This window comes from Gobius niger, assembly GCF_951799975.1.
Source record: "Gobius niger genome assembly, chromosome: 20".
Lineage (NCBI taxonomy): Eukaryota > Metazoa > Chordata > Actinopteri > Gobiiformes > Gobiidae > Gobius > Gobius niger.
This window is the reverse complement of record NC_136871.1, coordinates 28,422,489-28,566,667: the sequence shown is the minus strand read 5'-3', so window position 1 is coordinate 28,566,667 and position 144,179 is coordinate 28,422,489. Positions and strand designations below refer to the sequence as shown.

At 41.4% G+C, this 144,179-nt stretch overlaps 4 protein-coding genes across 5 annotated transcripts; 2 read left to right on the top strand and 2 right to left on the bottom strand.

Annotated features, from left to right (window-relative positions):
• The first annotated feature begins 27,159 nt into the window (after positions 1–27,159).
• On the top strand, positions 27,160–31,495 carry tamm41 (TAM41 mitochondrial translocator assembly and maintenance homolog). The gene is made up of 8 exons (XM_079578423.1): positions 27,160–27,420; positions 27,856–28,038; positions 28,126–28,218; positions 28,423–28,573; positions 28,649–28,794; positions 29,032–29,197; positions 30,454–30,516; positions 31,212–31,495. The coding sequence occupies exons 1-8, from the start codon at positions 27,283–27,285 to the stop codon at positions 31,301–31,303; spliced, it is 1,032 nt and encodes a 343-aa protein (XP_079434549.1). The 5' UTR covers positions 27,160–27,282; the 3' UTR covers positions 31,304–31,495.
• Positions 31,496–32,497: 1,002 nt separating this feature from the next.
• On the top strand, positions 32,498–67,975 carry vgll4b (vestigial-like family member 4b). 2 transcript variants are annotated; one of them, XM_079578879.1, is made up of 6 exons: positions 32,498–32,611; positions 34,344–34,417; positions 55,888–56,080; positions 65,027–65,267; positions 65,401–65,518; positions 66,826–67,975. In XM_079578879.1, exons 2-6 carry the CDS (start codon positions 34,354–34,356, stop codon positions 67,077–67,079), a joined length of 870 nt encoding a protein of 289 aa, XP_079435005.1. In that variant the 5' UTR covers positions 32,498–32,611; positions 34,344–34,353; the 3' UTR covers positions 67,080–67,975. The 2 variants fall into 2 exon arrangements, with proteins under 2 accessions (XP_079435005.1, XP_079435004.1); XM_079578878.1 differs by lacking the exons at positions 32,498–32,611; positions 34,344–34,417 and adding an exon at positions 51,416–51,819.
• Positions 67,976–70,004: 2,029 nt separating this feature from the next.
• atg7 (ATG7 autophagy related 7 homolog) lies at positions 70,005–128,096 on the bottom strand. Its single transcript, XM_079578886.1, is given in 19 exon segments — positions 70,005–70,412; positions 97,653–97,775; positions 104,868–104,948; positions 105,702–105,768; positions 105,770–105,882; positions 108,725–108,967; positions 110,995–111,189; positions 114,517–114,675; positions 115,218–115,362; positions 118,403–118,493; positions 119,841–119,962; positions 122,911–122,999; positions 125,239–125,385; positions 125,728–125,844; positions 125,917–125,994; positions 126,136–126,253; positions 126,326–126,380; positions 126,770–126,980; positions 127,641–128,096. Coding segments are annotated over 18 exon segments (2,148 nt in total). The 5' UTR covers positions 126,942–126,980; positions 127,641–128,096; the 3' UTR covers positions 70,005–70,379.
• A 3,654-nt stretch (positions 128,097–131,750) lies between these two features.
• hrh1 (histamine receptor H1) lies at positions 131,751–140,584 on the bottom strand. Its single transcript, XM_079579473.1, has 2 exons — positions 140,330–140,584; positions 131,751–133,475 (listed from the first exon to the last, which is right to left on the bottom strand). The coding sequence occupies exon 2, from the start codon at positions 133,350–133,352 to the stop codon at positions 131,757–131,759; it is 1,596 nt and encodes a 531-aa protein (XP_079435599.1). The 5' UTR covers positions 133,353–133,475; positions 140,330–140,584; the 3' UTR covers positions 131,751–131,756.
• Between the last annotated feature and the right edge of the window lie 3,595 nt (positions 140,585–144,179).

Genomic DNA, 144,179 nt, shown 5'->3' with positions numbered 1-144,179 from the left:
GTAAACTCTAATGAGCAGCTGCAGGGACAGATGTGCTTCATGGAGTTCTGGACAGTCCAATTGTGTCCAGTTCTTTAGGTTCCTTTGTGAGCCAGTGTACGACACTGAGATGGTCAAATGTACACGCTCACTTTTATGTTACATGACTTAACACTGATGATCCACATGTGGCTGTGGCTTCTCCTGTGGCTTCTCCTGTGAGCTCCACTGACATCACATATGATCAACCAACACACACATGCACCCACATGTATGTGCGAACCCTCACGGTCCAGATGAAACGTGACATGATGAAAACTATTAGAATTATGTTTTTGTTTCTTAATTTTATCATAACCCCTGAGTAAATGTTTGTCTAATTAAGGTTTAGTGTTGATAAAGCAGAGAAAAAACATAAAACAATGTTGAAAATTCTGATATGTGTAAAAAATACCCCAAAACAAAAAAAAATCACAATTCTTTTGATAAGACACAAGAAAATTAATACAGGTTTAGATTCATTGTGCTTTGATTCATTTTCATTTTTTTCTTCAGTTTGCCGCTTGCAGATTTACTCAGTAAAAAGAGAACTATACACTCGAGTACAGATACTACTTCAAAATAATATTACTTGAGTAAAAGTAAAAAACTCAAATAACAATTAAAAATATAAATAAATGGATCCCAGAAAGAATAGTTATTGCTGCGGTAAATATATAAATGCATAAGTAGTAGATAATAAGAAATGTATAAATAAATCCATCCATCCATCCATCCATCCATTTTCTTCCGCTTTATCCGGGGCCGGGTCGCGGGGGCAGCAGTCTCAGCAGAGATGCCCAAACCTTCCGATCCACACACACCTCCTCCAGCTGTTCTGGGGGGACCCCGAGGCGACACCAGGCCAGCTCGGAGACATAGTCCCACCACCGTGTCCTGGGCCTTCCACGAGGCCTTGTCCCACTAGGACATGCCTGGAACACCTCCCGCGGGAGGTGTTCCATAAATAAATAGCTTAAATAAATAAATCAAATCAAATACATAAACCCCTTTCTTTTTTCTTCCCACCTGTGCACCTTTTGCTATAGGGTTAAATCCTGCTTTAGTCCATATAAATCACAGGCATCAGAGGAAATGCTTTACAACAGTTTATTTCCGATTGTTTATAATATAATGATGATAATTATTAACAAATATTACTGGATATGACGTAGCAGACCCTTCAGCCAATCAGAGCGCAGGCTCACCTGCCCAAACGCCCTCTAGCTGATTCACATGTTTTCATTGGACAGAGCGAGTGTCCGTCAAATCTAGTTGGAAAAACCCGCGAGCTAAACACAGCTGTAATGTTTTATATTTTTACTAGCTGAGACCCGGCCTTCGGCCGGGCCTCGCTAGTCTGAACATTTGATATTCTGAGATTATGAGTGATTACAAAGAAATGTCCAACCCGTCACACAGTTCAGCTGTAGACCAGTGGTTCCCAACCCATTCCAAAAACTATGGCCACTAAATGTGTAAAATAATGAATGCTAAAAATAATTTCAAACAAACTGCAATTGGAGTGTTTGATGCACCCGTACTCCTTTCTTATAAACTACAACGACAATATGTTCGCTAAACTCAGGGAATAGAATTCAAGAGACAGTGGAATAATTATGGATAAATATTAGGGGTTCAGCTCTAACGGTTTAGTTCACGGTGCAGGACCCGTGGTTTGGTGCATCCCGGTAGTGCACAATCAAAAAAATAATAAGTAGGTTTTGAAATGAAATAGCCTAATGATCGTTGTTTGACAGTATTTATAACCTTACAATAAAATTGGCAATGCGTTCAAAGCTGCTTTAGAATAAAATGTACCTCTGGGCTCACAATACGTGAAAGCAAAATAGAAAACAAATGGTCCAGCAGCAAAGTAAAAAAAAAGAAAAAAACTACGCAGTGCAGGCCATGCGCTCGTTAAGTGGTAGTTTCATTTTCGCTTTTACTCACACGGAGGAGAAATCAGTCGGAGCAGCGCGTTTGATTAGAGGCTTGTGTTTTGGGCAATGTTTTGCGTGTACTTTTTTTCGGAGACAAATCTTTGGAGACGGAATATGGCCAGGATTGGATCTTGCGCATTTGTCTGCGTCTCTGACTGTACGCAGCACTGGATCTATAATGAACCACAGCCTCGGTCACTGCAGGAGAGACATAAACAAAGACACGCAGATGTGTTTTGGAGGATGTATCTGTAACTGTGCGGAGCGTCTACAGGTTAGCGGTGAGTGACGATGGCACACATCGCCCTGTTTGGATGCGCGCGCGCACACATACACACGCGCACACACCGCCCTGTTTGGATGCACGCGCGCACACATACACGCACGGACGCACACACACACCCAAACGCACGCGCACGCCCAAGCACGCACGCGCGCACACGCCCAAGCACGCACGCGCACGCCCAAGCACGCACGCACGCACGCACACACACACACACCTGTGTGGATGCGCGCACACGCACGGCAGTCAGATCTCGTGCACTCGCGTTGTTGTGACGGCGGATCAGCCCCCAGCACCAACCACGCACAAACTCACTACTGTCGCCAGGCTTCCTGGTGTTCCCAAACGGTCTCCCATCCCAGTCCTAACCAGGCCCGTCCCTGCTTAGCTTCAAAGTCGGTATGGGAAATAAAGATGGCCATTGAGATAGCGTTTTCTATTATAGATCCTTAAATGACGAAACTGCGGAGAAATGAACGACATCAGTGTCATCTCGGACATTTGGCAGCACGTTCTCCAGAGGAACTCTGACAGAGACGCAGGACTTTGTGGAGAACAGCAGCGGAGCCGAGGCCCGACTTTGTCGGGGTGACAGAGGTGTTTCCCCGCATCAAACGCACTGGAACCCGGGGCGGATCCGAGGCTCGCCGCGGTCACCGGACAACCGGACGTACGGGAGGCACGGAGTCTGAGACACGAGGACGTTTGAGGACAGAGTGGAAGTGACAGGAGAGTTTATGGAGTTGGCAGTGACGCATATGGAGGAGAAGACAGGAAGGCGTCAATGGTGAGTTGTGCTTTGGTGTCGCTGTTGTTGTGAGTAAAATGGCGATAACCTATAGCCACACATATAATATAATAAATGATGAGTGGTGAATAGTCGCCGCTGCTGCGGTTGGGGAGGTGTGATGCGTAATAGCGCAGAGCGCGCTTGGAGAGCCTTTGGCACCGCTGGACGTTCAGTTCCTCCACAGGTGTGGCGGGGCTGAAGACCTGGGGCTGCTTTACTTATTGCATGTGGGGCTAATTTTGCAAGTTTGTGATTTATCTCTTTACGTTTGAGTATGGGAATCGTCATCGCAAAACACTACGTAAAATAAAGTCGTTTCTGAATCAGGTTAAATGTAATGTAAATGTACATACCCTCAATGGGAGCTTGGGGGCGCTGTTTTAGTAAACGTCTTATATGGTCGTAATTAAGGGATAAGACAAACGACCACTTGTGTCGTATGGATTTGGAGGACTTGTTGAGATTTAACCGTTAGGCCAAGGTGTGAACATTCTGGAGTCATTAGGAATGTTATAAAGGCAATTTAATGCACTCAGAAAATGCTGTATGAATACTTATGCACGCCCCACTTTTCACTTTTCTATTTTTTGAAAAATAACAGAATCATGTATCATTTAGCTTTCACTTCACAGTTGTCTGTTACTTGTGTGTGAACGTTCAGTAAAAAAGACAAAATAAAATGTTTAGGGTTGTAAACATGACAAAATGTGCAAAAGTCCAAGGTGTATGAATACTTTCGAGAGGCACTGTATGTTGAGACTTTCTGCTCAGGAGCCATTGTACGGAGGTGAATATTGGCCTTAGTTCCAGTTAACTTCAATCTTTACATGAGACTTTCGGAGCAGAAAGTGGACGTGCTTCCTGGGTCTAAGAATGCGTATGTGCTTATGATTGTGTCGCCCTTTGCGGACTTTACTTGGACTGGTAGAATGGACAAAATGCCATCACTGCTGCCGGCTCCTGTATGGCCACAAGTTGTAACGAGTGTATCAGCAGAGTTGGTCTTAGGTGTGTCCATGTCTGTGTCTTGAAGACCTTTATCATAATGCAGAACAGTTGGATGTTTGTTGCCACATTTTTTGCAACTCTCATGCGCCGCTCACAATGTTTGCTTATGTGCCCAGAGCATAAGCAGCCAAAGCACACTCCCGTTTCCATCAGAAAGCTTATTTTTTGCCTGTGTGTCTTCTTCTCCAACAGAGGGCACTCTTCCACCTTGTGATCATTAGAACAGAACAAACAGTTTGATATAAACTTGGGCCTTGTAGTTTCCTCTTCTATCTCAGACTTGTGGTCAGCTGTGATTACATTGGTAGCAAAACTGTTTGCATTTTGTGGGGACTTGCTTCGAACATTTTTGCTTTGCTTTGCACATGTCGCAGCCGAGGCTTAACTTAAATCAAAAGTGTAGCTACTTTAATAATTACCAACAACGCCACCTTGGATTCTGGGCCCAAGGAACCACAATTATTTGTTTACAAGGTCACAGGTTCGAGGCGAGCATGAAAATGGACAGACAAAGAAAAGTTATTATATAAAATAGACTTTATTTTAGTTTTATAGAAAAGGCATTTTTTGTTAAATTTATAAATCTACTTTAAAATAATTTAACAAACACAACCGCATTCACACTCATTCGTATCCACATCCACTCAAACAATGAATAAAACTAGAATCGCAATCGCAAAACTAGAATCGTCAATCGCAATGGCGCCGCCATTGCGATTGACGATTGACTGCGGAAATGCGGGAAGCGAATGCAGAAATTGCATAAACTCTTCAAATTGCATAATCAAATTTGCATAAACTGGTAAAATGCATAAAATGTCATGTTGCATAAACTGTATAACCCCCATGCATGACAGGAGGGGAGAGCACGCTGGCGTGACTGTCGCCGCTTCTCCCCCGCCTAAATATGCTAGTATGTGTTGTTTTAATAGTTTTTATCACACACAATGGCTCTTTATGCAATGTTTAAGTGACTCGTACTAAGGGACAGACTGTGTTGAGCCCTTTTCCTACCTGCTGACAACTCTTCACGTGAGCAACCTGTCGCAAACGGCCTGGTCTCGAACCCGCTGCTGGATCTACCGTCTCACTGCCGGTGTTTCAAGGTGGTTCCCCGTGGATTGTCTTCGCCGGCATCAGCTAACCCCGGCATCACAGCTACCAACCCACTCGGCAACATGTTGCTCAGACACACGTTGACGCGACTCCAGGCCTTGAACACTCACGCTCCTGCTCCGGTGGGCGCCGTTGCGCAACTGGAAATCTCTCGCCGACCCCGCTATGTACATCGGGGGTCTCGGCGTGGATTTATCTACTCCAAAAACAACGGAGCATCCATACCATCACTCTGGTCCCCGGCTTGCTCTGTCGAAGGCTCAATACGTCATCAGAGCGCAGACAGCATCAGACAAGTTGAAGCTCTAGCGAGCGGGACTGGTGAAAATCCTGGAGTGGATCCTAACATTCCCTGCCCCACACCGCTGAACCGGGCGTGGAAGGGTGGGAAATCTGGAGTGGATTTTCGAGTCCTCCGCCCACTGGCAAAATTTAAACCCTCCTCCCACATTAAACTCGTTCAGTTAAATGCCCAGTCACTCACTAACAAAGCCTCCCTGCTTCATTCCCACATTCTGGATAACAGGATTGACCTCATGTGTGTTACCGAAACCTGGCACAGGCCTGAACAATACTCAGTGTTAAATGAGGCGTGTCCTGCTGGTTATACTTACCTGGAGAAGGCTCGCACCACTGGTAGGGGAGGGGGCCTGGCTGTGATACATCAGGCCGACCTCCGAGTGACCCCACTCCCAGTGCCAAGTGCATCTTCTTTTGAGTGCCTGGCATTCAAGTGTGGGCATCCCGTCCAGGTGACAGTTATTTTAATTTACCGTCCACCTAAACAAAATCCCCACTTTCTCGCAGAGATAAATGACCTGCTTATGTCATTTTGCTCAACGACAACGAACGTCCTCATTTTGGGAGATTTTAATATTCATGTTGATACCCCAACTGGCCACTTGGTGGCGGACTTCCTCCAAATGCTTGACTGCCTTGACCTGAAACAGCACGTTGATATGCCCACACACTCAAGAGGTCACACGGTGGACTTGGTGATAACAGACTCTCTTCCAATAAAGAGCCTCCAAGTGTACGACATGGGTGTGTCAGATCACTGCGCTGTTTCAGTGGAACTACCAATGTGCTCATCTCAGACCAAAAACACCCGCCAAATTTGCTTCAGGAGCCTAAACAAAATTGACCACACTGCTCTGTCTGCAGATCTTAAAAATCTGTCTGCAGACTTCTCCTCTGCCGAAGAGGGCCTGGAATATTACAACACAAGTCTGCACAGCATTTTGAATACCCACGCCCCAGTCAAAACAAGATCTGTCACTTACCCACGTTCAGCGCCGTGGTTTACATCTGAACTGAGAAAAGTGAAAGCGACTGGACGGTCTCTTGAAAGACGCTATGTTAAATCAGGCCTTACTGTGCATAAAATTGCATATCGGGACCATCAGAAACATTATTCCGCCTTGCTATCAAAAGCCAAATCTACCTACCACTCCAGAATAATCAATAAAAATCCAGGCAACTCTAAGCAGCTCTTTGCAACTGTAAACCAGCTTTTAAGTCCGAGAACACCCCCTGTCATCTGTGAAACAGAGGCTCAGTGCAATAATTTCAGTGACTTTTTTACACTTAAAGTGGACACCATCCGTGGACCTCTTGCTCACATTACTCGCCTGCCCTTATTGTCTTCTGCCCCTGAAAACACCCTGGCGGACTTTGAAGAGGTGAAGGTGCAGGAGGTTGAAACTACCATCCGCAAAATGAAACCTTGCACTTGTGCCACTGATCCACTTCCCACCATTCTGTTAAAATCCAACATCTCAGAACTTAGCCCGCTCATTACCAAAATTATTAACTGTTCACTTCACTCCGGCCATGTCCCCTCCGCACTCAAAACTGCACTGATAAAACCCCATCTTAAAAAACACAACCTGAATCATGACGACCTGTCCAGCTACAGGCCCATCTCCAACCTTCCATTCCTCTCGAAGGTGTTGGAGAGGACTGTAGCTGGCCAGCTTCACGACCACCTGCGCGCTAATTCGCTGTACGAGAAATTTCAATCAGGCTTCCGTTCTGCTCACAGTACCGAGACAGCCCTGGTCAGAGTCACCAATGACCTCCTGATGACCTCTGACCAGGGCTCCCCCTCACTTCTCATTCTTCTGGATCTAACAGCAGCCTTTGATACGGTTGATCACAACATCCTTCTCCACCGCCTGCAACACAGCATTGGTCTGTCCGGTACAGTTATCTCCTGGTTCAAATCATTCCTGGCGGGTAGAGTTGAGTATGTGGCCCTGGGGGATGCCAGGTCACGGCCCCGCACTGTCACCTGCGGGGTCCCTCAAGGGTCTGTCCTTGGCCCGACCCTGTTTAACATCTACATGCTCCCCCTGGGCCATATCATCGGCAAGCATGGAATCTCCTTCCACTGCTATGCCGATGATACTCAGCTCTACCTGCGCACTGACTCCGTCTCAACATCAACCCCACAAACAGCTCTGGCTGCCTGCCTGGAGGAGACAAAGGCATGGATGGCAGAAAACTTCCTACAATTAAACAACTCCAAAACTGAAGCCATTCTTATCGGGACCCCCCACCAACTCAAATCCTCCCCTATCTCTGGTATTTCATTCTCTGGAATCACCCTCCCCCTTTCCTCCACTGTACGCAACCTGGGAGTCATTTTTGACCCTCTTTTGTCATTTGAACGCCACATACAAAATCTCTGCAGAATCTCCTTTTTCCATCTCAAAAACATTTCCAAACTCCGCCCCAGTCTCTCCCCCTCTGACGCTGAAACACTAGTTCATGCCTTTGTCTCCTCCAGGCTGGACTACTGCAATGCCCTCCTCGTCGGGATCCCGGCAAAAAGTCTTCAAAAACTTCAATACATTCAGAACGCCGCGGCCAGGATCCTGACGAGGACACCAAAGCACCAGCACATCACCCCAGCCCTCCGTGACCTCCACTGGCTCCCGATCGGTCAACGCATCAACTACAAAATCTGCCTGCTCACCTATCAATGCATCCATGGACACGCCCCGGACTATCTCACTGAACTCCTCACCCCTCCGCCCATCACCAGAACACTCAGGTCTACAGACACCAACCTTCTCTCCGTCCCCAGAACAAAGCTCCGGACAATGGGTGACAGAGCGTTCCAGGTGGCTGCTCCTAAACTGTGGAACGCCCTACCACCACACCTGAGGGCCCCACAGTCTCTGGAGACTTTTAGAAGAGGACTCAAGACTTTTCTGTACCCTTTTTAACATTTTAACTTCAACTTTTGTGTGCTTTTATTATGCTTTTATCATTTTATTATTGACAGTTTTTACTTGTGCTGTAGCACTTTGAGATTTCATGTAAAGTGCTTTACAAATTAAAGGTATTATTATTATTATTATTATTATAAACTGCATAAAGTCGTAAAATGCATGAATGGGTTAATTTGCATAAATTGTGTAAATTGCATAAACTCTTTAAAATTCATAAATCCTAAATGGCATAAACTCTTAAGTTGCATAAACTGGTTAAATCCCATAAAGTGGTTACTTTGCATAAATTGTTAATATTGCATAAACTTTTATATTCCATAAACTGGTCAAACTGTTGAAATGGCCTCAGTGCTTGATTGGCAGAAGCTGCACAAATGGCTGAAAGTCCTGGAGTCTCCCGATTGGCTGGATTCCCCCATACACACCAATGCAAAAATTTCAAACTCTCGTATAAAAAAACTGGAAATCTGCAGAAGGCCAATTTTTTCTCAAAACCCACAAGTTGCAGAAGCTGAACATGCACAAAGTGCAGAAATTGCAGAAAATGCAGAAAAAAGTGCAGAAAAGCATGGATTTGCGGCAGCCCCATTATAAGTCAATGGGAAAAATCTCCGACTTTTGGGCCGATTGCGGAAAAACCATAAGTTGCAGAAGTCCCAAAAGTAATAACACCCTTCTCCTCAACATGCGGAACATTTTGATGCATAACTTGCATAAATTGCACAAAGCATGAAGGTGCTGAAAGCTCTAGAAAATCGGGAAAAAGATGGAAGAGGAATAATAATAAAGAACATGAAAACCAATAATTGACTGCGGAAGAATTCCGCAGTCAATCAATAAAACAAAATCTAATAATCCTATTGCAGTGTGGCGCTCAGGGCCAAGCTCCACAACTTGGAGACCAGGATAGGAACGAAGTATTACAGCAGCCGTTGCGTATTAGGGCCACGCAGATGGCGATAGCCTTGTTACCTTGTTGGTGGAGGAGTAGTTCGTGAGACCAGCACTCAGGTGCGGGAGCCCTCGCGCCCTGGTCAATTGAGTTCAGTTCAGTTCGTACGCAGCTTTAACTTGTGCGCCGGATGGGCGCTTACTTTAACCAAGCCTGGTCGCTGGTTCGAAGCGACCACGACCATATGAAAAAGGGGAGGTAGGAACAGGATCCTATGAAAATATGACTTGTTTTAGAAGGAGAAGCACGCATACATGTTGTTACTATGCCGAAATATGAACGAACAGAGTCAGAAGAAAGGTTTACGTTATTTATTCTTGTAGGGTTAAATAGCGGGACCACAGCCCATTTTACCCGCTGGACAACAGAGCGCTGATATGATCCAAATTAACTCATAACACAAGGCGACATTGAAAACTGAACATGCAATATTGAAAAGGCACCGCAAGCGCACAGCAAAACACTGCAATGTGAACACACCATGCGATTGGATCAACTCTAGTCTGACTCTGACGTATGCAGGTTTTTAGGGGAAGTGACCCGAAACAAAAAACAAAACAAAACAAACAAAGTATTGAAAAAAACTAGTTAGTCCGCCCTTACAGACCGAACTCCCAAGGATGGGCTACAGCGGGACGGACTAACTGTAAACAAAAAACCACAAGGACAGCAGGTAGCAACACTGTAAAAACAGACAAAAATAGCTCATTATAAAACACACCAAACTTACTTTAAACACCTTTAATATTATTAAGCATATCTAAAATATCTAAAAGCTACCTGTGCGTCGTGAACGCCCCACACACAGTCTGCTCAACAACCCCCACGCCGCTGGTCATCAATCGGCTTTGCGGTCGGCGTCATAGCCTTGTACGATCCTACCATTAAAATAAACAATTAAAATCAAGCGTTGTTGCTACCACACATCAAACAACATATACATTCTAAAAATCACTCACCAAACAACTTCAGCCCTCACACCTGGCGTGGGTGAGCACAGCGTGAGCCCAGCAATCTTTCTGGTCGCCCACGGAAACTAGCACATCGCTACAACCAGGCCACTTCCTATTTAAGCTGTCACCGGCCCGAAGGGAAACAGCGACACCCTGAGGTACCACCCGTTACATCCCTCCCCAACAAGGAGCATCGTCGACCCGACGATGTATAAAGAGGAGGAAAACACAAAATCACTGCAACTTTTATGTTGCTGGTTTAGTAACTTGTATAGATTGTGGCAGCCTATGAGGATTTGAATGTTGTCCTGCTGTTTTCCTAGCTGATCGCCGAGGCTCAGAGACTAAGGGGGTGCTAGTTTCCTTAGTGGGATCTTGACCTGGAAGATGCTGGACATCAACAAACATTTCAACATCATTACTCACATCATCACCATCTAACCCTGGTGCAATCTCTGATTCAGACTGGCCACCTGTACAGTCATTCAACATTGTGTCAGTGATCGCATCATCTACAGCAGGAGGGTTAGCGATAACATCCTCAGTCCTATTCTCAGGGACACCTCTCAACTCTGTTCTATGGAGTTGACGGAGGGGGCCCTCCTGACCCACTGGAGCAACTGAATAGACCACCCCTTTTGGGGGAGGCGGGTGAACTACATGATAGAGGACAGGATCCCCAAAATCTTGAATTTTATTCCTCCCTCTAACAGAATGGTTCCTTGTGTAAACCAAATCTCCCTCCTCAAAATCAGCAGCCATGCCCTGGTCATGTTCTCTCATTTCTCTTTGTTCTCTCTTACTCTCAAGTCTCTTCTGTACGGTTTCATACGCAACATTCAACGACCCTTGATGTTCCGCCACCCACTCTTCCACGGTCAAATCTGGCTCTGGCTCCTCTACTCCAAACAAAACATCTACAGGCAATCTCGGCTCCCTTCCGAACATTAAAAAATAGGGGGTCCTGCCCGTCGACTGATGCACAGTAGTGTTATAAGCATAAGTCACCTAAGATAAATGCCTGGGCCACGTACGCTTTTGTTCCGGTGGAAGGGCCCTCAACAAGTCATGCAAAGTACGGTTAAATCTCTCACATTGTCCGTTTCCCTGAGGGTGGTAAGGTGTAGTACGACTTTTATCAATATTGTAGATTTTACAAAGTTGTTGAACCAGACTGCTTTCAAAATTACGCCCTTAGTCAGAATGGATACGGCATGGGGGACCAAATAACTGAAACCAATGCTTGACAAGGACTTCTGCAACTGTACTTGCACGCTGATCTTTTGTAGCCACTGCCTGAGTATATTTGGAAAACACATCAGTCATAACCAAAACATTTTCTTTCCCATCTGTAGAAAGCTCCAACATTGTAAAATCTATGGCCAAAATTTCATGAGGCCGGGATGCTTTGACCGCGCCCATATAGGTTTTAACCTTAGGTTGTATGGCTTTTGACAGCACACATCTTTCACAGTTTCTGCACCACTTCTCAACGTCGTTATACATGTTTGGCCAATAATACCTGGAGCGAACTAGCTGTACAGTACGTTCTACCCCCTGATGACCATGTTCATCGTGGAGGGAGCGCAGGACACGCTCCTGTAAACACTGAGGCAACACCAGCTGCTGAACCTCCCCATCCGGACTGTGGGCACAACGGTACATGACAGACTCTCTCCTTCTGAGACGGCCCCATTGTCGAACTAGCTCTCTGGAACCCTTGCTGAGCTCCTGTCTCTCTTTGGCATTGGGCATCCTCCCCTCCTCCCAATATTTTTGAAAACTTCCAATAGTGGGATCCTGGGACTGCAGTATATAGAGATCAGATGGGGCAAGGCCAGGTAACACACCTATTTCTGCCTGTTCAACCAAAACTTCTTCCTCCATCCAAGAGTCCCCAGCAGGTAAATGGAGGCGGGACAGAGCATCAGCATTTGCATTTTGGGAACCAGGACAACAGAGCGCTGATATGATCCAAATTAACTCATAACACAAGGCGGGCAACCCCGCAAACCCAACAACATGCGACATTGAAAACTGAACATGCAATATTGAAAAGGCACCGCAAGCGCACAGCAAAACACTGCAATGTGAACACACCATGCGATTGGATCAACTCTAGTCTGACTCTGACGTATGCAGGTTTTTAGGGGAAGTGACCCGAAACAAAAAACAAAACAAAACAAACAAAGTATTGAAAAAAACTAGTTAGTCCGCCCTTACAGACCAAACTCCCAAGGATGGGCTACAGCGGGACGGACTAACTGTAAACAAAAAAACACAAGGTTAGCAGGTAGCAACACTGTAAAAACAGACAAAAATAGCTCATTATAAAACACACCAAACTTACTTTAAACACCTTTAATATTATTAAGCATATCTAAAATATCTAAAAGCTACCTGTGCGTCGTGAACGCCCCACACACAGTCTGCTCAACAACCCCCACGCCGCTGGTCATCGATCGGCTTTGCGGTCGGCGTCATAGCCTTGTACGATCCTACCATTAAAATAAACAATTAAAATCAAGCGTTGTTGCTACCACACTTCAAACAACATGTACATTCTAAAAATCACTCACCAAACAACTTCAGCCCTTACACCTGGCGTGGGTGAGCACAGCGTGAGCCCAGCAATCTTCCTGGTCGCCCACGGAAACTAGCACATCGCTACAACCAGGCCACTTCCTATTTAAGCTGTCACCGGCCCGAAGGGAAACAGCGACACCCTGAGGTACCACCCGTTACAATTTGTTTCCTGGAAGCACTGTGAAAACATACCGTCAATTGAAGCACTCCGCACACGATTCGCCCGGTCCTCTCTCAGTACGACCGCGTTGCACAGCATACGCACGGCGAGGAAAAGCCCCCCAACGCCACAGCCCACGGGGACGGCAGGTAGAGCACGCGCACGGCAGAGGCGTGAGCTGAAGAAGACGCCAACATGCTACAAACAGCACGGTTTTAGGACAGATCGACTAGATTTAATGAATGAAAACCACACGGAAACTTACCAAAGACGCATACGGCGAAAGCGTGCTTCAGTTGCGCGGCCTTACGCCTTGTGCAACTGAATCGTGTGTTTGGCACGAGACGCCGGCCAAACGCAGCAGCTCCGTCCCCAGGCTAAGCTACGCGACGTCAGAGGCGAAAGGGAGGGCTGAAGGTGAGGTGCGCCCCTAATGTAGCATCGGATCTAGCGGTGATTGGTTTGCCAGCGGAAATGCGTACTACCACACATAGTTGCCATCCTGCAAATCTCCAAAAATAGGGTCACACAAAATCCTGACCTGCTTCTCAACAAAACGAACAATGTCCATGAAGCAGGCTCTGTGGTTATTACACTCCAAAATTTCACTGGCCTTGGTTCGCCAACGCTCTCTTAATTTGTAAGGAAGTTTTTGGACTACAGCTTTCATATTGGCATGTCCAGCTCCTTTAGATATTCCAAGTCTTCCATAGCCGTGCAGCACTCTCTGAGGAACAACGAATAGGCTTTGACATCCTCAGGCCTCACCCCAAGCACCTTGTCCACATATGCAGCTGATATTTTTAATTCACTTCCAAAATGCTCGCTTAACAGCTCCATTGCTCTTGCATATCCTCTGTCAGGGGGCATGTGCTGACAACTGCGCACGAGTTCTTGTGGTTGCCCTCTTGTGTACTGATGGAGGTAATATAAACAATCGCCTGTATTATTTGCTTTGCTCTCCACACAGTGCTGAAAGGCTTTCATGAAGTTTTGAAAGGACAGAGGGTTTCCATTGGTAGAGAATTTGAATTTTGCTGTTGGACAAGAAGTTCTGTAATTTCATTTTGTTTTTGCAGCAAGGTGTATAAATTGCCATCTTGGATTTGAAGCACCGGAACACATGCTTTGGAGTCTTGTTTTGTGTTCAATTGGTGTGAGTGCCTTTTTTTCATATTTGATTCAGTCATTGTACTACATCCATCTTTATTTGTGCTTGTTGTTGCTCGTGCATTATCATTTGCAGTCGATTCATTTTGCTCATTGGCATCCGTTTTCACTGGGTAAAATTGCTTTGCATTGGAATTTAACAGGTGTTTTTCTTTCGGCTTTACATCCAGCTTCACATGAGAATCCTTTCCATTTGACACAACACTGCGCCCGTCCTCATTCATTAACACAGCTAATTTGGCCGTTGAAGCTGCGATCTCCGTGTCCAATTCCAGCTGCTCCTGCTTTTCTCCTTAGTTGTGCAGCTTGCTCTTCCAAATCATGTATTTTCTTTAAGCCCGCCGCGCGCGTCTCGAGCGCAGCCCACTCTGCCTCAGCTTGGAGGCGTTTTGTTGAAATGGAGGAGCGTCCACTTCTTGAACTGCGATTGCTGCTGCTCTTTGATGATTTACGAGATGCACTGGACCCGATACTTGATTGACTGTGATTAGACCGAACATCCGCTTCAACAAGTGTCTCAGTTTCTTCATTGTCCGCATTTTCCCCATCAGCGTCACTATTTGTCAACACATTCACTTGCTTTACAAAATCATTGACACCCAGCATTTTTGCTTTATACCATATGACGTGTTTCTCAGCTTCCTCTTTGGGAAGCAACTCCAGCAACATATCATGCGTATTTTGGATTTCGTTGCACACACTTTTATATTTGTCAAAGGTGCATTTCACTTCATATCCACAATCTCTGTCCATCATCAGTTCAACAAATAACAGCCCTTAATCTTCCGGTTTTATTGAACATAGACTTTCGGGAGTTTTGTAAGTTTTCAATTTTGTCCAGCAGAGCTTTAGCGGTAAGTTTCCTCGGGCGCTTCGGCTTGGCATCGTCCGTGCGTAACGCAGCTGCTCCCGCATTTGCGTCATCATGTTGTGCATTATCCTGCTGATTACAACCCGTTTTACAGACAACAGCATCTGCGTTTTCTGGTTGCAACATTGCGACATTTGTTGTGTCCTTTTCCGCACCTTCCATTGTTACGAGCTTCAAAGCACCTCAGTTATTGATCTTACTCCTCCTTCGTGTGAGTGTGTGTGGCTGACACTGACCTTCTCGCTGGCGTTTTCATTTAGAGTTTACAAACTTGTTTCGTTGACATGGCTGGGAACCTTCCAACTTTCTTTCGATCCACGCTGAGTTACCATTTCCTTCTCCAGCAGCTGGAGCTCACGCGTTTCATGAGCTAGTTTTTGACTTTGTGTTGACTAATCTGACCAGGTAGATAGAGTTGACGCACGCACTCGAGCATTCATTTGATAAACTTTATTTACAACAAAACAACTATATAAATGACATGGCAACGCGGTCAAAAACTGTGTGCTCACCCAGTCACTCTCACACCTGCACTGAAGTGCCCACCCATATACTCTCTACCACACCGCACCCACTACACGCCCACGATGACGTACCATTCATTCATAGATTTACACCAGACCACAGCGCAACACACAATGGCCCTCATTTATCAACATTGCGTACAAAAACGGTGTACGTGTAGGTGTATTTGCGATATACGCCAGAGTGTGCGTGGCATTTATGAACCCGTGCTTTACGCTCAGATCTTTCCGTACGCAAAAGCAGCTGTTGGTAAATGTCACGGAGAAATCCCAGCGTCATTTGAATGAAACGCCCCAAAATATTCATAATCAGGAGGCCTCACCCACGGGTTTTGCGGCACGCACGCACGAAACACGGCAAAAAAGGAACATTTCTCCAACCAGGAAATGATTAACAAATATGATATTTCGCGCATGAGAAAAAATTAAGAATCTATTAGAAACCCACAATAACCTTATAGCCAATCCAAGATCACATTTACTGAAAACAAATAGGTTAATAATAAAAAACGTTTATTAAATACGCTGTAGGCCTAAATAACATAAAAAAGGGTATAAAATTAAACCACAAAAAATAATGTGTAGTAAAAAGAAGAAACGGAAAACCCGTCCGGACCGAAGAAAGCTGTGGAGCTGTCGAAGGATTTATTTGACACCCGGGTTGCTCGTGCCACGGAATACGGTCCACAGAAAGCAGCCAGAACACAGAGCAGGGCCTCGCACAGACCCAGGTGAGTCCCGGTGTCCCGACGGCAGCGGCACTTGAGGCTGGGCGGCCATCCACACAAAGTTTGCGCAGCAGCAGCAGCGGTCTTTTTTGATAAAAAAAGAAAATATCCCTGCAGTCCAGGTTCTAGTGTCTCTGGTCCGGGCTGAGCCTCTGAGCTCGTCCTGTGCCGTGGAGGAGCAGGTCGATGCAGCGCAACACTGAATCAAATCTGCCCATAAACATTAACGCTGTAGCCTTGTTTCATGTGGCAGTGCAATTCATGCTGCTAAAAAGTGTTTTCCAGCGCAGTGTTTAGTTAAAATTGGTGTATCATGTGCACCACCTCTGACTTGGTGTAGTATCTGAGCGCACCGTACGCCGAGTGTACGGCTCAGATTGATAAATGCCAAAACAGGCAGTAATTTTTCGTACACCCCACATACGCTCTGATTTTACCGTACGCAAGTTTGATAAATGAGGGCCAATAGGTGTGTTTGAGATGAGCCAGACGGACGCAGTTTTGACAGCCGACTGCAGACGCACGGTGCCGGTTAGATTTCTGTCCGACTTGCTCCAGACGGGCTCTGATGTCACGGGCACGTGGGGCACGTAAAGATCGTGAGACCCCAACGAGAGCAGCCGACTTGATCAGCCGCTGCATCTCTCCAGAGGCAACTGCAGCGGCTCCTCGGCCCCGTACATGATGGGAAAACACCCACCTGTCCTCACGCTCAGGTGATTGGATACGAGTCTGCTGTGATCAGAAACGTGCTCCTCGTCCCCTCCCCTCTCCTCTTTAGATCTGAACAAATAAACTATGACTGAAACTATTAAAGTTATGCATCGCCCTTAAAATAGAGCTCATGTTTGATGCTCTTAACAACTCATGATTTAAAAGGACGTGTTTTATCTCACAAACTTGAACAAACAAACACATGGGAAAGTTTTCTCTGATGAAGAATGATGTCTCTGGAGTAAAGGAAACAGAGCAGGAGGTGAATGACTTTTATCTGGGATAAACTTTAAATGAACGCGATATCTGAACGAGACGCTGCGTGATCTGAGGCCGCTCTCGTTGTTCTCTGCATGTGGAGCGGTCGGATTGGCTTCAGACTTTTTTCTCCGCCCCCGTTGCGCCGGCTACTCTTGCCGATCATCCAGGCGAGCCGCAACGGCATCTTAAACACACCTATCGGCTGGAACATAAATAAAGTTGCGTTGCGTTGTATTAATAGGCTAATACATTTCCCATCACTGTGTCATGAAACGTTTTTTTTTTTTTTTTTAGAGTTAGAGTCATACCTGAATTGGGAGGAATACACATCTATCTGGTTGCCGTTCAGCTTTGATTGAAGAAAGGACGACTTGGAACGTGGCAGCAGGCTCTCCCTACTGGACCCGGGACGCAACTGCATGTTTTTTTTTTTTTGAATTTTTTTGAATTTTTTATTTTTTTATTTTTTTTATTTATATTTTTATTATTTTTCTTTTAACTTCATTAGTTGTACATGGGAAATGATATTGGTTAAAACATAGAACAGATACAAAAAAGGAAGAGCAAACAAATGGAAAGAAAAAAACAACAACTAAATAATAAGAAATATGAAAAAATAAAAAATTAAAAAAAAAATAATAATACTAATAACACAGTCACACACATTCTCTCACATACAGGTACAGACAAAGGCTAATTCATGGGCTATGGATACGATTCGTTGTACATATGTATTAGAAAGATTAAGTTGGAGGTTGCAGAACACATTGTTTTAAGGCAGACAGATATGGATTCCACTGGACATAAAAAGCATTTAAGTTTCCGCGCAGCGTAAACTTAATTTTTTCAAGTTTTAGAAAAAAAAGAAAATCATGAACCCACTGTGCATAGGTGGGTGGCAGGTGATCTTTCCATTTGAATAAAATAATTCGACGGGCCAAAAGTGAGATGAAGGCAATGGAGTTGCTTTAGACAAGCCTGGAATGTTGGAGGCACCAAATATGGCCAATAGGGGGCATGGTTGTAATGACTTATCAAGTGCAGAATTTATTAGTGTAAAAATATTTTGCCACAGGAGGTGAATTTTTGAGCAGGACCAGAACATATGAACATGATTGGCTGGAGTAGCACCACAGCGATTACAGTTTGGGTTCACATCGGGAAAAATCCTCGCTAACTTCTGGTTGGTCCAAAAACAGCGGTGCAGAATTTTACATTGCATAAAGGACTGTTTGGCACAGACAGAGGAGGTGTGGACTCTATTGAGAATTGAAAGCCAGAGGTCATCATTGAGGGTCATACTGAGCTCAGTCTCCCATTCACTTTTTAGTACGGAAGACCCAGATTTGTCGTTTTGTAACATTTTGCTGTATAGGGTTGAAATCACACTCTTAAATGTTTGTGGTCGAGCTAGAATGAGGTCACCAGGATTTTTTTGTGGAGCGTTGGGAAACTGAGGGACCTTTTTTGACAAAAAGTCACGTAGTTGTAAATAACGAAAAAAGTCACGGTTGGGTATATTAAATCTAGTATGGAGATTGGTGAATGAAATAAATGTATCGTTCTGATATAAATCAGCAAATGATTTAATGCCCAAGTCATCCCACTCAGCAAATGTTTTGTCTGATAAGGATGGTTTAAAAAGGTGGTTTGAGGAAACTGGAGCTTTTAGAGAGAAAGATGTCCAATTAAAATGTTTTTTACATTGGAACCAAATTTTGACAGTATTTTTGACAACAACATTCTTAGTATATTCAAATGGGGGAGGTGTATTAGAAAAAGTTAAAGCTGACAGGGATGAGGGCCTGCAAGATGATGCCTCCAGCTGTAGCCATGAAGGGGCATCGGCTCCCGGATGTTCGTAGAGCCAGTGGACTATTGGTCTGATGTTTGCAGCCCAGTAATAATACTGAAAGTTTGGTGCGGCCATACCTCCTGTCTTTTTTGGTTGTTACAAAGTGGTCCATGATATTCTGGGGGGCTTGCCATTCCAGATGAAAGTTGTGATAATGCTGTTTAGTTTCATGAAAAATGATTTTGGGATAAAGATTGGTAGACACTGGAAAAGATATGTAAACTTGGGTAAAATGTTCATTTGCACAGAGTTAATGCGGCCTGCAACAGAAAGGGGGAGGGATGACCAGGACCTCAAATTGGACTTAGTCTGTTCAAAGAGTGGTTGGAAGTTGGTGGAGAAAAGATCGGAATACTGTCTGGTGACAGTAATGCCCAAATAAACAAACTGATGGGTAGTTTTGAATGGAAGTGACCCAGATGGGTAATTAAGAGCTGCACTATTTATGGGGAATAACTCACTTTTCTCTAGGTTTAATTTATACCCAGAACATTTTTGAAATCTTTTGAGTATATTGAAAACCTCAGGTAGGCTCGTGTCGGGGTCAGAGATGAACAAGAGGAGATCATCTGCATAAAGAGATACTCGCTGCTCCTGTCCCTCTCTTGTAATTCCTTTAATCACTGGGCTATGGCGGAGGGCTATGGACAACGGCTCGATGGCGAATGCAAAGAGGAGGGCTGAAAGCGGACAGCCCTGCTTTGTTCCTCTGTGTAAAATAAATTGATTAGAAAAAGTATTGTTAGTTCGGACTGAGGAGACAGGAGATGTATACAGTAATTTGACCCAAGAGATGAATTTTTTGCCAAGACCAAATTTTTCAAGAGTAAAGAATAAATAATCCCATTCTACACGGTCAAATGCTTTTTCAGCATCCATGGAAATTACCATTTCAGGGACCGGGAGATTGAGTGGGTGATATATGATATTAAATAGACGCCTTAAATTAAAAAATGAAAATCTGTTCTTGATAAAACCAGTCTGATCAGTAGAGATTATTTCAGGCATTATTGTTTCCAGACGAGTGGCAAGGATTTTGGCAAGAATTTTGACATCAATGTTAAGCAATGAAATTGGGCGGTAGGAAGAACAATGTTGGGGATTTTTGTTCTTCTTTAGCAGTAGAGATATCAGAGATTCTCGTAGAGTTGGTGGAAGAATATTTTTTGTATAAGAATCATTGTACATGTTTAGGAGGAGAGGTGCCAGCTGATCTGAAAAGATTTTGTAGAATTCAGTGCAAAAGCCATCTTTACCTGGGCTTTTGCCACTCTGCATGTTAGAAATAGCTTTTTTAACCTCAATGAGTGTAATAGGGCTCTCAAGCGTCACAACTGCACTAGTATGAATTTGGGGAACATCCAGATGGTCAAAAAAGCTATGAAGTTCATCTATATTTTTTGCTTCGGAAGAATACAGAGTTGTATAGAATGATAAAAATGCATTGTTGATTTCTCCGTGGTCAGAGGTAAGTGTGTCACCAACCTGAATTTCATGGATGATTTTAGTTGCCATCGACTTCCTCAGCTGATGTGCCAGGAGCCGACTCGGTTTGTCTCCAAATTCATAATAGGCATGTCTGGACTTCAGAAGCATCTCCTCTGCTTTAACTGTAGAGTGATTATCAAACTCAGATTGAAGGAGGAGTCTTTGTTTGTACAGATCATTTGATGGAGTGATACTGTATAATTGGTCGATCTCTGAAATCTTATTGGTAATATTTTCAATTACTGATAAGTGTTTTTTCCTTTCAAAAGAAGCATAGGAAATAATTTGGCCTCTTAAATAACATTTCAGAGATTCCCATAGAACACTGTGACTTATATCAGGTGTACTGTTGATTTCAATAAATAAATTGATTTGTTTACTAATTGTTGTCAGAAAGTCAGATTTGGATAGAAGTCTAATATTTAATTTCCATGGTGGGGGACAAGAAAAAATGGGGCAGAGCAAGTCCATAGTTAGAGGTGAATGGTCGGAAATTACTCTGGCTTGATAGTGGCAATTTTGGACAGAGCATATCAAATTGTTGTCCACCAAAAAATAGTCAATCCGTGAAAACGTGTGGTGGACAGGGGAAAAAAAGGAATAATCACGTCTATGTGGATTAGACTTACGCCAAACATCGGATACACCGTAGTCATGGATGAAGGAGTTAATTATAGAGGTAGATTTATGTGAGTACTGCTTCGAGGAAGATCTGTCTAAAACATCATTCAGACAGCAGTTAAAGTCCCCACCAATAATGAGACGATGGGACTCAATATTAGGAATATTAGAGAAAAAATTAACAAAAAAGTCCTTATCATCCATGTTAGGTGCATAGACATTTGCCAAGGTTAGAGCGAGATTATTAATATGACCTGAAATGATGACATAACGACCGTTATTGTCTATGACCACATTTTCACATTTAAAAGGGACAGAGTGATGAATAAGAATGGCAACACCGCGTGCATTACTATTAAATGAGGAATGATATAACTGTGACACCCAAGATTTGTGCAATTTATTAATATTTAATTCATTTAAATGAGTCTCTTGAATAAAGGCCACTTTTACATCGAGGTTTCTCAAGTGAAGGAGTACTTGGTTAATTTTTGAGATTTTCCCCAAGCCTCTAACATTCCATGTTGCAAATTTAATTATAGTGCCTGCAGAATTAATCATTCTAGGATGCATTTACTATGAACAGGAAAAAATAGAGAAAAAACAAAACAAGTACAACAATACTTGAAGTTGTGAGCAAAAAATACAGAGGAGCCGATTGAATAAGGGCAAACAGTAAAAGACAATAATACAGCCACGCACACATACACGCACACAAAAACGGCAAAGCATAAAAAAGAAAAGAAAAGCAAACAAAAGAGAAAAAAAAAACACAAAAAAAAGAGAGAGAGAAAGAAAAGAAAAACAAACAAAAAAAAAAACAAAAAACAAACAAACAAACAAAAAAACAGAACCAAAAAAACTGCATTTCCCCACCCACCAAAAAAAAAAGGGAACCGCAGCATCCCTGTGAGAGGGCAGAACTCAGTCCCAACAAAGAGGACCATTGTCGTTTTTATTTTCAGGTCTGTCTGAAGTTTTGAACAGACACTATTATGTCTAATATCAGTAAGTGCCAGGTGGCTGGTGATATCGTGTAAATCCAGCAGGGGGCAGAGCCTGCGCTTATCTTCATGGTTTGTGGTAGCCACGAGGAGGAGAAGAAAAGAAACTGTAAACAAAAAATCAGCTGGAGGTATAATAGTTCAGGATATAGTAGATCCACGAGAAAACAAAGAATCCAGCGGGTAATTCACCATCGGACATTGTTTGTAGTGCACTTCTTAATTAATAACACAGCGTGACTTCTACGCAGAAGCTCATGTCTAAGTTGGAGAGTTTGTAGCGGACATAAAAGCGGCTTCAGCAGCTCTATGGCAAGTGAACAACTGGGTTTCGTTATTGATAGTGACGCACAAAGTGGATGGATATCGGAGTGAATATTTGATGTTGAGGTCACGGAGCTTACGCTTGACAGAGTCGAAGCTACGTCGTTTCCGTGTGAGCTCCGCGCTGAAGTCTGGATATATGTGGATCCGAGTACCTTTGAACGTCAGCTCCTTGTCCCTAGCCATGCGAAGGATCTTAAGTTTATCCTGGAAATTCAGCAGCTTGATGAGTATGGGCCTCGGTCTGGCTCTGCCGCCGCCGGGGCGCGCGGAGGCTCCGTCAGGTGGTGGGCCAGTCGGGGTGCGGTGGGCGCGCTCGATGGCCAAGGGAAAAGGAAAGTTTTCTCGTCCCAGGAGATGTGCGATCAGCTGGGTCATGAAGCCAAGGACGTCGCTGCCCTCTGCTTTTTCTGGGATGTTAATGAAGCGTAGATTGGACGCTCGGCTCCGGTTCTCCAAATCCTCAACCCTGGCCAAAAGGTGAGTATTTTGTTCTTCCAGTTCTCTGTTCTTTGTTTGAAGATCCTGAACATCGTCTTCGGTTTTCCCAACTCTTTGCTCCAGCAACCCCACATGCTCCCCGATGGTGTTTAAGGAAAGCTGAATGTTGTTGAGCTGAGAATGAATGGGATCTACTTTAGCGTCCATGTGAGACAGCATTTCCGTCTTTAGTTGATTTAAGCTGTCCAGCAGGACTTGCATAAAGTGTTGGTTAGGTAGATCTTCATTTGCCATTGTAGTGAACAATTTGAAGCAGTTTCAGTGTCAAAATTTGCAGTTGTAAGGGATGTAGCAGATTATTTCAGACAGACCTGTGCTGCACACTCTCACGCTGTCGCCATCTTGGTTCCTCTTCGCAACTGCATGTTTGATATAAAATCAATTGGTCACACCAGAGCCGGTGCTGGCCACCTCTGGGGCCCAAAGCAAAAATCCACAGGGGGGGCCCTACAGCACGCATCCCGTGGTTATTCAAAGAGCGAACCCACTTACGGTCAAAAAAAGTTCCACTGTGCAGTAGTGTAAGGCAGAAGGGGAACATAATGACCTCAATTCAGGCCCCCGTCCTTCTGGGTTTGAACCACTAAGTCACTGTGAGACTGGGATTTAGGACTACTATAATCTATTCCCCAACTTTCTAAAATGGTAAATGGTCCCATTCTCGCACCTCTGGTCCCTGACCCACAGTTTGGGAACCGCTGATTTAAAACTAACTGAAACCTGCACCTGACGGTTATTTCCGTCTGACCACTGAGAATTAGCCTGTGATTAGCCCAATTCGTTCTAGACTGTGCACATTCAGAGAACCAGAGTTACTGTAAGTAACTTCGCGCATGAGATCCGTGTGGATTCAACTCATCTTTGAGACAAATAGGCCCGTAACAACACGTTGAAGTTTGACTGAGATGCAGGGCCCTTGAGGCTGCGGGGCCCTATGCATTTGCATAATTTGCCTATATGAAAAAACGGCTCTGGGTCACACACAAACACAATCACAGATGATGATTTACAAAAAAGCTCAGAGTGGATACTGGTCCCAGTTTGAAGACCCTGTAAATCAGATGTGACTGGACTTCACAGATGAAAGAGGAGCCAGAGGAACAGGGTGTCACACAAGAGCAAGAGCAGCTGTCAGTGTAGGCCTCAACGTTTTTAGTTCAACATTTTCAATGTTTTATTCTTTTGCTTTTTCAGTTCTGCAGAGCCGTGGTAATAGCAAAGAGCAGCTTCAACAAAGCCAAACTGAACTCTGGACGGAAACACAGGGAGAGGACAAACATCAGCTCAGCCACATCACTGAGGTACACTCTGAGCTGAGCACGCTTTGACAATGACGATGACTAACTTCCATTTAGCTGCTCATCTGACCAGATGGAGCCAGAGGCTGGAGGCCTAAACTGAACTGAAGCTCCTCCAAACTGTCTCTCCTAAACAAGTCTGCTCCAGAGACAAGTGTCATCGCAGAGAATGGAGAGATGTCCTGACCTGATCGGAGGACACAACTGTAGGCTGAAAACGTAGATCTGTTTTTGACTGCGATTGCACATGTGTAATTGATGTGTTTGTTCTGTTTTGTGTTGGAATTGTTTTTATTATTGTACTTATGGGAAGCACTTTGGTTCAGCGGCTGCTGTTGTAAAGCGATACAAATAAAGGTTGACTGATTGATTGAACTGTGCTCTGGTTGTCCAAAACGATTTGGGATAAAAGCACTTTTACAGAAAAGAAACCATACTGCTGTACAGTTTGTGAGAAACATTTAACCAAAAGTGTAATCTAGATGCACATTAAATAACCCACACAGTTGAGTCACCATTCAGCTAATCTGTCAGCAAGAAATGATTTTTTTTAAAGTATAAACTAGATCATTAAACGGCCCTAAAATATAATCAAGTGAAACATAAAAATAAGAAAAACATACTGTAATAGCTGTGTATTACTTGTGTTCTATCCATTGTTGTTCTGCTATTAGTACCTGCTGTGCTGCAGGGGGCGCTGTGTGTAAGTGGGAGGAAGTTGTGCTCTGAGAGAAGGATAGACTTGGTTCTTAATGTTCGGTCTACAATTCGGTGTGTCTGCGTGAGCTGTGGCTGGGACAGCAGTGACAGTATTTGACAGCTTGTAATGAACATTAATTAATTAAGTGCGGGACAGTCCATGTGTGGGTCAGTACAACACACAGGGAAGAAACCATTCAGCGGCACAGAGTGTGAGATATACAGTTGTGCTCATAAGTTTGCGTTCCCCGGCAGATTTTTTGATGTTTTGACTGTTTTCTTCCTGAGAATATGAAAGATAACCCAAAATGTGTTTTTTTTCACCCATAGTGAGTGATTGTGTGAAGTCATTCATGATCAAACAACTGAGTTTAGTCTTTTTAAATCATAATGATGAAATAAACTACCAAAATGACCCTGATCAAAAGTTTACATACCCTGGTGATAATATGCGCACATGTTGCACACCTATTGCAGATGTCAGCACAGTACCGTTTGTGGCACCTCAGCAGGTAAGATACAAGGCCACAGTTTATGTAACAGGAAAAAAAAAAGTGTATTGTACATTCTAAATGTTATGCTGTTGTGTGTAGGCGAAGACTCATCCTACAGAGGTCAATTCAAACGCATGTAAAGAAATTATTTTTCGGTAATTTCCCGTGTTCTGCGCTTTGAGACATGTGATGCTGCCTTCACGTGCTCTGGTACCGATGGTCCTTACCAGTTGTGAAATGGAAATTATGAGTGCTTTGTGTTCAAGTGCTTTTGTGTCATAGTACAGTGAAACATTAACCTCTTGCTCCAGCCTTAACACAACACATACGAAGTTTGGCAGTAAGAGACAGTAAGCGTGGAAAAAGATGCGCAGTGTTGGCTTCATAAGCTAGAAGACATAAAATCATATTATCACTGCTCTGTCATGTTGAAAGGTCAAAGGTTGTCTCATCGCGGGAACTCGGGCATCAAAATTATCTCCCAGTTTCCTAGTGGGGGTGCATGGATGTGACTTGAGACTTATCCATGCGTTTGTCTCCAGCAGGTTAGACTATTGTGACGGCCTGCTCACTGTCAGAGCTGCAGTACGTCCAGAACCCTGCTGCTCCAGTCTTGACTAGAACCAGGCATTACGACCATATTAGTCCAGTGCTCCGGTCTCTGCACTGTCTTCCTGTCACTCAGTGAATAGAATTGATAAAAGCTCTGCTTGTGTACAAGTCTGTCCATGGTTTAGCACCAAAGTACATCTCTGACATGTTAGAGCCGTATGAACCATCTCGGGCGTTTCAGTTTCATGCAGCTACAATCTGGAGCAGTCACCTGTTTCAGATGCCTCCTGGTCGCCTCCCGCGGGGGGTGTTCCAGGCATGTCCTAGTGGGACAAGGCCTTGTGGGAGGCCCAGGACACGCTGGTGGGACTATGTCTCCGAGCTGGCCTGGTGTTGCCTCGGGGTCCCCCCAGAAAAGCTGGAGGAGGTGTGTGTGGATCGGGAAGTGGAGGCAAGGTGGGTGAAGTGTCTTGCCCAAGGACACAACGGCATTTTCAGGAGCTGGAATTCAAACCCCTGAACTTCTGATCATGAGATGACCCGCTCTACCAACTGCGCCACTGTCGCCCGAGGACACACTGATACTATCACGCTGTTGTTCTATGTCAAATTGTTGCTGTCTTTTTTCTTTCTTTCTTTTTATTTATTTAGGCTATTTATTTTAATCTTCTTTATGAATAGCCTTATAGTTTTAAAGTTTTATAGCTTACCATTATCTAAAGTCTGTGTTATATTGTATGTTTTATGTTTCATTTTGCACAATTTGACCGAGAAAAAAATCCTAGTTGGTGAACTAGTTTGTTTACCTCCGGTAAACTCGAATTTTTTCTTGATCGAAAAAAAGAAGGAGAAAAAACTCAATTTCCCGTGAGCCTCTACGTCACCAACAAGCGTCCTCCTCCGTGACGTATAATATAGTCGACTCTGAAGTGCACAGCTGACCTGCTGACCGATTGCACGAGTTTCACGAGACAAATTTAGAATAACAAAGCATATCAACATCGAGCTCTGTATTGTTGATCCTTTTGTTTAGATATGTTTTCTTCACTCAATAAACCGAGACGCTCTTTTTATGTGCCAGTTTTGAGCTTTTTACGTCAGTAATGTGTGAGCGTTGTTAGCTGCTCAAGATGACACTTCCAGCCCTGCACAACACTGGAGTTCTGTACAGACGGATCCTGTCGCAGTTTCCTCAGGACATAAGTTTAGCCTTCGCCTATGGATCTGGAGTATTCAAACAACATGGGACCAGCCACGGGCAAATGGATGTAAGTTATGTGGTTTGGCAGTGTGCTGTAAACATAAGGGTAATAATGACTGTAGGATGCGCGGGTGGCTTAAAAATACACATGCCACTCTTCATTTGCAGAGTTCAGGTTCTGAGCTTTAGCTATCACTAATTCCGACTTGACTGGGGACAGATTCTGGGACTGTGGAAGTAAGAAACAGTCCTTTATGTTTTCCAAGCTTCAATTTAGCCCTAGTAGTGTGTGCTCATTCTGCTTTCTGATTGGATCATTATCTTGGGGGCAAATAAAAAACACACTCAATCTGGAGACACAAGTCGGCCATTTGTATGAAATTTACTGTAAATCTTGCACTTTATTTACTCAAAAAACGCCCTACATCACCAGTCCAGAAATCCTGCACTCTATCCCACACACAGTTGAACCTTTCTAAACATATGTGCAATCTTTTTTTAGAAAAACATGCTGGATTTTGTGTTTGCCGTGGATGACCCAGTGACTTGGCACACCTTAAACCTGCTCCAAAACCGAAAACACTACTCCATCCTCAAGTTCCTGGGGCCAACGAAGATCAGCTCCATTCAAAACGACCATGGGGCTTCAGTGTACTACAATACACTGGTTCCTGTGGATGGAAGGGTAAGAGACATAGGTATTTGTACTGTGTTTCCTGCTTTAATCATTATTTCACCTCTAAATACCCTACTCTTATCATTTCATTTTTAGATAATAAAGTATGGTGTAGTAAGCACTGAAGCTCTCATTGATGACCTGATGCACTGGAAAACACTTTATGTCGCTGGACGCCTGCATAAACCCGTTAGTATTGTTATGATGTTTTCATGTTGTTACTCTATGTGCGGATGCTGTATGAGCATGACCAGTGAAGTGAGTGATGGATTATCTCTCCATCTTAGATGCTGTCTGTGGGTAGAATGTGTTAGTTCGTCTAGCAGTGAACAAGTGAAGTGAGAACAAATGTATGAACAAATGTATCATTGAGCTGCATTAATGTCCGCGCAGGTGAAGATGCTGGTGCAGAGTGAGAATGGGAGGCTTCGAGCGTCTCTTGTGGCTAATCTGAAAAGTGCTGTGACCGCCTCTTTCCTCATGCTGCCCGAGAGCTTCAGTGAGGAGGATCTATTTCTGCAGATTGCTGGCCTTTCTTACGCAGGTTGCAGAAACCTTTCCATTCACTGATTTATTTGTAAAAAAGTTGTTTTGAAACTGAATTTGCACTTTTTTGTAGGGGATTTCAGGATGGTGATTGGAGAAGATAAATCCAAAGTCGCCAACATCGTCAAAGACAACATTGAGTACTTCAGAATGCTGTACAGCAATATCCTTCGAGACTGTCCTCAGGTCGTCTACAAGCCTCACCAGGGAAAGCTAGAGGTATAGAGTCACATTTGCAAATAACACCAAGCAGGCAAAAATATGCTGACCAATGACAAACTGGAGGGAATAGTTAATGTTGCTCAAATTCACTTGAAGCTGTATAATTTTCAATTCCTTGCTCTAAAAGGAAATGTGTTATGGAATCAAACCTCTGAGATTATAAAATACAGTTTGCACTGTATCACTTGAATTGGATTAGACTGTGATTTTGCTGTGCTGTTTCTCTGCGTCTAGGTGGATAAGAGTCCTGAGGGCCAGTTCATTCAGCTCATGGCGCTGCCTCGAACGCTGCAGCAGAAGATCACAAAGTTAGTGGATCCCCCGGGAAAGAATCGAGATGTGGAGGAGATACTACTGCAGGTGGCTCAGGACCCAGACTGTGGATCCGTGGTGCAACAAGGTACTTACAAAGGGAAATGAATGGTCTATGATTCTTGCAGATGTTAATGGAAGTTAAAAACAAAAAAACATTACTAACTACACACTATTAACCATTTGTAAAGCTTGATTCATCATTTCTAAAACCTTCACAAGGCTTTCCCCGTCAGGTTTTCATCATTTATAAGCGCAAAAGTAGTGATTAGCATTCATGAATATGTTTAGACCATATACATAAGACAACTTGCCCAAAACCTTTTTCTTAATAATAACCATTCCTGATTTCTGCCTCATCTTTATCAGCCAAGGGATGAAGCCGGTGTTTCTACGGCAACACCCACAGCATATGTTTATAAATAAATGAGTCATCAGGAATCAGGAGAACCTTGCAAATCTTTCATATATTATGAATCAAGTGTTTAACAATGCTGTAAATGTTATTGAAACAATTATTATCTCACGCTGGAGAAATTACATTCTATAAGCAACATACAATACAAAAGAAAAAGAAAAAGTAAAAGTTGCCTCGAATCAAAAACAACATTTGCAGTACAAACAAACAACAAAAATACATAATAAATACTGTATGTATTTGAAGGGGGAGGGGTTTCGTCTGGACATACTGCAATTGTGTCCCTGGGTTAGACACATGCCTCCTCATTGTCCACAGGACTGGAAGGGGATCCAGCATAAATATCTGCTAAATCACCATGTGATTGGTTTGCATGGGGGAACCACAGATGAAAAAAATACAAAGACAATGTTATTTAGATGTGCTGTATAAACACAAACAAAAAAGTGAAAGAAAAGACTTGGCAGCACTTTACAGCACAGTAATAGCAGAGTAATGTAGTGGAAATATAATTATTCCATGGTTATGAGCATAATTGCATAGAAATAGGACACATCTAATACAGACATCAAACATTGAAAGAGACAAACATATTTAATATCCAAATGAACTGTCAGCAGTGAAGCAGCAGGTGGATAGTTGCCCCGTCCTTAGACCCTCCTTCATGGCATTGGCAAGGATCAACTCTTTCCTCCTTTCTCTTCTTATACTGTTTATGTTATTGTTTATAAGTTGGAAAGAATTCTCATATTAATATGCAGATGATTGTGTCGGGCACAAGAAACTGTAATATCTACGATGATTCTTCTGCAGTTCATTTCATTATTTTCTGATTATCATCTCCAGCTCATAAGCAGTTCATAAAGCCCTCTACAGTGTGGTGGTTTTTGAGGAGAGAGCATAATTGTGTGCTTGTATTTGTTCAGGAATCTCATCCATCGTGAAGCCCTCCAGTATAACACAGAGCATTAAAGGCATCGCTACAGCGGGTAAGCGCGCATGCAACTTTTCATCTTCATGTGTTTAGAAAATTGCAAGCACTGTAAAACTTGACTTTCAGGATTTGGTAATTAGACCATAACTAAATGTACCATACCACTTTAGGGTTACTGATCACAAGACCAATAAAAACGTCACACAAAGAATGAGTAAAGGAAAAGAAAGGAACAGGCCACCATTCTTCCATACTGTAATATGTTCTTATCTGAGCTTAGACGAGTTGATGCGTACCTGTCTGGTCTGTGTGCGTGCCATCAGTCACGCTAAACAACCAAAGATGACGTGAGAATTTGGCCTCTCCCAACATATTCCTCTAGGTCCAAATGGGGGTGAAGTTAGAAGTTACCACGCTTTTCCACGTGCACACAGACCAGACAGGTACGTGTCAACTCGTCTAAGAACATATCTCAGTATGGCAAAATGGTGGCCTGTTCCTTTAAATGAAGGATCTGATCATGTCATTGACAAGTTTTATGATTCCAGGTTTTGTTTGGATTTTGTTCAGTTGTAATGTACCAGTACTATTCTTGCAAATTAATATTTAGCTTTATTTCAATGTACAGTAGATACTTCATTTACAGATATCTCAGTTTGAAAATGTGCTGGTCCAGGAACCTGTGTTAGCACCTGACAACAAAAAAAGTCTAGTTTAAATACATTTTTGACACATTGTCTTTGTCACCAGGCCTGTGGAAGACCGTCTCCTACAGCTCAAAGAAGCTCATTAAAATGTGGAGGGGCTGGAGAAGGAAGCCTGCTGTGTCCCAGATGTCCTGACTTTAACATAAGATTTGTGTTTGTCCTTGGACTGAGACCTCCCTGTACTGTCCTTGCTCGGGGTCACCTCATGTACCTGTGACGCAAGGCCAAAGGGAGAGCTGCACGTGACCTTTACTTTCATGTTAGTGACTTAGAAAAGAGGATTTTTTAAGAGAAGCAAACATGGTGACCTTTTCAAGGGACAAGTGGACAAAAATTCAAATGTGTGACACTTTATGAACCATATTTGAAGCACAACACCTGCTTCTGTAAAGAAATGTCCCGCCACCTCACCAAGATGTATGTTCACCGCCGTTTTATTTTTACGAAATAATAAAGTGGAATCCACTGACATTAATTCTCCAGATATTTTTAAAGTATATCTTATATTTACACTGGAGTCATGGGAGGTGTTGTAGAATGTAGAAATCTAATCTAGGCTGTTAGCTCAGCACAAACGCTTTTCTCTGGCACTTCTCAAATAAGCCCTCCACCACAGTTGACCTGGTTTGTGTTGGTCATGAAGATTTTCAGCACAGACTGGAGCTGCTGAAAAATGAGATTATTTACAAAACAAGCTTAACAGTAATAATTTTCATATTATTAACAAAGAAATGCAGTGATTTAAGTTTACAAGACCAATATGTGATGTTTATTTCAAAGTAAAGTACTGTCATTATCAAAGACTTTTAAGATTGTTGATACATTATACTTGAGTAATTGATGGCATGCCTTTACCAACAGGAAACTTGTTCATGGCATCCATAGGGTGCATCAAGGGCTTAGAAGGACTTTACTGTTGTGGTAAAGCAGTTTAGAGGCTTTTATAGTCAATTAACCTTTATTTGTTGACTCCCGTAAAACCCAACCCGCCTAAAAGCCACATGAACCCGTCACAGTCATTATAATATGCGCTGCAGCAGCAGAAGAAAGGTGGTGTGGTGGTGGTGCATGGCCCTGTCTAGTGTCTAACCTTCAGAGGATGTGATGCAATGGCCTTATTAGCATAATGTAGGCTGATATCATAGCTCAGGGCTCCGGCCAATCCGCGCGCTCCGCTCTCACCACCTGCTACGCACCGAATTCCATCATTCCAAGCATTCCTCCTCCTCGCGCTTTGCTCCAAGTCCCCTTGTTTTTACCACCAACTTTGGACTCATCCGGACCGACCTCTGCCGCTGCCGTCCTAACTGGTCCGGAAACAAACATTTGTCCGTGGATTTTGTGTGTAAATTGTAGTTTTCTTGGATATATACTGCTTGCTTCCTGCTTTTGTTTACGGATACGAGCGCACACTGGAAGATACCAAAGTGGCGCTTGTCGGAGGTATGCTAACGTGAAAACGTGAAGTTTGTTCTTGTCTTGTTTTGCTGTTTGTATGATTGAAATTGTTTGTCTCTTTTAACCTATTGGTTCCTGCTGTTCATGTTGCGGAGACATTTGATTCAAAAATACCGATGGTTGGTATAATGTTTGAAAAAGTGCATCGAAGATCAAATTAAAGCTGGCGGCTGACCAAACTTTCGCGACAATAATGCCATGCCTAAATATTCACCGAAAAACTTTGAGAAACGTATCCACAAGGGTTATTTTCTTGGAGGTAAAGTTTTTGTTTGTCAAGCTATACAAGTGGTTTAATCTTTACCCCACGCTTATCAATATTGTACTTTACGCATGCCGACGTCGCCGTAGCAGCACGTTGTAAACCTGTAATAAATGAACCGTCTGGCTAATTCAGGGACAGCCCCTGTGCAAAGACCAAAAATAATGTAATTTCTCATGAACTACGCTGTTTTCCTAAAGAAATGAGACGAAGGTATCCGAGGAATGTGGATTGAGGGAAGAGTGCGCGCTATTGCATTCTTTTTTTTTTTATCCACAGAATGCCATTCATAGTACAGCTGTACTCAAGGTTCAGCATTGCACTAAAACAAGAATCTTGCAAGTACTGAAACAGATTTTCGGGCACATGTGAGGAAAAGACTTGTGCAAGGACAAGCTATACGCAAATCACGAGGACAATGTGGCGGATGTGGGCTATGGACATTCCATCCTCCTCTTCTGTGTTAGTGACATAGATAAGATAGAAGTAAGCATGTTTGACCTTAGAATTTCTAAACCACACAGCCTACTTTTTTTCAAATGTTATAGTAATTAAACAGGGGGTATTATGCAAAATTGACTTTTTCAAGCTTTACATCCTGTTATTATGTCATTCCCTCATTAAAAACATGGCTGAAGTGTTGCCTTGGCACATTCACGTATTTCTGAGTAATCTGTAAAAACTCAGATGGCGGCCATTTTAGGGATAGGTTTGCCTGAGTCCTCCTAGGAACGCCCCCACCTCCCGGAGACGCCTCCGAGCTGAGTAACCAACAACTGCTCCTCAGCAGAACCCCCTCCCCACTGATGCCACAGACAGCGTGTGGAGGGGGCGTGTCGGAAAGGCTCAGAGGTTCTTAAAGAGACAGAGGCCTATTTCAAGACATTCACTACAGCCATTTTGAGAGAGACATTTTATACAAGGCAGTTATTCTAATTTACTGCATTTACAGACCAACAGAAGGTTTCGTCATCATTGTAGTGTGATATAGACTGGTGCTATGTGATTGAAAAAAGCATAATACCCCCTCTTTAATTAAAGGCTATGACTTGCTATACTATTGCAGGAGTTGTAGTAGTTGTAGTAGTAGCAGCATCATGGGTTCTGTCATGAGGGTAGTAGTGAGATTAATGATTGTATTAGCAGTGTATAGTCTACTTTTTGTACTTTATATTATTCTATTTAGCTGCTTATTTCACCATTGCTTTTGCATTGTCATTGCTGTACCTGTCTCCAGAACAGTTACTTTGACAACCGTGCCATTACTGAATACTCAAAGTACTCTAACCCCATAAATTGACATACTGTATGATTTTATTGTCCCAGCCACATAATCAAAGATCCCTTGTGGTTCCCATGGCCACTCAAAGCAGTGAAACTGGTATTTGTGGTGTATTGTTACAAAATCTTATTCACTCAATCTATACTCCCATTCCCATGCATTCTTTTGTGCAGGTATCCAAGTATGGAGACGCCACTGGATGTTCTGTCGAGAGCAGCCTCTTTTGTTCACGCTAATGAAGAAGAGAGTAAGTTGACCTCGTCTTATAATCAATATTCATGCGCCATGCGGTTCTGCTCAGAGAAAGGCTACAGATATGAGCTTTTAATGATTGTTGGCACCACTGGTTTGTTGATGATGTTTAAGTACAACGCTATCCTGTGAGCGTTGGCCTTGTTTTTGTTGCCCTAACAATAGGTGTCTTTGTGCAAACGAACACTTGCAGATCAACAGGCAAATACGACCAACCACCCTAAACTGCCACGGGCTTCTTTTAAACAGCTGTGCCTCACCTGTTTCCACGGCCGAGGGCCCGCTGTGTCTGTATGCGTTGCCGTCAGCAGATTTAACTCGTGTAGCGTGCTATTTACTAAGTTCTACTACAGCTACTGCAGTCACCCAACGTTGCCATGGGCTTTCCTGTTCCCATTCTTATTAATGTCTTAGTAAGTGCTCTTGGCTGTAAAATTCCTTCCACGATTATAGGAAGTAGCAACTTTTTCTTCAAACTGGCCCACGGGGGTGACTGTAGAGCTCTTCACTGGACAAGCATACAGCTTGTCCATCATCATAGTTTAGGTAAAAGAGATTGTTTTCTGTGCTGTACTGTACCAATTAAAGTATCATAATTAAATATAGGCAGGACCTGAAATGTCATTTTACACTCAGTTTGAACTTGTAGTTGTGAACGCCGTCTCTTTCGTCACCGGTGTCTGTTCTCATGGAGTGAAGTTTGCTGAATACCCAAGTCCTCCCTGATTTGTTTAAAACGTCCTGGGACTCCTGCTCCTCCTCCCTCGCTGCTCCCCTGCAGTTGTTTTGTTTTTCCTTTGCGCTGATGTCACTTTTTGTTATGTGCTGAGCGTGGCTTCTTTGTCCGGCAACAATACACTCAACCAGTTTCCACAAAAGCCTTAAGAAGAAGTGAGTGCAAAAAAAAAAAAAGAGAAAAAAATCAGCCTCTAATATGAAGTGAGTCGAGCTAGTAAAGAAAACGTGGAACTGCAAAAAATATAAGCAGTCAGTCTTACAAATTACAGGTTAACACGAACTTAATGACATTGTGATGTGAAGATTGTCTCCTGAAAATAAACTTGGCCAAATAAATAACGTTATGTTTTAGGACTGGAATTAAGATCAAAGTGCAGATTTTAAACACATAAGTGCATTTACATTTGTCACAGGCATTTTAGAATGTGCTTTTGTAGGGGGATAAACTACAGGGTGTGTACATTACATAACATGGTGAGGGCATATTTTATTCTTTAAGAGCATTATTATACTACCTAAATGATTGCAGTCTTGGCAATTTGCAAATTCGGACTCTACAAACTGCTATTTCGATTCATTTGTGATTCACTGCCCTCATATATTTTCTAGATTTAGGCCAGTTGTTTATTTTCTATTGACTGTTGTTCCAGTATGTTTAAATGTCATGTGTGTGGACAGGAGACACATGTTGGGGATGTTCATAAGACGCTCTGTGTGCTGGTCTGAACAGGTCCAGAGTGAGAGAGCAGCTGTCCCGACACAAGTGCAGCAGGCTTGGACTCAGGAGTCACACTCACAAACACGCACATCAGGGTTATTATAGACTGGACATATTTACTAGGACTGGGACGATCCACTTTAGTCACGGTCCGATACGTAGCACGGTGCTCAGGGGCCGAGATCCAATACGTATCACGATACTCAGAGGCCGATCCGATACGTATCACAATACTGAGGGGCCGAGGTCCGATATGTATCACAATACTCAGGGACTGATGCAATACTTATCACGATACTCAGGGGCCGATCCAATTCATATCACGATACTCAGGGACCGATCCGATACGTTTCACAATACTGAGGGGCCGATCCGATGCGTATCACGATACTCAGGGGCCGAGGTCCGATATGTATCACGATACGCAGGGACTGATGCAATACTTATCACGATACTCAGGGGCCGATCTGATGCGTATCACGATACTGAAGGGGCGATCCGATACGTATCACGATACTCAGGGGCCGAGGTCCGATACGTATCACAATACTCAGGGACTGATGCGATACTTATCACGATACTCAGGGGCCGATCTGATGCGTATCACGATACTGAAGGGGCGATCCGATACGTATCACGATACTCAGGGGCCGAGGTCCGATACATATCACGATACTCAGGGACTGATGCGATACTTATCACGATACTCGGGGCCGATCCGATTCGTATCACGATACTCAGGGGCCGAGGTCCGATACGTATCACGATACTCAGGGACCGATGTGATACTCATCATGATACTCAGGGGCCGATCTGATACATATCACGATACTGAAGGGGCGATCCGATACGTATCACGATACTCAGGGGCCGATTCGATACGTATCACGATACTCAGGGGCCAACCCGATATGTATTGCGATACAGTAATTATGATGAAGTAATGTTTACCATAAAATTTTGAAAAGAAAACAGTCATATGTCCAAAGTTTATAAACCAAATGCCCTTTGACATTTATTGAAGTGTTAAAACCCCTTACCCCCCGCCGTAACTGAGCGCATTTTCTCCAGTTCAGCTTTACCCAAATCTAAAATCTTCTCGACTGGAGTTTACAGCCTATAGGCCAGTGTAACGCCTCATTTGAAAGCTAAGACCTTCAAAACTGATCTTAACTTCTTTGTCACATTTTTCTCATGTTTTCGTAGTTCTTTTGTCATGTTTTTTGTTGTTTATTGTTGCTTTAACATCACTCACGGTTCTTTTTTTAGGCTTTTTTGTTGCTTTTTCATCACTCTTTAGTCATATTTTTTGTTGCTTATCAATCATGTTGCTTCTCTCTCTGGCCTGTTTTTGTTGCTCTGTTGCCGCTTTTTTTGTCACTTTATGTTGCGTTTTCATCCCTGTTTCTGTTGCCATTTTGACATTGCCAAACTGTAGACAATGTGCTCAATGTGGAGGCAGGGGTTAAGAAATTGAAAAGGGCATTAACACCAAATGAAACAAAGTGCTGTGTAACTGTTACTGGAAAACAAAGAAGTGCAGGATATACTGTGTCCAAACACAAGTATTGAAAGTATTGCGATACTTGATGAAGTGTCAAGTATTGCGATCCAGTTCAAATCTCACCTCAGTCTTTGTTTTTCCCCAAATGATGCTCTAACACACAGTAAATAATTGTGTTGTGTTTAACAATACACATAGAGGGTCATTTATCAAGTGCTAAATAGCAAGTGAAAGCTGGAAAATAGAATTGCATGTATTACAGGGTTCTGTTGCTGATGCACTTTTGTGTGTGCCACATGTTTTGTACGTGAGCAAACCCTAGGTAAAGGACCCCCATAATGTTTATTACAGTGCAGCTGAGCTAAATAAGGAGTGCGTGATTTTAGTTGTAATTTGCGGTGCCTTCTATTCCTGCTCCAAAGCAATTATTGTCCAATTATAGACAAGAGAGACACACCAGCAATGCTATGTTGTTATTACTGTATGTCCACTATGCCAACAAGCTTTTGACTGACCCTTATAGTCGTTACTTTGTTATACTATTCATCCACAGTGAGGCGATATCGCTCCCTGCTCTTAATCCTGTCAATGGCTTGCAACAAAGAACAAAATTAAAAAACACGGCAGTCTTTAGTAAAAGGTTTTTACACATGGACACGACTGTAATGCCACTAGAGCTCATGAACTCTGTCTCACATGATGTCTGCTGTCCTCTACCCGCCTACTGGGCATCGTTCACTATGATCCGTGTGAGACTTAACAAATCCCAGTTAAGTGTGAAAGACAACAGCAGAAAACTGATAAAAACCAAGCATATCTCAGTGCAGTCGTCCCATTCATTTTGCCTCTTGCTTACTCTTATTGACCAGACGTTACGCGGGCCTCACTTAAAGCACCACTAATCACATCTTATACCAAATACTTCTCATTCTCTCAGCACCGCCTTGTAATTCCACTGTACAACATTTACTGTAAACATTCAAGCGACCAGAAGCTTGTATTTACTGGCCGAAACAGGAAATAGCTTGATGCTCCCTGTCACCTCTCAGTAGCAGTTTTGGTGGGACACAGTTACTTAACTCTGCAGCCTGAATCCCATGCTAAAAAGTATGATATGTTGGAGGGTGCGCCTTGCTCACTTACTGTTTTAAAGTGGCACTTCACAAAATAGACAAGATATGCAGAGAATCATACAAATCCTACCTTGTAATACGGCAGTGATATCGACAATTTTAGATATCCCGTAGATAGAGAGGTCTTGCTTCCTTTCCATGTTGCAAAACACGCCACATTGGTATAGGTTCATCATTTTGTAGCACATAAGAAGAGCCCCCCATGAAAAGTAGTTGCTGAGAATAGTCAGTTTGCACAAGTCTCATTTCATTGTTTGTTTAAGAACGCACACAGACGCAGGATCCCTCTTCATTGTTACAGTTTCCATGGTTTGTCCAAACACAAGTCGTTTTGGATTCTGACCTACAGGAAGCAGAACGTCTTTGTGTTATTCTCGACTTGAATAGAGCTTTACCGTGTGTGTTGTTTTAGCTGTTTCTTACTATTTTCTATCACCACAACTCTGTGTTATTTATGAGTGACTATTGTTACAGTAAAATAATATACACGTACTGACCTGCTTGCTGCTCATTGGTTTATATTAGGGGATGCACAATTTTGGAAAACTACCTAGTCAGACAGAAGTATCTGTTCATAATTCAATTCCTTTAATGAGAAAACTAAACAATGAACTGGTCACAGCAAGAGTCACATGCATTTCAGAACATGTTTAAAGAGTTCTAAACAATGTGGTGGCAAGTTTTAATGAATCCCCATGGAAACAGATTATGTAGTTACTATATTCGGTGGATATTTCCTAAATATTGTAATTGCACCTAAATAATCCTTTTGATGGTGATTGTGGAGCCTAAATTGATATTACATACTGTATGATGCATACCTTATAAAGGAACTGTGGGGCACCAAATGTAAAAAGGCAACAGAAGGGATGACAAAAACAGCATAAAAACGTGTTGTCCAATTTTTTTAAAATGTATATATTTACTGTAATTTCTTCACCTTTAGCAACATTTTTAAACATTTCGAGTAACTTCTTCTGTTGTAGAGCGTTGTAGAGACCGCCATGATCAAAAGTAAAGGCGCCAAGCTGACCACTGGAAAACACCCGCTGTGTCACTACAAGGTCAAATCACGCACAAATAGCTTTTTTTTTTCACCTAAAAAGTTGCATGATGCACCTTTAAAGCAGTACTAAGTAACTTGTTTACCTTAATAAATCCTTTCCGTAGTTCCTCTGGGGGTAATACAAGTGTTAATGGGATGATTGGGGGGTCTTTCATCTTCAACTTCCCTGCACCGGGTCGGAGCCACCAATACACACTAATAACGAATCCGCAGTGGCTCAGTGTTTATTTTAACACTGAGCCACTGCGGAATTGACTTATAATGTACTTTTGGTGGAATGTTATTATTTTTTGCACCCGATCTCTACAAAAGCAAATGCCACCACTCCAGTATTTTCCCCATAGTGACACAAGGGACACGGGAAACCTTTTAAGCATCAGTAACGTCTTTGTGTGCGGTGGTGATATAGTTGCACATTTCGATTACTATTTTTGAATCGGAGACAGCATTGTGTAATCTTCCATTTTCAATCTTTCCTACACCCACCTTAATTTCTCAACCTCGAGTCACACCTTGTTGCCTCTTGGTTATTGCCCCATGCCATGTCATACCTGTTGCACGGGGATGTTTTGTGAAAGTGTCCCGCGGGGTTATGACTAATGAGTTTAAGTGGGAGGAGGAGGCTGGTCTGAGGAAAAGAGTGAGTGAGTTTTTAGGGCGTGCAGGTTTTTTAGTATAATTTTTCCACGTTTGCTAGTTCTTTTGCCCCGCGGCCTGGCGTGGGACCAGCCTGACTGCAACATGACACAGGTGCTGCTCCGAGCGAGGAGTGGCTCTCCTGGCACAAAGACTGAACTGCTGTAACTTATATCGTCCTCAGCGCATGGCTTGTGTGTTGATTGTGTTCGTGGCAGCTGCAGCTTCCTGGAGGTGTGGGATAACGTGTCTTCAGTCTATGCCCTATTCTGTTCAGCAAGTGCCTTTGAAAGTCCAGGGGCTGAAAAACCTTGTGATTTGGATGAGCAATATTGCAGTACCATTTCAACATGGTACTTTCCATTCAGTTGAACCTTTTACCCCCGCCTGAACCAAACACATTTTCTCTAGTTCTGCTTTACCTAAATCTAAGAGTTTCTCAACTGGAGAGCAACAGTGTAATGCCTCATTTGTAAGCTAAGACTTACAAAACTGAGCCTAACTGTTTTGCAATGTCACCCTGCATTTTTGTCACATTTTGGTCATATTTTCATCTCTTTTTTGACGCTTTTTAGTTGTGTTTGTGTTGCTTTTTTGCCAACTTTTTGTCACGTTTTTGTCGTATTTTGGTTGCATTTTTATTCTCGTTTTCGTCGCTATATGGATGCTTTTAGATTTGGGTACGATCGCCCCCACCTGAACCGAACACATTTTCTCCTAAGAGATTAAATTGTAGCACATTATAATTATAATATGATATAATATATAATTTTTTATATATCGATTTCAATCAAAATAAGACTTTAACACCAAAACAAGGCTCAAATGGAACAAGGCTAAATGCAGTTGTAGAACTAGAACTAAAACTGAACTTTTGAACATGTATTAGATACATGCATTTTTTATTTTAGGCTGAGTCTGCAATAAATATGTTGATCTCAGTCAGTTTTGCGATATATTGTGGCTTCTCGCGATCCGGATATTGCATCTCCAAATATACAGTATTTGTTGCAAGCCTATTGGTAATTTTTTCCGGCCAGTGAGATGATTTGCAACCAAATCACAATTTAAAGAGTTTCCATTAGCGAATTAATGACAATTATCAACACTATTCTTAATTAAAGCTGGGATTTTTGCTGCTTAATGTAGGATCTGTCAAACTACGGCCCGCGGGCCAAATCCAGCCCGTGAGATGATTTAACCCGGCCCTTGACTAATAGAGCACAAATCCCTGAGTATGTCAAAAAAAAAAAAGTAAGTCTCTAGCCCATTCCTGCGCAGAGTTATGATTTTTTAAAACTAACTAACCAGTATACTCATTCCAGCCACTAGGGGGCCACTTAAATAAATAAAAAAGAATTGCACACGTGTCCAGCAGAGGGCACTGACATAATAAGAGATCAGGATATAAACAACACATTATAGCCACGTGGTAAATGAAGCTGTGGAGTGAATGAATAATGTCTACAGTGTACTTTGTGTAACTTGTGAGACTGGCTTGTAAAGCACAATACAAGTGTAAGCAGTTATTACTTTAGTCACATTACGCAATGATGTTTTATTTGAAAATAGTAGCTGTTGGGATGACTGTGCCAGGCCCATCACAGTCAAGAACGACAATGTGGCCCCCAGAGAAAAAAAGTTTGAGGACCCCTGCTCTAGCCACTGACTCATGGTCACCAATACAGAACTAATACCCGTATTTCACTCTGTGTGGGCCTTGGCTTATTCTATATAAAACTTTAACTCTCTAAACATGTTGTAAAAATCCAATTGATTCTGGTAACAGTTTGGCAGTTCATATTTCAGTCTTTGTCTCAAATGTTAATTTTACTGGACATGAAATGTGCACAAGGCCCAAGTGAAGTGTGAAAGGAAAGGACTATGAATGATTAAGATAAACGTCTGTGAAACCTACAGAGTCACACAGTAGTATTATGTACTTCTTACAGCACACTTTTAGTCATATTGTTGTAGTAAAAATATAGTACGTCATGCCTTACGTTTAAACCTCAACCTACTCTGTTTCTGTTGTTACAAGTTACTCTTGTTTTGAAGCTTTTACATCACCGTCAGGCGCCGGTCGAGGTTCATTATGAAACCGTTACGACCCAGGTCAAGAGGTGAGGTCAGAGGTCAATGGGTCGTCAACTCACTCACTCACAACAAACTGTTTGTTCAGTTCACTATGTTAATCCAGTGAAGGTCAGCAGTCTCACTTCAAGATTCTGTTGTTGTTGTTGTAATGATGATGAGATTTATATACTAAAGAAAACAAAATAGCACACAAGAAAAACACTTAAATACAGTGCCTCTCGAAAGTATTCATACACCTTGAACCTTTGCACATTTTGTCATGTTTACAACCCTAAACATAAAGATTTTATTTTTATTTTTTTACTGAACGTTCACACACAAGTAACCGACAACTGTGAAGTGAAAGCAAAATGATACATGATTCTGTTATTTTTCAAAAAATAGAAAAGTGAAAAGTGGGGCGTGCATAAGTATTCATACAGCATATTCTGAGTGCATTAAATTGCCTTTATAACATTCCTAATGACTCCAGAATGTTCACACCTTGGCCTAACGGTTAAATAGAGGCCACCTGTGTGTAATCTACAGGGATAAAGCTGTGGAGAAGTTTAAAGCAGCATTAAGTTATACAAAGATTTCCCAAGATTTAAACATCTCCCGGAGCAACTGTTCAATCCATCATTCGGAAATGGAAAGAGTAAAGCACCACTGCCAACTTACCAAGACACGGCTGTTCACCTAAACTAACAAACTGAACAAGGAGAGCACTGGTCAGAAATACAACCAAGTGCCCCAAGATAACTCTGGAGGGGCTGTGAAGTCCTGCCGCTGAGCTGGGGGAATCTGTACATGGGACAACTATAAGTCGTATCTACACAAATCTGGCCTTCATGGACGAGTGGAAGAAGAAAGCCATTATTGAAAGGAGGCCATAAAAAGCTGTGTTCTCATATGGAGAACATAGCTCCATGTGGAAGATGGAGCTTTGGTCAGATGAGACAAAAATTGAACTTTTTGGCCCAAATGCAAAACGTTATGTATGGAGGAAATCTGACACTGCTCATGGTCCTGAGTGCACCATCCCCAGTGTCAAATATACGGGGGGGAGCATCATGCTGTGGGGCTGCTTTTCCTCAGTGGGGACTGGGGAGATTGTAAGAATAGTTGGGAAGATGGATGGAGCCAAATACAGGGACATTTTGGAGGAAAACCTGCTGGAGTCAGCAAGAGAACTGAGGCTGGGGCGGAGATTCACCTTCAGCAGGACAATGACCCTAAACACAAAGATAAATCTACAATGGAATGGTTCAATAAAAACATATTAATGTGTTAGAATGGCCCAGTCAAAGTCCTGACCTAAATCCTATTGAAAATCTGTGGAAAGGTCTGAAAACTGCTGTTCACAAACGCTCTCCTTCTAATGTGACAGAGCTGGAGTTGTTTTGTAAAGAGGAATGGGCTAAAATGTCACTCTCTACATGTGCAAATCTTGTAGAGTCAAACCCCAAAAGACTTGTGCTGTTATTACAGCAAAAGGGGGTTCCACAAAGTATTCATGCATGCTGTATGAATACTTATGCACGCCCCACTTTTCGGTTTTCTATTTTTTGAAAAATAACAGAATCATGTATCATTTTGCTTTCACTTCACAGTTGTCAATAAATAAAAATAAAATCTTTATGTTTAGGGTTGTAAACATGACAAAATGTGCAAAAGTTCAAGGTGTATGAATACTTTCGAGAGGCACTGTACTTGAACCTCTGCCACTGTAAATGTATTTATTTCCTTGGTCCTTTGCAGATTTCTTTTTTCCGTCTGAGTAAATAGCACTTTTATTGACCGTCTCTGACCTGCTCGGTTTCCTCTCACTTCTCACTCCACACATACCTCGGATTCTTGCTGTATATCTGAACTTTCTACAAACACAAACAAACCTGATAGTGAAGAGATTAACCCGTCATTGTTTCACAAAGCCGGGCTACTTGATAGAAGTAAAACAACATGCAATGTTTAACTATTTTAAACCATATATGCTCACTTATTAGGACTAGTTTGAATGACCTTTGATTAAAAAACAAGTTTGGTTACACTAGCATACGTACACTAGCATACGTACACTAGCATACGTACACTAGCATACGTACACTAGCATACGTACACTAGCATACGTACACTAGCATACGTACACTAGCATACGTACACTAGCATACGTACACTAGCATACGTACACTAGCATACGTACACTAGCATACGTACACTAGCATACGTACACTAGCATACATACACTAGCCTACTTACACTAGCATACGTACACTAGCTTACGTACACTAGCATACATACACTAGCATACGTACACTAGCATACATACACTAGCATACGTACACTAGCATACATACACTAGCATACATACACTAGCATACGTACACTAGCATACGTACACTAGCATACGTACACTAGCATACGTACACTAGCATACATACACTAGCATACGTACACTAGCATACGTACACTAGCATACGTACACTAGCATACATACACTAGCCTACTTACACTAGCATACGTACACTAGCATACATACACTAGCATACATACACTAGCATACATACACTAGCCTACTTACACTAGCATACGTACACTAGCATACATACACTAGCATACATACACTAGCATACGTACACTAGCCTACTTACAGTGAGGAGCCTTACCGGTTACTGATGTCCCTGCAGGTTGGAGTGTTGTCACCGGTCCCGCTGCTCCCATGTGGCTCAACAATAAAACTTTCCATTGCATGACGTCAGATATTGCTCTTGAAATAGTATCAAGCGTGGCACGGTTGGACAGGCTTTAAATAAACTACTCCCAGGTTGTTGTTCTAGTTATTTTTTTCCGGTACGTTGCAAGTTTCTCTACTCTGTTGTTTTGTCCGAGAATGTTTGTTTACAGTGACGTCTTTCAGCGCTAGTTTTTATGAGCCCCGCTACTGTTTTGTGGTTTGTTTATGTTTATGCTGGATGACTCATTCCTGATAATATATCTTTGTTTTTATTGCTGAAAGGGAAAGCAGAAAAATACATGCTGGTGTGAGGCGCATTTTCCTGATGTTATAGCTTATCTTTCCATTTATAGATTTTAGATTTTAAGATTTAGGGGTAGCTTGTTGAACGCAGTGAGCTGAGTCCACACATTTTGGTTTTATTGTTTAACAAAGGTCAAATAATCTTGTCTGCACAGTATTTCCAATACTTTTCTATGGCTGCTGTCATCATATTATAACCATTATTTTTTTTTTTTGCTACTACTTGTGTGGTTCTTTGTCAGTGTTTCAAATACGTTGACAATAAAATAGTGTTGCTACTTCAATACGACCCATTAAGACGGTGTTTTTGGTGTTTGGTTTTTCTTATTAACTGTAGCCTCAGCAGTTTGGAAATTTCACCCATTTTGGCTTAATTGCAAACAATAGAACAGCCTTATTAAGTAAAATATCTGACCTTATAGGTTAAAGTTGGTCTATCATGCCGAATTGATAGTTATAAACATTATTGTTGGCACCCCAGCATTGATCGCTGATGTTTTCAATCTGAAAAAATAATAATAATAATGATGATGAGGGCCGGGACTTGTTTCAATTAATTACGATTAATTACGATGAATTACGATGAATCACGATTAATTAGGTTAGTGTGATTAAAAGTATGACTCAAAATGAATCACACTTTACTTTAGCAGCACTTTTTCAGTAAATTTTTCCTGCTGAGGGACAAACAGTGTGTAAAGCCAAAAACGATCTTACTGTCAAACTTGTTCATTCACACAGTTAAACATAAACTTATTTAAAAAGAGAATTCTCCAAAATAAATCAAACTGCGTCTGTCTTTGACGTCTTTGAGGCCTCACATTTCCACCAAAAAAGTTCAAATGTAGGAAAATACAAAGAAGTATCTAAAAGGTACAATGCAACCTCTAAATAAATTATGCTTGAATGCGATTATTGTGATGAATTAATTACAAAGGCCATAATTAACTCAAATGAAGATTTTAATCGAGCCCAACCACTAATAATGATATGTAAGAATAACATTGTTTGGGGGACAGAGGAGGTTGCCTGGAGCTCCCCCTGCAGGCAGCAGTGGGAATCACACACTTTCAGTTTCTGCTAACAGTGGCTGACAACTTTGTTGTGTTTAACAGCTCAGAACAGAATGTACAGAGTACAGGTGATAGACTGTGGGCTTTAAAAAGGTGGAGGTGGAGAGTTTTGTTTCATCTATGATGCAATAATATCTAGGAAATACAAAGTTGAAGAAGAAACGACCAGAGTGAACAACATTTCCCAAACTGCCCGAATGAAGTGAAATACTACTCAAGGTACATTGTTGATGAGAGAACAACTCATCGATAAAAAAAAGCAGTTTTTCATGATGTCGCCTTTAAAAGTAGCATTGTTTGAGTGCTCTTGTTCTTTATAGATTAATTCATAGATTTATAGATGAATTTTGAATTGAGATAGAAGCTATGGACAAGTTGAGACTTGCAAAAAGCAAGCAAACATTATCCATTGACAGTTTCTTCTAGCTCAGTCAGCTCTAAATTGTTGTGGGAAACAAAAACAGGTTGAATAACATTTGACAGGGTCTCGTTTTTCAACATCATTCTTTCAAACCAAAACAAAACTTTCACATAGTCGCCTCTTTCTTTGTTTTGGGGCAGAAACCTGAACCTCTTTGTCAGATTCTTATCAGCAACAGAGTAGCTTTTACCTTTTATCCCAAAACACCAGTGAACATTTTTAGCGGCAACATTTAGGGACAGATGCCTAACTCCAGCGAGCTCATTAAAAAAGAAGATTGAGACTTACCAAGTACCAAACTAAACAAGCAACAATCATTCCTGAACTACCACCGAGCCTATGTACCTGGCAAGCTTTTAAAAACATGTCAGAGTCTATCCACACGTGTTTGCATCTTGTCACTCAACAACATGAGGCATTTGCAAAACACATTTTGACAAATGTACCATAATTGTTTGAGGTGTAAAACAAAACCATCCATACCCGAAGAACTGGTTTGTTGTAAAGGGTTGGCTCTTTGAACCCTGCGGGTTTCACAGTTGACAGACTGGCCTTTTGCCAAAAGATTTAATAACAGCTTTTATATCAAGTTTCAGACTTCATTTGACACATTTGTGCCCATTTATACAAAATAATAAATTATGAGGGAATTTCAAGAGGAATTGTGTGAGTGAACTTTGACCTTTCAAAATAGAAAGTGATTTTTGTTACAGGCACAATATTACACATTTATGTAATTATATGAAAACCCATTTAGTTTCAACCACTAGGCGAGAGAATAAACCGAAAAGTCTGCCTTAGTAAGAGCATACAGTGCAACTGTAACAAACAGGAAGACACCATTTGTTATTTATTTTATTTATTTATTCATTGTTTTACAAGGTAAATCCATCTCTCATTTGCAATGACAACCTAGCCTAGCTGTATCTGAAGGCAATACAAATAATACAAAACCATTTTACAAAAGAGCACTCACATCAGAATCAATAATAACAATTTAAACATGTGCACTGATCTTGGGGGATTGCAGAAATTGAGTGTTTGAAGGATGCAATTGGCACACATGAAGTGAGCTTTAGAGTTCGGAGTATAGGATTCCAGTCGTCTCGTCAGAAGCAGAGAATTGAAATGAAAATAGGATGTGCGGACTTTTAGAAGACAAAGGTTTATGTAACTACTGTGCTCTGTGGAGTTCTAGTCTGTAGGAGCCATACTTAAAGCCATAGTTTCTCTCTCTTCGCTGACTTCATGTGTGCACGGTGGCGCAGTGGTTAGAGCTTGTACTTTACAGCTAGATGGTCCTGGTCCTTTCTGTGTGGAGTTTGCATGTTCTCCCCGTGTCTGCGTAGGTTTCCTCCGGGTACTCCGGTTTAACCTACCACTAAAAACATGTACAATCGGTGAATCCTCCAGCCAGGTGTTTCTGACCATCAGCCTGGCTCCACATCTGGAGATGGGTCCCCGGGCTCCTTTGTCCCAGCGGCGTCGAAGGATGGGTCAAATACAGAGGACCAATTTTGTTGTACAGTGTTGTATAATGACAAATAAAGAACCTTAAAGGGACTATACGGTTCATTTGTTTTAAACTAAGTATTTTCCTCCCCCTTCATGTTCCAGCCATGTCCTAATGTGTAGAATGAGCTCAGACCTGTTCATCACAACTGCCTCTAAAATCCTGCACTCAAAAAGTTGTTAATTCGGGTCCGAAGTGCCGTCATGCTCGAGCTTAATATAGAAGCTGCAGTTACGCGTAAGACCTGAGGTGGCAGTAGTGAATCTAATATGACTAACTTGCGTCTAGTCCCTTTAACCATAACCCACTGTGCAGACATCCAGGGAGTGACGAAAATAGGATCCATCAGCCGACAGGTGGCATTCAGTTTGTAACATTCATCCTTTATTCTACTTTCTCATGATGGAAAATGCTAATGCAGTACTTCTATAAAGTGAATGGAGGATGAATTTGACATACATTTAATCTGGACTCTCTTTGCCCCCTCAAATACCATTCACCCAGGCCGAGAACAGGCAGCGTTATAATGGCTTTGCTCTTGACGCTATCATTAACCTCAGAAGTTGTACAGAGTAAATAAGAAGGCCCCGTCGGAGTATATTTGACTTTTCCTTCACTGTTTTAGCAGCCTGCAGCAGCGTGTGATAAGGCGTTGCCACGGCTCGTTTGAGGACACGCCCGCTTACTGGAGAAGTTTAGACCTGTTCACAAAGACAGCTCCTCGGGACAATGAGCAGGTTGGAGTCTGTCTTAGATTGGGTAAATAGACATAGAGAGGCAGGAAATACAGTCATAATTACAGGGAAGATCCCCATACGGCAGTTGTCTTAGTAACGTATAATGAGTAGTGCATGCTCGCATCACTGAATAAGAAATGATATACAGTTGCCAATTAATTTAGGTGGATAGTCAAAACTGCTTAAAAAAAACGGAAAATCCAGACTAAAAGTGAACTGCAGTGATATGTTGTGCAGCCCAAGACTAAACAGTTTTCTGCGATTTGGTTGACCGGGGTCCTCAATAATAATGTTTTAAATGGTCATTTCCCGAAGATTACAGGACTTTCTCACAATGAGCATTTCACTGGGGAGCTGTGTGTGAGACCCTGTCCCACAGTCCCAGTCAGAACAATATGAAACAGTCTGTTGTATAATCTTAATCCGCTTACTTTTGAACCCTACAGCAAACCCAGGCCAGTGCGAGGGTTTTACTTCCGAAATGTGCACAAGTATGATGACCTGTGACAAATGTGTAACGTACAGCAGTGTTTCCCTTTGCAAGCACGTAGGCAGGTACGGGGCAGGGGACGGCGAGTGTGGCTGGAGATGGTGGAGAGTTCTTCATCGACTAAAATCCAGGGGCCAAATCTCCCAATCGTGGCCTGAAGTAAAGCACCACTTTCCACTACTGCTAATTTTCTATTATGATCCAGTGCCATGTGGAAATATTAACAGAAATGACAATATTCAGCATTGTATAGTAATATTTATAATACAAATATTTGTACTATATGCATGAGGTCCGGATCTGACTTTGCTTTCTTCTGACTTTGAAGGTACTTGAAAATATTTCACATAAAAATGTTGTTTTTATGTTGAATAGTATTTGACAAAATAAGACTTTATGGATCTCTGAGCTGTTTGTCACTTTGTTGGCTTAAAGCTATTTAACCTCTAAACTCCCGCCTTAACCAAGTGCATTTTATCTGGTACGGCTTTATCCAAATCTAAAAGCTTCTTGACCTGAGCTTACAGCCTATAGGCCAGAGTAACACCTCATTTGAAAGCTAAGACCTACAAAACGGATCTAAACAGATCTTTTTCCTTGTGTTGTTGCCGTATTGTCGTCACTTTTTACATTTTCTTTTTCATCTAATTTCTGCCACTATTTTGTTGACTTTTTGTCACTTTTTTGCTGCTGTTTTGTTGCTTTTTGTCGGTTGCTTTTTGGTGTTTTTATTTGGTCACTTTTTGGATACTTTTGCGTTTTTGTCTTTGTTTTCTTCTTGTTTTTGTCGCTATTTTGGTGCTTGTTTCAAAAAACGTTTTTGGGTAATGCCAAACCGGAGATAATGTGCTCAGTTCAGGTGGGTGTTAAGAGGTTCAAAGCTATTTTAGAGTAAAGGGTATGTATTATATAGTACTGGATACAATACACCAATATATTAATATAAAAAATATATAGTAATGATGACTGTATATGGTGAAAATTAACAGCAGAAAAGTCCACATCTAAATGACTCTGTATTGCAATTTTAAAATCTCTATTTATAAGTCACATTGTTTATTATATATATCTTTACCATTGGATGAAGGTGATCATGTCTGAAAGCCAGTATTTCCGGCTGCTGCGTGTCACACATAAACAGAGCGGGTTAGGGCTGCCGTGTTGTAAAGGACACGCCTGAGGGAACCATCCTCCTCTGTTTCCACACGAAACACGATCGTCCTCAAAATCCTATTGTTTTCAACCAGGAACAAGACTGTATCCATTACACGCTTCTTCATAGTGTCCACATCATCATCATCACCACTGCTTTTAACAGAGGACAAAGCGCGGAGCAGACACCAGGGGGCAGTAGTTGACCACTGACGACTAGCGGACGGTGGTTCGCATAGGCTTCCAAGTTTTCATGACCTGTATTTAAGTATTTATTTACGTTTTCGTGGTGGCACAAGATGGAAGCCTAATTTATTCTAAAGTCTTGTTTAGTGACCGAGGGCTATTCATGTTATTATAGTGTCAGATAAAGCATGTTCACTGTCCTGTCGCATGTGACTCTGATCTGAATGTTACATATGTTCTTTTCCTAATACAACTATACTCCTGTGTATGTAGGCCTACTGCATAGGCTACGTCTACTTTATTCTTACTTCCAAGGAGTCTATACTTCAAAATATGATCGGCAACTTTGTCAGGACACTATCGTAGCGAATCTGGCGCAGTAAAGGCTCTCCTCAATCTCCTCTCTCTCCCTCCCTCTCTCTGGAGCAGTGTTTGGGGGGGCTGATCTGTGCGTAAAACATCCGTGTTATTTGAGGCGCTCCAGGGATGTAGTGGCGCATGCGCCCTGGGCCCTCTCCGCCACACAGCGCACCTCTGGAGCAGCGCATAGGAGTCATACCAAGCATAGCCTGCGTGTCAGTGCAGTCCACTTACAGCTGGCTGGGAGGACAACTGACGCTACTTTTCTACTTTTCACTCCGCTACTTCCTTTAAATGACCTTTCCCAGTATTCTAAAGTCTGGTAACTGCGGTTTATGTTTTATACCACCTCACCTTTTCAGCGAATTTGTAGCAAAGTAAAGTTGGAGGCTGGGCCTTTAGCTTTCTGACCGTCGCTTGATAAAAAAAAGAAAAAAAAAAGGAGAAAAGCTGGTATTTCTGTAAAACTCGATAAATGTTACTCACAAAGATGGACCTGTTGAACTATCAGTACCTGGATAAAATGAACAACAACATCGGAATCCTCTGTTACGAAGGTGAGCGCTGCGTTTCACACTTTTGCATGCTGCTGCGTTGTTTTGAAAAACTTGGATGTGGTGTTTGCTGTTTGCGCCCGCGGCCGCGCAGGAGGCGCTGTCAGCGGGTCGTAACGTTCTGAACGTGAGACACACGGGCTCCGCTTCGGTCTCTTCTTCACGGGCTTTCTTTTGGTTCTTTGTGTGAATTGACGAAATAAAATGAGGAGAACTTTTGAACCACGAGTTGCGCTCTCTCTGCGTCGTCACGTTGCTGTGTTGCGTGGCCCGGGACAGTGCCTGCTTCTCTCTTCCACTGTTATTAGCTGCAGAAAAGAGCAGCAAGCTAATATTAAGTCAAGGTTCTTTGGGTTACGACGTAGCCTACGTGTGAACGGATGTTGTTTCTTTGTAGCATCGATTGAATCATAATAAAGTCATTGACCTTTAACATTTTTCTCTCACTTTTGTTTTTACTTGAGCTCTTTTCAGAAAGACATGGTGTGTGCCTCCAGGGTCTACTATTGCGTACTCCATCTAGATTAGGCTACTTTTGGCAAATCTTCCAGTGTGTCATGTTGTTGGAAAGCAGGTCGAGGAAAGCTGTCAAATGTGATTGCATCTAATCAAGTGTTATTAAGATGAAATAATGAGAGATTGAATGTGAAGCTTCCTGGAATGCTTGGGATTGTAGATTCTGCCAACAGAGGTATTAAGATTGGTGTTGTTGTTGTTTTTTGTTGTTTTTTTACAGTTTTTGTATCTAATAGTTTTGCAGATGATGTCACAGTTTAGCAACAGAAGCCAGTGTCAATCTGGAGTTATGAAATTGGAGATAATTTGTTTTGACTCTGAGTTGGAAATATTAAGGTTTCAACTAAGTTCATGCATGCCTTTTTTCAGATTCTGACAACCTCCTCCAGTTCATCATGTTTTGTCATTGCTGAAAAGTGTATTTTAATATTACATAGTGTCGTCTTCCACCTTCATCAAGATTGAATGAATAAAACAAAAATGAAACACTTAGATGCATCTTTTTCCTTCCAATGGCCACGAGCATTATGTTTCATCACAGGTAAGGTATATAAGTACATTTATTTCATTGCATTCAACAAGATTGTGAGTCGTGACTCTACCTCTAACATCAACATATAGTTATCATTATTTCCTGTTGGACAAAACCTGTAGGCTGTTGATTTTGAAGTGTCTGGTGCATGAAAGGCAAAAGCCAAGTGGAGAGCGAGACTTGAAATCCAATCTCATCCTGATTTCTGACTGTTTGAAGTTGTGTCAAGAGAAACCGCCTTTGATCATGTGGCTCTAATGAACTCTGGGAGCACAGGGAGCGCGGTGGTCAAGTGCAAAGCATGGAGTTATTGCGGCTGGTTCAGAAATGATAAAGCATTTTCATTTGGCATCGCTGTATCAAAAGGCAGAATCTGGTCCTGAGGTTAAGGAAGTGCAGACAAACAAGAGGCATTTTTTTGTTGAGTGTGTGGTCTGAACTTAAAGCCACACTGCAAAACATTCCAGATCATATGTGGCTATGTCACAAGAAAGAGCAAGTGATATTTTTTGCAGTGGTTTATCAAAATAAAGCATTTGGATGAGAACCTGATGTAAAAGTATATCTTAATATTATGGTGTCTATATTTCCCAAAGCTTCATGTGTGGTCACCTGTTTTGAAAGCAAATCGTCAACATCTATGGAGACAAGCCCAGCAAAGTTACAAGTCAGGTCTGAGGAGACTCAGATCATAGCTTGGATTTTCTGCACTATTTTATCTGTAGATGGAAGCTCCATTAACCTATTAGTATTCAATTAAAATTGCCATGTCAGTTTCATTTCATCATTGGCAGTCAAAAATACTAAAACTGTCTAAAAATTTCCCTCTTTTGAAAGTCTAATTTGAAAAATTAGATTTTGCCATTGTTTGGCATCTTGGTTTAAGTCACAAACATAAAACAACTATTTTTTGCATTGCATGCAATACATGCAGTGGATGCATCCAGAATGACACCCCTCTGTATATTTTATACACAGGGATATCGGTCTGGGCAGGGCGCTCGCTTTTGCCACTGCTGCCAAACTCAAATAAGCAATAAGAAACATTTATTTGCAGTGATGTGTTCGCGAGCAGCATCACTCGTGGGATGCAGAAGTCTCCTTAATAACAATCTACAGGCGGCGCATGGGTAGAGGCGAGAGCTTGATTCTAATCAGTGGTAAATCAATTCAGCATCTTGGTGTCATAAACTTCATAATTGAGTATGAACGCAGAACTGCCAACAACGCCGCTGATTGCCCTTCACTGATTGGTTTATTCCACTTCCTCTGGAAATGTAGTTGATGCCGACTCAATTGCAGAAGTGAGTCTGGATTTTTCCGAACAACTTTTTTGAAGGTCAGTGAGAAAATGGTGTTCTACCAAACAATCTACTGCTTTGAAGGTATAAACATATCACATTGTGGTGACAGAGTAGCTAGCATTTGTGCCTTGCAGCTAAAAGATACCCCCTCCTTCCACCACTCATTTCCAGGTGGCACCTTTCTGTGGGGAATTTGCTTGCACTCCCCTTATCTGGATGGGTGTTCTGGTTTCCCCACATGAACCTAAAACATGCTTGAGTGGCTAATCTGACCCCGGCTAGATACTCCGAGTCCTGACACCCCATGAAGCAATGAAACTAAGCTCTGTTTGCTCTTTTTTTTCCCCCACCCGGCGAGGTGTCTGCCTGGCCATTTAAAGTAAACTGGTGCAATTACTCTGGGATCAAGCGATTTTCAAGTACAAAGCAGAGCAGCTTATCACTATCTAAGCAGGTTTACCTCAAAAGCTTATTTAGCACTGTACATCTGTGTTTCAGCTCAACATCCTGCTAATTCATACAGTTTGCTAAAAGAGGCACAGTGCACACATCTAGTCTGGGATGTTTTGGAAACCTGAAGGCGGATTATGGGTTGTTTCGTTTATGTGTGTGGTGTTGGTTAGGAGGAGAACTCTTTTTCGGTTTCCTCTGGCCTCGCTCCGCTACAGAAGGTCCACAGAGGCACAGAGTGTGGGAGGACGGGCCAGAGTAAAGCAGGAAAACTACCACTGGCCTAAGACTCAGCACGGGGACTTTCCACAGCAAATCAAACTAAACGCATATAAATATGAGGTCAAAAGCGATTGTTCGGAATCGACATTTATTACTTGGCCCGGCGAAGGTGCTCAGATCTTTCACACCAAGTAAATACTCCCTCATGAAGTCTGTGTCACCCTATGTACCACATACGACCACTGAAGTAATACTGAAAGGTTGATTGTTTAAGGTATAGCTTGTGTCTTTTGTACATTTCCAATATTCGAGACCATAGCTGACAGACAGGAGTAGAATCCACAACAAAGTCTCCGGAAAGGAACAATAACTTTTCTTTCTCCTCTTCAGAAACGAAACAGATCTATGTTAGGCAAACAGAACGGCCTCAAGCCCTCTTACAGTATGGGTGCAGCTCAATATTTATAGCGATACGGCTACAATGGGAGTCCCGTCTCGCCGAAGCACTAATTACTCCAAACTGAGAGGGCCTAACCACACAGCCACCAATAAAAGGCTTCTGGAAAGTGATAGATGTTGCTCCATGACACCATGGTTCCTACATGTATATTTAGCATGGTTTCCCAAATGCACCACCGCTCTCTCTCTCTCCTCCCCTTCTGACATGTTCTTGCTCGCCCCGTGGTGTCCCATGGCAACAAAGATGACATCACCGCGTTTGGCCGGACAGCAGTGAAAAGCAGGGTGACAGCAGGATTCAGGACAAATGGCTCATCCCAGGTTAGAGTTTAATAGGGGTAGGAATAAAACAATGCTAGGGCAAACTTCACTAATGGCAAGGAGTGGATTGTATGCCAAGTGTTGGAGAGAAACTGTGGCGTGAAAAGAAGTTGCAATAAGGAGGAAAAAGAGTTTTAAATAGCTTTGCATTTCGGTATTAATCTGCGAAAGGTGGTACTGAATATAACTTTAGGCTCACTCATTCAGAAAATATGGAAACTTTAAATTAGCTTTTTGTATAAATGTTCGCCTTTGTCTTTTTCCCAGGTGAAGGAGGGTTGAGGGCGGACCCCAGGCTCCAGTCTTTGTCCCTGTCTTCTTCTTCCACCATCTCGAACCACCGCACGGGCCCCCCTCCCATCAGCCCCACCAAGAGGAAGCTGAGCGGGGAGCATGCCGACAGCGACGTGGACGACAACGAGCACGTGGCCAAGATGAGCCGACTGTTCGCCGCTCAGCTGTGAGTGTCAATGCACCCAAACCACAAATGGTCTCGGAAAGTTGTCACAACTGGACACTGTAAAATAGGCTTAGAATAATTTCATTTGAAAAATATGCAAAATCTGGTATGTTACTGTGATGTATCCTACCATTACAGTAACATAATATTTTTTTTAATCAATTTTTCAGTTTCCTGCAATGAAGTGATCAAAATAATAGGACGTTTACAGTAAAGACATGTATAAATGTAAAAACCTAATGTGCTGCTGTCGCTTGAGTCTAGTCTCATTGAATACGGTAGTAGTTTTATCACGTAAAGCAATGGTTTAGGCTTTAGAAAGACTTTTGCGAGATTATTATTGTCTACAGTTTGATTTTGCACTCAATAGTAACTAAACTAATTAAATGTTTACTACATGTCTTCAGCCAGCGTTTCCACTCAGGACCCTTCACAGTAACAAACTTGTAACCAGCACTTGGTAACATCTGCTTATGCTTGCATTTCCATTTGCCCCTGCGCTCTTGGAGACTTCTGTTACTAACGTTGTGTCCGGGCAGGCTTGCTTGGACGTTCCACTTTGGGCATGACCAGGTTAAACCGGCACCACGTGGCTCGCTCCTTTTAGCTGGGACCGCACTACAGAAAGATTACTCACATCTCCGGCGTTCCCACATTCCCACTTCCAGAAATTCCTGACATTCTGGAGCTCTCATTGCCCAGGAAAGAGTGTAGGTCTGGGGGTGTAGCAAGTCAGACATACCCCCCCTCCCCTTCCCTCCCTTTTCTCCAAGCTTGTCTTAGTCAGTCATGGGACCGCTGCCATTTGCTATTTATTGCCCGAGACATTAAAAGAGGTATTAGGTGGTCCCACTTTGCAGTTGTGCACGCATACAGGCCCTTGAAACCTAAGCAATACCCACTTGTTTATTAGTTAGAAGAGTAAGTCCGTGGGAAGGAGTGGATTATAAAGTGCACCGTCATTGCCAGAGTTTTATGTAATTCAAGCATGTGTGCACAAAGAAGTTGTTGTTTGGAAAATACTCAGCAGTTTCCAGATAAAGGATAAGTCCAAGGGGTGTTTTGAAAATCAAACTTGAAATCTCTTATGTAAAAAGTCAATATTGCAGTCAAACTGTGTGCATGTTTCTACAGTAGTGTCGTGTTGCTGGAAAATACTTACAAATGAATCCAATTGGTCCCTTCTTTGTTAGAGTTGCTCAATGATAATAAAGAGGGGAAAAAAGAGTAAAAACAAATTCCACAGCCCATTTTTAGGATTTGAGTGACAATATAAGACACAACTCTCATTTTACTCACATTATGTGTGTGTGTATTAGGGCGCTGACTTCATGGTTTATGGACTTTATGGTTTATGGACTTAATGATTATGGTTATCTCGGCAATTTCCCTTTCCTTTGTCCACGTGTGAGATTGTTCTATTAGTATTCTGTAATCTTCCAAATCTGAACTACTGCAAAGAAAGTTGGAAGCAAAACATAAAACGAGGTAAGATTTACTGCCTCTTTCTGACACCTCACTTGCCTCTGGGCCATCCCAACCAGGTCTTATTTTTAGTTTATTATGTGCGTTTCTGTAAGTGCCTCGTGTTGAACGACTTGTTAAAACCTGCATCTGCTGAAGGAGCGTGATTGCACTAAAGTGGAGAATGATGGGTTGTTGTTGTTGCCGAAAAAGTGCAGCTAGAAATAGTGTCTCTAATTAACTGACACGGTGGGACAGTTTTACCTTTTTAACAGCAGTGATTAACCCTGATTTTTTTTTTGTATAACATGTCCTACTCACAGATATATCGGACATCCCTTCTCCATGTTGAATCTTTCCCATGGGTAGTTTTTGTTTGCGTCGACTAGCAAACACTGATTTTAACACAGTTGTAATGTTCGATAACTGTCTTGAATACAACAACAACAAAAAGAAAAAGAAAATTGTCTTCAAAACAAAGCTAAAATTGAACCCATTTAGACAAATCATGACTTAAAGGCCCTATACCTGATTTTTGAAAAACAAATAATGAAACAGGAAGCTGCAGAATTTAAATGTTAGCTGTGGTTCAAATTCATTCCTAACTTTTCTAACATGTGTGGCGTTCTGATTCTTCACAGGGACGAGTTTATCAGCACTTTTGTCAACTTGCAGGGTCACTTTTTAGGGTCTCTTTCAGAGAAATGCTACAAAACTAGCCAACAAGTTTATAAAATTGTTCCAAATCTAAATTTTATGTAGAGGCACAGTGTTTTTCCCGCAAATGTCTGAGTTTTACATACTAAAGGAGGACAAAGCAAATTGTGTCCATTACTAGAACAAAAATCAGGTATAGCACCTTTAACTTCTACATTTTACGGTGCCATGTGCTTTTGGTTGTGTAAATCTCTCCTAATGTTGTAATTTGGCGATATATTGCGTAGCCCTACATCTCACTTACCTTTTTCCTGATGATTGAATTGAATGTAATGTGAATTTGTTCCATCATGTGGTTTAGAGACATTGCAAGATCATTTGCAGTGATTTGGTCGAGGCCTGGACCATCTTGTCTGATAAGTAAAGTTGCACCTTGTAACCCGTTTTAGTCAACTATATTCTAGTCAAACATTCACAAATGCTGACACTAGACGCTTCATATCGCTAAGTCGGAGTATCTTCAAACTTTTAGCAAGTCTCCACAAGCCCCCCACAAATTACAACTTCAGCAGCTTTATCACTTTGTGCTGCTCTACACACAGATGTCCCTATCTCCTCTGTATGTCTTCTGGTGTGTGCACTGATGTGTTTTTGTGGAGATGGGGGGGCGGAGCGTTGAACAAAGGAGGCCTTATCCTGTCCACTGGAGCCTGCGGGCTGGGAGCTTGCCGTGGCCTGCCTCCTGCAAGCCGCTGTGTGCCGAGACCCACCACACTCAGCTGTTTGAGTCCATCTCCTGCAAATAAGGAACACACAGACGGGGTTTCTCTGGGCTTCCTCCAGGGGTTATGTGGGGATGTGTAACTTTGAACTTTATCGCTTCTACTGAACAATTTGCAGTGAAAAAACATCCGTATGGACCCGATTTTGGCTTGACATTACTGGTGTGTGAGAAATATAGAGTTCACGAAATTCCACAGTTATCATGGAAATCTGCCATCTTTGCAGCTGTTACCATTGACTAACATTAGCAAAATACAGTCTAAAAAGTGGAGAAAATAGCCGGGGAACAACTCCGTTAGCTGCTGAGTTACTGCTGGTAAATACATCCAACACACTGCGGTGTCCAAGTGTTTTAATGTGAACAATAAAATAAAATCCCCATTCGTTTACAATTGCTCCACTCCCATAATGCTTAGCGATATGACATCACATTCCCGAACTCTATTCTGATTCCCAGAAGTTTTCTTCCTCCTCGGCTAGGCCACGCCCCTTGTATGACGCGTTATCTATACCATTGATCTATATAATATCGATCTATCCTTAATCTTTTCTTCTTAATGTTAATTATAATACTCATAACATTTCAGCTTAACAGTGGACACTTGTATAAAAGTCCTGATACTTTTCCCAGCTATTGCGAAGTCCCGACCAGTCAATTAGTCCATCTGCGCAAGACATTTAAAAGCCAATTACAGCCCTTTTAATTGACTATAACCTTAGCCCCACACTGTACCCGGATACACTGTTAAACTGGAGTGCAGCTGCCCTGTACTGGGAACCCCATCAGCGCGTTGTTCTCATGGACGTTTCTCCAGAGACCCAAATGTGGAGGAAAATAAGACGGAGTGTGGCCAGCGCTGGTGAAGTCATTGTTACCCTCTTGTTTTACACGAGGACTATTTCTGCGCTGCGTTTGGGAAGGAGGGAAGAGGGAGACAAGAGAGAGAATTGTGGGTAGTTTTGATGTGTATATTCAATGTGTGTTGTTTGCTTTGGTGGTTTCCGTATCCTATCTGTTCCAGCTTTGATAACAAAAGATTTTCCTCAGCTCTCTTTCTGTCCCTCTCTCTCCCTCCCGCTCTGTAAGCACTTATCTGGCAACATGTTTCTTGAGGAAGTGGTGTGGGATATTACTTCCAGCTGAAATTTTGTTTGTTCTGAAGCCATTATTTGACTTATGTTTCATGAAGCCAGACCAAAAATGTATGTTTAATTATGCGTTCTAAACTAGACTGTAATCGGTTTTTGCTCACCTTTTCAAATACAATTGACTTTACATCTCTGTATTTAAACAGGTAAGAACGAACGATTCTTCTTCAAATAAGGCTGCACAATTTTTGAAAATATCTAGTTACAAGTGTTGCGATTGTGATTGTATTGTTGATATAAAACATCCAATGGAGTCGGGATATTACGTCGTCTATAGAGAACGTCGTACCTCCCAAATAGCTGCAGTCTTAAAATAAACACAGCCCCTAAATTCCCTAATGCTGAATTTTGCGAGCATTTATAACATTTTCACACGTAGTTCTCTCTTATAACAAGATCCTAACATCAAACCCCATTATGTACATTCAGGACAGCCACATGGCTACCAGTTTCCGCTCTGAAAGTCTGGGGTAGATTGAGCTTCAAGATGTGCTTCATACTGTTTATAGTTAGCCCGAGTTAGCCCTCTGTGTGGTGGCTCCGTGCGTATATCCATTCTGTGGCCTCATGGATCAGGGCCCCAGTTGTAAGCTGTGGTTCAGGCCTTCATCCTCCTCCTCCTCCTCCTCCTCCTCTTCTTCCAACTTCTTTTTTTTTCTTCCTTTTTGTGCCATGATTCTTCCCAGATGTTTCCTGTATGTATATCACCGTGGCTTTTTCTTTTTTTTTTTTTCACTCTTCGCCTCTTTATTTATTTCTTCAAGGAGTAGGATGTGAACTGCTGGCCAGGCCAAGATTAGATAGGCGAGAGCAAATGGTCCAGAGTACAATCGTGAGAAACAACTAGTTTGCCAATCTATAATTTCAAACGTCCTAAAGTAAAAAATAGATCAAACTTGGGTAACACGTTTGATGAAATGTTAAGGGAGAAGTAAAATGTCCATTTGTTTCAAGCTCTGACTATTATTATCTTGCACGTGTCTGTATTTTCGGGTTGTATTTTTAGTAAACCTATTGTTTGTTAGTAATATTTTATGCAGCCAATTGTGCAGGGCTTGCGATCAAATGGGGCTTTTGAGGTTGACTTGGGAGATGTGAACTTAAAAGGCTCGTAATGACAGATGAGAGCAGAGTGATATTGTTGCGGATAAGCGCTTGTAGTATTCCTCTATTGAAGGCTGGCTTTTATAGGCTCTAAATGAAGGGATGGTTTAGATGAAAGCCCACCAAAGTCAGGCTTTCTAAGAGCTTGGGACCTTTTCTCTCATCTAGCTTTATATTGTATGTGCAGTGAGTTTTTTTTTTTTATCATCAGATTTACTAATTTGAGTGAGGCCTCATATTTTATTATAGAGAAATTAATCAAATAAAATACAAAAACCATGACAACTAAATCTAAGGAGAGATATTTGAAAACCATTAGATACCTTTCAAAACTTCTGTTAGTGTTAAATAGGAATAAGTTCATATATGTTTGTTAAGTAATGATGTCATTGCTCTACTTTCAGGTCTAAAACTTTAGCTCTATTCGCTGTTATGGGATTTTGCTGATTTTGACCTGCTGTAGAACCGACTACAAGACTCTTTTTAAACATCTGATCACAAAGAAATATTATGTTGACTCTGGATTTTCATTAGTAGTGCTTTTCTGAAATTAATTATCAAAAGAAAAAAAAAATTTCAAGCACAATGACGGCTAGTTTATATATATATATATATATATATATATATATATATATATATATATATATATATATATATATATATAAATCTTAATTTTACTTGAAGAAATAGTCAGCTATATTGTTCAATTAGATGTAAAACAGTTACTTTAAAACAACTGTTGTTATTTCAGCAGGAGATTTAGTTAAAGTTATGTTTTTTACAGTGTTTATCTATGGAACTCTCAACAGATTGGACCCGGAAGTAAATTATTATTGTGTGTGATGTCAGACTTAAGATACATGTTTGAAGCAGTTGAGGGGGAAACACTTTCAATAAATAGTCCGAAACGACTTTATAGGGACTATACGGAGTTTAAAAATGTTAAAAGTATGTACTTTCCTCCCGCTGAATGTTCCTCCATGTCCTCATGTGTAGAATGAGCTCAGACCTGTTCACCACAACTGCCTCTAAAATCCTGCACTGTCACTCCAAAAGCTGCTAATTCGGGTCCGAAGTGCCGTCATGCACAAGCTTGATATAGAAGCTGCAGTTACACGTATGACCTGATGTGGCAGTAGTGAGCATATAATGGCCAACTTGCATCTAGCCCCTTTAACAAATGCTGAATTGTGAATATAATTTTCTACTCCATAAAGATACAAGAGATGAAGAGGAGCAAAAAGGTTCAACAGCCCATAAATACATAAATAACTGATTTGATGCGTCATGTTGGCATAATGCTACATGCTAACGCTAGCTACGACTGCCTGCTCTGAAAAAAAAACATACATATGAGCCCGATTTACACTTTCCCCAAACATACCCCCTATTATTATATAAGATGTAGACTATTTCATGTCAAATTTGCCGTTTCTTTGTCGTGAAGCTTGAGTTTTAGCTTGAAACGTCTCAGTCAGTGCTGACTTTTCACCCCAAGCACCACCACCTCGTGAAATATTTGGACTAACCAGGTCTCAAACAGATCAAATAAACTGGGTATACAAACCATGTCTGGACCAGAAAACTCCTCTAACTTGAATGCATTTCTAAAGCACAAGTGAAATCATCTGTGACGTGAATGAATGAAGTCTAAAACTACTGCCATCAATAACTGACATCCCCTCTTTGCGCTGGGCTTCACTCCCCTCTTTCGGCCTCCTCTTGCCCCAGCTGCAGCCTTAACCATAATTGAGAGGTGAGTGCGGTAGACAAAAGCAGCGGGTGCATTATGAATAGGTCCTGGCATTGGTTTTTGGTGGGGCCGTCGAGTGCGTGCGAAGGGTGGGGGGGTGGGATTTAGGGACTGGCGGTGGCGGTGGCGGTCGTGGCGGTGGGGGATTCGAAAGCGACACTATTTATTGGTTGAATTAGACGATGCCATCGGGTTGGCTCTCGACTCGACCCCTCTCTTGTGCGAGGATGTGGGCATGCATGCTCTCTGGCAATGAGTCCAGTTTGGAGTGATTTGAGCGAGTCAGATCGAGATGCAGCTGCGGGGGGGGTGGGGGGAGAGACCGGAGAGAGGGTTATCTGAGTTGTGAGTGAAGAAGAGGCCGTTTGAAATATTCGATTAGCGTATGTACAATTATGTGGAAGTTTAAAAGAAGGCATTTTTGCAGAGGATTATCACTGCAGTCCTACCAATTCTGTGCCACTCGGTGAAACATAAACACTTGAATGAGCAGCTGAATGTGGACCAAACTATTCAAAAAGAATCTTGTACAAATGTTTAGCCAAATTTGAAATCCATCTGTGTTTTTTTGTGTGGACAGGGCAGATAAATTGCTGTACCACTTTGGTTAAAACTGACTTTTCCAAATGTTTTTCCGACTTGTCTCCTCTCCAACCCACAGGAAGTTTGTGCTGATGGTCAGAAAAAGAAAAAAAAAAGGACAAAAGAGCCGTCGGGGGGGTCCTCACTAAAAGGAAACCTCTCAGTCTTTCCTTAACTAGCCCCTCTCCCCCGCTCACCATCGTCCCATAACCGCACTATTGGGCTTTTCCAGATGCTTCCCTCTGCAGTCAGGTTGCTTGGCCACATGGCTCTACAACTGTTTGTCCGATCTGCTTGTTTTGCATCTAAACAGACCGGGTTTTTTTTTTTTTTGAACGTTGACTTTGTTCCTTCTATTGAGACTTGGGCCTCCAGTGCACAGTGCGCGGCACAATGGGTCTCACGTTTTGTTTATTGCGCCCTGTTCTGGTCTGTACTACTCTTTTAGTCATTATTCAGGCTTTAGTGTCGGTGCGGCGGCGAGACGGGAATGGAAGCAGAGAGCCAGGAAGACAAAAAGAAGTTGTGGTTCCACGGTGTCACATATAAATAAAACAGATGAGGTTGGTCTGAAAATGTTCAAATTGCAATATCTTGGATTGTTGCAAGATTTGACTTCAGAAACTCAAAAAAAAAATCCATCTTGCACCCTCGGATTGGGGTTCACACTGCTGGTAGTTTGAGCCAAAGTGAATGTCTGACCTCGTCATGAACGATGGGGGGTATTCCAGATGGATATTACTGTGTGAGCTCTTCATTATCACGCTGGCTTTTACGAGGTTACATATTGTGTTCATTAAAATCAAACTTTTAAACATGATCGCGCCAGTACATTTTCACAAATAAGTGAAATAATACCAAGTAGATGGTGATTACCCCCTTTTTTTACCCTATTGATGGGATTGTTGGGTTTGCAGTTGCACAACAATAAAGAACAAGGAGATAACTTTATCCAGTACAGGGGGCTGAGAAAACAGCCAGCTCTCGCACGTAGCTGCGTTTGGCCTCGGTTGAATCAGATTGTGTAGCAGCGTGGAGGAAAGTTCTCTTCGGCTTTGAGCTCTGCGCCCCCGCTGTGCAGTGTGAGTGCGTCTGGAGACACGCCATGTTGGATAGGTCGGTCGAGTGTTCCTTCCTTCCTCTGAGCAGCACAAAAAAGCCCTTATCAAGACCCACCGCAATCTGAGGAACAACTGTGTGTCTCTGTGCTATCAGCGCGCTGCCCACAATCGAGCTTTTGTCCATGTTCTCGCTCAAACCACAAGGGGACTTCTCTATATTTATCGTATTTCTGTTTCATCTTACTTACTGGACTTGTAAAGTGTATCAAATGCACTCTTGTTTTTAAATGATGTTTAAGTAGGATACTTTTCCACATAATAAAAAACGGGCTCAAATGGGCCAGCATTTTAAGACTGAAAAGCAATCTTTATTTTTCTTCTGTGTCGCTGCAGGAAGCCGAACGGGGATTACCGCAGCCCCAAGGACCGTAGCCGGAGTCCCCCCGAGCGTTTGGTGATGTCGTCTGCCCTGTCCGTGCACGCGAACCACCTGTACGCCCCCCACCATCACCCCCACCACCTGCCCCTGTCCGCCCTGAGCCTGGAGCAGCCCCTGGCCCTCACCAAGAACAGCCACGAGACCAGCCGCGCCCCCAGCACGGTGCCCCCACATGCGGTCGTCGAACGCCAGCAGGTATTCACTCTTACATTATATTTGTCTGCCGCCTTTTGGCCGGATTTCAGCCAATCAGAAAGCGTGTTAACAAAAAAGCTAAACTTGCACAGTAAATCTATAAATCTGTGGCATTGTGTTCTGTGCTTTCCAGAATCGTCCGTCAGTGATCACATGCGCCCCAGCGAACAACCGCAACTGTAACCTGTCCCACTGTCCTGTGTCCCACAACGGCTGCTCCAACCTCAGCAACAACTACAGGAGAATCCACAGTGAGTCTCAAACGCTGTCAACCGAGGGTTCATTACATAGGCAGGTTTTTTTTTCTCGATGCCCGGTTACTCCTCCTGTCAGAGAGTGTCAGTCTGAGCTCATACTTTTGACCGCGGCTGAGTTTATGAAGCCTGTAAAACTCTTGAGGATCTCTGAGGTCAAGAGTGAAACATAAAACTGCAGTGAAGAGATGCAGACTTCCTGATCCGACGTCCACAGCCAGGGCCGGTTTTCCCACAGACTGGAGAGCAGGTCCTGGGACAGGGGAGTGGTATTATCTGGAGCTGTTATCAGCTAAACGTCATGAGCCTGAGGTTTTTTGTGTTGTTCGTCAAAAACATTGTTGGTCTCCAGGAACAAGTGCTGACTATTTCAAACGAATAACCACTAGAACACACTTAATTTCATTACCAGTTAAGCCTCGTAAAACCAAAGAACAGACAAATTGAGGCAGTCTGGCAATAAGAAATCTGTACAGCTTTGCAAGTAATTTTTAAGGGTCTGTACTTGATTTTTATGTTTTAAAGAGACTGGACACACACACACACACATATATATATATATATATATATATATATATATATATATATAAACTAATCTTAGCCATCTAATAATCGCAGGCGAGTTATTGTCAGCATTCCTGTGTTGGTGTGCTTTTAAACTTATCCCTGGGGAAATTGGGGGGAAAATTTGGTACAGAAGCTCTAACCCAGGGGTGTCAAACATGCGGATCTGGCCCGCAAGATGATTTAATCCGGCCCCTGCCCTGTAGAGCATACATTCCAGAATATGTAAATAAAAAAAAAGGAAGTCTCTAGCCCATTCCTGTGCAGAGTTATGATTTTTTAAAGCAGGCAGCTTTAATTAAAAAAGGAGCGATTTTCACACATGTCCAGCAGAGGGCACTGATATAATAAGAGACCGGGATATGAACAACACATTATAGCCACGTGGTAAATGGACAGTCGGCCCCAGGGGTGGCTGTGGCTTCAATAACAGTTTACCACCACGTGTGATACACTGGTGACACAGGCTTGTAAAATGCTACTGTGTTAGCCATTGTTATTGATTAGACTACAGTTGGGCTTTGACCAAATCACAGCTCATTATTATTATTGGAAAAATGTTCTTTATAGCATTTTCCTCTTTATATTATATGTGGCCTCGGACCCGGTGTGGGAGCTGGATTTCGGCACTGATACAAAATGAGTTTGACATCCCTGCTCTAACCCTTTGTCAACATTTGAGGCTGAAGATGCCATTTGAATCACAGAATACTAAACCTTGGCGTGTTGTGTGTTTGCAGCCAACACGGTGTGCGACCCTGTCATCGAAGAGCATTTCCGCCGCAGTTTGGGCAAAAACTACAAAGAGCCCGAACCCACCAGCGCTACCAACTCGGTCTCCATCACCGGCTCCGTGGACGACCATTTCGCCAAAGCCCTGGGCGACACCTGGCTCCAGATCAAAAACAAGAGCAGCCCCTCCTCCTCCGGCAGCAGTCCCAACTCCTCCCCCGACGCCCACTCAGCCAATCACAGCCACTCTGTGGTTTCCTGAAGCGGGCGGGACTTCGCAAAAACCCGCTCCAAAAAAAAAAAAGTTCAGCATCGAAAAGCTCCTCCACTGGTCCGCCTACTGTCCGCGACAACCCTTCAAACACGGCGTCAAAGCTCGCAATAACCGTACGGTCGATACTGACTTTGAGTAGTTTCACTTTTGGACTGACGGGAGCGGCTGGTTGCTCCTTCAAACGCTACACTGCATGTTCACGCTTGGAGCTGAGCAAGTCTGTAGTTATGTACATACGAGAGATACCGTGGTGTTTTAATTATTCATTTCTTTATTTCTCCTTTCTCGTTTTGTTTGTTTATTTTTTTTTGCTTATCCGTAGTTTTATGTACTGCCTCTGTGTCACGAGATGCCTGAAGATTGAAAGAAAACATTGTAGAGAAACAATATCTCATCGCTCACCCTTACAACCAAAGACGCCTCATGCCCCGGTGTTTTTCGAGCATAGCCTCCAAGACGAAAATACGTTCAAAAGTTGATGTCTTTCTAGAAGCAATTACACTTGAGCTGTTAAGTTGCCCGACTATTACAGTGTTGTGGTCTGGTACTGCAAACACCCAGAGAGTTTGGCTCTTTAAAAAAAGGGCTGCCAAGATCTAAGAAGTTTATTGTCATGTGCTCAGTAAATGCCTAAAAATTGTGCCTAACATGAGGTAATATCCTGGACATTTTGCAAGACAAATACAGCAGTCAGTACCACAAGTATTGCTACAGTATATTTGTGACTTTACTCCTACTTCTACTGCAACAACAAAACAAGATGTATCGCTTCCTCTTTACTGCATAATTCTGTATTCTCCAGAATTTCGAACAAAAGGTTTATTTAAGAAAGCGGAATGCTGAAACAAATACAGGGCAACATAACACTCCAGACACTTCGAGGTTTCTTGGGGCTAATATGGTCGGCATTAACTTTGTCTCACTTCCTCGTCTATTCAGAGTTTTGAAGGGTTCCTGGAGCTTAAACACCTGCATGGTTTTGTTTTTAGTTTAATAGCTGGCATCTATTAGTATTTTAAGCATTTCAATCTTAATTATTATTAGCCTTTTCTTTTGACGGACGTTAGTTACTCATTTTGTTTCAATAACAGACACTATTCACTCACTGCTGGGTCAGTCGTACTCATTGTTATTGTTAATATTACATGTGTATCTTGTTTTTCATTAATATCAATAGGCTGACTTCTGTAGTAGACGGCCTCTGGACAGGCTCTGATCATTGTCGCTTTTCTCTAAAGTATCACTGAATGAAAGGGGGTGAGGACGAGCTGCAGTAAAGCTTCAAAAGATGTTGATCCATCTGTGGTACAAACTGCTGCAAACCATTGAGACGGCGACTGATGCCTGAATTACACTTCAAATCACTCGTGTCATTAATTTGGTTATTAGTGCCCAGATTTGGCGTCTCTATCCTTTACTGATGTTTAGCATAAATCAGTGTAACGAGTCCAAGACATTCCTCCATTAGGGAACCATCAGCAAACACCAGGAATCAGTAGAAAAAAGCATTGGACAAGCTTCCTCTGTGGCACCAGTACCACGGGCTTTACTGCAGGGGAAAGGTTCTTCACATTGTCGTTGATACATTTGTGTGTTCAGTGAGTTTGGTGTCGGTCGTGTCCACACATTCCATCTTCATCTAAACCTGAGTCACTAGAGTTCATAAAGTTTAGAGACTTGAGGTCTGTTCGTTCACTGTGTTTGGACTGAGCTGTAGGAGCTGAGCTTCTTCAGACGGTCAGATGCTATAGAGGATGGCTCTTTTTGGTGGATTTGGTTTTGACTGTAGTTTGTGTTGTTCAGATAACACAGGGGAAAGTGTTGGTGTCCAGAGGGTTTTGTGTTTCTGTTTTCATTGATCATTTCACTACCGGCTGCAGGTAGTCCACTCTCTGCTTCACACTCCCTACCCTCAGTAGGAGAATCACTTAATTAAAACTTTTTATAATGGCTAACTATAAGACCATCATTACGCTGTGCGTAACGAATGTACAGAGAAAAAAATCTTAGGTATTTTTTGAGGAACAATTAATTTGTTAATGATATGTAGCTATTTAATTGTTGTTTTCCTGTCCTGTATTGTAATCATTGCATTTCTCTTGTGAAAAAGTTGATCTTTTTTGTTTATAGATTTGTGTTGTTAGAGTAAGGTTCAAGTGCAGGAACACAGTAAATGTATGAAGCCACAGTAGCCTCTGGTGAGGCCTGACAATCGCTACTTCATGAAGCTCATTCATCTGTGTTTAACATGTTTAACACTGAGCGGTGTCTTTACAGGTTTCTGATGTAACAGAGGATTTATCGACGTGTCAGGACCCTGATTCAATGAACACTTCATCTGAGTAATGTAACACAAACATGTTGTACACAAATGTTGTGTATGAGGCTGAAATGATCAATTCTGAGATTTTTTTTTTTTTAACTTAACGTTGTGTCAATTTTGGAATATTCAAGGAAATTGACTCGCGCTTGAAAGTGGAAGTAGCCTGTACTCTGTGGTAGAATACTCTGAACTGTTAACACTTGTATTGGTTAGTGGCTGTGTCTCCTGATAAAAAGGTTTTGGCAGGCCACCTTTTGTACGTAAAGTAGCCTCGATGAACAATAAAGTGCTTTTAAACCACAATGAAATCTCTGGTCTATTATTGCGAAGATAGTGGGTTTCTCAGTAACACAGGCAGGTATAAACAATGCTTCATATCGTAACAGAGACTTTAATTTGCATTTAAAACATACATTGCATACCATAGAATGAGAGTGTTGTTGCTGCTCAGACAGTCCACATGTAGAAATCAATCCAAGCACACAACTTTTAAACCGTTCAATACTTTCCTGATGTTTTGAGATGTTAGAATGGACAGATCTGCACGACATTAGCATTGTGATGTATAGTCTATATTCTTTATTTCAATCTCATAGCATACAGTATGTTAGACAAAGTGGAGTGGCTTAACAGTTAATGTGACGAGTGTGTGAACTTGTGACAGCAAAAAAACACTTTCAATTCAATCAGTATTTTAGAAGACACATTTGCAAATCAGTAAGAAAAAGGACAAAGACCAAAATGCAATACAATATTTTTTTTGTGTTGATGTGTTATGTAACTGTAAACATGAGGATGTCCAATAAAAACACACAAATACTTATTATCTTGGTCCAACTCTTTGGCTGATTTCGAAGGGCTTTCACTGTCGTTCCGCTTTGTGCCACTGATTGAGGTCGTCCAAATCCTTTTGCGTGAAGAGAGACTAAAGTAGAAAAGTCCTCTGATGACCGTTCCGTTTGTCCTTAAATGCTTTCGTCGTCGCTCATGTCCCAAATCTGCAAAACAGCACATTCTCCATCACTAATGAGACAGATTGCATCACCACGGTTTCCCGGGCCTGTAGCCTGAGTCCAGATGCCCAAAGCAGAAATTAATTAATTAAACCCACAGTGAGTGCACAGTTGTGACTTTAATCACATAATATAATATCTCTTGCCTCTTGGGACAGTGGGAACTCTTTTAAACACGCACCCCCAACATTGCTAGCTGCTATACCAGGAAGTAGCATGAGTCTGACAGCCCATTGCTGGGAGGCAGGTGAGCCCCTTTGACAGCAGTGTGCGAGTAAACAGCGTTCGTCTCCTTCTCAGCAGCAAATTCCACACATAGTTCAGTCAAAGACGCACTTCACAGTCCTCCGACAGCGACTGGAGCCCGCAACCTCTCTCTCCTTCACACAGGCCAGTGACACATGGACACTGCATACCTTCGAGCAGACCGGGGTCAAAACACAGGCTTTAAGGGCCGGGGGGGAATGTGTGAAAGCAGCATTCGGAATTGGGTTGTAGAATTTCGATTTTGGCTGCATAAATCATTATCTGAAACTGGGAATCACAGTGTTAAAGTACCCTATATTTGGGGCAAAACCAGTGATTTAACCTTAAAGCAGTATTAAGTAACTCATGCCCCTAGAGGCCATAAGCGCCACTGCAGGTGTCGTAGCATGTTGCGGTTTTTAGTCATTAATTGAGAGTAAATACTACGCTGACAGAAAAGACAAAGGGAGAGAGGGATATTGTACATCCAATTACACAACTGAGATCATTTTTTTCACTCATACTTGGCTGTAAATACCGTTTAAGTGGCGCTAGCCTGCAGTTAGCTTTGCCCGTTAGCCTGTTAGCTTCTTCTTCGTGATTCCATTAGTGTGTATTGGGGCCTCCGGGTCAGAGCAGGGACAGCTGCAAGTGTTATTTTCTGGCCAGAGACACCGGGGGGAGATGAAAGACCCCCCCAATCATCCCATTAACACTTGTATTACCCCCAGAGGGACTACAGAATAAATGTATTAAGGTAAACAAGTACTGCTTTAACTTTTGTCAGAAACAGAAATACTGTAGGCTTACCTTTATAAAGTAATTGGACCAACATAAGAAATAATCTAATGTCTATTTTTCTGGATAACACCTCATAAACAGTAAAACATGTTTTGAAATGCGGATACGTCTCTACTAATGTTATTCTGAAGAAAAATGCAATGAAAATGAAGAAACAGAACTGCTGAACATAATGCTGTGAGAAAAAGAAAATGTTAAGATGTACTTTGGGTAAAGAGACAGTTTCTGAAGATAAGATAAATGCGCCTCATGTTTCGCAGAGCTGTAAAAGGTGTTTTGTAAAGAGAGCTGTGGAGGCTCAGTACAAGTCTGTGCAGAGGGATAGGAAACAACAACTGAAGGGTGCACCAAGATGAAAAGAGACTCATTAAACGGGTGCGTGAAACACTGTATCTGAAATCAGGTTGCTACTGTTCTGGGCATAATTGCAATCCATGTTTTTATAATCATAACAGGATATTGCTTTTCAGTACAGCACAAAAACAAACAAAAATAGCCCAATTATTGAACTGCACCACAAATCACTGCTGTCCCAAGATTAAAAGGCTTAAGAATTAGGCCTTTGCAGATGAGAAGAGTCTGATGTTTTGAGCATGAACAGGAAACTGAAGGTAGAAAAGAACAACATCCTGGTTGTCTTTCTTGGTTTGGACGTGTGGTGGACCGCTTGTATGTTTCATTAGACGGAGATTTGAATCAAAACAAGGTTACATGACGCCTTGAGTATTGGCCTTCAAGTGCAACCCTCCGCCCTGTGTTAATCTGACTGTGTGGTGGTGGCTCCGTGTGAATGAGGGACAAATTCATATAAAAAGCTGGACATTGTGAGTTTCTGCTCCAGTGCCACCGGGGAGCGAGCATCAAAAAGACCGCGGGCAACAGGCGCTTTGAACGGAGCGACACGGGAGCCCCTCTCTGGCCCGCTGCCCGCCCCGCCAATGCCCTCCAGTGTGGTTTTCAGGAAGCCTTTGTGCAGAATGAAAAGGCAAAGGGGCAACGTGAAGGGGGCAAAGGAGGTGTGGCTTATGTAACAAAAAAAAAAAAAAAAAAATCCAAGTCGACGACTTCACTACGCTCTGTCAAACCCACTCTGAATGCCTGAGATGTTTCCCAACTGTTCAGCTGAGTTACAGCAACAAATACGTTGATTTGTGGAAAGAACTGCCAGGAATAAAGAACAGATTGGGGAAGTTTGAAAGTCTGTTGTATTACATTTAATAAAGGCACTGCACACGTGGATCAAAGACTGAACGGATAAAGGCAACTTTATTTATACCGCGCATTTCATACACAAGGCAATTCAATGGATAGATGGAGGAATAATCAATTTGTCCCTCACAAAGTTTTGCAAATAGAATTATTTTGTAATTTGTTTAACAATCAATGTTCAGTTTAAAATTAAATCCATTTGAGCAAAGACTAAAACAAGATCTGCCCAAACTAATGAGATTTCAGACCATGTTTTTGCGATGCTAAATTCTACCTTTCAAATCTGATGGATTTCTTGGTGTCTGAATGGAGTAGTTGAGTGCAAATTGATTTTATGTTGCATTTTAGTACAGTAGACCTGTCACACTAATTACTATTTTGACTTATTGTTCAATAAATTACATTTTATTCAGTTAGTATTCAGTCGCCTTTAATATCATAATCATAATTTTGTAATACTTGAACAATTTGATCAAGTAAATTGTCTGAAATTGTGTTTCTTGTTTATGAACGTATGTTGTTATTGTGACAGGCCTGTACAGAGACTAAAATGAGCAATAGTTTGGTAGATTGGCTGAAGGTGCTTGTTTGAACCTGCATCTGCCTTGTCTCCTGCCTCCAGCCTTACTGCCCGGGGTGTGTCTGGCTTTAGGCCCATGATGGCAGCCACCTCTCAATCAGATTGCCCCTGGGCAGAGGTTCCGCGCCACCACCAGAGTCTGACCAAGGAGTATATGAATGAAGGCCCAGTGTCAAGCGTCCATTATCTTTATCACCTTTGTGTCAATGTGGAAAGTTGTTAGACAAACAAATAGTCACAATAAAGTTTGACAACCAGGCCCTTCCCTGCTCAGCTTCTGAGATCTGACGAGATTGGGCAGAGCAAAGGCAGTGAGGCCTTTATAGCTAAACCTGTAGAAACAGTGTCCGCTGCCCCCATGATTTGGCAGAATATTTGGTTTGTGTCTTATCACGGTGAACCTCGAGTCAGTTTGGGCCATTAAAAAACCCTCCTCTGGCCGTTTAATAAAGACGGTGCTAAGCCGCATGTAATCGCTGTTGAATGTGTCTGTAATCAGTTGGACCGGGGCAGATAGAGCAGCTCTAATCCAACGCCCCCAAACCGATCTGATAGAGTCTGAGGACAGGGACATCAGGCCAGAATAAAGATTAAGACACAAAAACGAAAACAATATAACATCGGGGCTCGAGGCAAAAGAGACGATGACCACATGCGCAGCAACTTAATACTGGATTGAGTATTGCGATTATATTTGCAAAAAAGATGGTTTCATGCTAATCGACTTTTTGGTACAGAAAAAACATTAACACTCACATTTGAAAGACTGGGGCACATGAACAGCTGTGAGCAAATGACTGCAGCTATGGTGAGCTAGCAACAAGCAACAACAAACAACACAAAGCACTAACACTTTACGACAGCAGCGGTGAAATACAACTCTCTGACCAAGAATACTGGATTGACATTTTTTTAGTTTCGTGTCCAGCCTTGGAGCATCAAACATACCTATCGTAGCCTCATCCAGGGTAAACTACAAATCCACAAATGTACTTTTTACTAAATGCATATACTTGCTACTACAATGCCTTCATACTTGACAGGCCACTGCTCTTGACACTTGGCATGCAAACTCAACCACTGGAAACCATTTTCTTCACTGGGGCCATAAAGCACTCAAAAGGTCACTTTGTTGGACAAACGTGAACTTTGTTGTCAAAAACCTGTACACAGTAAGATGTAGCACACTGCGCAGCAAAAGAATGAACACCAAAATGTTTTCTTATGAAACTGCAACTGCAAATAAAGATGTGTTTGATGCTTCATGTGTGCTGTGAACGTGTTCCAAAGAGTGAAAATGTTCACAGTGCGACAATATATCAATTATACAATAGATCGCGATATTTTGCGGGACAATACGATACCAATACCTTTTTATTCCGATATGGATACTTTTGATGACGTCGATTAATGAGGCTGCAGTGCCAATAACAGTCAAAAATTCAGTCAGGACAGTAGAGGGCAGCACTTGGACCAAACACTGTCACACAAATACAGTATATTACTTTTATAATTATAAATAAGATGAATTTATGGTTGATTTATTCCTTTTGAAATAGGATTGTGGTTTCTTCTTTAAGTGATGTCACTGACAGATCAATAGACCCATTTCCAGTAAATCAGGGATAATTTATTCACTTATTTAAGAAAACGGGACATAGAAAGCGCATGAAACAATTCTAAATGATGAATAATAATAATAAAAATGTTAAAAATCGCATGTTTCTTAAAACACTGTGATGTCTCGTAGGTTACTTTTGTGCAACATATCAATTATCGCAGTGTCAGCGTATTGTATGGTTATGGTTATCGTGAGCCATGTATCGCATATTGTATCGTGAGGTACCTAGAGGTTCCACCCCTAGTGCTTTGTCAAGAGTAGAGTACAAGGTTTTGACCAATCCTGTTCTGGAGAAATAACTTTCAGTTTCTGATTCTGTACAGTGATTCAGTGTCTGATCAATTGAGAAAAGCAGTAACCCTTTCATGCACCCGCATGACCCTGACAGCTCAACAGGTCCGACTCTTCTTAAAGGACCACACCCTGTTATTGTGTGTGTGGCCCCAACCTCTAATGCAATTCAACTACCAACCTCTACCCCGACCATTAAACACACATCTGCTTTACATATCATCAGGAGTGACACCAAAGCGCTAAGCTCAAAGTCGGGCTTTCATCTCGGAGTCTGGCTCCGTCTCATCTGCAATTAGAGACCACACAGAGAGGGCCGCGGTCTACAGCTGCTCCGAGGAGACGGAAGGCTTTCGCAGGAGGAAATATCAGAGAGGAGGAAGTCATGGTGCGCTTTGGGAGAGAGGTGAGAGGCTGGACAAGGGAAATAGACTCTCCACACCTGTCCATATCAATGTACAAGAGTCTGGGAGCTGCAGCGTGGGATACTGCCACTTTTACTATTATTAATGATAGTGCTGCTCCACAAACACTACTGTTATTTATCATTCATTATCTTATTAGATGTAGCTTTCATAATCTACTTTTCAGGATCCTGGAAGTTAGAAAGTTGAACACTTTTTACAAACAAAACAAATACTTGGAGTGTTTCATTGATGAACCATGATGTATGAAACTGATTGATCAAATCTTTAATCCCTGTCAAATGGCCTATAGTTTAACAAAATGTCTTCATTTTATTAACAACTATTACATTTTCCATGTAATAGTTGAAACACTATCAAAATTCCTTTACTTTCACAGCCCAACAATAATAATAATAGTACATTTTATTTGTAAAGCACTTTTCATTTGGTGAATCTCAGCGGGCTACAGAAAAATACTCATTAAGAACTTTGTGAGTCATAAGAAGATGAGACTGTCATGAGGATGTACAGTTGCTTTGACAGTGAAAATGATCCAGAGTTGGTCAGGCAGTGAAAATGTCCCGGAGTGGCCTGGTTTCAGAGCCGCTGCTGCTGAGGTCGGCTGCATTCCAGCCACATACCTCTGATTCCTCTCGCACATTCCTCTGCTCTGAGGCGGGAAACAGTCGAATACAGTTTCACTACAGACACACCGGTCAGCAGGTCACGGGTCAAGGCTGATGCAAGTTGTTCCATGCCCCAGAAAAAGAAAGTCAACTTTTCCAAAACTATTTCAAGGGCACATATTACACTGAATGGATGGAAGGACACGGAAAGCTGCAACATCAATTTTGTCTTATAATTTCAAGCTCAAATGGCCATTACTTCAAAACTTGCTCACAGCTAACCAGTTTTACATTTACAAACCTACAAGGACATTGCCGTCCTCGACAAAATGTGTGGAAACGTAGGTAACTTTGCATTGTTGTTTTGCAGAAATTAACTGGAAAACTACAACTGACTTTATCACTTCTCCTGCAGTGATTTATATAAATGTCTAGCCCAGAGGAACCTTCTAACAATCCACTGAAACAAGATAGACTTGTCCTTTTCAAGCCAGCAATAAAAGTGTACCACTACCACAAGTAAGCTCCATAGATTTTAATATGCTCTGTTTAATAAAGGCATGTCTCCAGGGACCACATATAAGTATCCACTATAAGAGCAGCATTGGCAGTAAAAGACTTTCTCATTTTGAAAAGCTGTTCCGTATGCGTCAGTGTGGCTCAAATACAGAGAATGAGGCAACTGACTGAAGAAGAGCCCTAAACCTGATATAATGTCTGTGTGAGAAACATGTCAACACAGCGCCTCCAAGAAAAAGCCACAAACTGCAACGTTGTGTTGCAGAATCTGATTTGGGTATTTCATATTCTGTTCTAAACCAACTTAGAACATATTATAGTCTTTAGCCCATTTTAAAGTGTAAAGTATTCATTGTACATAATATTTTGTTGTAGCATGTGTTTGCTATTTTACCAGAGTGCCATTATTTGTTCGTAGTTTGATGAATTTTATTGCAGCCATTTGTTTTTTTTCTTTGGTTTTTAAGAATTATGTAGGCTAATGTTCCTATTTCTCAATGTGTGTCCTGGGCAGGGGGTCACGAATCCCTTTACCTGTTATAATGGGGGTAAATAAATAAATTTTTGCTGAAATTGAGACCATTAACCCAAGCACATCGACTCCTAGAGTGGCTATAATAACTAATGTGGTAACCTGAGATAAATTAGAATTGTTATTACAAATACATAGGAATCAAAATTCCATTCACAGTGGAGTATCATCAGTGGAGAGAAAACTGAAATACGAACTACCAACTAAACAATGACAAGAATCACAACATGTGAGTCATTTGTTGAGGACTTTTCCTAAGTAATTCTAGCCTTTGCTTCAAATGGGTTTATTTTTGCATCACAACTTCAATGAACAAAAGTCATGGAAATATATCCCACGTTCACCCCTAAAACCACGACCCCCATGTGGGAACGCATGAGTGGAGACCTTAGTTTGAGAAAGAAAAAAACAATCGTGGCAGGACCAAATATTCTCAGCCATAAGTGTCGACCAGATCTGATGTACGCCTGGCCTCTCACATAGCAGATATTTCTAATTGACTTGCCCTCCTGCACATTTAATAACCATTCGCTGCTCTGCAGATCCTCCATGTTCTCGGGATTGGACTCTTTGTTCTGGGGCCAGGGCTCTCAGGGGGGACACTCTGAACAGGCTGCACTTCAGATGACTCGGAAACAGGAAAATGTGAGAGACCTTACCTGCCCTTCAGCTTTATGGACAAGACAGACGGATGAACGTTTTATACTAATCCGGAAGGCTTTATTTGGGCTGTGTACAATAGTCATAATAAAAAAAAAAGCTGATCTTCACCACTCACATAATGGTCTCTTATCCAAGTTTTTCTTATTATCTACTCTAAGTATAGATCGAAGTGATTCCGTCTCTGGTGGGAGTTTGTTGATAGGGTATGTCCCAGCTGAGGTCATGTTTTCATACGGCCCAGAGTCTTAGGGTTCTCACACACATGCAGCTCCTCCTGATAGAGCCCCGCAGTTCAGCTGCTCTGAACTACCACTGACGCTGTTCTCTTCCTTCCTTCCTTCTGCGCTTTAGCTCAGAAACCATGGATGTCCACACCTTTTCCTTCTTCCGGACCAAAACTCGTTCTCATATTAGTCAGGGTTTAGTTTCACACTCATCACGCCTTTCCCTTTCTCCGTCCTTTACGACCATGGTTTAAGAAAATGCAGCTAAGAAAACAAGATGGCGGCCTCCCAGCTGATGGAGCCCCGCGGAGTGACAGATGGCTCTTGTTATTCTCCCAGAGACTCTCACAGCGCACTAGATATGACCCTTGATATCATTTAAAGTTGTTTTTTTCATTAGGTATGTTTGTTTAGAAGTGGTCAAAGTGAAGTAAATGTGTATATATCACTATATTAAGCTTCACTTTATTGTTGAACTATTTTGTTTTAAATAGAGCACCAGATGCCATTCCAGCGGCCTGTAATGCAGTTTTCTAGATCTATACAAAAAAACAAATAGCCTAAAATGCAGAGGAATCTGAGTACCACCTGATTAGTTGGATACTAAGGCGTAAAATAAGATGTATCTGCCGACCACACAATTATCTCAAAGACACCGCAGCAGCAGAACCATCAGCCTTCTTTTTTTCTCTCCTTCACCAGTGACTCAACAAGGATCCACCCTCACCTGTTTACGTTTTATATTCATTAAGTATTGCACAAGACTTACAAGTACAGTTCATTTGACTGACGGCCCCATTATGACCTTCACTTCCCTCCAGCCCACTCAGCTTTCCTCTGACACACTTCCCGTTTCCTGCTCCATGCCGAGTACAATCATCTGATGTACTCCATAACCATGAAGTATTCACTGTGCAGGGACGTCACCAAGTTATACACACAAAGTAATCCTGGTGCGTTTTTTTGTGACATGCGAGGAGGCTATGGTTACAAATACGCTGATATCTAAAGTTATGTTTCGGTGCATTTATTGCGTACTAAACACAGAGCTAATAACAGTGCAGTAGAATGAATATGATAAAAACGAAGAAAACCAAATGAATGAACGGACATAAATGACGGATGGAAAAATGGGTGCGGTCAACAACAAAATTGTGGCAACCCAGGCCTGACCTCCATCGCCTGTGCCACCAGTGAGTGCCTTTACACACATCCACACACAGCAGCACACATACACATCCTTTTGGCTCTATCTCAGTGAGGACACTCATGGACATGATGTATTATCCAGCCCCTAACCCTACCTATGGCCAATTCTAACCCTAAAACCACATCTGGACCCAAAACACTTTCAAACAGTCTTTTTACAAAGTGAGGACGGCCCAAAATGTCCTCACTTTGAAAAATGGTCATAGTTCATAGTTCTTTGCCAAGCTCATTTGTTTACTTTCTTACATTGTTTTGCCTTAATGTGGCAAAATTTCTCAAAAGGTAACAGGGTTTGAACAGGTGTTCAAGTTGGTTCATCTCTCATCCAAAAAGTTTATTTGAAATATTGTTGAAAATTGTGAAGAAAGTCTATATTAATGAAATGAATGAAAAAAGGGAAATGAAAAATGTCTTACTTGAGTAGGGCAGGGTACCGGTACTTTAATGATACGTGGCTTTCAATACCGATACTTTTATCGATACCTATTCTAAAATAATTGTTCCATCGACACTGCGTTTCAAATTATTATGCAAATTGTATTTCAGTGCCATGAAGGCAAACAAAGTTGCCAAAGTTTTTCAATGAAACTCATGGATGGCATTGTGTCTCAGGACTCTTTGAATCTCTGACATCAATCTCAGACGGGGATGATGGGATGATTAGTTGTCAGGTAAGTAAGTCAAGGGAAAAACTACTGAAAAAGTATGTTCCACATTATTAAGCAGAGCATTTTTAAGCAATAAGGGAAAGAAAAAGGATCTCTCTGCTGATGAAAAGCAAGAAATTGTTGAATGCCTTGGACGAGGTATGAAAACCTTCAATATTTCATGAAAGATGTGTAATCATCGTACTGTTAAGAGATGGCTGATTCAGAGCACACATGGGTTTGTGCAGGTAAAGGCACGATGAGGACGGTTTCTGCCAGACAAACACATCAAAATGCTCATCTGTTCATGACCATTTTGTATCGAACAAAGTTGGACTTTGCCACCTATAATTAAATTCCTTTAATACTGTAAAACCAAGCATACTCTGACTCCTATCATCGCTGCCAAGTGTAAAAACTCGCGTGTTAAGTCTTTCCCATTATAAACTGTATCTAATGAAGCGTTTGCGAGCGTACAGCTAAAACCCAATGGCAATAACAGCTCCACTTCAGAGGCTGCGTGCGCTGCTAGTTCAGACCTGCCCCAAGTTTAATTAGAACTGTGAAACTGAGCCAAGAGTCACGTGACCAGCCAAGGACCAATCAGGGAGCAGCAGCAGGGCCCCTGGGCTCCAGCATGTCCACACACACACACACACACACACACACACACACACACATAAATGCCAACAAAGAGCGAGAAGTTAAGGTTCAAGCTATAGTGAACTTAATGAAGCGACATGCCTGAACACACAGGGCTTCAGGAGCCAAACAAGAACACTTCACTGTTTAAACACTGAATAAAGGAGACATATAGGAAGAAAGCTAGAAAATACTACTTGATGATTATTGAGTTTTATTAGTGTAAATCTTTTACAGAAAATAGTATAGTTAAGTAATATGAAACAAGGGTCACTATCTTAAACTTTCGTTATGAAATGCAATATTGGTCTAAAACAGCTCAAACAAAATATCCAGTTTAACTTCCTGATTTTTAAAGCAATCTCAATCTCGAAACACAACTCTAGGTAAGTTTTCAACATTGTAACATGGTGAAAAGTCTTTCATTCATATTTTGCACCTTCCTTTATATGAGCAAATTTCGCTAGAGAAAGTAAGATGAAAGTGGGCTTTGATTTTTACTGTAAAATTCAATTAAAAAATATACAATAAATAAATAAAAAGAAAGATGAGGACAAAACATGGCTCCCAGCTGCTGATTCCCCTAAATGTATTTTTAAGTAGCTCATTACAAATGCTTGTTTCTGTATAAAATCAGGTCAGAGGAAATGAAGCCCCAACTACATGTGTAGTCAGTGAAGTTGGCGGGGCGTTTCAGTGACCCGCTGTGTTCCTGTTTGTTTTGTGCTGCGTTTGAGTGTGTCTGTAATTATCAGTGCTGCAGCCTGATGCTATCGCTGCCTCCAGAGCAGAAGGATAGGGAGATAAGGCACATCAGGAGGATAAGAGTTTTAGACCATAATTAAAGATGGCCGACATTTTTCAATGGATTAATCATACCTGGTTCAACTGAACACGTGACAAAGAGGCAAACACAATCATTTTATGCTAATATGGCCCATTTGGACGCTAATAAAATTGCCAGGGATACCAAAAGTGCTTATGCAGCGTTCATGTGGACTGGGGAGCTTGTTTTCCCGAGGTGTGACATCACTGCCCCCAGTTGGTTTGTCTTCATGTGCTTTTCATGTGAGTAATTGGGATTTTGACGTCATCAAATAATACATCAATAATGTATTTTATCACTGATTAGCACTTAGCTCAGCAAATCATTTAAATGTGTTGTAAATAACTTTACTTTTTGCTGGCATTGATGTCGGGCATTTCACTTGCGATTTTGTTACTCCGAGGATGACAGGACAACAGCTCACGCTAAACTCAAAAAAGTAGCAGTGTTTAACTAAAAAGCTTGCACCAGACGATGAAAGAACAAATCAGCTGATTTCCTCAGTCAGGTGCGAAAGTCGAGAAGCTCATCTTGACCCGAGTCCCCCGGTTGTTTTCCCCAGTTGAGCGAGCGTTCATGTGCATTTCCCAACTGGAGAAAACGTTTTCCCCCGTTACAGAGGACCACATGAACGCAGCACGAAACCACGGTCAGTGAGAATTATAATGCAAACTGCTGTGTATTATTTTTGATTAACCACACAGTTAAGGCTCATTCATACTTCACAAGATGCAAGAACTTCTTGTTCTTGCACCCTGAGCTGCAGAACAAAAGAAGTCATTTTTGCTTTGTTGCCATGGAAAAGTTTTGTAACTGACGACAGTTCCATGGCGATAAGGCAAAAGTGACTTCATTTTGTTCTGCAGCTCAGGGTGCAAGAACTTGATAATGACCAGCGTTCTATACATTATCCCGCTTATTATATGGCCATTTGCCAACTGAACACACACAACATAAACTTCATACACTTTTATGAAGGCTGAAAGGTTTATTTAATGACTTCCGCGGCAAATTGGGAAATCCCATTCAAATCAACGGAGCGTTCTAGTTACGTTGTGAAGAGCCGTATAATAAATAATAATAAATTTAATGTTTATGACGAGGGGTTGGTAACACATCCAATGGCCACTAAACATCATCATATAATATACTAATAATACATTAGTGCTTTTCCAGCCACTTTACAATTTTACACATTTTACACCATACGCCATTTACTACCTGGGGTTGAATGACAGAAGCGAGGCTGCCCCAACAACCACCACCAGCCCCCCCTCCTCCACACACATACACTACATTCACCCAGGGTTCCTGGTGTTCCCCAGTGATCTCCCATTCAAATACCGACCAGGGCACACCCTGCTTAGCTTCCAAGATCTAATGGGATCGGGTAGCAAATGTGGTATGCTAATGTTGTGTATTATAAATAAATAAATAAATACTGCTATGTAAGGGACATGACATATACTTTGTCATACTTTAATACTTTAATATAAGGACTGGGTTCACCGTTCACCTGTATACGGATAGAACTCTCAATTCAAACAGGTCTGGCCTGTGGGCTGAAAGAAGTTTCAAGGAACAGGCTCAGATAGCGAAAGGCATTTCTGATTTCTATATTCAAACCTCCCGTTTGGCTGCCTGTGTTCAAAACAAAGGAGCAACATCTCCATGGAGAGGAGTTGGCGATATCCCGCTCCCAGCAAGGTTACGAGTCACGTCTGACCGATCAAAACTCCCCTAAAGAAAGAAGTTGAACTGTTTGTACTCTGTTACATTTACCATTTTTACGTGAAATGACACGTAGTATTGCTTTAACATTAGAGATACAGTATTTTATGGCTAGTGGTTTCAACCTATTTTACATTAAGGAATATTTGCTACAAAGTCCTTTCACGTTGTTGCTTTCAAATGTCAGGTAATCTCTCTTTCACCCATGCTATTCAAAACAAAATAAAAGTCAAATACATTTTTATATTAAAGGTGCACTATGCACTTATGCAAAAAAAAGAGTTGATATTGGTGCATAATTGACCTTTCAGTGACCCAGTGGCTGTATGGGTGGTTATCTTGGCGCCTTCGCTTTCCATCCCGGTGGTTGCCTGGCCTGCCAAACACTCCTCCTTTCTGTTCAAAAGAAGAACTGTCTGGGCAGCTGCTCGGAGCCAATCATTTCACCATTTTACCACTTTCGGAATTCATCGCACCAAGAGATGGAAGCTGTCACCAGAACATGAAAGATGGCGGCGCAATGACTGATACATTGTTTTCTTCTGCTGCTTTGTCTGTTTAAAATAATTTTAAATATAATCCTAAAACCGGATCAAGAAACAGCATTGGAAGTGTTCCTTGTGAAAAAGGAAGTTTTTGAAAAGGCTTCCTGCAGCTTGTTCCTGCGTCATATCCAGCGTTTCTCTAATTGGTTGATGCCATCTGTCAATCACCCACACCGGGAAATCCCTGAGATCACGCTCCCTCCCAGACTAAAAAAAAGGCAATCCCGTTTGTTGGGGATTAAATAAAAGTAAAATAAAATAAAAGTGCTATGCTAACCACCCAAGCATCCACCGGGTCACTGAAAGGTCAAGCATTTTTTTTTTACATAAAAAGTTGCACCCTTAAGTGAATGTTTCAAATTAGAAAACAGAGAGGAACCAATTGTCCTCGAGTCCGATGACTGAACTGAAAATATTGAACTTTAAACAGTTTTTGTAGAGAAGAGGATATTCTATACAAGACATGGCTGTAGTGATTCAGTGTTTGGTTAAATATCTGCAGATCCTGGTCTTTCGAGTGCAGTTACAGAGTGTGGGTGGAGCAGGGAGAACAGGAAATGTCCGTGATAAAGTTTCCATCACTTCCTGAGGTCACACAGACGTTATGTACTTCTACAGCAGTGAGTACAGACACATCCCTTAGCTACGGGTCAAACATAAAAGACTCACTGGCACACTGATTTAATGGTGGTCGAAATGAATTGTGGGAACATTTTAAGACACACTTGAGTTTGTCCCCTTTGGGAACCTGTCAGATCCTCTTCCGGAAGAGACCATAGATGCTAAAAGTGCTCCCCGGCATAGATACAAAAATAACAGTTAAAATTGGCTGTGGAGCATCCTCATCTGAATATATCTCATCTGGGTTTGGACCAGCAGCTGCCAAGCCCGAAGCAGCGCCTCCCCGGACTGAGCGGCGCCATCTACTGGAACCACGCCAAGATTTCAACCTGTAGTGAGGCAAAAGTCTCCTTTATGGACACTATTTATGACTTATATGAAAATAACCACAGCTGTGTGATTGATGATTGGTAACTCTGTCCCAGCCCAGTTTAGGCTCAAGACACGGGACAGCTGGTGACCCCCCACCTGCACCTACACTGGTTTCCCACGTCTGGATTATTAATATTGCTGTTTTATGAGTAGTCTAGACATGTCATTTTAATAGCATCTGAACATATATATTAAAAAACAAAACAATACAAAGGTTGGAAAGAAGATTAGAACAAAAGTGAATGAACTATGAGTCTGCTATAGATTCAGGGGATTTTTTTTTACATTTGATTGGTATTTGACTTAAAGCATGAATAAAAGGAAATACGTTGTTGCTATGCCAACTCTTTGAGACTAATGTAAATGCAGCAGCATCCCTAGCCGCCTTTTGAAAGTAACATTTGCATAAACTAACCCTACTGACATCAATAAATCTATAAGGCCATTCAAGTTTAGCAGAGTGATCCCAAACATGTGGCAACTATACATTTGCGAGCAATTATAGCAAGTGACATGCACATACAAGTTTATGAATGGGCAGACATTTACAAATTAGGAGCAGGGGATTTGGGGGGTTTAGCAAACAAGGTTATAAGTCAAGCCAGTGGTTGACACAAAGCTACTGGATTTAGCTGCTGAAGAGCTAGGGAGATTTCCACCTGCTATGTATAGCATAGTATAGAAGACGGAGGTGGAATGTGTCTGTGCATAGGTGGCATTCAAGAGAGCGGCAGCCCTTTAAAATTAGCTGTGAAAAAGACGTCGGACACATAGCTGACATATATAGTCCAGGAAGGCCTATACACACAGGGGATGGGAGTGGAGTGACAGGCTATACATTAGGGCCCTGATGACAGAATATTTAGTAATTTGTATATTTCCCAACAGAAACTTAATTTACTTATTACAAGCATTTAAACAGTGCAAGTCGATTAAAGGAACAGGCCACCGTTTGTGTTCTTACCTGAGCTTAGCCGAGTTGATGCGTACCTGTCTGGTCTTTGAAGTTAGAAGTTACCAAGCACTTCCACGTTTTCCCTATTTAAATATGGTTACGTGAAGAGTCACACGATCCAAGTATAGTCACACAAAATTAAACAAGTCGATTTTAAGGGGAACTATATTGTATGGCGCAATAACAGCGGAGGAGCGCTGCAGTACAGTGAAGATATTACTGCGTGGATGTCAAAGTGCTCCTAAGTGTTATTACGCATTACAATATAGTTCCCCTTTTTAACTGCTTAGCAAATCAACATGTTTGATTTTGTGGAACTACTTGGATCGTGTAACTACTCACATAACTGTATTTAAATAGGGAAAACATGGAAGAGCTTGGTCGCTTCCAACTTCATCTTTGTGACTGAGCGCATGCACAAAGACTCGGCAGGTACACATTAGGGCTGTCACGGTATGAAAATTTTACCTCACGGTTATTGTGACCAAAATTATCACGGTTTTCGGTTTTATCGCGGTGTACATGTACTATTTATAGCGTCAGAAACGAAGATAAACCGTCTATATCAGGAACATTGTTGTTGTCCTTCCAGTGAGCTTTCGCTTTGCAGATTTGGGAAAATACCATCATTATTAAATTCATAAAACTGCGGCGAGAGTGAATCTATTGCAATCTGCCACCGGGAGCCCCGTAACGCATTGTGCCATCGTGCGGAGGTATCCGGACATGTTTATGTACTGGCGGTGGCGCTGCAGCCGCACTATGAGGCGACTCGTTACATTCTCCTTCAACCCAAAGTCCCACATCAGCATTCCAGCTAAAACGCTAACTTACTTGCTATAACATACAATTATGCCGTAGGAGCCTCCAGCTCCAGGCTGAGTGAGCCCCGCTGCCCCACGCTCGCCCTCTCGCTCCCTCACTTCACCTGAGCAGCCGCCTGCATCCGCCGGCTGACTGTAGGCTCGTCTACTCGCTAACCCATGGATCTATTATATTAAACTAACCCCGCTCCATAAGACGCACTACTGAGGGCGATGAACCGCATGAGACATTGCGCTGACGCTGAGGTGAAAGTTATACGGCTTTATATTACAAGTGAACTTTTACTGCTTTTACTTCGTAGCTAGCGGGAGCGGCTAATGCATCTGCACAACAAAGCTACGCCGACACAGCGCGCAACTATGCAGGAGACTGAGCACCAAACTGATCTAAGTTTTGTGATGCCTGTAGCTTTATATTTGACAATAGCCGCGGAAACTGCAGCAGATGAGACGGTGGCTGGTGAGGCTCACCGTGCCTACACCGCGGGTACGGTTATTCACCGAGATAATAATAAAAACACAAAACAAGACGGTAATTTTCACCGTCAAAATTTTTACCGGGGTTTACCGCTACACCGGTTACCGTGACATCCCTAGTACACATCAGCTCGTCTAAGGCAAGAATCTCAATTTGGATAAAAAACGGTGGCCCGTTTCTTCAACCTTGCAGGACTAATTCAAAATGAAATTATTCAAGTTTGGGATAGAGCACAAATCTCCATCAAGGTACAAGTTACATTGTATGAAAATAAAGTATTGGGCACAATTTCTGCTTTTTGACAGCAAGCGCTACCTGGATTGGCTCTAGTTGCATTTCAGCTACAAAAAAGGTGAGTGATCCAGCTGCTACAACCACAACGATGGAGGACATTTTGTTGCCATTAAATAAAGCCAGGGAATTCTTCAGGCAGCAAAGAGAACATTTCCGGAGGCTAATGCTAGCCGTCGGAAAGAGTGCTTTCATCATCTACAGTAAAACAAGAGCATACATACAGAGAAATGATCAAAAAATATTCAGAAATGAACCCTTGCAAACTAGGATAGCTCTGCATTACAGTAGCCTACATTTGACTCAACCTACCTTATACAAGCTTTAATGACTGAGACCCAATACCACCTTAATACATGGAGCTAATGGAAGCGGAAATTAAAGACCAGTGAAGGACAAACCGTTATTTGTTGTCAATTTAAAGAGATTAAATGTTCTTTTTGCTGGTCTGTTGTATCCTTCTCGGCCTCATAGTAGGGCGGGTGGGGCTGTAATGAAAAGGCAAGCCTAATATGTTTCCCCGCTCCATCTGGTAATAATTGTAGCATGTAGCAACTGTAGCTGTGTTTGGAAAAGCTCTGACATACATGGGGCCCACTGACGCTCGCAGCAGGAGAGAAGACTGTACACACTTCAAAAAAGAAAAAAAACTTTCAGCAGTACAATTATTATCAGAATGTAAAATAAGCTTCACTTTCAGGATTTACAAGAAATAGTTATTTGGAGAAATGGGATTAGGTTTTTGAATCTGACACAACTTAATTAAGAAACTTTAACTTCTTTTAGAGTGCTCTTGGCGACGTGTTTATGATGGGCCGGCACAGCTCAAGCCCACAGTTTTACATTGAGGCGCTCTGAAGTTGGCCTGGCCGGGCGTGGGTGGCTGGTCTCTCTCTGTGTTCCTTCGGGGCACAACTATGACTCAAGGTGATGATTAGTGGCAAGCCGTCGCACTCTGGCTCTTATCGAACGGCAAAACACACATCTGCTGCCAAACAGGTGTGGAGGCCGTGCTACACCATAGCCTCTGTTTGCTGGAGTGGGGCCAAGGGGGAAAAAAAAGCAAACCAAGATCTGTCATGTTTAGATGTAATTTGAGCTCACACTGTTATCGGGAAAAACAGACATGTAAGAGCAGACATAATTCATCCATAAGTGGTTATACTGCAAATGTGACTGAATGGAAAGTGAAGGGGGATTTTGCTTTTGTCACGGAAACACAAACCGTACATGAAGTGGTGGCTAGAACTGATTTTAACTACAGTAAATAAGCGCTGGATTTCATCAAAAGGTGCTCCAAGTATACAAAGATTTGTTTTGTTTTAACCTCTTAACCCCCGCCTTAAAACTCACAAATCGAAAAGCTTCTTGAGGCCAGTGTATCGGCTTATTTGAACCTGCAAAACTGATGTAACTTTTTTGTTTTGTTTGTTGTGTTTTCATCATGTTTTTGTTGCTTTTTCATCGCGTTATTTTCCATTCCTTTTTTGTTTCTTTGTCATCACTCTTTAGTCATGTTTTTCTTGCTTTTTTTGAGTGTTATTGTTGCTTTTTCTGGCCCATTTTGGCTTCTCTTTTGCCGCTTTTTTGTCTGTTACTTTATCATCTTCTTTCTGTCGCTATTTTGACCCTTTTTTTTCAAGAAGCTTTAATATCTGGGTGATGGCGGAGTAACTGGAAGAAACGTGCTCAGTTCAGGTGGGGGTTAAGACATTATATTCCGGTAACCCTGAATCTGTGAGCCGTGCTGGATAGTGACGATGAACATTCATTTTAGAAGTATACAACAAAGCCGTCCATATGGCATTGATTTTTTTTTTTTTACAGATGTTTTCTGTCACAACACAGATTTAGGATGAATGCAACAGCCAGCAACTACATCTTGAAGTCACAATGACCTCCTTTGACAAAACAATCCATTTAAAACAACAACAATAGCATTTACGTCAAAAGGATCCCACAGAGGTTGTAGTGTTTGGAGCTGTTGTGCAAGTTCCCATGTCATTAACTATGGACTGAAGCAATGTTATAGTGATTTCACTTGAGTTGACGATAACTGCCCACGGTTTACTTTCTACATTGATGTTGCATAACCGGATCCCAAATCCTCCGGAGCTGAGTCATCGTCATCATCATCATCATCATCATCATCATGTGACGGCAAAGCTTTGGAAAAATGATTTGTATTGACTTTTCAGAGGTGGGCAGGATGAGTGCAGTTCACTTGTTCAGACATGCATTAACTGCTACTGTATTTAGAAGCAACGATCAACATGTATTTTTGTAATTATCTTGATATTTACTTCCTCACAGACTTACTCACCCTCTTGTGGCAGGCTTTCTTTGTAAATGTTGTTTTTAAATAAGCATATTCAAATAGATCACAGGACAGAGCTGGCCGGGGGATGGAGTGTGACAATGACACAACCCTCCTCCAGTGTCTGAACACATGGAGCAGCTGCATGTAACTTACTGGCAGCTCTTATGGCACAGAGGTGGGAAGGGAGTGGGTGCTCAGAAAGATCCTTTGTGCTCTATAAGGGGTCACACATCCTCTCATCTGGGACGTCCCGACACACAAGTGCTTACTGAAAAGGAAGATAAGGGAGTGCCATTGACAGCTCCGCTTTACACTCACACGGCTACACTGCAGACACGCTTTGAAATGGGATCGTATATACATGACGTAAGCTAAAAATAAAATGTGGAGCGAAAAAACTGAAATGCTTGCAAACAGCTGAGCCACTACTGGTGAATACCTAGAAGATAATAGTGTCCAACACAACGCATATTTATGCCAATATTTATAGTGTATCTATCCCATTTACTACGATACTATCAGGAATATGTTGCTAGCTCTACTAGGGCTGCTCGATCATTGAAAAAATACGCGATTATTTTAGTCATAATTGAAATCACGATTATTCAAACGATTATTTGTTGCCTTTAAAAAAAGTCTTTATTTTATTTATATATTCATTAATAAAAAAAAACTATGCTGAATATTTTCTGTTTTCTGAACAGTCATAAAAGTCATATAAATGATTTCAAGAATGCCTCGATTAAGGAGAGGTCTCTGTTTCACACCTGCCCCCTGCTGGCCAGCCCTCACACCTGCGCAAGCAAACTGAGCAGCGCCACCTGATCATCACACAGCGCTGTTTGTTTTCAGGCAAAAGCATGAGCCATGGCACGTGAAATGCGAAGGGAAAATAATCCCAGCGCCATGAAATAAGTCTGCTTTGCAAAAAAAAAAGAAAAATGAAATAATAAAAAAAAAAAAGATTTTTCGATTATGCTAATTTTGTAATCGTTTAGCGCAATAATCAAAATTGTAATCGAATTTCGATTAATTGCACAGCCCTAAGCTCTACATCAGGGGTGTCAAACTCAAATACACAGTGGGCCAAAATGTAAAACTTGAACAAAGTCGTGGGCCACCATTGAACAAATGAACCTTTTAATATGGACCCAAACAAGATTTGCTTTAACATTGAATATGGAACAAGCAACACTTATTACTATACAATATATAACTTAATTGTCCAGATATGCAAAATCTGAAAAAAAAAAGTATAATACCGGTGGGCCAGCTCGAGTAGTCATTTGGTATAGCCTCGCGGGCCAAATATAATTACATTGCGGGCCAAAGAGTTTGACACCTATGCTCTACATTAAATACACAAACTTTTTCCTATTGAACAAAGGACACATAGTTTCTTAGATTGTTTTTGTTCCTTGCATAACCCAGATTTCCCTGATAGTGTAATTGTATAGAAATCTACTAAAACAGTCAGGATAGTGGTCGGGCAGCAGACGAGTAAGCATCCTGTACAGACTTCAACTTCCCCTCGAGCGGTCACGAACATGATCTCAAATGTATGTTTTAAGGCACATTGTGTAACATTTTGGATAATACTATAGCCAGCAATACCCAACATGCTCCCAATAATCGGCTATGTTATTTATGCAGTGGGCAATAAAAGAAGGATTTGGATGAGGACCAAACCTATTTAAATCTCTTATTTGGCTGCCTTAAGTCAACAGCTAAATGGAGACGCGCTGGAGACATCCCCGCTCCCAGTGAAGTCACAGTCAGGTCTGAGGAGACGTGAACCGCTAACAATTTTTCAACAACAGAAGTATCTGTAAGATAATACATGGTTTTATTTTATTCTCTTTATTGGGTGAAATGTTACGCGGTGTGACTTGAAGAAAGAGTGGACATAGCAATGACATAGCAAATGAAAAACATTGATCAGAGGAATGGGGTCTAAACTTAGAGAAACTTAGACTACTGTAACGGCCTGCTCACTGTTAGAACAGCTGCAGTACGTCCAGAACGCTGCTGCTCCAGTCCTGACAAGAACCAGGAAATACGACCATATTAGTCCAGTGCTCCGGTCTCTGCACTGGCTTCCTGTCACTCAGAGAATAGAATTTAAAACAGCTCTGCTTGTGTACAAGTCTTTTCATGGTTTAGCGCTGAAGTCCATCTCTGACATGTTACAGCCGTATGAACCATCTCGGGCCCTGAGAACTTCAGGGAGGGGCCTCCTGGTGGTTCCCAGAGTCAATAATAAACACGGTGAGGCTGCGTTTCAGTTTCATGCAGCAATAAACTGGAACAGTCTTCATGAGGATGTGAGACAGGCCTCCACTCTGACAATGTTCAAATCCCAGCTGAAAACAGTTCTTTTTACCTGTATTATAGTATCTTATCTACACTCTTGCCTTTTACTGTAATAAATACATGTTTAGGTTGATGTTTTATTGATTTTATCTGCTTTCTTGTAATTGTATGCAACCATGAAGCACTTTTAATTGCTTTGTGTATGAATTATGCTCGACCCCTAAATGGTATGACTTTGCATTACGGTAACAATGAGGTAATACTAGGGTAATGGCGTGGTAACCAAAAGGTAATAACTTGGAAATAACATGTAATTACAAATATAACTTCTATGACATTTCCAAATAATACTGATGATAATAAAATACTATCTCTATCTTATTTCCATGAAATTACATCATAGCAAGTTGTGTGTATACAACATTTCTATGAAATTACTACTAAATTACATAACTACAAGAAGCAAGGTATTCATGGGTAATTACCATGTAATTTCTTTTATACTCTGAGGTAATATTGAACTTGTGTATAATTTCTAGGTCATTTCTGTATAATTAATGTTTATAGTGTTAGTCGTAACCGTGGTATCCAAAGGGACTACTCATTTATATGTACATATGTTCATATGTATTTTTATATGTAGTAATTTAATTAGAGTATTTCCCATAATTCTAGCTACAAAGTGGTAATCTTTTAAGCGGCTGTGTAATGTCTTTGTAGTTTCCATGACATTACACTTGTATTGTGACAATAGGGTAACAACCACTTTACAACGCAAGCTAGTATTTGAAGTCATTTCTATGGAAATACCCTTGTATAACATGTGGTATTTCTATGTAATTTACTAGAATCAAGGCTGAAAAATTCACTTTTGACTCTTTCCCCTCTTTTTTATGGAAACAAACCCAGGAAGCACTTTTAGTAGTTTTTATGTAATAAACGGGAATCAGGGCTGAACAATTCGCTTCATGCTGTTTCTGCTTTATTTCTTAGTAATAACCAACTGTTTAAGATAAGAAATTAGTTAGAGAAAGCATTTTATTATCATCAAAATATACATTTGTCATCACAAGTTATTACCTTTTTGCTGTTACCCTAGTATAACCACATTATTACGGTGCCGTAATGTAAAGAGCTACCCTGTTTTGATGTGCCTGTGCAATGTGCATTTTGCAGCCAGATCAAGATAAGGCACAATTTATGCATGAGAACGAATCTTGGCCGACTTCAGCGCTGACGTATCACAGAGAGGCCAGGGGACAGCGGTGATACACAGTTGTTTAAACATAAAAAAACACTTTCAAAGGAGAACAAAACACTTTCCTGTAGCTGGTGTCACAGTGATGCCATCTCATTGGTTTCTTATCCCTGGTCTTACTTGCCTCTACTGATGTGGTTTACCTGACTTCGAAACATCGGATGTAAGTAAGTAAAGTCAGGTTTTTCAAAATGTTGGAACGTGTGGCCATAATATTCAACAACTATCACTTTCCTGACTGAACTGAGCGCAGCATTAGCTTGGCTGAGAATCCAGGGAGAGCTGTAGAAAATGTAACTCAAAAAAATCTTAACTCTGTCGTCAGCGCACAAAGACACACTCACAAAGACACGCACACACACACACACACAGCCAGTTAAACTTGAAGAAAACTCCCCGGGAACCGCATAAAAAGCACTTCTCAGGTTACATGTGTGCCAGGAATAGGCCTAAAGTAAATACCCAGTGACGTAAGTTATACTTCACTACCGCAGGCTCGCACACACAAAAAGAAGTTTGTGTATGATCGAAATGTGGCGTACACTTTCAAAAAACTGAAACTATGCACTACATCCATTCATGACTCACTGTGTGTTTCATGATATTTCAAGGCAAAACGTCAAACCAGGGCCTAAACTAGAGACAAAATGCCAAAGTGGGCGTTGACAAACAAACAAACACAGGTGCACAGGTGTTATACAAAGCTCACAATCACAAGGCAAGACTCTTACAGGTACCAGTTCAATCAAACACATGATTTTCAGATTACATGACCTAAATAACTGCAGCCATTGTGAGTTACTAATTACAACTATTAAAATAGCAAATTTCCATGCTACTACTTGAGCAGCCCTGACCGCCAGTCATCATTTATATTCATATTTCCAGCCAGTACTTGGTAAATATGGAGCAGAACTCAAAACATGTCAGGGCACTTCTAGCGGTTTCCCACATAAAATGAAATACGTCACAATAATGCTCCCGCAGAAATGAGTAAAACCTTTCATAGATTGAAGAAAAGAAAAAGAACAATTTGGGACGTCGCCTCAAGCAGAGTTTTTTTCAGAACGGCTAATCTAATCTAAACCTGGAAACAGACGCTAGGACTTCTGGCGCTAGTGGGCTGCGCAATCAAAACAATCTCTCCCTCATCTCCTGATTGAAGAGTAAAAAAAAACTTCAACTCACTCAAAGAGGGGGAAGCTCATACAAGACAAAACGTGAGGGTATTATGCAAGCAAACCCGGATTACGGCATTAGCAGATCTTACTCAGTTTGTAAGGTTTTATTTGAACGCGGTGAAATTTGTTGTCAAGATTTTGTTCAATTCACTTAAGATGATTTTCCCTGGCAAAAGGTTTTCAGTGTTCACAGGTGTTTTCATCGAGAATTCACTGTCCTACTAAAACTTTACTTTCCAACATCAATAAACAGTCAACCCTCCACATGGCCAAAGATAACTGAGAAGTGATGTCTAAATGATGTATTTTTGACACTTTTAAGTAGCATGTAACCATATTTTGAGATCACAAAAAAAGTATCTCCTCTTAAAGAGCTCCATAATTCGAACGGGAGTAAGAGCCATGAATCTAGCAGTAGAAGTAAATGCACTTAATCCTTCAGACCATTTCAAACAAACTTTCCCCCCTCTCCCATCCTCCAGCCTGCTTCGCTGAGTGGGAGTTTGCGGACAAACTACGTGGGATTTTCCCAGAGCCCATAGCGCCTTGGCCGCCCCAGCCCCCACCAGACGCCCACACACTCGGGCCCGTCCTGTCAGGAGGCAGCCAGGAGGGAGCGGGACGAAAACCACCCATATTCCCCCCAATAACTCCTGCTTAAACTTTATTGTTCCGTGGACAAATCAACTGCGTGGGTCGCTATGGAGACGGGGCGCAACACAGAAGGAGCTGGTCGTGTGAAAAATCAAAATCAAACCTGTAATAAGAGAGAAAGCTCTTGTGGGTTGTGTGACAAAGCCAAAACTAAGAGAAGTTGATTACTTGTTCCTGCTATACAAGCAATAGTAAAGTCACTTTTTTGAAAATGCCCAAAACCACTAGTGGCGTGTCAAATGGAGAAGCAGCGTTCGATCCTAGATAGCAAGCATCGGAAAACTTAAAAAAAAAAAAAAAAAAAAAAATCTGTGGCTAATTCATTGTATTTTTCCCAATAGCAGTTAGCATTAGCCATCAATACTGTATCACAAATTATGAAGGGTACAGTTTGTTTCGGCTGTTGTCAACCTGAAAGCACAGAGGCATTTAGAGTTTTTACTTTACACTACAGGTCGTGTAAAAAAATCGGTAAGCTTCCTGAGATAAATGGTATGCATGAAGTGACCACAAAACTATGCTAATGACGGAAGAGACACATAACAAAAGCTCCTGAGCTCCATGTTGTTCTAGAGAATGCCCTAAACCACACTCAAAACGTCTACTAATGGAGACTTCTAAAGAGCCATGCTACATGCTACAAGCTACAAGCTACCGCTGCTAATGCCTCAGGAAGTTTATATAGAACAACTAGCAGAGGAAGGAGTCATGTTCCCTCTTTGATGTATTCATTTACTCTTTAGTGTGGAGGCATAATGGCAGATCCTCTTAGTGAGAAATAATCATGATAGCATTTCCATCTTGATTAGCAATATTATTGAATGCTTAAGCACGGCATAGCTCCACTTCCACCCAAATAAAGGCACCAAGGACATCAACTGTTATTGGAAACGCATGTATAGGAACAATGTCACAATACCTCAAGGAAACATGCGCCAAAATACTCCACTTTAAAACTAATCCAAAGCAAAGTAATGATAAACCCACAGGGAAGTACAACCGAAGATCGTCTCACGACACGTGTCCTTTTTTGGCCATCAAGACAGACTCTTCAGATGAGTCCTCTCAGCGGAAACATGCGTTGAGTGAATAGACCTCATTTTGCTCCTCTTTCTTTTGTATGTCACGTTCTGTTCTGTTCTGGCCTTCAGTAAAAACAAACCCCTGGACCATCTTGCTATTTTCCGAGCACCTTGACCTAAAACAATTTGTTCTGCTCCTCTCGACCCACATCATTTCAGCAAAAAATTACATTTTGTGGAGTTCCAAGGGAGCTTGCATCTCCAATTCAGTGTCTCTATTTATCTAATTATCCATTTTTGGCTATTCAAATGCCAATCTTGGTGTGAAGACACAGACTTACATGGAAGACGGACAGTTAGGGGGTTGATTAGGAAAACAAACTACGGCAAAGGCAAAGTAACCTCCTAGAAAACTTTAAAGGGGCTAGATGCTAGCCATTTTAAAGGGGCTAGATGCTAGCCATTTTACACTCACTAATGCCACCTCAGGTCATATGTGTAACTGCACCTTCTTTATTAAAGGGATATTTCAGGATTTTTGACATAGGGCCTCATTTCCTAGTTATCCAGAGTGTTGCTGATACCTGGAGATATTGTTTTTGTAATTCATGCAGTTCTTATGTTTGAAGAGTTTCGTGGCACTAGATTAATGCAAGGCTAGTGCATTTCTATGGTATCAGCTAGCCTGAATTAAAAACAGTCTTACGCACCTGAGGCAAATCAGGTGCAAATCATTTATAACGCCAGACTAACCATTATAAATGTCTGTGTCAATAGAATAAGTTTTGGAATATAACTGACCTTGCATCACATGAATGATCGCATTTTGAGGGACTATTTTCTAGCAAATCACTCCGCCGCTGCGTAGCTTATACAAACGCGAAGCAGATGCTGCTCAAATAAAAGGTATTTTAAATGCAAAATGGTTAAAATTATTCTATCGACACAGACATTTATATGGTTAGTCTGGCGTTATAAGTGATTTGCCTCAGGTGCTCTGTGGAGTGCGTAAAACTGTTTTTAATGCAGGCTAGCTGACATTGTAGAAATGCGCTAGCCTTGCACTAGCCTAGCGCCATGAAACTCTTCAAACATAAGAACTGCATGAATTACAAAAAAAATATCTCCAGGTACCAGCAACACTCTGGATAACTAGGAAATGAGGCCCTATGTCAAAAATCCTGAAATATCCCTTTAAGCTCGTGCATGACAGCACTTCGGACCCGCAGTGACACCTTTTTGAGTGATTTTAGAAGCAGTTGTGGTGAACAGGTTTGGGCTCATTCTACACCTTAGGATATTGTTGGAACATTTAGGCGGAGGAAATTAGATAATTTTACCATTTTTAAACTCCGTATAGTCCCTTTAAGGAGCAGTTTTCTATTATAACAAAGATTTTTGTCAACATATCCAAGTTTTCAAATGAGAACAAATGTGGAAATGAGAAAGCTAAACAAGTCAGTCCAGATAACATCCTTTTTGAACATTTCCCCGTAAGCCTTTTTTTTCTTTTCATAAGTCATGAAAAGGTTGTTATGCTCTAATTAGATTCCAACAATGTTTTGTCGGTGTAAAAGTCAATCTGTATTCTGCATTTTTGGCTTGCAGTGTTTATACCTCGGCCGCTTGCGTCTCCTGGTGCAGCAGCGTCAGCCCCGTGAGGTCTTCCAGGAACGAGTGGGAGGAATTGAAAACTTTGGACAGGAACTGGAAGCCCTCTCTCTCGTAGTGATCCAAAACCTAAACACAACAAGTGACACACAGAAAATGTTTTGACGGGCGATGAATTGTAGGTAAACATGTAATAAATATAATCTATTAACAAATGATGCGTTGTTTACGCAGAGTGGGCGAAGGGTGAAAGGGTGCAGCGGGTTCACAAGCGGTTCAATGCAAAGTGTCCAGACTCATGAATTCATTATTCATAATTTATCATCATTAAAGGCTAACTTTTTATTCTGGAAGAGGAATAAAATGTGCTGTGTCCTTCAGAATATTGTAAGCATTTTTATTGACCGTGAACTAGTTATTGTTGTCATCGTGTGACAGGAAAGTTCCGCTTTGCTACGTAAAAGTTGAACTGAAGAAGTGGGATGTTGGAATAAAAAAAGACATGAATGAGTTTGGATCAGTTTAAACTTGACTCGCTCGCTCGCTCCCTTTATAGACAAAAAAAGACCTTCAAACTCTACACACAACAACCTCAGCACTCGAGCTGCATCGTGGAGAGCAATGACGCATGTCTCCAAAATGGTGAAGTCCTACCTAGCATCTGTCGTGACACATTTTAGACGCTCCCAGATTCCGTCTGGTCTTCTATGCAGCTCATACAGAGCACAGGTGTACGGTTACCGATGGTTACCGCAGCTACAATGGACAGATCTGTATGGATGAATGTGTCTGTGTGTGTGTCTTTTACATCCAGACAACAACGACCACAGAACACAAAACTAAGGAGTCTGTTCTTTTATTTTCAGACTCCTTACTTTCACCTTTAGGATTTGTTGCAGCCTGGAGAGGAAATATAGTACAGTAATAAATATAGTATAACAATAATAACAATGTCATTACAACCACATTTTAATGTTAAAATAACCAAGTACAATTTAGATAAACATTTAGATCTACTTTTAGATCTAACTAACTACATGAAGTGAAATCATTGCCTGTAACTTAAACGCAGTGTAATTATACGCAACAAGAAATGTGATATTGTACTACGAGCAAACAGTTATTGCAGCCACCAAGTAGGCAACCATTTTTTTTTTATAACTTGCAAGCAATACGATGCAATGCTACTGACAGCCACAGATTACTAACTTCCAAAGGATCATAACACAGCGTGCTGACGTCATTAAACTATGGTACAAATGTACCTCATGTATCTCGACAGTAGTTTGTGTATCAGCTATCCAGGAGTATCGATGGTAACAAAATATTTGTATTAATTTGTTTATTTGGATGGGACAGTGCTTGTTAATGAACACACATGGATACATACATGTAAACACACCACACCGGATTGTAGCCTTGGGTTAATTCCCATCCGTCGTCCCCCCCTCGCTCTCAAACACTATTGTACATGTTTTTAGTGGTAAGGGAAACCGGAGTACCCGGAGGAAACCTACGGGGGGAACATGCAAACGCCACACAGAAAGGCCCGTCCGGGGAAGTAATCCCCTGGATTGGGCTGACTCAAACATCGCGAAACATCAGAAATAATTGGCCACGACCATTTTACAAGAAAACTTGTTTGAATCAGAATGTGAGAAGCTTTGTGTTTCTGCAACAGTTAATACAGCACTTTAGCAATGGACTGTAGAATGAAAGAATAAATATATAACATTGAAATATTTTATATATTCAGGCAACTTACAAAGAGTGACTCGTTATACAACTATTTTTCAACTATTCAAGTTACTCTAGGTGCTCTCCATCACTCATTCTGGATATTCTTTTCTTACAATTTCTCACTGAATAAACCAATGCCAAGGGCACAGTGAAAGAATGCACTTTTGTTCCTGAACATGCCGAACAAACCAAGATGCCAATTCAATACCTAAAAATGCTTCAAATTCTAAGAATATGTACTTCGACATGGAAGGGCTTCATTTTTTTGTTGCTGGCATTTTGATTAAAAGGTCTGTACATCTAAAGTTAAGACATGGGAAAATGTAACAATTTACTGTTTTTTACTCTCATTTCCTTGGTGCATATGTGGCCGGGGCTGGGGTTGAGGTGAGGGCGAGGGGAGAGAATTCAGCTTCTTGGTGGATGAAGCTGCTTGGACTGGGTTTGAAGTTAATGAAGAGAGGGCGGTACTGTAAGCACAGTAACAGAAGAAAGGAGCAATGTCCATTCTTTGGTGAGAATGTGTTTCCCATAGATTGATCACACTGTATGTCATTAGCCTCGAAGCGTAACTGCCTAAAGATGAAACAGTGTTTGGAGAGTAGAACAAAGAGGCTAGTAGAAAATAGAATCAAAAGAAAGAAAAAATACTCAATACAGCCAACAACTGACTTGGTAATTTATGATGTGAAGTTGAGTAGTATAATAGTAGTATATAGTAGTATAATAAGTATAATAAGGAGTTGGTATATCTCAGGACATCACAGGTTGAGGACAACAATAGTATTGGCGACACAGCTGCTTGAGACCTCTCGGAGACCGCATGGAGACTGCATTGAGACTTGAGGTGCCACAAACCGAACCATCATTTGAAACTGGCTTCTTCAAAGTGCAGATGAACAGTCCTTTAGTTCAGTGTTTTTGCAGACTTCATACTTCACAGATATTGAAACTAATAAAAAAAAAACACTCTGGGTAACCTGTCTAATCTGACGCGAGTTACAGAAATGACGCTACTCACTTGAAATGCGCAAGAGTGGAATAGTTTACATGTCTTCACACTTGCATCTGCGTGTGTCCATGTTTGTATACGTGTCTCTCTTTACACAGATCAGACGTGATGGAGTGGGGAGCTGGGGGGTTTGCGGTGGCTGACAGAAGCTCCCCTTACATTTATGGGCCACTTACAGAGAGTATATGAGTAAACACTTCCGACTGACGCAAGGCTTTTCCTTCCAAGAAAACTATAAAACTTTCAAAGCATGTCCACCAGTGACTCATCGGACCAGAAGAGCTCTTTCTGCAGCAAAAGTAATGCTTTCAGTAATTTCAGAGAATTTACATTTTGTCTATGGGTAAGTTCTACTTATACTGTAGTGGCTTGGCCTTGTACACACACAGCCAGCAAAGACACAACCAACTTTAAGTCTGAAAAGAATGTTATCATTAAGTTCTACTTTATCGTCCACATAGGGAAACTTCACCGCATTTGACCCACCCTGGTTTTGGCAGAAACAAAAAGCATTACATACTCATTCTTTGTGGATCTATGAATCTATTAAGTGGCTGTGATACTGTGGACTCTGGAAATGGCTGCCGTAACCAATTGTTTGGGAACCGCATCTATAATTGAAATGTAACATCTATTTAGGCTTATGAGCAATCGATGTCTGGGAATAGACCGTGCAGTAAAAGTGTGTTTACGGCTCTACTCGCTCTCCAGATCTGCAGTCTAATCCGTGCTATTAAAAGAGCGGCCATATTGGTCAGCTCCCATTGTGGGAAGTCAGAGGTGTCTGGCTCAGTTTGAGACAAAGCCACGTCAGCTGCGAGTTACTCTGCGGCCGGCTCTTTTTTATCAGGCCCCAGAAACAGTCACACACATAAGACCTGGTTTAGACCTCATTAGTCTAATGGCCATGTTTAGTCCTGGTTTACTCCTAGGTTCAGACCTGGATAACACTCGATTATACTGCAACTGACTATGTTTAGGTAAAGGGGAGGCATTACGCTTTTGGCAGGCATTTGGAAATAAACTCATCACACATTTTCACCACTGTCTTACACTTTGTAGGTTGGAAAAATGCAATATATTGATCTAAACCAACTGAAACAAAATATCCAGATTCACGTCCCGATTTTCATGTGGTCTTACCATAAGCTCCTCCCACCCCTTCTCCTCCTCTTGCTCCCCTTCGCTGTGCAGCTGTTTCAATAACATTTGCCATGAAAGGATCAAGCTTCGCTAGAGATCGTGAGGTGACAAAAGCATTTCCCGGATGAGCTTTTTGTGGAAGATTCAAAGATTACTCAAGATGCGCTTGTGGCTCGAAACACCACCCCACGTATATTTTAATGACAACATTGCAACATGGTAAAAAGCTCTCTGAAATGTCAATTTTAAGCCCTTTTAAGCCCAAATTCTGATCTGGTTTATACAAGATTTAGTCCTTGTTTAGTTCTGGTTTAGTCCTATTTCAGAATGACTGTACACAGGAAGCCTACAAAGCAGAAGAATGACGATGAGGTCTTCTTTGACTTCTATGGCCAAGCACGCACATCATCTACACAAAAGCGGGAGAGGAAAAAGCTACAGGAAGAGTTCGAGCGTAGACAGGGCCCGGATTGTTTTGTTTCTATAGCGACCTGGAAGCACACAGCGCCAGGAGTCACAAAAAAAAAAAAAAAAACGCACAATGAAACGTGCGCGCACACACACGTGACAGACACACACAGGCGAGCTACAGTGGGCTGAGATCTGTGTGGGAGGAGGAAAGCACTGGGAAAGGGACCAGAGCAAATAGCCGTATTGTGTTACATGTGATGAAATGATGGCTGTATCAGCACAAGAGAGAATAAAGTTTTATGTTTGTAAACTTGCATTTACTTGGTTGGAAGTTCTAGTGTGGATTATGACTCTGATTTAGACTGTCATAACACACATTGACATAGAAAACTAAAGTAGCTTGATTACAACAACTGAACAACTTTGCTGTGTAATGTTAGCACTACTGCTGCTGCTATTGAGCTTGTGTGGGATTGTGTCCAAAGCTCTGTCGCAAGTCTCTGGGATTCCTTTCCAAAATCATAAACTGATGGGAGATTTTTCAAATGTATATTATTGGAGCTACCATTCACATAAAAGCATTTGATTTTCTAAATGTACACCAGTAGTGACCTGGTACCCAATGGTTCTTTTCTCTACTTTTTAATGAAAAATATGCAAGTTTTTCCACGATCCCATACTCTATTGGGCTGTTGAGTGTGAATAGTCTTGCTCTTAAATATGACTCTAATAGTATTGTCAACATTTCTCCAAGCAAAAAAAAGAGTAAATGTAATATGTATGTGAGATTAGATGTTTAATCTGCCTTTAAGTTTCTACAATGCAGTTTTTAAACTCTAACCCTAACCCTAACTAAATTCATTATAGTAAATGGACTTAAGTTCCATTGGACTTGGGAAGTAGAGGAGGCAAGTGTGCGGGGAATTCTGCACAGCAACATGATGCTAACAGGACGAGGCAGAAAACAAGCTGCTTTTGGACAACTTTACTCAGGATATTAAAGGGATATTTCAGGATTTTTGACATAGGGCCTCATTTCCTACTTATCCAGTGTTGTTGATTTATGTATATATATATATATATATATATATATATATATATATATATATATATATATATATATATATATATATATATATATATATATATATATATATATATATATATAGCACTAGCCTAGCACTAGCCTAGCACTAGCCTAGCACCACTAAACTCTTCAAATATAAGGACTGCATGAATTTAAAAAAGAAAATAAATCTCCAGAAATCAACAACACTGGATAACTAAGAAATGAGGCCCTATGTCAAAAATCCTGAAATATTCCTTTAATACTTCACTGGAGGACATATCTGTGGAACAGTAGCAGTTTTAGCCTTGAAGCTCAAGTCTAACTTTACTCTAACAAGTTTCCCTATGTTTTTTAATACAGTATATTTTCTTAATGTATGTTAAAATGTGGACAGGAAGTAGTCTTTACCCCACAAGGGCCAACAGGAAGTTAGCCAAAAACATTCCCTACACAGTCAGAGCCTAGTGCTATTCCTACTGCTGCTACTCCTACCTTGAGAAAAGCAAGTGCTAACATGTAATGGATCATAATAACACCATTTGATCAGACGCCGAAAAGGATGAAAGGAGGAGAGGGGGGTGCTGACATCTTTACACCAACACAATGTTAAATATCCACTTCCTCTCCCTTTATGTCAAACAATACTCTGTACAAGGATAAACTCTTCTCCCTCATGTTCAGAGCGTCTATGATCCCTTTGTGCACTCCATAATCTCATCGGTCACGGGCTGAAACACGACACCTCCAAACTGGGTAGGACCTTTTTCATGGGCCCTGCGTAGGAGGAGAAAACCTCAAACTTAAAGCGCCATCGCACATAAAAATCAAACTCCTCCCCCCCTTCCCCGGACAAAATCCAAGTCAGTAAATGAGCTACTACTCCTGCTACCACTACTTCAAAACTATTACAATGTGTGTTTTTTGGCAAGTTCTATATCAGATCTAGCACTTCATATACTAACACCCCAAGCTATTACTCTATAACTCTTCAAGTACTACTGCAAGTGCTACTACACTACAAAGACCAATCGGCAGCAGTCATTTCGTTTTTTTCTTCTGCTCCTACCCCATGTAATATGGGAGTCGCTACTACAACTTCTGTTACGGCTACTTCAGCTACAGCATGTCCATCTTTCCCTCTTTGAGCCCGTCTTCGCACTCGGGTGATAGAGTGGGCCTTTATGACCTCTTGATTAGCACAAAGACTCCATTGAAATCAGAGCCACAGACTAGACTTTTCCTCACAGCGCTGTTTGTTCCCGTATACCTCCCCCTCACACACAGATTTTGTTGTTAAACTCGTTGGGTTTTCTCCCCAAGTCTGATCAGAAATCAGTTGTTTGAACATGCTGCGTAAGGCGATTCAGGTTGGCTTGTGTTTTACGCTGTCGTTGTTTAACCGACATATATTATACTCTCTTTAATGTACTTTCAAACTCTTACCAAAACATACAAGCCCAACAGGCAGCCTTTCTATCCGTCTAATTGGCTGATTTAGGATTGTGGACACTTCAATGAGCCACTTTTACAGCACAGTTAGCGGCAGGAGCTAGTTGGACTCAGAGGACAGTCGGTCTCCAATAAACTGCAGCCTGATCATTTCCATATGAGACGGGAGCATTTCTTTTTTCTTTTTTTTCTTCGCTGTGTTTCTCCCTAAAGAGCTACATTTCAAGCGGATTTATCATGGGAACGAGAACGACAGGAATCCCCCGCTTTCTGCTGAGGCTGCAGTTTGAGTGTGACAGCGGCGCAAAATAGGGCTGAGCGGAAAACAAAAAAAACGAGTGACGAGAAAAAAAGAAAAAAAAGTTTTTAGTTTTGTTGTCTAAAATGGGTTGCTTACAATGGGAGAGCAGGCGGTGCACTTGTCAAAGGCCAAGCTGGCAGGGAGGACGTTGTCAAACCTTGAGAGAAAACCTCGGATCTGTGGGAAATAGAAACAAAAATAAATAGAGTGAACATAGTGACAACGTGCACAAAGAAGGGAGTGAAATACCTACATACTGTACATAGTAGAAGCGATGTACTGCAATATTTTGTGTACTGAAAGTTCACTCATGTGTTTAAGGCACGTTTATGTGTTTACCTTGCCAACACAGTCACAATTTTGGTATTCATGCTTAATTTTCCTGCTATTAAGATGGTAATACTGTCCTTAGCTACTTTTAACTATAGCATTACTACAACTATTACCACTGCTACACACACAGCTACTTCTATTATGCAGTTGTTGCCACTTTGTCATTTATGTTACAAAAAAATCTATCCTTTTACATATATGTGAAATAGTAAGTTACTTTTTTCTCCTGCCATGCAAGGTAGAAATTTAAAATCAGGTTAGGAGCGCCTTCTGGTGGTCGAGGCCAAACATTACAGTTGATCCTGTATGCGTGGCCACATACAGGAGAGCAAGATAATACTGTTCATAAAAACACAATTATAGCTGGCATTAAAGATCTTTCACAGTTAGCGTGGGGGGAAAAAACTCAAAAATATTGATATAGCCATGGAAACGCTGGCTTGAGCTTTTAGAGCAAAAAAAAAAAGTGAAAAGTGAGAAAGAAGAGAGAATAATAGAAAAGTTGATGACGCATTTGAAAGAAAACTTCGATTGAAAGCGTTTTGCGGCTTTCAGTCTGTTATTTCAGTGTTTTTGTAAATGCACAGTAAGGCTGGTCGATCGATCCTTCCAGTCTTGAGTTTGAGGGGATTTGAATAGCTTCGTCTCCGAGCTGATCTTACCCTTCACTGTGTTGCAGTATGGACACCATCATTTCCACTGCCAAGGCTCCGGCGATCATGGCCAGCCCAGGTCGGCTCACTGTGCACTGCTGGTCCAAGGTTCTGTCCCGGGTCGACTAGTGACGAGAAACAACAACAAGGAAGGTGAACACCAGCCAGTGTATTTAATAAAAGACGGACACTATTTCCTTGTAGATGTTGTAATCTAAGAAGACAGTCAGTTATAGATGCATTTTCCTTTTGTGCACCAAAGTCCCGAGTCGCGAGTAATTTAGTGTTTTCTGTGTGTAGAAAAGTGAACCTGAAATTCTGTAACCTTCTGTAATGTAAATGCCAGTAATCCGCAGGGTTCATTTTCATCACTGCTAATTTCTAATATTTCAGATTCATTACATTTGCAAGACTGTAACTGCAAATACATTATCGGGAAACACTAAGGGGACACACAGTTACCTAAACAGTTTTGAGCTAAAAGAACATTCTGCTTCATTGTTTCCAAACACATCAATATGACCTAAAGTGAGACTGAAAGAAACAAATTGAAAAGTTCATAGAGCAAGAGCAGTGCATGTGTCTTATCTAAATGGTAATTTCAAAATGGTGTCCTCCTCCAGTAGCAGACTGCAGCTGTAAGACATTTAGAGATGACCAAATATCACTTTTAACAAATGGCTCCGGGCTCCAATGGACTTTTGAATCATCGGCCAATTATACCGAACGAAAGAGAGGTCACTTGGGGCGAAAAAGACAGAGCAAGGACAATGTTAACTTTTAAGTGCAACGTTCTGTACTGCGTTAATAGCAAACCAAATGCTAATATGATTGTATAATAATAATCTATGAGTTGACGATTTTTGGTGCCTGGGAGAAATGTTGTGCAGCATATTTGTGTAGCTCTATCTTAAAGGAACAGGCCACCGTTTTTACATACTGAGATATGTTCTTACCTTAGCTTTGACGAGTTCTTTAGGACCTGTCTGATCTTCACCTGTGCTTTCAGTCACGTAAACACAGTGCAGACGGCGTTAGCATTTAGCCTCTCCCTCTCTCCTCTATAGCTCCAAAACAGGTCAAGATAGAAGCTACCAAGCTCTTCCACGTTTTCCCTATTTAAATATGGTTACGTGAAGTGTTCCACTACAAAGTATAATTACACAAAATTAAACAATGTGGATTTTCTAAGCGGATAAAAGGGGGAACTATATTGTAAGGCGTAATAATACCAGGAGTAGTTCGAAATCCGCGCAGTAATCTTCACTTTAATGCGCAGTAATCTTCACTTTACTGCGCAGTAATATTCACTTTACTGTGCGGATGCCAAATTACTCCTGGTATTGTTACGCCTTACAAGATAGTCCCCCCTTTTATCCGCTTAGAAAATCCACATTGTTTAATTTTGTGTAATTATACTTTGTAGTGGAACACTTCACGTAACCATATTTAAATAGGGAAAATGTGGAAGAGCTTGGTAGCTTCTATCTTGACCTGTTTTGGAGCTATAGTGGAGAGAGGGAGAGGCTAAATGCTAACGCCGTCTGCGCTGTGTTTACGTGACTGAAGGCACGGGTGAAGATCAGACAGGTCCTAAAGAACTCGTCAAAGCTCAGGTAAGAACATATCTCAGTATGTAAAAACGCTGGCCTATTCCTTTAAAGGGACTATACAGAGTTTAAAAATGTTAAAACTATGTGTTTTCCTCCCCCTACATGTTCCAGCCATGTCTTAATGTGTAGAATGAGCTCAGACCTGTTCACCACAACTGCCTCTAAAATCCTGCACTGTCACTCAAAAAGTTGTTGCTTTGGGTCCGAATTGCCGTCATGCACGAGCTTAGACCAGGGGTCACCAACCTTATTTCAGCTGAGGGCTACTTTAAGAGCATTAAGTTGTTCGAGGGCTACCAGTTAAAAACAAATCCTAAAGACTTAAACGTACACTTTTCACTTATAGGATATTGACTCCATATTATATTAAAATAGCTTTATTTTAAACTCATACTGAGTCACAAGAACCGAAATAACTGTAATTTTAAGAATTAGATTCAAGAAAATGAAGTGTTTTACACTTTAGAAAAAGTCCCAAGGGCTACTGGACATGCCCCAAAGGGCCCCTGGGTGCCCGTGGGCACCACGTTGGTGACCCCTGATATAGACGGTGCAGTTACTTGATGGCCAGAGGTGGTAGTAGTGAGTATAAAATGGCAAACTTGCATCTAGTCCCTTTAAAGTAAAGAAGTATTGAATGAGTAAACAAATACCTCTGATGTATATGGGATTAGTTGTGGTGGATGTGCGTATTGGATGGTATGAATTGTCCAAGTATAATAAACTCAACTCTTTTCAACTCTTTAAATGTATCTCTAAGTTTCATGGTATTTGTACATCATAACGTACGAACACCAATTTCACCATATGGCTATAACTGTGTGTGCATCCATAACTGATGTACATAACTGAAGCAGTTTAATTCAAGAATAGACACATTTCCTGTTTCACATTGCTTGTCATTCCAAGTCAATCAGTTTTTTAACCAAATCTAGTCTGTATATGCAGTAACACAATAACCTTTAACCTGAAAAAAAGCAAAAATAAACTTCATATCTGCAGACACCAGACACTCTCCGGGCCTCACGTGGCCTGTAGACACAAGAGTGGTCTGGAGAGGCGGCAGAGGAGACCGGTGTCAGGGGCAGGGCAGCAGAGTGGAGGAGAAATGTGATAAGTGGACTCCAGCCACTTGTGATAGGTCACCCATTCACAGCTTTAAAGGACAAAATTTCAGAAAGTTGGAGTGACAGAAAAACCAATTCCGAGGGGCAATTTGAGAACCAAAATCTGCAGGCTACTGGGGTTCAACAACAGCACAGTTTTGATTAACAGTAATTGAAGGGGGGGCTTTGGGGTCTGAATAACCGCTATGAAACAGCATTGTTTCATAGCGTGTGTGTGTGTGCCTTACGTCTCCTGGCGCCACCACGTCGTTGCAGAAGTAGCAGCCCAGTTTGTGTCCCGGGATGTTGGAGAAGAGCGAGGAGCCCGGAGCGGAGGGGGCGGGGCCAGCAGGAGTGGATGCACAGGACGAGGCAGATGAGGAACAGGACGTGGAGGAGTCGCCCGAAACGCAGTCATTGACGGGGGATTTCTTCAGGCCGTGTCTCATCACCACAAACGTGTCAAAACCCAGGGCAGCGTTTATCACCAGCTAAAAAAAAAATTCTTTCATGAACAAGTGTTTCTTTCAAAAATGACATTGCAGACAAAACAACAGATCACAATGTCATACTCAATGCACTTGATACAATAAACTCATAACAATAAAATATCAAGGACAGGAAGCAACGTCTTTTTCAAAGTGTTCAAAAAGTACCATTAGCAATAACACTGCCAAACTGCAGTGTCACTTTGTAGTGAGGTCTGTGACAGCTCCGGATTATAAATGGCCACATTAGCTCAGAGCGGAACAAAACGGGACCAAAAAAACGTTTAAGTGGAGTCTGCCGAAGTTTAGTAAGTGAGAAGTTACAGGGCTGTGTGCATATGCATATATAGTGATAGAATATTAAAAGATATTGTTGCTGGACAGTGTTCCAATTATGTTCACCAATAATAATAGCCATCCACCAATGAGTTATGGCATATGCTGTATAATAAGGAAGAAAGAAGGAGAAAAAAACGTTTGCATACATTTTCAAGAGACAAATTGGATTGTCATGACCCTGTTCTCGCCTCCCAACACCCGACTAAAACATTGTATTGATTTCTGCCTCAATCTGCTCGCAGACTTTAGCAATTATGCATGGCAAAACGCTAATGCATTACAGGAAAATACAATTAGAACCTAGCAGACCAAGGCAATTCATCTGTTATCTTTCCTGTTCTTGTGTAGTAATGTTAAATATATAATGGAAAGTGCGGGAAAGTTTCAATTCATTCATTAAGATTAATTTTGTGAAAATGGCTGCCCAAACTTAAAACAGCTTGCTGCTGAGACAAAGTACAATGTTATATGAAATAACATGGGGAAGCTAGATATTTCTGTTTTTAATAGAGATCCACCGATCCAGTTTTTTTGCTACCGAGACTGATAATGGGGTTTGAGTATTTGCCGATATACAATATTTACTGATACCAAGAGACTTTCTGAAAAGTAGCTTTCTCTGAGTGAAAAATGTTACTGATTTTTCTCCATTGTAAGATCAATAAAGTCATATTTTATTGTCATGTTATCAATTATATCTATTGATAAACTCTTGGATAAATATTTAATAAGGATGACTTTTCTACAATAAATATCCTTGGGTATATGACAGGCTTTAGGTTACATTAATATAAACAACTCACATAAAGTGATCGGATCATTACAAATATGTTAGATCTGTTATTTCTTAAACAAAAATACAAACACTTGCCTTGAGCAGTGGTCATTTTATTTTATTTGGCTGCTTTAGGTATTTCTATCCTTGTTTCTGTCCCAGCCTTGATTAGTTTTCATTAGCATTAGCATGCTCACGCTAGCTTTAGCATGCTATTGCTAACTGCTGAAACAATCAAAAATATATTTGTGGAGGTTAAAACTCAGCGATCGAATTCTCCAGGTTCTTAGCTTTACAATGATCTATAACATGCCCATATTCACTTAGAAAAAGTTGTGTTTTTAAGGCATTGAGAGCCAAAGCTAGTATCGGATATTTGTAGTCGATACCCGATATCGTATTGTTTCCAATATCGGATCGTGCATCCCTTGTATTTATGCACGGTGTATCTTGACTAACTAAGCTAACTTAAGGAAATCTACTTTTCTTTTTATGTTCATTACTTTGGAAACAGTTGGTGATAACATTTGCGATATGAATATATCTAGTGAATATATATATGAATATATATAGTGAATTTCTCCTTTGTAGTGAATTTCTCCTTTGTGAGATGAATAAAGGTTTATCTTATCTTATCTTATCTTATCTTATCTTATAATCGTGTGTTTGTTAAACGCAGGCTGTAAACTAGACTTTAGCACTGATGTGGGGCACTCGGTGAAATCTTCAGCTTCAAACCTGACGCAGTAAGAGGGCTGGTCCTGGAAGCCAGTGGAATTGGCGCTCACGCTGCACACCGAGCAAGATACCGAGCTCGCCTGGACTGTTGTTGGGCCAGGCGGAAGATTGAGCCCTGTCAGTGTTACACGTTTTGAGTTACTAAGTATCAGATAGACAGATGGTGAGTTGGTGATACCTTTCTTTTGCTGGCAGAGATGACTGTGGGCAGCCAGCGACTCTCCCTGGTGTCCATCAAGAGGAAAACCACGTCATGCTCGGAGATGAGCCTCTCCAGCTGCTGCACGTCCCTCTGCGCCTGAGCCTGAGTGGCCTCGGAGAAGTTGACTGGATGTCCCGGCATGGGGATACTCATGTTGTAGCCCTCTGCATTCTGCGGAGATATAAGGGGGGACAACAGTCCATCAGGCAATCTAGGGCTCTGCAATATGACAATGTGAATAGAATGGGATATGATCTGCCATTTTCTGTTCAAACTCCTCCCATTGGTCAGTCTCTAAATGACTGACGGGGGATTTAAACACATTGTGGTACAAACTTTCAGAAGCAGAAGAATGTGTTAGTTACCTCTTAAGACAATATGAAGACACTAAATACACATGGATCCTCATAGCCAACCTGAACACTTGCGCACTATGATGCTACATTGACAAATAAAAAGGCATACAACAAAAAACATACAATCTGGTAGTGGATCTGTGATTTCAAATCTTGTGACAGGCTGTTGTATTTTGCACAAAAATAATGTCCAGTGAAGACTAGGCAGAGTGGACAAAATGATGCACCAAACAAGATAAAAAATCAAGCTAGGAGTGAGTAAACTCTAAAAGCAAACTTTATGGAGGCCTTGAAAACAGCTCTTCTGTGAGTGGTCAAAGGAGAGCACAGGTGGTGGACATGAAAGACCCAAACACAGCGGGCCTAGAGGAGCAGCCTGAGACCCCTGTCCTTTTGAAGGGTTTACGGAAAATGCCATCCATAATCTTTGCAATAACAAAGTTTCCCAAAACCGTATTTCCCTTATTTTCTTGTCACTATTGCTTCAGAACGGGAACAAAATAGCATAATGCTGGGAGATGGAACGTTTCCAGCTTATCCAAAGTCTAAAGGAATTAAAGTACAGGGTTTCAGTTATTTTGGGGAGAAGTGTTTATAAGTAGATTACAATAAAAATTTGAAAGACGTGCAACTCGAACAAAGTATCAGAAGGATTTGGATTCTAAGAAATACATCTTTCAACATACCTGTCCTGCTATGAACCCACATACAGCCATTACAATAAAAGATGTAACCTGCATAATCTCACTAACAAACTTGTCATTGTGTGGGAGGTTATGAAAAATCACACAATTTCCAAGAGAAGTTTCTTATCCAAGTTTTTGAGCAGCTGTTAAACTTGTATATGCACATTATACATACCACACATTATGACTCAATTGTTGTGCTTTTTCTATGAAGGTAATGACTCTAATGCCACCTTTTCTCTGTAAATAACACCAACTTCAGAAACAATGACTCACTCAACAGGCATCAGTCTGAGAAATGTGACAGCTACTTTCTCAGCTACTGCACAGGGACACGGAACATGACAAGGAAGTATTAGTTTGATTATGACTAAAATTATATATTTGTCTTTTTATGTTTATAATAACTCCGGTGAGCAATCCATACATATTGTTAAGCATTGCAAGTGTTAAGGGCTGAACTAGTTTGTAAAGGGCTGAACTAGAGGAAAATAAAATACCGGTACTCTCTGATGTCTAAGTAAGCTAAACTATATACATCATTATAGCAACAGTTCTCCAATAAACAAAGATAAATGTGTTTGTTGATGCATGAGAAAACTTGCAATCGTCATGAATGCGTCAATATGCCACTAATTTCTTTTTTTTTTTCTGCATAAAAGTAATCAAACAATAAGTTAAACCGATGCAATAATAAACTCCAAACATCAAATCACACTCTCTCCTGGATAAACCTCCATTCCTCTATTCAGGCCGAAAGGGAAGCACCACTGACCTTTTTTTACCTGTTATTTTGGGGCATTATGTTGTTTTTAAAGGTCAGTATAGATTTAACATTTGGCCAAAATAAAAAGTTTACCGGTACCTCTTTTGTGAACTGAAGTGCATGTAGCGTCAGCAAAGGCAAACTCATTAATCTGAAATGCAGAGACCATGGTTTTGTTTCATGAATCAATAATCAGTGTTGCTTCAGGAATATTGTAGCTGTCAGCGCTGCTTTTGATCATTTCCTTTGTGAAAATGTCATGCGTAATAATGCCGGCTGAATTAATGCACAAAAAGAGAAATGATTTTAATGGTTTGGACAGTAACATTTTTATTGGTTACAACAAGACTCAGAAGATTGAAATCTTTTGAGGTCTATAATGAGACGCTGCATCTTTTTTTTTTACCAGTCAGTTGTCATTATGCTGTATTTCTTGTTGTTGTGCGCCGTGAAGCTGCATGACGGCCAGGGAGGAGAACCTGCTGGACAGGGAGGGGAACCAGCTGGACAAGCTGGTTAGGAAGTATGTGCCAGTGACGGGGAGGCGGGTGGGGGTAGGGGGAGTGAAGTCCATCCTCACTAATATTAGTTGCCCCCTGCACGACTCTGTGGTTGCTGAAAGAAGCAGCCGCAGGGACAGACTTTCCTCAGTGCTCTGCATGAGGGAGAGGTCATGAGAGGTGCAGGAGGTCATTAATCCTGGCTGCTGTGACTATGGGCCTGATCTTGTGTTCCTAAACGCAGACTATAGTGTAACATTTTGCGCTGAGTCGGTGCACACTTTGAGATCTCGCCACTCCAGACTTAGCACATTTAAGTGGGAAGTACATGGGGTGGAGAAACACCCATGGCCAATGGCGATATGTACAACAGCCTTTTTCCTCCAACCAGACAAGGGCGGCCGGGAAGGGGGCGGTGGAGAGGGGTTGTGGGGGAGTGGGGGGTGAACATGTGCATTTCTTTTAGTCGCATTTACGGCCGAGCGAGTGCCGATCTGCGGCACAGCGGGATCAGCATCTTTCTCTAGAGACATGGACATTGTTAAGCTCACGATGGGGTTAATAAAGTTTTTAGTTTGACACGTGAGAGCCTGTAATGCAAAAGGAAGAACACGGCTCAACAGCAACGCAACTCAGAAAATAGCCATCGAGTTAGAGTTTGCGCTGTCCTTGCGCCAGGCACAAGATCTGGCCCTCTATGATGATGGAGCATTTAATTTTTTTATTTTTTTTTAGGGTATTTTTTTACATTCTTTATTTTGTATGGATGTTCTTGGATGTCACACATTGTTTGCTCGCGGGCACCTGATTTTCCCCTTCTAGGATTGAATAAAGTAGCTACCTACCTATCTATCTAATAATGGAACAATAAAGTGCTGAAATCATATCACACTAAAAATGGTAAATGGTCACATTTATATAGCGCCTTTCTACCAACCACATTCACACGCTCATTCATAAAACAGTGTACGCAGACATTGGAGGCAAGGTGGGTGAAGCGTTTTGCCTAAGGACACAACAACAGTGTGCACCTTCAGGAGGCGGGATTCAAACTGCCGACCCTCCGGTCAGAAGACGACCCGCTCTACTCTCTGCAGCACTGTCGTCTTACATTATTGCAAAATTCAACTAGTCATCACAAATTACAAAGAACTACCATTGCTGTAGACTTTGTGTATGTTGTCACTCACCACACCAGGGAAGATCTTGGTGAGGCGGTCCACTGCGGCCGTGGCCTTGGACTTTCCCCCTCCGAGACAGTCCTCGAACTCGTACAGAGGCTGACGGACCGGGTTTGAGTATGAGATCTTTGCATTGTCCACAAAGGTGATGTGTCTGACTCCCCAGCCCTGAAAAAACAAGCATTATCAGTCCATTAAAAAGTATCCACAGTAGGATCTGGAGATGGCTCCCCTGCCGCTGCACTGAGGACGCCTGTGGATTTTACAGGTTGCTCAAATGCATTTAAAGATGATTCAAATAAAATGCAGAGAAATTCCTTATAAAGTATGTCTCACCTAACCTTTGCTTTGTGACTGACTAACAAAGAAACGTACAATTTAGCTGCAAAAATAGAGCCACCCCTGGAGCTGGTGTGTTCTAGTTGTATAGACTTAAATGACTTGACATGGATCCACTGTGCTTAACTGAAAGTATTTCTGAGCCCCGTGGAGTCTTTCAATAAAATGACTGTTCTCTCTTTTTCCCTCCCATTGTCCCATTGTGAATCCCAATCAATATGAGAGCAGCTCCGAAGTGTACAGAGAAAATTGTATTTTATCAAAACGCGCTGCTCCTTTTCAAAAACAACTAATCCAATGCCAACCCGGCAAACTGGGACAATCTAGAAAACACAGTGTCCAGTTAATCACAGTATTTCTTTGCGTTTTACCATGAGGGTCCGGGCCACGTTGCAGCCCAGAGTGCCCGCCCCGAGCAGCAGACACTTGGTGCTGATGACTCGGTCCAGATCCAGAGACGGCACCAGCCGCCAGCGCATCAGCTTCAAGTTGAGGTCAACGGAGGATTCAGCCAGTCTGAAACCAGGACAGTGCATACTTAGTCTCATGTCCAGGTCTGTGAAAAGCGCTACACAAATCAACATTACTAAGTCACTAGATCAATGTTTTGCCCATATCATTTTAGGGCATCACTGAATCAGTAATTACAGTGTTCCCAAGTGTCACCATTATGTGCAGGGTTAGCCAAGCATGCTATTAGCAAACAAGCTAGGTTTGTTTTTGATGATTCATGTCCACCTTATTCCTGGGTCCTAGTCACTCATGTAGAAACGATTATTGGTACATTTCCCGCTGAGATGCCAAAAGTTGCGCTGAGCCATTGATTTCCAGCCCAAACTCACCCTGGTTGCCAGACTGAGTTTTCGTTTCACATAGCAGTTTACTTCAACATTTCTAGATGTTTTTCTAAACCAGGGGTGTCAAAACCTTTTTCATCGAGGGGCACATTTTGAAGTTTGTACAGCATTGAGGGCCACAAATGTACAATGACAAATAAAGCACTTACTTATATTCAACTGGATGCATCTAGGAGAGACTTTAAAGGAATAGGCCACCGTTTTTATATACTGAGATATGCTCTTACCTCACTTTAGTCGAGTTAATATATCCCCGTCTGGTCTTTGTCCGTGCGCTCTGCCAGGCAAACGGAGCACATACGCAGCCTCTCCCACATGTCACATAGCTCCAAAAAAGCTCACGATAGAAGCTACCAAGCTCTTCCACGTGTTCCCTATTTAAATAAAGTTACGTGAAGTGTTTTCATGCGAAGTATATTACACAGAAATGTAACGTGTCGATTTTATAAGCAGATAAAAAGGGGGACTATATTGTGAGGCGTAATGGGGAACACGTGGAAGAGCTTGGTAGCTTCTATCGTGAGCTTTTTTGGAGCTATGTGACATGTGGGAGAGGCTGCGTATGTGCTCCGTTTGCCTGGCAGAGCGCTCGGACAAAGACCAGACGGGGATATATTAACTTGGCTAAAGTGAGGTAAGAGCATATCTCAGTATATAAAAACGGTGGCCTATTCCTTTAAGAAAAATATTCGTTTTTGAGGCTATAATTATGTAGAATAATTACATTTGCAGTAAAAAGTACCATCTCTGGTGATACCAATAACCTTGAGGGCCACAAAAATTGGTCTAAGGCACTTTGGGCACCAGTGTTCTAAACGATCAGCTCCTGTAGAATTTAAAAGGAAGTCATAGCGCAGCTCGGGGACATGTTGAGCTGTTTGCGGTTGAACTGAAAAACAGAGGAAGCTACATTTATGGCTCTGGAACATGCTCCTGAACTAAAGCCGGCCTCATACGTGTTTGTGGTGATTATGAACATGCCAAATGAGAGTGACTCTTACACAAAGTCAGCCCGAGCTCACTGAGGTGTTTTACACTGTTAACACACAAGAATGACCTCCTCTCACTGTACGGGTGACATGACCCCAAAGCAGCACGAGCCGTTACTATGGATACAAGCTGAGCTGGGGCTGTCGTACCGCCCCTCAAAAGCCATTGATTTGAAGAAGTTGATTTGGCCAATCAACATGAAACAAAAAGTGTTTTTATACTGACCATCCACTCTCCAAGCTCAGAGGACCCACATCTTAGTAAAGTCTCTGTGAAGCATCGCAGAATTAGAAGATATCCAGTTAGGTGGGGACAACTTTGCCATCCTAACACATCACGCCCATTGGGTCCGAAAACCCACTGATGGGGTCATTTTCAGTCATACGTTTATTGCGAGCAGCTAATCGCAGCTCGTAGTTTGGTTTCAGCGGTGACAGCTCGTGTGCCCACATAGTTTACATCTCTAAAGCTCATAAAGAGTGGATCAGTGCGAACAGATTACATACAGCTGCAGGGTTTACAAACAAACGATGAACGTGTGGCATTATCAGTTTTATGCATTTTATTCCAATAAAACTTAATGTATTTTAAAATAACTATTGGACAGCAGATGGCGCCAGCGCGTAAAAGGTATAAAAGCCCACCCTGGTTCACACGCACTTCCTCTGTCTCCTCACTGGCGTCTCCCGGCTGGTTGGGCTGTGCCCAGGCTGTGCGTGTTGTTCCACGGGTCCAGGTAGCTATGGTTCATTCATCCTCTTTTTAAGATTGGTTTAGCCGCTAACGTAGCTTTAATTTTAGCGTCGCAGGTGGCCGACAGCTTCACGCGCACCACCTCACGGCGTCCACGCCTCTCTCGGTGTGTTTGGTCCGGGGTCTGCTGGGGCCCTCGCACAACCGGGAGGCTATCGAAGCACCGCACCGGCCGAGTAGGGCTAGAGATGGGCGTGCGACGATAAGATTGGCTTGCCTCGTCGTTAGCCCTGTTAAGAACTGCTCCAAAGCTAACCTTTTTATTTACGTTTAGGTGATCCAACTGCTGCTGTCTTGCTTTGCTTGTGTCTTGCTTTACTTATCTTGCTTCGTCTTGTTTCTTGTCTTCCTGTTTTGTTTTGTTTTTTACTAACTGAAAAGCTAGTGTGACCCAAATGAAAATACTGTGAACCAACTGAGACTTAAAGTGTACAAAGTGTTCAACTGAATGTAACAAATGGTGAAATGTCTAGTGTGAACAAAAAGTATGAAACGACCAGAAAGATAAAAAAAAGTACAACATAGAAATAAACTAAACTGTGCAAAAGGAACATGCTGCCTCTGTCCTTATGGGTCGAACCTGTGTGTCTTAAAGCACATTTTTCCAGTTTTACTGGATGGCGTTGTCTGGCATTTCATTTAATACACCACTACCACTCGTCATGTCACACACGGTTCTGGATCATACCAGAAATCCCATCCATAATTCCTGCATGGCCTTGGAATAAGGTGGATAATAATACTTGTTTTAAGTATTAGATTTTCACAGAAAGGTGTATTTTCTATGCCCAGTGTACAGTATGGAGACACTATTGAATGTTTAGCTCCTTCTAAGCCGTAAATTATGGAATATACATTTTTTTAACACAATGAGTTTTAGCATCAATGTCTGGGGTTTGACATCCCCTGACTATGCACCTGAACTATTAACATCATGATAATTACATGTACTGTACCTTTTAGGGTCCATACATTCACTCAGATTCACCATTCTGGGTCCCATTGCTCCTTTGATGTTCTTCTCCCAGCCCACGCTCTTTGGACATGCTATTAATGCCAAAAACGGAGAAATATAAGGCAGATAAAAGATGGTCCAGACAGTGCACTGGTTACACCTACACAGTAGACTTTTATGACACATAGAAACGGGGAAAAAGGTTTCTAAATGTTCCATGCGCCTTCTCAGTGTGACATTTTTGATATTTAGAAAATTGAAACTCTTTACTGAGACACGTGATCTCTATGGAAACCGGTTTGAACAAGAGAAACAGAGGGGAAATAAGGAGAAAATAGCTGCGTTGGCTGAAGCAGAAGCTCTAATTTACTCATGGTGCGCTCAGCATTTCTCGTTAAAAGCCCGTTTTATTGTTGTAGTGTTAACAATAGAGCGCACTTCTACATGCAATTAAAACTTGAATGAAATAATGAAAAACAGCTTAATTACTACAAACAAGTACCAATAATCACAAGTCTTTTGTTTAAGTGCAATCGTTCCAACGCTCAAAATCACGCTCCTACTTCTAAGAAAGCTGTGCCAAACAGAAATGATCTAACATGGTTATGCCTTAGAAAACCATTAGACCATCACCAGATTTAAGAAATGGAAGTACTTATTACAGATTTCTATTTTCTATCTCATTCATTATAGTAACATAATTTAAAGCAGTACTAAGTATCTCATGCCCCTAGAGGCCATAAGCGCCACTGCAGGTGTCGTAGCATATTGCGATTTTCTACTCATTAGTTGTCCGTGAGAGTAAATACTACGCTGACAGAAAAGACGAAGGGAGAGAGGGATATTGTACATCCAATAACACAATGGAGATCATTTTTTTCACTCAAATTTGGCTGTAAATACTGTTTAAGTGGCGCTAGCCTGCAGTTAGCTTTACCCGTTAGCCTGTTTTGGTATTGGTGACTCCGACCTGGTGCAGGGAAGTTGCAAATGCGATTTTCTGGCCAGACACCGGGGAGATGAAAGACCCCCCAATAATTCCATTAACAATTGTATTACCCCCAGAGGGACTACGAAAAGGATTTATTAAGGTAAGCAAGTTACTTAGTACTGCTTTAATAGACGTTCTGTGTGTAACTGGGTTTAAGAATGAGTGTAGGTGGCTATATGTACTGTAAAATTAACTTAGAACTTGCGTAATGCTGTGTTACCATGGCAATGTAAAACTAATTTGAACCAATAAAGTATAAAGCGAGATGACTAACAAAAACGGAGACACTGTGGGAAAAAAAACTGCGTTTTATTCTTTCCTCATTTACAAGACAAAAGAGTAAAACGTAGGCGAAGGAACGTGACTTTGGTGTGATCACAATGTAATTAAACCACAAAGGTAATTATAGATGAATGCACGTATCTGTTAATCAGCAACAGTGTCTCACCTGAGTTTGGAGCCAGTGTGGGCAGTTTGAGCTGAAGCATGACGCTGTGATGGATGGAGCGACTCCCCTGTAGAGTCCTGTCTCTGAAACACAGCACCTCCAGCACCTCCAGCTTCGAGCCCCTGGAATAGAGAAGTGGCACAAGTTTGAATCAGTTTGAATGTTGTTTAGCCAATTGTCTCACTATTCCCACTGGGGCTGTGTGTGCAATATTGTGATGTTTTACTAAACCGTTTCAATGCAGGGTAACACTTTACATTACGGGCCGGTAAGTCCTTGGTACTTACAGAGGTAATTCTAGATACTTATTGTGGTACTTATGGTGGTACTTACAGTGATACAGTGGTAATTCTAGGTATTTATTGTGGTACTTACAGTGGTACTTATGGTGGTACTTACAGTGGCACTTACGGTGGTACTTTTGGTGGTACTTGCAGTGGTACTTATGGTGGTACTTACAGTGATACTTACGGTGTTACTTAGCGTGGTACTTGCAGTGGTACTTATGGTGGTACTTACAGTGGTACTTAAAATGGTACTTATCGTGGTACTTACAGTGGTAATTCTAGGTACTTATTTTAAGGCTGATTTATGTTGTTTTATAGTCACAAAATCCTAGAAATTACTTCTCTATGTAGAAGTACCACATTTACTACCTATGAATTGCTGCTATAGTATCCTTGAATTACAAATAAGTACCATTGATGTATCACTGTAACTACTAGAAACTATCACTTAAAGTACCAAAGTAAATAGAAGTACAACCTTCATTACTAAGAGCATTACCACTGTATCTCTTAGTAATGAGAGATACAGTGGTAACTCTGAGTCTCCCTGACCCTAATCCTAACCCCTAACCCTAATTACTAGTAATTACCACTTTTAGTACCACAATAAGAACCTAGAATTACCACTGTAAATGCTAGTACTTACCAATTTAAGTACCACAATAAGTACCTAGAATTACCACTGTAATTACCACTGTAAGTACCACAATAAGTACCACTGTCATTACTAGTAATTACCACTGTAAGTACCACAGATTTACCGGCCCGTAATGTAAAGTGTTACCGATATGGTTTGCAATATTTCATCTTCAACTGAATATCATTCACGAGAAATCTCTTTTTCTGTCATAAATTATCAGATAAATGTTAAATGCTCCCGTCTATGGTGATGATACAGTGGCCTGTCCTGAACTGGATCTATACATAATTAGGAAATGTGCAGGAAATAAGTACAAAACTGACAACTGTAGAATGAACAGCTTCAAGTATGAGATGTAGCAATTCGTTGTCAGTCATGATTTTGTTGTAAATACAAACACCTCGAAAGAAATAAAGGACAGACACTGCTCCATTTACCAATTACCCAGATCCAAAACTGAACTCCAGCAGCCCTGCAAAATATTTACTAAATAATGCTTTACAGGGCTACTGAAATAAACAAACAGTTTATTTCTGATGGAGCTGAGGGCTGATAGAGTTTGTCCTCGATAAGAATAGCTTGTGCACACAGAGGATTTGGAAGAGCTTTTAAAAGTGCCATTTCTTTTGCTTCATCTTCCATCAATTTTCCACATAGTACCACATCAAACAAAAATTCTGCTTCACGCCATGGGAAATAAAGCCTATAATGCCAGAAGATGTTATTTGCTGTCGCTAGCCATTTTCTGCCACTGCATAGTTCACTTCTGAACTATTTGCAAGGAAAAAACAAGCAACAATTGTGACTCATGAACACCAGTGCTTCTAATTTGAAGCATGAGCTACGAGTGGCCCAATGGGAGGAGCTTTGAGCAAGAGATCGTCATGTTTTTGAGGAGGCTAATGAGACAGTGTAAAAGTGAAAAAGCAGATTTATAATATTTTATTCCACCAATAATATCACACCAAAGAGCACCTTCCTTGCTACTTGACACTAACTTCCTGAGCGTTTTGTAATTTGGAGTTTTTGGCAATGCATCAGAATACGTTTGTTTGAATGCAAACTCCAGTGGAATCTGTGGTAAAATCTCAAGTGGTCGACTATTACACAAGCTGGGAATTCACAGCAGTATCATTATGATGACAAATGATCTGGCTTTTTACACAGAACAGTGGTAGATTACGCGTAAAATATATTCACAAACCAAAGTAACACCACAAGGACGTGCAGAGTCGACTCAATGCGACTCTTCTGCACAGGATTGGAAGTCGGTATTAAAATTATGATATGGATATAAATCAGTGGTTCTCAAACTGTGAAACGTGAATCACTGAAGGTACTAGGGCTTGTTCTGGTGGTCCTCAGCAGCAGGATCATCAGCAATTCATAGACTTCATTCGATTTCATAAGATCATTTAATTTATGCTTTATTTATTTATTATTTGTTTATTTATTTAACCTTTATTTAACAATCTCTTTTACAAGAGTGACGTGGCCCTTTGGTAGTAAATACAAGTTAGTTGTTCTAGTTGAGACATGGTTTACACCCAGTAAAGACACACAGCAGATAAATCTAAGCTTGGTGACTAAGGCCAAATGTGTATTTGGTGGTAGTTGGAAAACATTTTTAAGTGGTGCTTGAAGTGAAAGGTGTAAGAACCACTGCTCTAAATAATAAAAGCTTGCGCCATATTGCACAATGTTTCACCCCCCAAAAAAGAAGAAATTACAAGCATTTAATGGATTAAAAAACAAACCAACATGTCTTTAGTGTGAGCAGGCTTACCTGTCCTCAGATCTCATTTTGCTTGGGGCAGGACATCATTAACTCACCTCCATGGACACACTGCTGCTTGTTTTTGACTATAGTTAGTTAAAGATGATAATCTAAATACATACGATCCTCTACCAAGTGCTTTATTTTGATCCCATTGAAAAAATAGCATTGCCGGTGTCAAGCTGAGCTATAGCATCTTTGTTATTACTGGACGATTTTATATGTCTAATCATTTATTTAAAAAAATATTTCTCTTCAGTTTGTTGCCTTTAGCTTTCCTCCAAACTTTACACTTCCAAATCTTGGCAGGATTTCATGTTGGCATTTCTAAAACACACACCGACAGACTTTAGGGACAGACCTTACCATCTGTGTGCGATGAGAAGCAGCAGATTTCTCAGAGGCCAGCCGGGATGTTGGGAAAGCGTGCACGGATCATAGACGCCTACAGAAACCTACAAGACAGACAGCACAAAGTAAACTTCAGATTTGGATTAGTCTCCAAAAATATAGGTGAGATAAAAACAAATGTCTGTCACGCCTGCAGTCTGAAACTATGGTTAAACATGCACTACAGATTTCACTCTATTTTTGATCATTGATTGATCATTGATTATCTATTTAAGTTTCGCCATTTTAAAGGAATAGGCCACCGTTTTTACATACTGAGATATGTTCTTACCTAACCTTAGCCGAGTTAATATATCCCCGTCTGGTCTTTGTCCGTGCGCTCTGTCACGCAAACGGAGCACATACGCAGCCTCTCCCACATGTCATATAGCTCCAAAAAAGCTCACGATAGAAGCTACCAAGCTCTTCCACGCGTTCCCTATTTAAATAAAGTTACGTGAAGTGTTTTCAAGCGAAGTATATTTACACAGAAATGTAACATGTCGATTTTATAAGCAGATAAAAAGGGGTACTATATTGTGAGGCGTAATGATACGAGGAGCACAACGTCCGCGCAGTAACTCCTAAAGGTTATTGACGGAAGTGAGCGGGGGAAAGTCTGTGCTCCGTTTGCGTGACAGAGCGCACGGACAAAGACCAGATGGGTATATATTAACTCGGCTAAGGTTAGGTAAGAATATATCTCAGTATGTAAAAACGGTGGCCTATTCTTTTAAATGTCCAATAGGTGTGAATGATTAGGTAGTAAAATGGCTTGAACATTTAACAGCCTTTCGTCATGAATGCAAGACACGTTCAAATTGTAATGAAATGTACAGGTTTATTTGCAGTTTCATCTTTCTCCGAAAAATTATTGGCTGTTTTTTGTGGTGTTGCCATTTTCGTAAGCAGATGTATGTTAGAAAAGTTTTCAGATGAATGTTTCACTGCAGTTTCAGTGTCACTACACACTATTATTTACTATATATTAAATATATGGAAGTTAAACAACTCGGTCAAAAATTAAATGTAGACAAAACTGAGTTGTGCTCTAATCACCAATGACTTTCATTAAAATTCCTTTTTAGACCAAGTGAGACGATACTATACACAGTGTTGGGAAAGTTCATTTTCTACATGAACTAGTTCAAAGTTCAGTTCACAAATTTCAAAATGAACTAGTTCGTTCATAGTTCATAATTGTTCATGCTTAATAGTTCGTTCATAGTTCCAAAAATGAACTAGTTCATAGTTCTTTTTTTTTTTTCTTTTTTTTTTGCGAGCTATTATTCAGGCATGAAAAAGGTGAGAAGTACAGTATATTCCTCTCTCAGGGAAATATTTTTATATTCCATATCTTAAAGCAACAATCTGAAGTATTTTGAGATGCATTTTTGCCAACCTTGGGAGAGCTGGAGAAAGTTGACTTCAGCCATGAGTCAAACATATTATGGCCTCCTCACTTAGTGTTAAAAGCCATTTCATGTCAGCCTGTCACTGTCTTCAGAGTGGATTTTGGATATCTTTGCTAATCATATTTTGTTTTGTTTTTATTTTTTTAAGTTTGATTGGTAAATTCTTAGTGGAAAATGAAGCTACAGATATTCAATTGCATTTGTGTTGATTTGTTAATTTATCATGTGAAAAAAAATGTTTTAGGAGCTAATTTGTAGTTAAAAAACTCCGCATTGTGTCTTTATGCAAATGAGTGGCACCGCGGAGCAGAGAGGAGTTTGGAGCCACAGACGTTACACAAGGGAAACTTGCTTCGTAACCTCACACTGTGGCTGCTCGCGGGCACCGTGCGGACCCGCTGGTTACCGGTGTGCCAGGGCCTGTGCCAGGGCCAGAAACAGCAGAGTTCAGCGCCACAGAACTGGACACAGTCGGGCCGTGGGCGCGGGGGCGGAGTGGAGCGAGCGCGAGCTACACCGTGGACCCGCCAGAGTTTAGAACCGCTGGTAAACTCTGACTGCGCGGCGAGGTTTTATAATTATATTCACTGATCCGCGGTCCTAAACCACAGATATAAGAAATCTGGCACCATATTGAACGAACGTAAAAAGAACGGGAATGCCGTTCACAGACACCAGAATGAACGAGTTCATGGTTTCGTTCATCAGGAGTAACACTGTGCGTTCAGTTCACGTTCGCCCAAAATATGAACGCGTTCATGAACTTTCGTTCAATGAACGCGTTCAGGTACATCACTGACTATACATTATTTAAAAGTCAGTTTATTTTTTCTTACATTGACAACAAAAACTCCAAAACTACATTAAAACCTCTCCAAAACAATACTACCTTCTTTGCGTCAGAGTAGAAAGTGTCCCAGTCTTTAAGATCTGCCATCTGGACTGAGTCTTCATTGTACTTCAATAGGAAGTAAGGGACCGCTGTGGTCTCCTTTTTAACACACAGGTCGTCATAGGCCTCCTGCAGGGCTACAATCTTTGAGACAGACAAAACCAAAGACATCACAATCACTTGAAAAATAAACACACCAAAACTTCTCCAGTAAATAAAGGCAAAGTAGTTGTTCACTTATCCACTGATTGCATTGGTGCTGGTTAATTCATTTTAGCTTCAACTGATTGATGCTTTGGACAAGCGAGCCCTTTGATTTTAATGAATATTTATGCCTTGTATCATGCATAAATTAGTAAAAAAAAGATACTATCTTTATTAAACCTTTGAGCGGTGGAAAAGAAAAGCCGACTGCATGTCCTTGTCTGACACCATTAGGCATAAAAAGTCAGTCTCCACCAACCTTATGCTTTATAAGGATCTCACCTGTTTGGCGGAAAGTGCATGTTCAATGAGAGTGGGCTCTTTGATCATCTTTATGCCTTCTTGAAAACAAAGCGCTGGGAAACAGAACCAGTAATAGAAATGGTACTTCTTCAGATCCTAAAAAGACAATGGCATGTAATAATCTAACAAATTGGACTGGGGATAAAGTCGCAGTATTTGTTTACGTACGGCAAACGTGAGGAGGATGAATCTACAAAGGATCGATGGGTCCGACAGAGCAGCTCCTGACTGTATTGCATCCCATATCTACAAAACAGGCAGATGTCATATCAAAGTACGTGTTGATAATATTGCAATTGCTAAATGTAGAATATATATATTATTAATATATTATGAGATTTGCAATACCCTATGGAGATAGAATATTTTATTGTTACAGCACTTTACCTCTTTTGCTTCCTTCTCCAACATTGCCTTCTTATCTGTTGCTTTAAAGGCATCCAGTGTGTTCATGTTATACAGAGTTCCTATGGCCGGACAGCAGCGAACTGGGGTTGGTCCATCACTGGGGGTAAATGCATAAAAACGTTTCATAACAAATATTCTATTTTCTATCTTATTTATTTATAATACTTACACTTCAAAAGCACTAAACTCCAAAGTTAGTCTTGTAGGTAAACCGACCGGGTCGCCTATAAAGCAAAGAGGAATATTACCATGGATATATTGTACAGTAACTCATGGTAGTATATTTAATTGTAACATTTTTGACAAGAATTGGGACTGCAATGTACACTTTACTAACAGGGTTCAGATCACTGGAGGCACATGTATAATGATTAAGAGACTAAAATAAAAACTACAAAAATATTTCAATCACATGCATTTTTCAACATGTTTGTCAAGGTCTAAAAAGGGTTAGCAAGTTTTGTAGACAATAAGACTGAAAACAAGCTATTGTTGTTTGCAATTTGTGACCAATGCGAATGGGATTTTGATGCAACTGTAGCTCTTGTGTCACTTATACCACTACACTAGCGATGCATCTTCAGTCACGCACAGTTCTGGTTGTTCACTTTACCATTGTAGTAGAAACCTTTGATGCTCTTGGGGCTCTCGTCCAGCCTATAATCGTTGAGTTTCTTTTGGGTGAGTTGGTGCCAGAATCCGGCTTCGAGAGCGCTGCTGAAGGGGGCGAACTGCAGCTTCAGATCTGGTTTGCCTCCGGCTGCTTCAGTGGCTTCAGACGCCATTATTGTATTATCAATTAGCTCCACTACAATTTGCACAACCTGACAACAACAAAATATTTGATTAAGACATTTAAAAAATGATTTCATATGTTTAATCCTATTCATCAATATATCCAGGCAAAGTGTATGGTATAGCTTTTCTGGTATATTTTTGGACTCTCATTCTTTATTCGTCATTAATTATGAGTGAGGTTTTGGATGACTTTTTTTTTTTTTTTTACCAGACCTATGCACATTTTGCCATTATAAAGATGTTCTTGATGTTAGCCAACTTGCCATTAGCACGCAACATGCATTAATAATGTGTTCACTTTAGCATATATCTGGGTATAGTGTGCACGACTAACAATCATTTTCTTGTGCATCCTGAGTCATGATGAAGGATTTAATCTCTATTCTCAGATCTAATGTAATGTCGCCACTGTTCAACAATAGCTTTTCTGGGTGCAGTCTGTAGCAGTTCTTCTGGTTTCTCAACAAATTGTCTAACAGTAGTGGGTGACTTATGGGCTATGTTCATTCCACACTGAAAGTAGCTTTGATAGTTCAAGCTACGTTCGTCGTCTTATGCTTTTAATATCAGCAGATCCTAAACGCATTGCTACGGCCATAGGGGAGCAACAGGACGAACAGATTACGTGAACAACATTAAAAGTATATCTAAAAGAAAAATGAATTTCCTCTTTCTTTCCCACTTACCTTAATTGTTACTTCCTGGTCACGCTGGTCATGTGATCACGGGACTTGTCAACAAAGCAGTGCAGTCTGGGTAGGAAGCTGGACAGTATTTGACAAAAAACTGCTATAATATGGTTTAGTTTGGGTTACTACGGAGCAGGAGCGTGCACCACTGAGTAAAAGAGAAAGAACCAAAATATGAAAATAAAGGCGCAAACAACGAAGCAAGAAAACACGGATAAAAATCTATAAGCGCCGTTCCTTTTCATTTCCTGGACATTCACGTCGGCGCTGCTGCTCAAATACGATCAAATTATAAGGCGTTTGCGTCTTACATTTGATGTGACACAACTCTCCTTGATTTACATTTTACAATGGATGTAAATATGGCACCGATCTACAAACACGTTTCATAGTTAATGCCCAAAGAGAGGTGAAGATGCCGTAGTTCCTGTTTCGTCGGATCGTTGGACATCAGTGCTTCTGATTGGCTCCGTGTGGAGAGACCAAGGGACCGTGTCACAATGTAAATATGGCAAATAAAACGAACACCCACGCCTCATGAGATAATAATAACCACGACACTAAATAGTCTGCGATTTAACCTCTTAACTCCCGCCTGAACCGAGAGCATTTTCTCCAGTTCAGCTTTACCCAAATCCTGTTGGCTAGTGTAACACCTTATTTGAAAGCTAAGATCTACAAAACTCATCTAAATGGATCTTTTTCCTCACGTCATCCATTTTTTTCCCCATCTTTTTTTTGGGCGGTATTCAACTCATTTTGTAACTTTTTAGTCATTTTTTAAATCCATTTTTTGTCGTTTTTTTGGTCATTTTTTTGCCACATTTTTTGTCACATTTTTGTCATTTTTTCATCACTTTTTTGTCAAAGTTTTCTCACTTTTTTGTCACATCTTCATCATTGTTTTCGTCTCAGTTCTGTCGCTATTTTCACTTTCAGCTTTTGGATTGGGGTAAAGCCAAACTGGAGAAAATGTGTTCAGAGTTAAAATGTGTGGGAGTTAAGGGAATAAAACAACAACTGATAATAGCACCAGCATCCAGAGTAAAACCTTTCAGTGTTGTGGTGTTATTTATTGTTTATTCAGTTTGTTGATGGGAAGTTTGGCAGTGAATCCCTTGAATCCCAGCTCCTGCGGTTGCACACTGCATGTCATGCTTCCGCCCTGTCAGTTATTGTTGTCATAAGCAGTTGTTATATTGTTATAAGTAGGTCACCACTTAGTATGGAGGGAATAAGAAATAACTACAGAGTAGCACTTTGAGAAACTTGTCAGCACAGGCTTGTAAAGCACAATACAAGTGTAAGTCACTATTAATATATATATATATATATATATATATATATATATATATATATATATATATATATATATATATATATATATATATATACTAATGCTATGTGAGAGATAAGAGACAGTAAAACCTACAGATGTGCACATGGTGTCATAACATTCCATAGTGAGTGGCAAAATCTGTTTAATGGCACTGTTGGGTAATGATATCTGTTAAAATTTGATATTGCCATTCAGTCTGGAATGATGAGGGTTCTATTTAAAATAAAAAATGATGTAAGTGCAATCTATTATACTAAAAGAATATAAATGGAGTTAGTATTTTATTGACTAGATTCAGGAGCAAGATTCTCAGCCTACCCTTTCTTACCAGCCAACCAGTCTTCACCTCACGGCCCCCAGAGGCCCTATTTTTAGCAGCCAAGCTCATTCAACACTTTTTGTCTAAACTCTTGACCCCACCGTCCCTCCCTTCATGTCTGTCTTAACTTCAGCTCTGATTCTTCTCTTCGGGAGGAATGTCACTGTTAATACATTTATTAAGCACACCTTGTGTTGTGTGTGGTCCTTACTAGTGAATAAAAATGTAATCAATATTCCTTTCCACAGAGCTCTCAGTTCAGCCCCCACTGTGAAGCATCAATGACAAAACCGTGAGTCACCACCGGGTCACAGTCTGAGGATGTTGGCTAAAATAAACATTTTCAACCTTAACATTTCAAACTGTGGACTTGGAAAAGCATGGGTTTTAAAGGCAGGAACATCAACATATATACCTTTTGTTTTATTTATTTTTTGGTTAACATATAAATATAAATAATTTCTGTTCTATTAATTCATCTATTCATGCTATTTATATTTTATATTAATTTAGTTAAATTAATAATGGCACATTTCAAAATATTTTTTTTATATTTCAAGTTATCAGCAATGGTGAGAAAGGATAGATTACATGACAACTTAGCTTTATTGGAGATATAATTGAGATGGTTTAGGCACGTACTGTGGAGTAAACAATTTTAGAGAAGGCAAAAATGGGTGTGTCTAACGATATTTATCACAAACCCAAAATATGGTTGTACAAAACTTTAAATTATGATGAATTAACTCTAAAGGCACCAAAAATAATGAGCACACATGACATTAATTCATGGAAATATTTTTTTTTGTACACACATATTCAACATAACTTTCAATACATGTGTTTCAATACACCCTTACGGCCCATAGTTGAACAAGATGAACAAGTGAATCACATGCATTTAGTCACACTTTGTTTCAGTGCAGAATAAAGTACAGCATATCATTCATGCTTGATATACAATCTTTAGTTTTGTTCCGTAATATACAAAATACAACAAATACAACTTAAAGGTCAAACATTCAGCAAAGTGCAAAATAAATATTACAAAAATAAATATCTTTACAATTTTACAGCTTTGAGGAGTATTTTTACAGTGTCTGCTCCTTCATACTTAGTGAACCAGAGAAGCGCGTGGGCTGTATTATTGTGCTGATACGTACAAGTGACGAATGGAAGATGTCCAAGTAACTTTACTCAGGCTGGTGACAATCAGCATGACATTTAGTAATACACAGAGGTGTTGTTTTCAGCAATAGGATTCTTACAACTTAAGTTATAAAGGTGTTTTTTAGCATTTACTTCAACCACATCTTTCATTAAATGTCATCATTTCAAACATACACTGGTGTGGTGCAGTGCAGGATAATAATTGCAAATGAATGATAGAGCGACATTCCATTTCTATTTACCATTCCCAAGCTTACACTTCGGGGTCCAAACCTTGTGGGCTGCGGCCCAGAACCGGACAGTGGCTATTCAGTACCGGACCGCAGTACGGCAAAACAAAATCTGTTACCCACTAAATCCATGTGTCTTGCACATTCGTATTCATGTATTCAGGTTCGAATAGGTGTTTTTGTGTTGTTTGCATGAAAATGAAGCTTGCATGAAAATTCCCCGTCTATATAAAATGTTCATGTCAGCATCACCACAGACACACACAATAGGTCCATGGAGAAGTGTCAAGTATGGTACCGGTCCGTAGGAGGAAGAAGGCTATGGACCATTGCAATCATTCAGAATGTTTCTTGGAATTAGAAATGAAACACTCTAATGACAGATGTGCAAAGTACCACGCCACGAGTAAATGGTCTTCACATTCAGCATAATGTCTTTGGAAAAATGTAAAACATGTATAATATATATAATTACATATGAACATAATGTTGCCGCCATTTATTAAAGCACATATTTATGCATTGATCACTTTCAAAAACCTGTCACTGTGCAGCTGTTAGTCTAATGGTTAAGGCTGCTGCACTAATGGCAGAAAATGTTCTGTTCTGCTGAAGCAGCTGTTCTGCTCCCTGCTCTTCAGCCCCTTTCACCCTGCGTCGTCCTATCCAATAAAACCTACAGGTTTTAATCTCAAAAAATCTTTTACTGCACAGGTCAAACTAATGAAATTTCTGTGTACTAAACGCCAGCAGAGGTTGCCTATTACTGGGCCACAAAGTTGCCTACAGCAGTTAATTTGAGTGCTGGACTTTAAAAACACGAATGACCTTTGGGGCGGCTCCTTTTGAAAGAGAGACAAGATTACTCAAACAGTCATTGTAAAATGACTAAAAGCTCCACAAAGTCACTTTAGCATTAGATAGTTGCTTTATATCTTGATTTAGCAATATTTCTCATTTCACACATCATGAATTAATAGAACCATCAATCACCTTTGGTCAGATAAGGGAAAGTTCCAAGGTTATTGACAACAGTGTACATTCTAACACTCTCTCTAGTGAATGTTCAAAATATTCTTAAAAACCCTTTTAAAATTCCCATTGCAAAGGGGATATATGAACGGATTTAGGGTCGAATTGATATAGCCTAACCAAATTGTGAACATGTGTAGGTCATGGTGGACACACTCTTTGCAAAAGGCCATCACCATGAACGCTATAAAATACGGTATCCAGCATAAGAGAAAAGCCGCTATGATAAACCCTAATTGCTTGGCTGCTTTGTGCTCCTTGTGGATCCTCAAACTTTGTATCCGCTGGCGAGAATTGTCTATAAACTTCTGCCAAGTCTGTTTTAACGTTGCCTCATTTTCCACGTCCAATTTCTCATCTCGAATGCCCTCTTCTCTCCAGGGAACACTAGAATGATTGACTTCGCAGTTGTTGCAAATTGGCGCCTTGTACCCTTCCATGGCCGATTTTTTATTGCTGCTTTCTGAATTGGGCACCGAGACCTGACATTGATTCAGAGATGCTTGCACCTTATTCTCATTGGCCTCTACTGAGCATATTATGTCCTTTGCCACTGTAGGCCTATTAAGCTGGAGGCCTGTGTCATTCTGCGGCTCTTCACAAGCCAGCCAGGGGCTTTTATTGACTTTTGAGGCCATTTGGAGTCTTTGCCTTGTCATTGCGAGCAAGCATTTTTGTTGGCCTCTCGCTAGGCTTTTCCTGAATGGGGCCACTTTGGTCCGGTCCGTCTCCTCCAGGGAATAAGCCTGGTCTAATGTGTTTTGGTCAAGCAAGCGCTGACTTTTCTTTGAGACTTCTTTCTCCTTTTGAGGTGATTTGGGCGACTCTGGCGGCAGGGGCTCATTTGGTTCATTTTCCCCAAAAGAGTCTGTGGGGTGGATAATCCTTTCCCTATCCCTAAGATGTTGCCTTACCGCCCAATAGATGTGCGTGTAAAACCATAGCATTAAAATGGAAGGGACGTAGAAATTAAAGATGGCGGTGATGACCTTAAACCAAGTCACGAACCGGAAATCCGTGTCGCACTTGTTCTCATCCTCTGGCTTCAATTCAACATGGGTAAAAGATCGCCAGCCTAAAATGGGAATGATCCACGTCATTGATAGCAGCCACGCTCCCGATATCATCACGCTGGCTTTCCCCCTCGTCCGATACTTCAGGTACTTCAACGGCTGTCTCACGGAGCGGTACCTATCCAGGCACAAAATAAACAAGCTAAAAATGGACGCCGTGCTGGCCACATAGTCCATGATTAGCCAAAACTGGCAGACGGCGCGCCCCAATTTCCATTCATCCTCCAGCAGGTACACCAGGTTGAGCGGCATCACAGTGGTGCCGACTATCAGGTCAGCCACAGACAGGCTGACGATGTACAGATTGCCAACGGTGTGTAGGCTTTTCTCCCTTTTAACGGCGTACAAAACAAGCAGGTTCATGATAATGGTGAGGAGAGATAGCAGTCCCAGGATGACCCCGAGCAGTGCATTGTGGAAGCGACTGTGGCTGTGCAGAGGGGTGCTGCTGTTTTCTGAAGAGTGGGGGTCTGAAAGGAGAGAGCAGTTGCTGATATTAAGATTGCTCCTTAAAGGGTCTGTGGACACCGGCAAACCAGAATCCATCTCCGGGAGGATGACGGATTCTGCTGATTACATTATTGAATTAGCAGGATCTCATCTAAGTAGGAGGCTCGTCCAAAAAAAAGTGGATGCAAGATTCTGTTGACCGGGAACGCCATCTTAGATCTGAAAGTCATAAAAGTGAAAACATCGTGAGTGTAGTTACTCAAATATTAATTATGCTGACAATTTGAATTATGCTTTATGCTGCACTTTGGGCCTAATGAAGGTCGAAAAGCGCTATGTAAGTTGAGACCATTTACCATTTCAGCAAAGAACAGAGGAAGCAAGGTAACTATGAATAATGGATGGATAATGGATAATGCCCTGGAACCACGAAGTTACTCCCAAAACTTCTAACTATATGTGTCCTGCTTCCCTATGACAATCATAATTACAATGTTATTAGAACATTTTTCAAGATGGTTTGCTTAGCGCCTTTACTCTCCATCCCAGTGGCCCCAATGATGTTTCAGGATCAATTTTATCACAGGTGTTTTAAGGTTTCTGGTAGGTTTTCTAACTGGACTGTATATGTAACCATGGAGATGGTTCAATCAGCAGTGAAAACCAGTAGAAAACCTAAAAACAATTAATCATGAAGCATCTCAGGGGCCACCGGGATGGTAAGTAAAGGCGCAATTCGAACCACCCAAGGCACCGCTGTGTCACGGAAAGATCAACATAAGTAGTTGAATAGCAAACCTTTAAGTAACATTCTTGTACAAATCACTCTGCACCCACCACACCACCACATTTATTTGGCTTGGGACAGACACACTGGCCCCATAAAGTCATGACAAGATTGAAATAAATATGATCTCATATTGAACATCATGCAGTCAATTTTCAACCCATTTCATTCTTATTGTAATAATGGTACAATCGACTTATTATAATGAATAATTCATTAGTTAGTTTGATGAATGTCTGTCACCCCTTGTGAGTATTTGGTACATGTCAGGAGATTGATTTTTCTTCTACTTCATGTTAGCCCCTCTGCTTATTTTTTGGCTTGGTTTAGTTCATTCTATTTTTTTCTTTAGGTATAGCTAACATTTCAGGGTTTTGTTGTTTTTTTTTGGTACAAATGTCTTATTTTTCATTATACAGTATATATAACAGAGAGATAATGTTATAAAGCCCTACTATTACTTTGCGTTTTTAAAGTTTATTTGAGCTTGGACCACCAGCGAACTTGCTTTAAGGCTGTCTTAGGACTGGTTATCAAAATAAGCTATCTTAACATTTTTCATTTATTCGAATTGACCATTTTTTGTACAATTAGTTAAGATTTTGTAACTATGCACCCTCTTACACCACACATTACCTCCCACACACCACCCACATCCCCACATCTCATCACTGACTGGCACTTCAGTATACTAGCTATGCCTGTGCTGTTTGGGATGTGGACTTGCCTGGCATCTCATCTCCGCTGCATACCACGGTCTATGAAATATAGCTTTCCATTTTGATGAATTATTCTTTCACTTAGTCACACTTGATAGTACAGCTTTGGGGCAGTCTGATGGAGCTGGCTCCCATTCTTCATCTTTAGCCCCTTCATCCACCGAATCCGCCACACTCACACTAGTCAGGCGTACTGTTTTGCCCAAGGGCACAGCGGCAGTATGCGGTTCCAGCAACAGCAATCTGCCATGATTCTATTTTTTGTCTTCATATTGACATCATTTTCTTGTGACACACACACACCCCCAAACGCTTTTGTTCCCGAAAATCTTGATAGTTATTCTTGCATAATATCTGCATAATATTCACGAGAGAAAAGATGAACTGACAATGTTTTAATGCTTGAATTTGAACAAAGCATTTCAATGAATGCGCTCTATCGCTAGGCTAGTCATTATTTCTTCAATATAAACTACCAGGATCTAATTATGTCGGCAGGGTTTGTGCCGTTCCCAAGCTAAGATAAATGGAAAAGTGGTCAGGGAAAAGTTTCATGCTTTGTATCACAGCATGGTATTTAGGCAATAGTTAAATTTAGTTGTAGTAATTGTTAATGGGGCTAGACGCAAGTTAGCCATGTTATACTCACTACTGCCACCTCAGGTCATATGTGTAACTGCACCTTCTATATTAAGCTCGTGCATGATGGCAATTCGACCCGAAGTAACACTGTTATTAGTGACAGTGCAGGGTTTTAGAGGCAGTTGTGGTGAACAGATCTGGGCTCATTCTACACATTAGGACATTGTTGGAACATGTGGGGGGAGGAAAATACTTGATTTTAACATTTTGAAACTCCGTAAAGTCCCTTTAAGCTGTCGTTTTAGTTTATTTTGAACACTTAATAAACCCTTTTGGTGAAGGATTGCTGCCTTCTCCACAGAAAACATAATTACTGCTCAAGTAACTGCGGCGTTTGTGATTTTCTAACTGCCGTTTCGATTCCAATGCAATTGTGATGAACTGTGTTGAGCTCCGGTTACTGCAAATAATTACATCCAATGGTCTTGGAATAGATTTTATGACAAATTCTTTTTCTTGACCTTAACGTTTTCAGCCATGGCTTTGAAATGGAACAAAAAGTTGACTGGCTGGAAAGCAGGATTCAAGTTTTCTTCACAGTTTTAATACATGTCTTTTCCTCGATACAGCAATAATGTAATTTCTCTAGCGCCTTACTAAATCCTCCCTCGTGATGACAGCACAGGAATTTATTTTTATTTGATACATGATTTTGAGGTCTTTTGAGGGTAACAATAAACTTTTTGTACGCTGTAGTAAACTGCTATTATAGGCGGGAGTCCATGCTTCACGCTGGCCCTCTCTATTTCACTGTCCAGCTGGCTTTCTTTAGCACTTGCTCAGGGGAGGTGGCAAGTCCCATCAATAACACGGCTGCAGACAAACTGTGACCAGAGGGAAAAAGGCACAAGCGCAATGACCGACTTTTTCAAAACAGCTCGAGAACAAAGACAAGATAAATGCAGCGGGGTTAACGCAGCAAAGAAAGGTGCTGTGAAATATGTAAACGTTGCCATGGGATTACTCTGATCATTTACCACATTCTTTTGAAAATCCGGTGTTAAATCCCCCCCACAACAACCTCAAATGTATTAACTTAGCCAGCCAGACAAGGGTTCTCCCGTTATTTTTTTTTATAGTTTGGGATCTCGCTTTATCTCTCCAAGCTCAGATAAGCGTGATCGGCAGACGGATTAGACATCAGAGAAGTGGATGATTAGTCCATTTAAAAACAAACATAGCGGCTGTAAAAAAAGGAACAAATAAATATCAGAGATATGATCAAGTTGTCTCTGAATGGTACAGGGTTATGTGGGAGGAAAGGTCGTCTTAGAGTGACGCACTAAAAATAAACAGCTGATTGGACCATTAAAACTGAAATGATTTTACTGTGCGTAGAGGTCCAGAGACCCTTCCACATTTGGGTTATATTGGTTACACTAAATCATATCTCAACATATTGGTCAGGTGTAGAAATGCACCAATCCAGCTTTATTGCTACCGATACTGGGGTTTGAATATCTGCTGATCTGCTGACCGATACTAAGAGACTTTCTTAAAAGTGGCTTTCTCTGAGTGAAAATTTTAATTGACTAATTTCTGCATTTTAAGATCAATAAAGTCATATTTTATTGTCATGATATTACAGATCAATTATCTATTGATGAACTCTTGGATAAATATTTAACAAGGATCACTGGACTTTTCTACACTTAATATCCTTGGGTATATGACAGGCTTTAGGTTACATTAATATAAACAACTCACATGTAGTGATCTGATAATTACAAATATAACGTGCAACACCCTCCTCGTCGGGATCCCGGCAAAAAGTCTTTAAAAACTTCAGCATATTCAGGATCCTGACGAGGACGCCTAAACACCAGCACATCACCCCAGCCCTCCGTGACCTCCACTGACTTCCGATCAGTCAACGCATCAAATACAAAATCTGCTTGCTCACCTATCAATGCATCCATGGACACGCCCCGGACTATCTCACTGAACACCCTTGGTGACAGAGCGCTCCAGGCTCCAGGCGGCTGCTCCTAAACTGTGGAACGCCCTACCACTACACCTGAGGGCCCCACAGTCTCTGGAGACTTTTAAAAGAGGACTCAAGACTTTTCTGTTCCCTTATTGACATTTTAACTTCAATCTTTGTGTGCTTTTATTGTTGTTAGTTTTTACGTATGTTGCAGCACTTTTTCATGTAAAGTGCACTACAAATTAAAGGTATTAAATATGTTAGATCAGTTATTTCTTAAAGGGGCGAGATGCAAGTTAGCCATTTTATACTCACTGCCATGTCAGGTCATACGTGTAACTGCACCTTTTATATGACGGCACTTCGGACCCGAAGAAACAACTTTCTGAGTCACAGTGCAGGATTTTAGAGGCAGTTGTGGTGAACAGGTCTGAGCTCATTCTACACATTAGGACATTTCTGGAACATGTAGGAGAAGGAAAATACATAATTTTAACATTTTTAAACTCTGTATAGTCCCTTTAAGCTAAAATGCAAACATTTGGCTTCAGCAGTGGTCGTTTTTTTTTTTTTTTAGGCTAGGTAGTTTCTCAACCAGCCTTGATATGTTTTTGTTTTTTTCGTTAGCATTAGCATGCTGCCGCTAACTTTAGCATGCTGCCTCTAGCAAAAGCATACTGATGCTAACCGCGGCATTTTGCGTGGTAATCAAAAATACATTTGCTTAGGTTAAAACTAACTCAGCGATTGAGTTCTCATTGAGAGCCAAAACAGGCATCAGTTCAGAATCGGATATTTGTAGCCGATACCCAATATCGTTTTTTTTTTTTAAGTAACGGCTCCGATTTCTGACACCATCCCTAGTCAGGTATCGGTAGAAGTATTTGAAAATGTCCGTTCAAACGTAAAAGGCATGGGCCAAAGTAAACTAACCTCTTCAGGCATAGGACCAAACGTCACAGAATCAAAAAATATACTTCACAATAAAAAATGCAGTGATTTCAGAGTGCCTCAGATGACCCCGCCTCTTAATTCGAGTAGTAAAAGCATTCATGTAGCGCAAGTGGGTGATACATGTAAGACCTTGAATAGCCTTGTATGTCCTGGGTTCGTCCTGCTTGTTGTTCTTTTTTTCCCCCTGCATCTTTGTTATATATAGTTATAGTCCAAGTTTAGACTGGGGAACAGACCTTGTATAGTCTCAAGTCCTGGAATGACCCTTAGTCTTTCATGGCTGCTATGTGTTATTCATTCCCTTCATCTTCATTCACATTTGGTCTCTTGAAGTTGCTTTAAATTGTCAATGCATAATTCATTCAACACTCGAGTCACTCAGTGATGGCGCTTGCCAACTGATACAACAGCATGTGCCACTTCGGGACCGGAGGGTCACATTATTATTATGTATAAAACCTGCTAATATGTTCTGAAAAACATTTGATTTGTCTAGCTGCCAGTCTTCTTTCAAACATTTACGAGACTGGGCTAAAAAGGAAGTTCATTTTTAAGATGACATTTGTTTTGCTTTAGGCACAAATATGGAAAACCTCTGTGATTGTGCCATATGTATTGTGGCTTTCACAGATGTTTGGCAATATATTGTGCAGCCCCCCCCCCCCCCCCCCCCCCCCCCAGCCCCTATACTGGTACTTATACTATACCTATACTTGAATCACTTGCATTGCAGCAGTTTTTGAGAAAGTTCCTTGGCACTAAATCAAGCTAATTAGTGTCAATTTAAAATGAGGTGGACTGGAATAAACCTGTTGTCATGGCGGCAGGTGGGTGTCGCTGATCTTAGTGGCACAAATCCAGCGACGTCATTTGTTCGACCTCTCAAACTGTACTAACAGTTTCTCAGCAGCCGTCAGACAGTATATGGAGGAAGAGCCAAACAGTTCAGTGGCACCTCAGTGTTTGCATCCAAGACAAGCCGTCGATTTGTCAAGTAATTCTCTGAAAAGCCTTTAACTAATTAGTCACTCTTTGTGGTTCCTTCGATAGGGACTCAATAGGAGAATCAAGCGTAATTGGTTTTGTGAAGTAAAGCTGTGGCACTAGTAGACAAATTACTGTTGTTGCAAATTGCCTGTTGTTTCTATGTCACGTTGTAGCTATAGAACAGCAGGAGAATCAAATAATCACACAATTGTAACCCAGACGTTTGTGTTGTAATTCATGCCATTACTCAGACAGGCATTTGCTTATCACATAATCGTATTGCCCTGGATAGATATCCTGTTTGTGATGTGTTTCTGTGCGTAATGCCAATATGCCATACCATATATCAATGATGATAATAAACTGAACAATCACCATGTTCCTAAAACGTAGGAGGATAAAGCAAGATCTTTAACTATTTGAACGACTAGAGTGATTTTAGGCATGTAATTGTGTTGAACAGCAAATATTTTTGATTTGGCCACATAATACTGTATTAACAGAATTTCTTGTCACTGCATCCTATTTATAGGCATAACTTTAGGCTATTTATATACCAGCATTCATTCATTCATTTATTCATTCAATGTACGTATTACTTTCATTCAATGTAAGGGAACTGTGCAATGATTGTCACTATAGCTACAGCCGTATTTGTTTAATCAGAAAGAACAAGTTAGCTATTTTATGAGCAAAATTTATTTATCTATTTTTTTCGTTTTTTTAACAACAAAAATCATCCGAATTAATAAAAAAAAAAGGCTATATTATTATTATGCTTTATGGTATGGCATTACACACAGAAGCTGATCTGCCAGTACACAAACAGGATACATTACGATCACGTGATAAGCTATTGCCTGTCTGATTACATCCCAAACGAATAATTCAAGTTTTCATTTGACCTAATCAGACCTGACGTGCAGTGAAACATCTCCGACCCCTTAAGTCCCACAGAGACACCTGTTGGTCGCAATACAGGAGTAAAAAACAACAACAACATACGACTAACTTTTGGACATGCAAGAAATTCATGTTCAAAATGTGGGAAACTCACAGCGGAGGCGCGTTCCTGCAGAGCTGACTCCGGCTCGTAAGCCAAGGGGACGTCGCCACACGAGTGAAGACCAGCATTGGGGCTGAGAAAGCAACAAAAAAACCTCCAACAACTCCTAACTCGCCCCTCCCTCGCAGTATGATCGTCCTCACGTCATTCGCACAGTCCCTCACAGACACCTCCGATTCTCGCGGCTCAGTGCACGTTAGCGGGCATTTCCAACCGCGGGAGTCCGCCATCGGCACCTGCGCTTTTGGCAATAGCGCTGCGTAATGTGGGGGGGGTCGCTCTTGAATAGATACTTGCGACGCGTAATGTAAACCAATGGGAACTCTGCCGCAGAGCCATTCAAAGACGATCAACGCGGAAACATCGTGTTGTTTATCCGGAATGTTTGCTCTGCATTGAGCGTGTGCGCGCCGGTTAGAAAGAGGCTTTTTGGAGCCATCTGTACTCTGTGGAGTTAACAGTCCGAAATGACTGCACTAGTACAGATGGCGGCTCTGGAAACTTTATCTACAATGGAACAGCCTCGCTTGCACTTTTTAACTGCAGTGTAAAAATGTAAATGTACGTGAATGATATAAAAGTACCAACAAATTGCTCTTTGACTTGAATGCTACTCTGTTCTAACCATCTCGACCTTCAAAGTTAAAGGCGCATTATGTGACTTTTTATGCTGAAAAACAGTTGATATTTGTGGTATGTGACCTTGTAGAGACCCAGTGGGCGTATGAGTGGTCAGATTGAAATGATGCAAATTGATGCTGGAGCGTCGTAAAGACAACTTGATGGAATGTAAAGGCGCCATGCTGGCCATTCATGTGGCCACTGGGGGTCAAAGGTCAAATACGCACTAATATCAACTTTTTTTCTGCATAAAAAGTTGCATAATGCACCTCCAAAATAAATGAGTACATGAAGCTACACATTTCAGAATGAGTACAATAGCCTAGTACTTTTTTGTAGTGAAATGCACATACAAAGATAGGCGATTCGTTTTTTGTACGCTTTTTCTTTTTTGCAGCGTCATTATGAAGCACAGAATGAAGATTAATTGTCAAACTAATGTGAACTCTCTCCATCCAACTATTAGGCTGACTCAGACTTTACTTCAATCTATTATATAAAAAAAAAAAATCTCAATGAGGCAGAACATTTAACCTATTATGTGGAAATTAATCTTGTCCCGTGTGTGTTCAAAATGGCGAGCAGAGGATTCAAAGTGGTTGTAACATGGGGGAGTTGTAACACCACACAGAGATAAGACAGGAGTCAAATGAACAAATCAGTGTTTACCCACTTCCTCCCTGATCCCACATGGTGATTGTCAAGGTTGTAAAAGGTTTTGTGCAGAGACTATATTTTGTTTAGTGCTTATACAGTTGCACAAACCAAATGACTTAAATTAGATTAAATTGTAGTTTCTCAGGCAAAATGTGATGCACATTTCCCCTGCTAATCTCAAACCATTATGCTGATACAGCTCACGAAACACTGGCTGACAGGGGTGGGGATGGTTGTAACACAATCATCCCCTAAATACAGTTAATAACACTTAGCCTACTTGATTTTAATACTTTTACAGAATGCCTAGGCAGTGGAAAAGAAAGACTGACGGATTTGTGACAGCTAATGTTAAAAAAAAAAAAAAAAGCATCTGATGTGGTCAGAAAGAGGGGCCAGTCAGATCAGTTGCAAAGGCACAGGGATCTGTAAAACTGAGCAGATACTGCAAAACACAGCTGAAGCTTAGAGAACAGGGTCCAGTGATCTTCCCAGTGTAGGTTATTGGAGCATCAACAAATCATCAAGTTTTCTCTGAGGTGCAGGAGGAAGCGTTGGCGGACTATTTGACTCAGGCAGCAGACCTGTATTATGGACTAACTCCACGTGAGGGAAGCATATGACAGGTTAGAGAGTGAGAGGGACATTGTTCTGGATTGTTAATTTATTTTAATAAACCTCTTTCTAAAGAAGATCACATGACGTGGCCTCTGTTTTTGCTTCTTTTGTTTAACTGTTACAACTTACTCCAGCATGTGTTACAACCTACCCTGGTAGTGGGGTAGGTTGTAACAAAGGAACACCATGTATTTGATATTAACTCACAAGGTCTGTGTTATTCTTGCAGAGGTTTGAATTGGTGCCATTTGTAGTTAACAAATGTGGGTACTTTGTATAAAAGTACCTCGAGCTCAAAAATTCAGTGAGTTACAGGTGCTGAAGCAAAAAGTGTTGCAACCATACCCGGTCTCCCCTACTCCTTAAATCTTTGAGATATTAAACCCGGGATCATCTTTCTGTGAGGCGTGAGTTCAGTCAGCTTAACCCCTATTCAACCCCTAATATGCCCCCATCTGCTGCCTTTCGTTTATGGAGAATATATCCAATAAACCAACCTTTGCTTCCTGCCAAAAAGATGTTGACTTCTTGAAGAGGCAAACGTTGCGTCATTGTGTAAACAGAGAATTTGTGGATTTACATTTTCAGTAAAACCACAACATAGCAGGCTGTGTCCCTGAAAGCTCCACACTCCAGTAAACATTCGGGAAAAGCACCTCCAAAAATCTGTTGATGCAGTGCAGAAAATTAGCTCTGGCCTGACATGTATTCAATAGGCTTGTGTATCGCTTTAGATGGGACAACATGTAGTGTCAGCTATAAAATGAAGAAAGCACCACTTTGGCAGTACGTTCATGTTCGATTTATTTTCTTTATATGAGTATTTCATTACTTGCAGAACAAAAAGCATTAACCAATGCCATGTTCAGGCCAATAACTCGAAGGCCTGAAATAAAACATCCATCCATCTTTCTTCCACTTTATCCGGGGCCGGGTCGCGGGGGCAGCAGTCTGAGCAGAGATGCCCAGACTTACTGATCCACATGCACCTCCTCCAGCTGTTCAGGGGGGACCCCGAGGCGACATCAGGCCAGCTCAGAGACATAATCCCTCCAGCATGTCCTGAGTCTTCCACAAGGCCTCCTCCCAATGGGACATGCCTGAAACACTTCCCGAGGGAGGCGGTCACCTCAGCTGGCATCATTTGATACGAAGGAGCAGCGACTCTACTCTGAGCTCCTCCCAGGTAACTGAGCTCCTCACCCGATCTCAAAGGGTGCGCCCAGTTACTCTGTGAAGGAAGCTCATTTGGCCGCTTGTATCCATGATCTTGTCCATTCGGTCATTACCCAAATCTCATGAGCATAGGTGAGAGTGGGAACATAGATCGATCGGTAAATCAAGAGCTTCGCCCCGACTCAGCTCCCTCTTCACCATGACAGAGCGATACAGCGACCGCATCACTGCTGACGCCGCACCGATCCGTCTGCCACTCGTGAACAAGACCCCGAGATACTTGAACTCCTCCGCTTGAGGTTAGGACTCCCCACCGACCAAGCCCCAAGCCACCTTTTTCCAGTGGAGAACCATGGCCTCAGATTTGGAGGTGCTGATCCTCATCCCGGCCGCTTCACACGGCTGCAAACCGCCCCAGTGCATGCTGAAGGTCCTGATTTGATGAAGCCAACAGAACAACATCGTCTGCAAACAGCAGAGATGAGACTCTGAGGTTCCCAAACCGGACACCCTCCATCCCCTGTCCATAAAGGTAATGAACAAAACCGGTGGCAAAGGGCAACCCTGGCGGAGACCAACATACACTGGGAACAGGTCTTGGTCAGGACTTGATGCCGGCAATGCGAACCAAGTTTCTGTTCGTCATACAGGGAACTGACAGGCCTCAGCAGAGGGCCCCGGACCCCATACACCACGAGGGACACGGTCGGACGCTTTTTCCAGTTCCACAAAACACATGTGGACTGGTTGGGCGAAACTCCCACAAACC

Excerpts from the sequence above, each read along its gene's own strand:
- vgll4b (XM_079578878.1), top strand. The coding sequence starts at position 51,738 with ATGTTACTCACAAAGATGGACCTGTTGAACTATCAGTACCTGGATAAA. Across the intron at positions 56,081-65,026 it reads CGACTGTTCGCCGCTCAGCT|GAAGCCGAACGGGGATTACC; the intron begins GTGAGTGTCAAT and ends GTGTCGCTGCAG. Across the intron at positions 65,268-65,400 it reads CGGTCGTCGAACGCCAGCAG|AATCGTCCGTCAGTGATCAC; the intron begins GTATTCACTCTT and ends TGTGCTTTCCAG.
- hrh1 (XM_079579473.1), bottom strand. The coding sequence starts at position 133,352 with ATGGATTCTGGTTTGCCGGTGTCCACAGACCCTTTAAGGAGCAATCTT.
- tamm41 (XM_079578423.1), top strand. The coding sequence starts at position 27,283 with ATGACACTTCCAGCCCTGCACAACACTGGAGTTCTGTACAGACGGATC. Across the intron at positions 28,795-29,031 it reads CTCACCAGGGAAAGCTAGAG|GTGGATAAGAGTCCTGAGGG; the intron begins GTATAGAGTCAC and ends CTCTGCGTCTAG. Across the intron at positions 29,198-30,453 it reads TGGATCCGTGGTGCAACAAG|GAATCTCATCCATCGTGAAG; the intron begins GTACTTACAAAG and ends GTATTTGTTCAG.